The following is a 135,000-nucleotide window of genomic DNA, read 5'->3' on the forward strand; positions in this document are numbered from 1 at the left end:
ATGTAAATGTTAGCGCTGCGCAGGTGTATACACTTTCTCACAGTAATGTCTGTGAGCAACACAAGTTAGTGAATGACACACACATAGTAAATTCACAGACAGAGAAAATGGCATTTAAAAGGTTAAATCATCACGCAACCTCGGATGTTGCTGTCATCTTTCTGCTCCTGTAACAAAAAACACATAAATTCATCCACCCTTTTGTCCTGTCTAGGTGGAGATTAACTTTAAGTCGTGGTCAAGTCTTGTCAGCTTTTACCAGTCAGTCAGTTTGTTCTTTATTTCCATTCATTCATTCTTTCTTTGCTGATAGTGGAGCCTGTCGTCGCATTTAGTTTCCACTTCCAGCAAAATGACGTCATTTCAAAAAAGAAAAAGAAGAACTTTAGTTTGGATTACATCGCTGGATCCTTTTTAGGCTGGGACACTCATTTAATATTGTCCCAATAAGTGGCTTTCTCCAGAACCCATTTTAATGTGGAGAAAATGCACTTGTAACAGCGTTCTCGACAGGTCGTATAGCACTTTTAATTTCTGACGTGCAGATCTGCTTAAAGAAAAGAAATAGACAAACAAAATCAGTGCCTGTTCAAAAGATAAAAATAAAAAATAACAGAGATTATCAAACCAAACTCTCAGTGCACTGTGAAAGTATCAAAATAAAAAGGCCTTGTTAAGTCATGACACAAACTCCTCATCTCAGGAGGGTAAATCATACCATCATACTAATCGGCAGGCTCGACTTCACAACAAAAGAAGAATCATCAGCTAGATTCACTCCAAATCAACCATCAGCTGCACAAAACAACATAACCCTAATGTCTTATTAGCTATGAGTTTAATCACCAGGTCTGTGCTCTTCACTCATCTAAACCACAGATCTATTTTATTCAACTTTCCTTTTCCCTTCATCATAAAACATGTGACATGCTGTCATGCACTTCACAAAAAAGTTTGTTCTGACGTATTCAGAGTTGTGTATCTAGATACAGGATTCACTCGCACATCAAAGCAGGAAACTCAACACAACAACTCCAACACATCTCATTCACTCGTGCTAGAATTCAGTCACCTTTCATTAATCTAAAACGATCAACTAATTTGCATATCAGCTATTAACCCACTAAGTTGACAGGACAACAGGAAAGCATGTTCAAAATATTATCACAAAAGACAATTTCCCTCATACAGTAAATTACTTGCTGCATCAATCAAGCAGGAAGCTTCTCCCAATTTACCATTTTAGCACTAAATTTATTGTCTGATCACTGATTGGTCAAACCAGGATCTTTTTTTTTCCCCACAAAAGTTAAATTGTTGTCCTGCAACTTAGAGAGTCAATTTTTTTTTCTTTAGGATAAATTCAGTGTTTGATAACAAGTGTCTGCTAAATTGACACTATTTTACACTGATGAAAGATAACAAGCTAATTTTCATTGCATGTGTGTTTCTGTTATTAGGCAGGTCTAATGCATGTCTGTGGAGCTGCATATTCAGCAGAGCATGTTCTTAAAGCTGCCTTTCCTACACACTTCTCTGCTATTATTTAATCATTTCTTAACTAATGTGCTATGAGTCTTCATGAGTTATTTTGTGTTTGGAATTGTTAGTAGGGTTAATGCATGTTCTGCTTGTTTGTGATTTTGTATATGTTTCTATTTTCGCAGTGTTTCAGACTCCGTCTCAATTTTCCAACTTAAGCAGTCAGTTTTCTTTTCCCAGGTTTGCTAACCCAAATTTTGATTTCCCACATTTAATAACAAAATTTGGGTTCTCACCACTCTCACTGAGGCGACTTCTTAGCAACTGCTGCCGGTTTCTTGGCTTTGGCCGCGGCGGGCGTCTTGGCTTTGGTCTCAGTATCCTTGTTCATCTTGAAGGATCCGGAGGCCCCGGTGCCCTTGGTCTGCACCAGAGTGCCCTTCGCCACCAGGCTCTTGATGGCGGTCTTGACACGGGCCTTGTTCCTGTCCACATCGTAGCCTCCGGCAGCCAGAGCCTTCTTGAGAGCGGCCGCGGACACGCCGTTGCGCTCCTTGGAAGCGGACACGGCTTTCACGATCAACTCGCCCACGCTGGTGCCGACCTTCTTCGGCTTGGAAGCCGTCTTCTTCAGTCTTTTCTGAACATGTTGACATGCTGCCGCCGCAGAACCTGGCCTCAGATCCAGCAAGCTTAGCGCGTTGATCTCCAAAAAAGTCCCGAAAGCCAGAAAGACATCAAATAAGTGTCTCGTGCTAAGAGCTCGAACAAAAACTCCTCTTCACGCCGGCATTTTGCTCGCCCCTCCGTGGAATTCATCCAATCAGATAGGAAGATGGGTTTGCTTTCTTCTTCTCTGCTTGTTTAGATTGCTTCTGCAGCCTCTGCTCCGATACTGCCGCTGCTGATCAGGTTTTTTCAGGTTAGAGTGAGAGTTTTGAGACAGATCGTGCTGTAAGTCAGCCAGAAACTTGGCTTGAACGTTTCCAATTGTTAAACTATAACTTTTCGTCCGACCGCTGCATGTGGAAAATTGATTCAGGTCTGCTTTTCACCTGAAAGTGACAAACTAAGACATTTCATTATCATCATCACTGCTTAATCAACACACATCTCTCTCTCTCTCTCTGTTTTTGTGAACAATCCTTTCTTAAAAGCAGAAAATGACATTGTAGTTGTTTTTCGGCTGATCAACACAAAACCTTTTTCCTATGATTATTTTTCTTCGTCTACAATGTAATTTGTCTCTTTTTCACTCTTTTTTTTTTTTCGTTACAATAGCTTGTGATCCGCAAAATCACCGCTCTCACTCACAATCAGAGGCAATTACTTTTGCACAGTGCACAAAAACACTGTGATGTCAGACACATTCACACTCACTTTTTCATCTGCATAAATAAATCATATGGCTGGAGATATGTGCCATGGTGATCCATAGGCATGATCACACGTTTATTTAATTATGTTCAACCCAACAAAACAAATAAACAAAAACATGATGCTGATGCTATGAACACTCCACACACATGAGTCAAGATGCAGGAAAACTGCTCACGGGAACGCTGCACACTCCAGTTATCACAGTTATCATAGCTCTGTTTCCCTCTCTTTAAGTAGTTCTCAGACAGCTCTTGATCTGATAATGTGCAGCTTGCTCATCAGCTCAGAAAAAAACTGCAACGCAACATCACACAGTAGTCGCATGCTCTGCCCACAGCGGCAAAGTCTTACACTTTCATATTCAATACAGCTTCTCCATCATGTACTTTTAGATGTTTCATACAGGGTTCAGCATATTAGTTGTTTTCACAGGTGTGCTCTATATCTCAACAATGGCTCATAATAAGACGACAGTCTTTCACACAGGTCAAGTGCCTCTATGCACATCATTAGTTTAAATATTTACCTATATCACTTCACCTCACATGTCATTGTACTGAATCTAAGCAACCACAAGCTTAATGTAGATGACTTTTAACAACTATCCACCTCAATGGTTTGGCACACAGGCTGTTTTTGATCAGGGCAAGCTAAAGAGTTAACATTGTGTCAGCAAGGGGTGGAGGGAAAGCCACCCACCAGAGCATAGCTGCTGATGTGGGCTGGCCTTCTCCACACGCTCTTCAAGGCTGGTGTGTTTTCTTTTTTTTTTGTCCCGTTTGGATCTATAGCCATCAGAATTGTTGTCTTGAGGCCAAGAAAGATGCCAAGCGGATTTATTTTACCAAGTGGATCATCATGGCCTTGCCATATTGATCCATTTGATTGACCTTTATTATAATTATGAATTTATTTTATTTTCAGTTGCAAACGGGACAGACATGACTGTGGGATAGGACAGGGAGAAAGAATGAAAGAAAGAGGGGGAGAGAAAGAAAGAAAACCAAAGGGGAGAAGAGACGGTGAGAAGGGGGGGAAGAGAGAAAAAAAACAAAAAATAAAAAAATAAAAAAACTCCTGGGTCACCTGTATGGAGAAAAAAACACAACAGAGGAGACAGCAAACAACAAAGAGCAACATAATAATAGAAAAAAAAAGCACCATCACAATAAACTAGCTAGCAGTAGATATCAGTAGATACTAAATAATAAACGATATTGTGCAACACGCAAGATAGACAGCGCACAGTGTGCTTTGAGGCAGCAGCCAAGAAAGCTTTAGTCCGCGTCTGTGAATACCCGTGTGTACACCTGTGTGCATACCTGTGTGGATCAGCATGCTTGCATTCCAAAGGTTTCTCCATGTAACGATCTGCTAGGGAGTGTGGGGGGGCCACAGCCCCATCCTCCAGGGTATGAAGCAGGTATGGAGGAGATCAAAACTCCAGACATCCAGAGGCCCCCAGAACACAAGAGACCAAGGAAGACCAACAGAGGGGCAGCCGCGCCACTGTCCCAGTAAGAGCTAAGGAGAGTCCCAGATGAGGGCTCATTCAGCAGCCGCGGAGCAGAAGCCAGGGGGGGTTGCAGTGACGCGCCCGTGAGCTCCGCTGGCAGCCAGCTGTGCCTGAGTGACCGAGCCCCAGGCCGAGAGGCCGGGGGCACCCCACCTCCGAAATGACCCCTCCCTGGGGCCAGCTCCCCCGCTGACCCCAGTAGGCACTCCCATACTCCGCGACCCGCCAGGGAAAAGGGGGCCCAGGCCCATCCAGACCGGGGCCCAGCGCAGCAGCGCCCCCCGGCCCCACAGAGCCCGGGACAGTCCACCCAACCCCACCACAGAGAAAACGGCACCCACCCCACCATCCACTCGTCTTCCAGACTACATGAGACAATAGACGCCCAGGCTGAGATCTTCCTCCACCTCTCCTGTATCTCCCCCTCCTGCAGAGAGTTCCTGAGGGGAGGAAAGCTCCTGCAAGGTGTGACAATCTCCCCCACCGGTTGAAGAGCCCCACAGGTGGCTCGACTCACCGGCGGCACCCTGCGCCAGGGATGGGCCCCCATGCACCCATGAAACCCGCGCGACCGCATTCGCGTGCACCCGCGCAGCTGTGGAACCTTCGCTCCCTCTCTTTTTTACATAAATACTTTGTGCTGCCAGGAGCACAAACGTCTTTCTCCCTCCGACTCACTCTTGGTTGCTTAGAAACCCATGATAACAACAACAGGTGCTGACGTCACACACCACGCGGTCTGCTCCGCACACACTCACACACAACAACAACAACAACGAGGACGAAAATAACAATAACACAAAATAGGCCTACTGTCCAGCACAATCTGGACCCCGCGGAACTTCTCAACATCCCACAAAGTGGCGGAGAACTCACCTCTCGCTGCACAAAGTAGCGAGGAACCTCTTACCCCACAAAGCGGTAAGGAACCTCTTGCTGCACACAGTAGCAAGGAACCCGGGTTTCTCTCCACAAAGCAGCGAACTTCTCAACGCCTCACAAAATGGCGGAGACTGCACAACGACACGGTTATAGAGTCGGCCTCTTTAAACTTACTTGGCGTTGCTTAGCGTGTAATATCAGCCTCGAATCCCGCCGATCGCCATTCATCGAGGAGAAAAGACAGACAGCGACTCCACAGGAACTTCCTGGCTGACGTCAGTCTTTCAGCGTGTCCCTCCTCCCCTCGGTGAATGCGATTCCAGGACTCCGGCATCGAAGGACCAATTAATGATAGGTTTGTAGCTTGAACCCATCCGCTGGAACGTTGAAGACAATATAATTACACTGCAAAGCAAGACACAAGTAGGCAAAGTTCTTCATGTTACTCGTGCACGGGAGAGAACCGGACAAAGCGCCGTCCCTTCGCTTGACCCCAGTTGCTCTCGTCCGTTCTCCCGTACCACTGCCCTTTTATTGAGGTTACATGAATATGCATAGGTTCATTAACATATGACGTCTACATACACACAAAGAGTACCTTGCCTGTGTGTGTGTGTGTGTGTGTGGGGGGGGGGGGGTACTGCTGATGGCCCTGCCCAGGGGTGGATACCAAGGGGACTGAGGAAGTTTCCAGCCACTCATTCAGATCATGACAAGGGATTGCTATTTGGGTAACAATGAACAGTCTGAGCTGGAACAATGGAGTCAGTGCAGAAGGTTATGTAGTCGGTGATACACTTAGTGAGCCCATTGATGTCCTCACCGTGAGGCTCAGAGTGTCTCCCAGTGTGTCATCTCAAAACAGCCCTTAAGTTCTGCTAAGGCCTCCTCCAACCACTGCCTAATACTGCTAGTGGTCATAGGCTGCCTCCTCACAACATGCAGATAGCAGGAGATGAGATGAATCAGTTTATGATATGACCTACCCAGTGGGGGGAGGGAGGAGAGTGGATAATGTCACATGCAGCTGCGAGGTTAGCAGAGGGAGGAACATAAAAGCCACCAACGTCCCATGGGTAAATTCTCTGGGCAAATAATACTGCCAGAGTCCAACAGAGTACAGTTTACTGTTCGAGCAACAAATCCTTTCTTAGAGGAATGGACAATTAGGAATTAACAAGGGAAACCTGGGCGTCTATTGTCTCATGTAGTCTGGAAGATGAGTGGATGGGGGGGTGGGTGCCGTTTTCTCTGTGGTGGGGTTGGGTGGGCTGTCCCGGGCTCTGTGGGGCCGGGCGGCATTGCTGTTCTGGGCCCCGGTCTGGATGGGCCTGGGCCCCCTTTCCCTGGCGGGTTGCAGAGTATGGGGGTGCCTACTGGGGTCAGCGGGGGAGCTGGCCCCAGGGAGGGGTCAGTTGCCCCTCCCTTCCTTCTCTCCCCATCTCCAGCTGCCTCCCTCTTCCCGCTCCACCACAACCACCCACACATGCAGAGTGTAAAGGTGTTAATGCTGATACTGTGGTGAATTTCTCTGCTTCTTTTGTGTATTCTGCATTTATTACGTCAGATTGTCTTACCCCTCATACGGTTGAGAATTTTGCCAATACCCTGTTAACTACATGTTCCTCCATCCTCGACATTGTTGCACCTATTAAAATGAAGCGCCCCAGAACTTATTCACAATGTTGGTTAAGCGACTCTGTTCGCGCTCTACGACGTGTGTCGGCGTGATGAGAGGAGGTGGAGGAAAGATAAACTCCAGGCATCTTACGACACCCTACGTATTAGCCGCTTGAAGTTTCAAACTGCTGCCAAAATGGCTAAAGCAGCTTTCCTTTCAAAAATTATCTCTACTAATGGTAACAATCCTCGAATTTTATTTAAAATGTTTAACTCTGTGGTCAACCCCTGCCCCACTATGCCGCTGCTGTGCTCCACGGTTCTTTGCGAACAATTTTTAAATTATTTTTTAGATAAAGTCTCATCTCTTAAATCTGCTCTTCCTTTAATGACAGGCCCTGCGTTTACCCCTGACTGTTCCTCTTCTATCAGTTTGAACCCATTTCACTCCCTACTCTTAAGCGTCTAGTTGAACAACTGAACAATACTAATCTCGTATATGATGTTCTTCCATCTCGTATAGTTAAGGACTGTTTTAGTGCAATTGGACCTAGTATATTGTCCCTTTTGAACTCTTCTTTGCTCTCTGGTTGCGTACCATCAGCCTTTAAACATGCTATAATTCAGCCTGTTCTTAAAAAAAGGAACCTCCATTATAATGATTATGCGAACTATAGGCCGATTTCCAAGCTTCTGTTCTTGGCCAAAATTCTTGAGAAGATAGTTTTGCTTCAACTCCAGGCCTACCTGGATGAGAATAGCATTAATGATAAATTCCAATCGGCCTTCAAACCACATCATAGCACTGAGTCAGCGCTGCTCCGAGTTCTTAATGACCTTCTACTAATGGCTGATAATGGGCGCTCCTCGGTCCTAGTGCTATTGGATTTATCGTCGGCATTCGATATGGTTGATCATAACATACTATTGGCGAGACTTGAGCACACTGTAGGCATCAAGGGTGCTGCCTTGGATTGGTTTAAATCATACCTCTCCAATCGGCTCTCCTCGGTTCACTTGGCCACTTCCTCTTCCTCCGCTGTACCTGTCTGTTGTGGTGTCCCTCAGGGATCTGTGTTAGGCCCTACTCTGTTCTCATTGTACATGCTTCCATTAAGCGCTATCTTTGAGAAATATCACATCGCTTTTCATTATTATGCTGATGACATTCAGATCTACTTTGAGTTAAATGATGACCTAGCTTTGTCCTTGAATTGTTTTCGAGAGTGCATGCGTGAGGTCAGGCAATGGCTCCTGGCAAATACTCTTATCCTTAATGATAAGAAAACTGAAATTGTGGTCTTTGGCAGTGACGTCCTTCGTGCCAAACTTCGTGATGCTTTTGGTTTTCTCACTAACTCCTTTTCCGACACTGTTAGGAATCTGGGCGTGTTACTTGACAGCTCATTTAAACTTGATAGACAAGTGTCTGCTGTTGTTAGATCCAGTTTTTACCAACTCCGCCTTATTTCTAAGGCCAGGCAGTATATCTCGCATAAAGACCTGGAAAAGCTCATCCATGCCTTTGTAACTTCGAGGCTGGATTACTGCCATTCACTCTATTTTGGTCTCCGCTCTGCCCTCCTTCACAGATTACAGACAGTCCAAAATGCTGCTGCACGCATTCTAACCAAAACTAGGAAGTTTGCTCACATTACTCCCGTCCTGGCTGATTTGCACTGGTTGCCTGTGAAATACCGTATCCAATTTAAAATTCTGCTGTTTACTTTTAAAATCACTAATAACACAGCACCGAGCTATCTTAAGGAACTCTTAAGCTCATATGTTCCTGCTAGGGCTTTAAGATCATCCTCACAGTTACTGTTGGTGTAGCCTAGATCTCGGCTGAAGTCTAGAGGTGATCGAGCGTTTGCCCTGGCCGCACCAGAGTTGTGGAACAACCTTCTGATTGGCATCCGGGCGTCTGACTCTATTCAATCTTTTAAATCACGGCTTAAAGCGTATTTGTTTAATCTTGCTTTTTCTACCGGTTAAATGCTGGCCTTGTTTGCAGTGATTTATTCTATTAATTTTCCTATCATGCTTTTATTTGCGCCGTGTATGTCATATCGCCATTGTGTTTTGATGGCATAGTTATATTGTGCTATAGTTATATTTTTCTATTGGTGGCTTTTTCCTGTGAACATAATTTTACACTTTTATTTTTTTTATGACTCTGATTATACTTGTGTTAATTTGTTTTATGTTAAGCACTTTGGCATGCCGTTGGTTTTTAAATGTGCTCTATAAATAAAGATTGTTGTTGTTGTTGTTGTTGTTGTTGTTGTTGTATCTTCCCCGGTAGGGCACAAGCATCGAAGGCGTTGGAAAGGGAGGGGGGGATGAGTGCGTGCTTATCAGTGTAAGTGTATGTGTGTGCGTGTCCATAGTTTAGCTGAGACAGTGTCCTTCGGCCTATCAGGCTAAGTAAACAGTCTTCCAGCCAATCCAGGTGGCCTTGCATGGGACGGGAAGAACAGTCATAACACAGTCGTTATCAGGGAGTGATAGTTCAGCTCCAGCCTTGGGCCTGCAGCTGGGGTGATGGGGTCCACAATCTCAATGTTGATTTTGTAAATTTCCATGCAAGCAGCCCAGGAGAATTTTCAGGCTGCCCTAACACTCCCACACTGGCCTCTCGATCTCCCGTTGGAGCGCCGCGAGCCTCCCCATGATGCTATCAAACTTCTGTTCCATGGTGTTGTCATTCTTTTGATTCTGAGACTTCACAACTGCAGTGATCCGTTCCGTGATGTCGTCCAACTGTCGCTCAAGGGTCAATGTATAATTAATAACCATGATTAGTTTATTTTAAAACACACAGAACTATGTTGAATAGTTTGTCTACATCTTTAATAGATGTTAAATGTTTCTATAATTGATGAAAAATTTGATATTTTCTAGATATCTTATTCTGCCTGTGAAACAAAATTTACCTCCATCCTAAAGGCTCTGTAGGAGAAGTGAGTGTTTGAACTAAACATAGGGCAGTACTTAAGGGCTTTAAGTACATTTAAGCTCTACTAAATTGCATTGCAAATGTTAATAAAGCTGTCTCTCTCCCGCTCCTCCTTCTCCAGTGAATGCGGCAGTGTAAAGTGTGCTCAGTATCAGTTAAAGGTAGATTGGAGCTACTTACTCATTACAAACTCAAACATCTACACTTTGGACACCTATGCACATTTAAGACATGGAACGCCTTAATTGTGACCTGTGGTAGGTACCTATTTAAAATAGGCGTTCGCCGCTTCCAAGTAGAAGAGGGAGCAGCGCTGGCAGAATGACTCGGCTGTGGCTGCTCCTGCTGTGATGTGGAAACGCTGGGTGAGTCGGGTGGCACAATAATGATCCCTAACATCTTGTAGAAAGCTTGAGCTGGTGTAAGCTGGCTGCTCGCGGTCTCATAGTAATCCTCCCGGGACCGGCGGGAGCGTTTTCTGTGAGACCGGGGCATCCAGGGGGAAGAAGCAGGTGAGTGGACCGAAGGGTAAGCAGCTAGTGAGGAACGGCAGCACAGAGGCCCTCCAAGCGCTAGCCGGGTCCCGTCAAAGGCTGAGCTGCGCTTCCTCAGTGAGTCTGCTGGATCCATACTGGTCGCGTCGTTCTGTCACGGTTGGCTGTGTGGCAGGCAAGCAGGAGTGATGGATCCAAAATGCAGGACTCAGACACAGAAGTACAACTTAAAGCGCAGCTTTATTGCCGGAAAACCTCTTACTAAACTAAACTCACCAAAAGACAAACAAAAATGCTGGTGAACTAAAACACTGTAGCAGAAATACTGAGCTGGAGACAAAACACTGGCAACACAGAGGCAAACCACACACAGCTTGTTGAGGGTCCGACGGACACTGACACTGAGAAACACAGGGCTTAAATACACAGATGGCAGTAATCAAGGGATGAGAGACAGGAGGGGAACACACCTGGGAGAAATCACAGCTGACGAGACAGGGGAAACGTAAACTGAACACACTCACATACGACACAGACCTTCACAATAAAACAGGAAACTCAGACACATGGAACCAGACAAGACATTGAACTAAACAGACAGACTCACAAACAGATGGGGTGACACCACAGACAGACAGATACAGACGCAGACTCAGAGGCAGACCGAATATAACACGTAGAACTCAAACAATAATAATCAATAAATTGGAAAATGCTAATAATAAACTTAAAGCGCTGGGTCACCGACCCAGGACCATGACTATTACTGTGCATAATTTGTGTCTACAGTTTAGGGAAAATAATAATTTTATAAAATGCTGCTTGTCACCCTTTGCCAGGATGATGTTGATCTTGTGTGTCAATGTATTATCAAGGGGCTCTGCGTGTACCTCAACGAAGACCCCAGCAATTTATTGACAGAACATGTGGTAAGTGTTATTATAGAAGGTCAGTTTTATTGAAAATAAATGTGGTTGCTTCATGAACTAAACCCATCCATCCATCCATCCATCCATCCATCCATCTTCATCCGCTTTATCCGAGGCCGGCAGCAGCCTAAGCAAAGAGGCCCAGACCTCCCTCTCCCCAGCCACCTCCTCCAGCTTGTCCGGGGGAATACCAAGGTGTTCCCAGGCCAGCCGAGAGATATAATCTCTCCAGCGTGTCCTGGGTCTGCCCCGGGGCCTCCTCCCGGTGGGACATGCCTGGAACACCTCACCCAGGAGGCGCCCAGGGGCCATCCTTGTCAGATGCCCCAACCACCTCAGCTGGCTCCTTTCGATGTGGAGCAGCAGCTGCTCTACTCTGAGCCCCTCCCGGATGGCCGAACTTCTCACCCTATCTGTAAGGGAGAGGCCAGCCACCCTTCGGAGGAAGCTCATTTCTGCCGCTTGTATCCGCGATCTCGTTCTTTGTCTTTGTCTTCTACGTAAAATATTTAATGATTCATTTATGTGATGAAGAAAGATGGACACATTAAAGACGAAATAACAAACAGGAAATCTGTAGTGGAGAAGAGGAAATGTTGCCACCTGGTGGCTGTGAAAATGATTGCCTGATTATTTGTTCCAGTATGATATCATTCTGAGTATTATTCCTCCTACAGATGCTGTCTCTTTTCTCTCTCTTCTTTTTTGAGCTCTTTGATTTGTATTGAAGGAATCTGAAGGATTTTTCAGCCTGAATTTCTTTTTGTTTGGTTTGAGTTGAGTCTTGATGGTTTTTAATAAATGCATTAACAATGAACTCCATGTTGCATTAAACTGAAGGATCATCTTCAGTTTCCAGTAAGTCAGATCAGGTAAAATCTGAAAACTTGCTATCAAGTTCTGTGTACCAGGTTTTGAGGTAGGTGGTTTTGTTGTGGTGCTCGCTATGGCTCAGGGTCTGAATGTTTGGGTCTGCCTTTTTCCAAACACAGACTCAAAATATTTATGATAATTGTCAAATCCTTAATGAATACATTTTCTGTTAAGCCCTTAGTGACAATCTTACACATTTACAGTAGAATTGTGCAGCTTAGTCCTAAAGTACAGTCTACCAAATGTGCTGTTGACAGCATCAAAATCCAAAAACTAATTTAACTGTCTTCCACATTATGCATATCAGCAGAGAAATCAACATGGCAGACTCCAGGAGGTGTTTTTGTTGAGCACATTGTCAGCAACCTTTTGTCTTATTTCATTTGTGTGTCTGATCTTCCTCACATTGATGGAGGACTGAGGATGTTTGGTCTGTTTGTGTCAAGCAGACGTCGATGACCACTGAAATCCTAAAGACTCAGGTGTCCTTAAAAACAAGTAAAATGTGAACATACATAGAAACAATGTGTGTGTTTGGTCTCCAACAGTGTTTATGTGGGTGGTACATGCCAAAGATGGAGATGGATGAAGGAGCCAAGGTTTCCCAGCACAACATTGGACTGGATCCAAATGATCAGTGTCATTCACCTCACATGTCAGTGGTTTAAAGTTGTGGCTGATCAGTGGATCTATATGGTCTTACATCCTTGGGTATGTTGCTATTGCAGCTACCATACCCTGCACCCTGCACAGGTCGCCTGTCTGTCGCAGGGCTAACACGCAGAGACAGACAACTCACATTCCCACCTATGGGTTCTTTAAATAAATAAATAAATAAATAAAGGCAGATGAACAACCACTGATACCAGGCAACTATAAAATGTATATCTTGGCCCCAATGAGACTATTAACTCTTGCAGCACCGGGTGTTCGTAATTTTGGTGAATTCACACAGTTATGTAGATGTCCCCGTCCTGTTGTCTCGGGTTGCATCACGCTGCCTTGCCTGGGGTTAGCTTCTGTTTCTGGGGATGAGGGTTGAGTGTGCTCCCTTCTCAAGGTAAGCTAGGTTAGCCTTCTTGTGTGAGCTTTTCAAGTGCACTTTAAGGTTTGTGGGATTTCTTCCCCTTTAGAAATGTCCCTCATAATTTGTCTCTTTCCACTACAAGACACTTGCTTTATCCAAAACACAGTCATATTCAAAGTAATCCCAAATTGGACTCTGGCGCTTTCTCCCGACTTTTCCTGACATGATTCTGCGCGTGGGCGGAGCAACAACACAGACGACTCGACTAACGTGCTGCCACCTGCTGGCGTAATGAGACACAGCAAGAAAAAATCTGGAAACGAAACTTTATTTTCACCCAGGACACGCTCACATCAATGAAAACTAAACACATTTTGCTATAAATTCAGTTAATTTTAGTTTTATGAACACTCATTACAGTTTTAGTTAGTTTTGCTTTTTTTGTTTTTATTTTTATTTCCGTTAACGAAAATGTTTTTACACTTCTAGTTGTCGTTATTTCGTTAGTTTTCGTTAACGATAATAACCTTGTACTATAGCATTTAATGTTCATTTTTCAAGCCATACTCTTTTGGGGAATAGTTTGTAGCCTGAAGTAATTGTAACAGCTGTTTAGAAGTCAGACAATTTTTAAGTTCATTGGACATGATTACAGTAATTTTGGTTGTGTTGTGATGTCCAACCACTGTTTTGTTTTGTTTGTTAGTATAAGTTATTGCCATGTTTTAGTTATAGAAGCAAGCCAAAACGAATCACATTTTAGGGCTCTTGGTTTTGTGCTTGTGGGTGAAAATGTTATTTTCAAGCTTTTCTCCGTCACATTTTAGTATTTGCATTCCTGTTGCCATAGTGCCTTAAGGCTCTTACGTTTGAAAAAAAAAAAGAAAGAAAAAAAATGATTTTACCCGAGGAAGTCTCACCTTTTACCTTTGGGCCAGTATTCGTAGAAAATTCAGTGTTAACTTTGTCATAGGCACTAGAATGTTGAATTCAGGATCCTGCAGATGTTTGTGCGGTACACTTTGGAAGAGATGCACTCACATGACTCATGTATAATCTGGACTGCTGTTACAACTTACAATTGTATACTGTTTTGAAAAATACACGTCATTGTTCAAAAATGTTTTAGTTGTTAGTTTGATTGGAAAAAAAAGTACAGTACATACACTGTGTGTGTCTCTATATATATATATAGACACACACACATATTTATAGCATAAAATTATCTTGTCAATCTAACACATGGTAGTCAAATACAATTAACATAGAAGAGCTCTTTACATTTTACATAACCAGTTAATGTCTGATAAACAAGTAGTTTCTATAAATATTTGACATGAAAGAAAAGCATAACCCCTAATCCCATTTATTCAGTGCAGCAAGATCAAATATCTCAGTGAGGGAAACAGTTGTGTTGTGAGACTTAATATTTATAGAAAATGTTCTCACTATTAAATGGCAGTAAGTGAGTTCACTTTGAATCATGTGATGGAAATTTATCAACCAATAGAACTTTATATTCATGTGATTTCAGTTTAAATGTGTAATTTTATGCAAGAATTAGCAAAAATATATTTTTATTTTGTTATCTGTTCAAAGTGTTTATGTACAGTTGTTGATGGATCATCTTTTGCTTTTACTTTGCTGTTTGTGTGTTGATCCATTCCCTCTGGAAGTTAGACACACTGATCCCAAACCACCCGACTGTTTATCTCTGCTCAAGTGAAAAACACACATCACACAAAATAAATGTTACGTGCTGCAAGCGTAACAACAGAAAACTAAGTCACTCATATTAGTTTATTTGTTCAAGCATACTGACAAAAACAGATTTTGAATGATTTCAGCTCCAAAATAAGTTTCCTTTTAATCGACATGCATTAACAATAACTCTGACTTTGGTGGCTTTTGGAGAAGATATCACTGCTACAACTGAACAAACGTGTCAGTGAACCACAAAACAGCTGTTTACATGCAATGCGTATTTTGGTCATTTTCAGCCCGTACAGTAGCGGTGTGAAGAGCGGCTGGCATGTCAGAAAGTACAATGATGATAAAATGCCAAAAACATTTGGCACACCACTGGTGTCAAATCTGCTTTGTAACATCTGAAAACAGCAACCAAAGAAAAAGTTCAAGATGGAGGCGAGGTGAGGCGTGCAGGTGCTGACGGCTTTCTGTCGAGTCTGCTTGGAGCCAGAAAAACAGACTTTGAGGATCCTCACGTAGGTGTACAGGATTAAAACAAGAGGAATAATGACAGAGATGAAAGTGTAAATGAGTCCAAAGATGTTGTGGACTCTGGTGTCAGAGCAGGCCAGTTTAATGATGGCGTAGTTTCCACAAAAAACTTTATTGATGACGTTTCCACAGAGCTGTAGAGGAGCACTCAAAGATATAAGCACGACAATCATAATAAAAGGTAATAACCATGTCAGAGAAATCAGCGAGGTGACTGTTTTAAGTGTCATACATGATTTATATTGAAGAGGCCAGCAGATGGCATAATATCTGTCATAAGACATGACGACAAAGTTTATAAACTCCACACAAGCATAAGTGTACACACAGAAAACCTGCAGGAAACAAAATGAAACAGAAACAGTGTGAACATCAGAGAGGATCTGAAGCAGGAGGAACGGAAACAGCCCTGTACTACCATACAGCTCATTCACAAACAGGCTGCACAGAAACATGTACATAGGTTCATGTAAGCTTCTGTTCACACAGATAACCACAATCAGCAGGAGGTTCGCACAAATGATTGCAGCATAAGACGTAAGAATAATGAGGAAATACAAGTATCTGTATGCACCAGTGTCAAAGTAGGGACTTAGAGTGAAATGTGTAATCTCTGTAGTGTTTATCATCATCCTTGAGGCTCAGAATACCTCACAGGAACTTGTTTCTTGTTCTTTTCTTGCAGGTTACCTGAAGTTCAGTTAACGTCACATAACAGGAACAGCTTGGAAACATTCTCCAAACATACCATTCTGCTATACAATACAAAAACTGAGACACTGCACAGCACAGCCTGACTACCAGTCGCTCCCCACTGAGCTGCAACTGTGTAACCCATTCACATCAGTTTAAATGTGCACAAACAGCATGACCTCATTACCCATCACCCACGGGTCCATCCTTGTTTCTGAAAGTACGAAGATGAGAGACACAGCAGTAGTTAGGTACCGATAATCAAATGACTTCAGCAGGTGTGAGTTTAAAAGGTCAAAGTGTATGAGGGCACAATTAGAAACAGACAGAGGTGGGTAGTAACCAGTTACATTTACTTGAGTAAGTTTTTGAAAAAAATTACTTTTAAAGTACCTTTTTTGCACGATACTTTTTCCTTTTACTCGAGTACAACACAGCCCGCCCTCCAGCACCATCAGCAGCAGGAGCAGCAGAAACACCTCAACAGCAACGTTGTAGCCATCAGGTAAAACATCGGCTACGTTTGCTTTGCCTTGCCCCACCTCACAGCAGTGATATAGTATGATGCAATCCCATATTAGATTCTTGATGAATGTGTGTTGTTGTTATTCAGCCTGGTTCAATGTGCCCCTTTTTAACTTTGAGCACCCGCCCCTTTAAACGTCTCTGCACGGCCCTGCCTGAGAGCAAACTGCTGCTGAAGCTGAACCATCACCTCACTGAGTGAAGAATATGCAGAAATAGATGCACACCAGAGGTGGGACCAAGTCATTGTTTTGCAAGTCTCAAGTAAGTCTCAAGTCTTTATCCTCAAGTCTCAAGTCAAGTCTCAAGTAATGTCAGGCAAGTCAGAGTCGAGTCTCAAGTCACTGGTGTAAAAGTCCGAGTCAAGTCACAAGTCTGAAACTTTGAATTTCAAGTCCTTTCGAGTCTTTAAAAAAAAAACGAAAAAAAATAATGTTGCAGTTATGCTAAATGTAAATATTAGACCATGTAATTTTAAAATCTGTGTTTTTCTCAACACATGACAAAATAGTGAACTTAGAAAATATACACAAATTGTGAAATTGCACCTCTTTAAAATGCAGCTCAATTAAACCTAGCTCCAAGAATAATTTTCACCGACAGTTCTGAGATAAGCTGCATGTTATTCTTGGATGCGGTTGTAGGACCGGCCTTAAAATCGCATGACAAAAATATCATACACATTAAAAAAACTGTATCACCAACGTAGCCTGGACAACATTTGCTAGTTAGATGAAGTCAGCTATCTCATCGTAGCATATTTATATGCATATTTATAATCATACGGTTCTTGGAGTGAGTGCATACACTCATGAAGTTTAGTAACTTCAGGTCACTGCAACAAGTCCAGGTACAGTTTACCGACGGATGGGTGCAGGACCTTGAAATGCACCGTGTAGAACGAAAGACCATCGTACGTATCATAAGTTTACCAGTCTCACAAATCGTCATCATAAATACACATTCCTTAACCGTTTATTAATAGGACCTTTGAGCTCAACGGTAATTAATTAGCAGTGGAAATCATTTCTGGTAGCATCACAGAAATGTAGCAGTGACAATAATACTGTATGCTGTAATCGTACTGGGCAATTAGTGATACAAAAAACCTGTTTTATCCTGTGAATAAAAGTATATGTTTTTGTCAATGTACCATAATAACAGAAGCGAAACACAATATTGTGTCAGGACAATTCACTATTTATGCACAATAAATAAAGGAGCATAGCGCGACAATTTCTGTTCAGCGCCAGACTTGCTTGTAACCTATATCACTAATTATGTTAAGAAAAATGACGCATTAACTACAACAGCAGACTGACCTTCGTGTAAATGCTTGGAGCAGACTAACCTGTGAGCTGGAGTGTTCTGGGACGTTATATTTGGTCTTTGAATGGCTGCAATCCAGACCACCCGTCGCGTCTTTGTTACTTCGGAAACATGGCTCGAACAATTTCTCTTCAACGACGTAATCCGATAACAACCGATCTCTTTACCCGTCGGCTTCCCGTGGCTGTCATGCGACCGGCTATTGCAGTTAATAATACAACAGCTTCTTGACATTTTTGTGTTTCTTTTTATCGCTGTATAACTGATTTTAATTGAAAGCCTGCGTGCGCTAGTACCTCTTGCCACGAGTTCCCAGAATCCTTTGCGGTTCTACCCGTGAATGACGTCACATTTTCAATCTCTATATAATATGCATGTTAAATTTTATATTTGGGGTAAAATATCAAGTCTTTTCAAGTAAACCGGTTCAAGTCCAATTCAAGTCCCAAGTCATTGGTGTAAAAGTCCAAGTCAAGTCACAAGTCTTACAACATTTTTTCAAGTCAAGTCTAAAGTCATAAAATTAATGACTCGAGTCTGACTCGAGTCCAAGTCATGTGACTCGAGTCCACACCTCTGATGCACACCCATACAACTTATGGTAACCTGAGCTGCCTTGTATGAACATATGTTGAAGATGCCTCGTTCTGTTTTCTCTGAGGCCGCTGTGCCATTTGGAGCAAAGATGAATATAAAGTTTGCAGCACATCTTGTCACTGGAAATTGTTTGCACTGTTTATATATTTATATTATTTACTGCAGGTTTTGGTGAAAACAGCTTGATGTTGTGAAAATCTGAAATCTGGAAATTAGAATTGTTGTGCCTTATTTTGTTGATGTTTTTACACATATTCCTTTTGAAAATACTAAAGTTTGTATATTTATTTATTTTTTGTCTGATAGCATTTATTTATAAAATAAATCGGACATTTCAAACAGTTACTCACTACTTGAGTAGTCTTTTCACCAAGTACTTTTTTACTCTTACTTGAGTAACTTTTTTGACGACTACTTTTCACTTTTACTTGAGTAATAATATTTTAAAGTAATGCTACTCTTACTTGAGTACAATTTTTGGATACTCGACCCACCTCTGGAAACAGATTGATCAGATATTGCTGTTTGAAAGGCGGCACAGCAGAACGCCTTTCGTTCATGTACAGGTCACATACAAACACCTCAATGTGTTTGTTCTTTACAAACAAATGTGGACATTTCTCTGACCATGTGAAGGAAAAAGTGAAAGTCTTTAGAACCAATAGCCTGTTGCTACTAATGAAGCCTATGCTGATGTAGCTGGATGGGCTACTCGCCTTTCCTTTTCTCTCTCCCTCCCTCGCTCTCGGCTGTGCAACTCGGTTAACTGGGAACCCACCTGCATATTGATTGCATGGTGGCGTCAGCCCGTATAAAGCTAAGCCGGTGTTTTTCTGGATCATTCCTCCCGTGCATTTGGCGCAAAGCAGCAGTAAATGCTGGCACACTGCGACGGACTGATCAGCAAGCGAGTAGATAATATGACAGCCACAGCGCGGCAGTTTTCTGATTTATTCCGGCGTTGTGGAGAGGGGTGCTCGAGTTATCTCCACCAGTGAGAGTAAAGCGCCTCCGGTCCTGGGGGTTTGATCGCTGCCTTCACCTCTCCGTGGCAATTCGCCCAGCCTTAATTGGAGAATCAAGACGCCTGCCTTGCCGCTGTTGTGAGGGCTCCTCCTCGGTGGAGCCTGCTGTCTTGTCCTGTTTTAGCTTGTCGTGAGACTGTTTTTATTAGGTGTGCTTACCTTTTCCTGGTTCACCTGGTTTTATTCTATTTTTATCCTGGACTGTTGCTCGTACCCACGCTTCTGTGATCGGGCTGGAGCGATCCTCTGCCCGAGTGTCCTGCTAGGAACTTTAAATCGCCTCAGTTGCAGGTCTCAGCCTGTGGGGAGCCAGACCGGCTTGCAATTGAGGCTTGGACAATTGCCACCAGCACGAGTTGTAGTTTGATCCGTGGGGTATAAGTCTTCCAGTACTGACCTTACTTTGAGTTTGATTCCATAAAAAGTGACAAAAACATTAGTGTCCGCTGTGCGTGGGAAGAAAACTTCTTTTTACAGCGAAAAAACCCCTAAACTTCCAAACAAGCACCGAGTAGCTACGACGTAATGGGAAACTCACAGAGCTGCCATATCCTTCCACTGACTGCTGCGGCACACCTGCACCAGGGCAAACCTCCGCCTACCCCACTCCTGCTTTACAGGTGAAAATAGAGCAACAGGACCGCTGAGTCTTTGACTTTATTTATTTTCTGCTGTGTTTTACTTGCATCTATTTGAAAGACTGAGTGTAAACACAAAAAATATTTTATTTTATGTGCTGGAATGTGCAGAAAATAGGTTTAAATGTTAAACTAATTTCTTCCAGTCAGAATGTTGCATATAATTAAATGTTTGCTTGATGCATAAAGTTAAAAGATTAAAACTAATAAAACAAGTTTTAAAAGGAGACTTTTCCATTTGATTACATTTTGTATGATGATTATGCAGAAAAAGTAGAATTGGGCTGAAAGATCTATCACTTTATCACCTCTTCAGGTTGTAAATCGTGCTTTTAAAAAGTAACTAAGTAACTACCGTATTTTCACGACCATAAGGCGCACTGTGCTAAAAGGCGCAGTCTCAGTTATGTGTGCCATTACTGTATTTAACACACACATAAGGCGCACTGGACCATAGGGCGCATACAAGTACCGTATGCGTATTTAAAAATAAAGCGGGAGCAAACCTGAGTTCGGTACCTTACTCACATTTTTATTACCAGTAATCGTCATCATCAACAACACACAAGCATACAAGTGTGCATATTTAAAAATAAAGCAGGAGCAAAACTGAGTTTGGTACTCACATTTTTATCATCAATCAAACCCATCGAAGTCCTCATCCTCTGTGTCTGAATTGAACAGCTGCGCTAAATCTCCATCAAACATGCCAGGTTCACTGTCTTCACTGTCAGAGTCACTTTCCGTGCCGTGCGGCTCCTCGGAAACGATGCCGGCTTTTGCGAAAGCTCGAACAACAGTGCCAGCAGACATGTTAGCCCAAGCATCTACAATCCATTGGCAAATTGTGGCGTAACTCACCCGGCGCTGCCTTCCACTCTTACTGAAACTGTGGTCTCCACCGGTCATCCATCGCTCCCACGCCGCTCGCAGCCTTACTTTGAACGGGCGGTTCACACCGATGTCCAGCGGTTGGAGTTCCTTTGTCAGGCCTCCCGGAATGACAGCAAGCTCACAGTTCATTTGATTCACTAGTTTTTTCACATCGGCTGTGAGATGGGCACGCATAGAGTCACAGATTAAGAGCAATGGTGATGCGTGGAAAAAACCACCTGGTCTCCTTACATACACCTCCCTCAGCCAGTCTTTCATCGTTTCCTCATCCATCCAGCCCTTTTCATTTGCCTTAATGATGATTCCTGCTGGAAACTTCTCTTTAGGCAAAGTCTTTCGCTTAAAAATCACCATAGGCGGCAGTTTCTGTCCATTAGCACAACAGTAAAAGAAGACTTTTCGTGCCCCGTTGTGCGTATCGCTACCGTGCTGGTCCCCTTCTTCTCCACAGTGTGACTCACCGGGATGTCAAAAGTGAGCGGGACCTCGTCCATGTTTGTGATGTGGCTGGGCTGGATGTGTTTGTCGCCGATGTGTTTGCTGCAGTAGGAGCGGAAGATGGCCAGCTTTTCATTATAATCCGCTGGAAGTTGCTGCGCTACCGTAGTCCTGGTCCGGATGGAAAAATGGCACCGTTTCATAAAACGAAAGCACCAAGACGGACCTCCTTGGAAATGTTCAATGTTCATCTCTTCAGCTAGTGAAACTGCTTTTAGCCGAATGGTGACCGTCGAAACGCTTCTCCCGCTCGCGCTTTGCTCGATGATCCACCGCTCGAGTCTTTCCTCCAACTCGGGCCACCTCGCCTTATGTCCGCGGAAACTCAGCTGCGTCTTCTTGACCTGCCGGAGCTCGTTTTCCAGCTTCCTCCATTTGCGAACCATCGATTCGTTAATCTTAAATTCTCTCGCCGCTGCTCGATTTCCATGTTCCTCCGCGTAGCTGATGGCCTTCAGTTTAAACTGTGCTTCGTAAGCGTGTCTCTTTGCCATTTTCAGGGTTGTTAAAACAACGATGTTCCGCATAATGCACATACCTGTGCGATTGTCCCGGTATATACGATCAACGCCCACACTTCACCCTTTAACGTTCTCATGGTGTTCTCTACTACGTCCTCCTTACAACACACAGGGCGCACCGCGCTATAGGGCGCGCCGCACTTTTTGAAGAAAATCTAAGACTTTTAAGTGCGCCTTATAGTTGTGAAAATACGGTAAGTAATTAATTACTTTTGAAAATAAGTAATCAGTAAAGTAACGGGATTACTTTTTTGGGGAAGTAATCAGTAATTAGTTACTGATTACTTTTTTCAAGTAACTTGACCAACACTGGTAGCGAGCCTGACGCTCAGTGTCCTTTTATTCTTTTAACATATTTTTCTGTGTTGTATTTCAGTGAAAGGAGGACGAGCCAGTGGCCCTGGGACCTCAGGTGGTGGGTCGTTTTCACACTTTCTTTTGTACAGCACCGGGTGGGCTGTAGTGATTTTCTTTTTGTGTGATTTTCTTTTGGGTCCACGGCTGCTGGTGAGTCCAAGTTCCATGATTGTTTTACTTTGTCTTGTGTGTAGTCTTCAGTCATTAATGATTCAATGATATGTGCACATGAATGAACTTCATCAGCAGGTTCTGAATGGGTTAAACACAGAGCGATGAGAGTTAACAGACTCGGTAAACCAGCTCCAAAGGACTTGGCTCCATCTAGTGGACATTCTTAGAATAACTATCAGTTTCTAAAAATGGTCTTTGTATTCCAGGTTGTATTTAGCTGTCAGTTTACAGGCTGATCTGTTCTTTCATGTTGATGTATTTTGTATTTAGCTCCATCTAAAGCACAGAGAGCTCTGGTTTATATTTCTGTAATTCTAATGTCTCAGTTTTAAATGGTCTTTGTCTTCCATCCATCCATCTTCATCCGCTTTATCCGAGGCCGGGTCGCGGGGGCAGCAGCCTGAGCAAAGAGGCCCAGACCTCCCTCTCCCCAGCCACCTCCTCCAGCTTATCCGGGGGAATACCAAGGCGTTCCCAGGCCAGCCGAGAGATATAATCTCTCCAGCGTGTCCTGGGTCTGCCCCGGGGCCTCCTCCCGGTGGGACATGCCTGGAACACCTCACCCAGGAGGCGCCCAGGGGGCATCCTTGTCAGATGCCCGAACCACCTCAGCTGGCTCCTTTCGATGTGGAGCAGCAGCTGCTCTACTCTGAGCCCCTCCCGGATGGCCGAACTTCTCACCCTATCTCTAAGGGAGAGGCCAGCCACCCTTCGGAGGAAGCTCATTTCCGCCGCTTGTATCCGCGATCTCGTTCTTTGTCTTTGTCTTCTACGTAAAATATTTAATGATTCATTTATGTGATGAAGAAAGATGGACACATTAAAGACGAAATAACAAACAGGAAATCTGTAGTGGAGAAGAGGAAATGTTGCCACCTGGTGGCTGTGAAAATGATTGCCTGATTATTTGTTCCAGTATGATATCATTCTGAGTATTATTCCTCCTACAGATGCTGTCTCTTTTCTCTCTCTTCTTTTTTGAGCTCTTTGATTTGTATTGAAGGAATCTGAAGGATTTTTCAGCCTGAATTTCTTTTTGTTTGGTTTGAGTTGAGTCTTGATGTTTTTTAATAAATGCATTAACAATGAACTCCATGTTGCATTAAACTGAAGGATCATCTTCAGTTTCCAGTAAGTCAGATCAGGTAAAATCTGAAAACTTGCTATCAAGTTCTGTGTACCAGGTTTTGAGGTAGGTGGTTTTGTTGTGGTGCTCGCTATGGCTCAGGGTCTGAATGTTTGGGTCTGCCTTTTTCCAAACACAGACTCAAAATATTTATGATAATTGTCAAATCCTTAATGAATACATTTTCTGTTAAGCCCTTAGTGACAATCTTACACATTTACAGTAGAATTGTGCAGCTTAGTCCTAAAGTACAGTCTACCAAATGTGCTGTTGACAGCATCAAAATCCAAAAACTAATTTAACTGTCTTCCACATTATGCATATCAGCAGAGAAATCAACATGGCAGACTCCAGGAGGTGTTTTTGTTGAGCACATTGTCAGCAACCTTTTGTCTTATTTCATTTGTGTGTCTGATCTTCCTCACATTGATGGAGGACTGAGGATGTTTGGTCTGTTTGTGTCAAGCAGACGTCGATGACCACTGAAATCCTAAAGACTCAGGTGTCCTTAAAAACAAGTAAAATGTGAACATACATAGAAACAATGTGTGTGTGTTTGGTCTCCAACAGTGTTTATGTGGGTGGTACATGCCAAAGATGGAGATGGATGAAGGAGCCAAGGTTTCCCAGCACAACATTGGACTGGATCCAAATGATCAGTGTCATTCACCTCACATGTCAGTGGTTTAAAGTTGAGGCTGATCAGTGGATCTATATGGTCTTACCAGAAACACTTAGCAGTAATTTACTGTCAAGCAAACAGAAACATTGACCACTGTGTTTGAAGAAGGCCCTCTGTTCTGTATTAACAGAGTACAAGGTCTTCCTTTTTTTTTTCTTTTTTTTTTTTAAATTTTCTTTTATTTTTTTTATTTATTTTATTTTATTTTATTTTATTTTATTTTATTTATTTATTTTTTGCCTGTCCCGTTTGGCTCTTTTGCATCAGAATTGTTGTCTAAAGGCAAAGAAAGATGCCCAACGGATTTACTTTACCAAACTGACCATCCCAGCCTTGCCGTAATGGTCCATTTGATTCACCTTTTATTGTTTATTTTATTTTCACTTAATGAATACGGGACAGACTTGACTGGAGGAAAGAGAAACAGCTGAGAAGAGGGACGGGGGAGAAGGGCAAAAACCAAAAACCAACAGAATGGGCAGAAAAAAAATGCATCTATTGATCACCTGGATCACCTGCTGAGAAAGAAAAAAGAAAACAAGCAGAAGAGAACAAGAGTAATAGAATAAACAACATCACGATGATATATGGGAATATGACAGTAAATACTAAATGTTAAACATTATTGTGCAGCACATAAGATCAACAGAACACAGTGTGCTTTGAGGTAGGAGCAAAAAGGGTGTAGTTTGTGGGTGTGATCACCCGTGTGTACACCTGTGAGCATGGACGCGCTTGTTTTTTAAAAGGTTCCTTCATGTAATGATCTGCTAGAGGGTGTGGGGGGGCCACAGCCCCGTCAGTGGTTTAAAGTTGTGGCTGATCAGTGGATCTATATGGTCTTACCAGAAACACTTAGCAGTAATTTACTGTCAAGCAAACAGAAACATTGACCACTGTGTTTGAAGAAGGCCCTCTGTTCTGTATTAACAGAGTACAAGGTCTTCCAAAATGATTCAGTCCAAGATTTGAGGCAAACACCATGTGTATAAAGAACGTCAGCCTCAAACAGCAGACTGCAGACGATGCAGCAGATGCAGCAGATGCAGCAACTGTAAGTTGGTGTTTTTCCCTCTAAGCTGAGATCATTGGATTTCAGAGATTAACTAACACTAATAGCTAATAGATGCATGGATACAAATTTAACCCAAATTATTTACTCAAAGCAACAGAATTCATCATCTTGCATAGATTTAACAGTAAAGGATACTGTAGTTATTTTACTGTTGTATAAAGCTAATACTCAACATTAAACATGTCCATTCCTAGAGTGATGCATTTGATTTACTTAAGTTCATAAATATGTAACATGGTGTAATTAAAAAAACTAATGATAACACAGATGTTTCCAGATTTTAGAGATCATTGAACAGTGTCAGAAGGAGATTGTTTGATTCTAGTAGTCACTGTTTCTTTGACCCTCTGGGTTGGTTCAAAATCACCACCCTTTCAGCTTGTTCGTGGCCACCAACAGATTAGGTCTGTAATTTTTATTATCTTTATGTTTTTTTGCCATTTTTTCTGCATAAAGCTTTTAAGTAACTTCAGCTCTTTTCATAAATATAAAATAATTATTACTTTTTAAATTTTTAACCCTTTAAACACCAGTTTGTTTGTCCACTGCACCAGCTGGAAGACAACCTCAAATCTCGCAATTTTATATAATTACATTGCTACTGAAATTTCTTGTATTGTTAATAGTAGAGTCTGGGGCATGTAATTGATTCACATCAACATTGATTATAATGCATTGTTATTTTTGTGCAGGGAGAGCAAAAACATAAAAACTCCCTCTCAGTCTGTTCGTGGCCAAAAATGGCCACCCCCTGTTTACATTTACAAAATACTATAAAATTAATATATATTAAGAAAAATTTCCACTTTTTTTTTGACTTGATTTTTTTAGATTAGCACCAGTGCTGTTCATGAAAATCAAAATTTCATTCAAATTCAGAATTTTAACCCTTTAAATACCAGTTAAATCACATAATTTTAATGATTTACATGGGGATAAAAGCATAAAATCCCCATTTCTTTCTAAATAATACATGCAAACTGATTTATTTTCTAACCATGATGGAGGTTAGATGAATAGCAATAAAGTATCAATGAGTTTTATGTATCTTTGTTTTTTTGTGCAGTGACAGAAAAACAAAAAAAAATCCCTCTCAGCTTGTTCGTGGCCAAAAATGGCCACCCCCTGTTTACATTTACAAAATACTATAAAATTAATATATATTAAAACATTTTTCTACTTTCATTGACTTGATTTTTTAAATTAGCACCAGTCCTAGTCATGAAAACCAAAATATAATTCAAATTCAGATATTATACCCTTTGAATACCAGTCAGATTATGTGTTATTGCTACGCTTTTGGGGGGAAATAGTAATAAAGTTCACATTTTTTAGCATATGAATGGTGAAACCTAATATTTTTTACTGTCATTGCAGGTCAGTAACAGTAACTGTAACAATGATTTATTTTTACTTCATTTATTTATTTATTAATTTTTTCTTTGGGGGGGAATGAATGGCCAAAGAGAATATCACACATGGTGTGTTAGTGGCCAGAAAGGCAATTTAATGACCAAATAACCCCTGAAATGACCAAGAAAATTTATATTCCAGTATGTGTGTGCTTCTGCGTGCATCCTCATTAGCAGCACGATGTACTAACCACAGTAGAGTGGTTGTTGTAGGCACACTTTCTGCACCTGGTGCAAGGGGCTGCTGTTCCAGTCCTGCAGGTGCGCCTTTTGCACCTTCTTCTCATTTCGTTGGTGGGGTGTGGGTCACACTCTGGGTCAGACTACTGTATCTTGAGATCAATGGCAGAAGTGGCTGAGGGACATGGGTGTCTTGCAGTTGTTGAGGTCACCAGCATGTGTCCCAGCTCTCCCAGGATCACTCTTCATCTGTAGGTTGTAGAGCACTCCCCCACTTCAGTGAAGTTGTTTCCGGTGGGACAAAGGCATCGTATCCCAAGACATCCAGGAGATTGGAGAGAAGAGCCAGCAGCCATCAGTTAGTTTTCCTTCTGCAACTCGAGGTGCCAACATCCTCTCTAAGTTATCCAAGCAGTATTTGTGCCTATTGTAGTCCAGGATTGCTTCTTGCTTTCACGCATCCTTTATTCCCCATCATCGACTGCTGGTTCCTTGTGTGTTGCTGTCAAAAGAAGCACATTCCTCTGTTGCTTTGGCATGTGGGATATTGCTGTGGAAGTTTTATTGAAGCCAAAGACAGACAACAAAATCTTCCTCTGTTGCAACTGAAGGAGCTGGGGAGGAAGCTCTGGGTTGTTTCCCCTGTGCCAGTTTTCATCTGAGGAGTTCCTCTACCAAGGTGCCCGAAGGAAAGACGTTGTCCTCGGAGCTCCTCCGTCAGTTGGAGTCTGAACCCTGTTCCCTTTTTTACTTCCTGAGAACTTCCAGTGTTGTCATCCAACATGCTATGTATTGCTTTATTCTGGTTTAGGCTCACATCTCCACTTCATCTATGATCCTCCAGTCCTCACACCTTGGCCTCCCGTGCAGCTTTGTAAGGGTGCACAGCAGCTAAAAGATCTCCTTTGTTATAAAAACGTCAAAAGTAGATCTCAGGCTGCTAATGCAGGGAACTGCATACAGGCTGAGCCCTGGTTTGATACCAGTGGGTACTGGATGTAGAGCAGTCTCTCTTCAGTGGTGGGACCCACATGGTTTTCCTTTCATGAGGGATCCACTCGGTCACTCTCCTCGGTCTCAGAAAATGCTCCTATGTTCTTTTCCATCAGCTGCTCGGCCTCCACCTCCATGTCCCCCAATCCTCCCCCAAAGAAGAGGATTCAGGCACTGGCTAGTACTCATCATCTTTGGAGAGGAAGTTTCTTCATCTTGGGCAGATGTCTTTTCTTCAAGGACAGAGGACTGCTGCTGTCCTTGCTCTCTGACCAGATCACACAGACAGTGCTTGAAGCAGTGATGACCTTCTTGCCATATTGCCAGAATAAATGATCTGGAAGCTGTTAGGCTGACTTACAGCAGTAGCTCTGTCTGCACCTGCAGAAACTCCAGGACACGTTTACAGTGTTTGTTGTTGTTTGTGCTCCAGCTGCAGCTGCAGGTTTGAACTCTGCAAAATGTCCTGTGATTGGGTTTGTTTTTGTTTTTGTTTCTAGAGTTGATATTTTGGGTGTGGTCTCTTTTTATGAAAAATACAAGAGTAAAAGTGTTTTTAACATGTGCTTCAAAGCTGAGTTTGACTGGGAAGCTCAAAGCTCAACAGCCTGCATCCACAGAAATTCACTGCAGCCTATGTAATGTTTGAATTTATTCCAGTCTATCTTGCAAATACGTGTTTGTGCTGCAATGTCATGCACAAACACAAACTATTAGATCCTTAAGATCAAACCTATGTCAAAATTGTGTCATTATTTTGGTCCATTGGAGTGTGGTAGGCCATCAAAGGCTGCTACTAGAAACTCTGAATATTACATGAAATCGCTTGTTTGGCCAAAAATGGGTAAATGATGTCATTTGGTAAAAAACATTAAAAACTACAATTTTCATGTGTTGAGTTTAGAATGAAAGCAATTTTACCTAAATCGCATGATATAGTACTGTCAGTAACAAGGAATCAAAAAAGGTGGTTATAATGGGTTTCAATTGGCCACAAATGGCCACGATAGAGTCAAGAGGAACAATTTGGTGTATAGTGAATATTATTGACATTATTAAGGAGCTGATGTTGAAAATTAAAAAATCTGAAAAAAATACACACCTTTGGGAAGTTTCATTCCACTTGCATTAACAGAACGAAAATGGTTGAAAAAAGAAAAGTGAAGTGGCCACAGAGGGCCAGGATAGAGCCCAGAGGGTCCATGATCGCAACCCAAACTACCATCAGCGTCTCACTGTAACAAAGCCCAACAATATGAGCAGACATACGTCAGTTTGGTGTTGTGTTTCCTGCTCTTACTGATGTATGATTGTAAAGAGTTGTTCTCCTCTCTCTCGTCCTCTACAGAGCTAAAATGAAGGATCAAAGGAGACTCCCCTCACTCTTCCTCACTCTTGTCCTTTGCGTCTCTCCATGGTCCACCTCTGGAAAAACATTCTACAGCCACCATGGGATAAAATGCACCGGCGACTGTCATCCTCAGGGCTTATTGCAGACATACCAGTGCACAGTACACAAGACAGATGGCACAGAAGAACTACAGTACTGTTCACCAATGAGTGGGGTGGACTACAAGGGAAACGTGTGCTTTTATTGCTGTGAGCAGCACAACAATGGCTACTACCAGTGTGAAACAGCCTCGGGTTGGGGATACTGTGGAGATGTGATAGAGGACTTAAACCATTACACCTTAACATATGGTATGCCGTGTTATGATAGCTGTGAAACGCGCGGTAAGAACTACTACTGGTGCCATTCCACAAAGGGGTGGGATTACTGCTCACCAAGAAAAAACGTTGATTACAAAGGCAACGCCTGTCGCCAAGACCATCCCTGTGACACACATGGACGAGATTACCACTGGTGCTATTTGGACAAAGGAGGCTGGGACAAGTGTGGACGAGTGGAGCCAAAGGCAGTGATTCATGACACCATATCCCGAAAACGCTGCACTGATGACTGCCAGTATTCTCGCTACTTCTGGTGCCACATTCATGGTAGCTGGGACTACTGCTCACCTGCGCCAGACGTCACCTACAGAGGTGTGCCTTGTCGCTCAGATCACAATTGTGGAGACCATGGCAAGGGATATAGCTGGTGCTACACAACAGACAACAATAACTGGGATTACTGTGGAGTCATCTCTCCTGGAGAGTGCAGGTATTCTGTGCCACACCGCACCAAACGGCAACCCAAGAAACCCAATCAAACTAACCCACCACAGCTGATCTGTACTCGGGAGGACAACAGCAGGAGGAGAGTGACCATGTTCGAAGCAGTAGAAAATCACCAAACCATCGCAGACTCTCATAATTACCGTGCCGAAGCATTCAATTTAATTAATGAATGGGACGGCCGGGGCCTGGGCCAACAGGCCAGGTCCAACTTGGTTACATCAAGAAACCTTCGCATTGACCTACAGGGTCTGTTTAACAGGAGTAATCAGCAGTATTACAACCTGCAGGTCCAGGTGAAGAGCCAACGTGTTAGTGGAAAAAGCACAACTCTGGCACACATTGAAGCCCCTGTTGACACTCCACTTGAGTACATGCGTTTGGCCCTCAGGGAGAGTTTACGGAACCGAGCCACGGTTTCACTGGAAGTGACTGACCAACCAATAAACAACGACAACAGCTGTCACAAACGTCATTAATATTATCACTGAAACATATGTAGCTAATGAATGAGACAGAAAACTCTATTAACTTTATTTCTTCATCAGTTGCTCAATCACTGAATTCCACATAATAACCAGACAACTGTCGGACGATAAGCCTGAGTTATTCTGAGGCTTTGTACCATCACATGAAGATAACAGTAGTCTTCCATTTTGATTTCATTTTTGTTGTAAATATAGTTTAATATCTATCAATTCATTGTGTTTCAGGCTTAAAAAGCAATTCTGTAGTGAAACAGTGTAAAATGACCAAATTAAAATTCTATATTTGTACTTTGTACGATGCATTTATTCAAACAATAATAAAGATAATGCCAAATAAACACATTTTTTAAAGACATTTCATTTCATTTTTACAGTTTGGCGAAAACAAATATTTTGTGAGGATAATATCACAAAGCCTGCGAGGACAAACTAATGATCATACTTTCTGTGGGTCATTGGTTTTAAAAAACAAAATATTTACAACAGCTGTTCACATTAAATCCATCTCGGTTTGAGGAATTTTTAATTAGTCTGTCGCTTCAGCTTAAACCTCTCTGAGACTTTCTCACGGATTTTCACCTCAGTAACTTTTCCTATTGTACATTTTATTATTTTTATTACATTTATATTTAAAGGCATTTTAAATGTGACAAACCCACAATCGACATGTGCAGCTGCTGGAGCCAGATATAACAAACCTTCTGAATTAGCTGCTGAATTACACAAACCCACAGAGTTTACTCTTTTCAACAGACTGCATTTTGTTCTGAATAACGTTGCAAATATTGATCATTTATGGAGGTATTTGTCGACCATCTTTACTTTTAGTTATGAACTGTTCACATCGGCCTTAAACGTGATTCACACAAGTGAACAATTTCACAGCTTTTGTACACATTACGTTTGAGCAATTCAGTATCAGACCTCCTAAAAACACTTTTGTTCTGTTGGTTTTTCAGTTAGAGCAATTATATCACATTGAATAACACTGAACACTATTCCTAACTGAACCACAGATTTTGATGTAAATTTTGTCTGAATTTTCTCAAAGCTCAGGAATAGTTACACACTGAAATTTATACAGAGGAGGAATAATTAAAGGTCAAAAGAGTTAAAGTTACCTTTATTGTCAAACCTGTTATGTGTTCAGAACATATAGAATATCAAAATGACATTTATCTTTGACCCCCAGAGTTCAGACATAAATAAGGAAACGAATGAATAAAAAGCAAGAGGATTAAAGGAGAAAAGAAAGGCACAAAGTATAAAACTATAGAAAAACTGCATATACATAAATAATTTATAATGCTCAATGTTTAATTCTGTGGTTTGTTATCAAAAAGGTTTTTGAGCCCCTGAACTAAATGATGCACCACCTGCTTGCAGAACAACAGAGGGCGCTGTTGTTCTGCAAGGAGGACAAGCTGGGACTGGCAGGTCAGGGAGGGGCGGGGCCACAGGCACACAGAGAGAGAGAGAGACACCTGTTTGTGTGATTTGGACTCACCCCTTCAGGAATAGAAGAGAAGAAAACACAAAGAGCAGGATGGTTGGATCTGACTTCTACTGCAGGTAAAACACTGTTACAGAGCCCCTCTCTGGAAAAGTTGGAAAATCACAAAATAAAGTAACAAATGAGGATAAAACAGCTTCAGAAAGATCCTGTAAAAGTTATAAACTTTTAAATAAACATTGTGTCTTTCCTAAAATGTAACTTCCTCCAGTTGTTTGATTTATGTCAGATGACACTGAGGTTTAGTAGAGACATTAGAGTTTTCTGTTTTCTTCTACTGGTAGAAATGACATTATAGAATAGAACAGAACTTTTTGTCATTGTTTCCAAAACAGTGAAACACCATTTAACAGCTTCTTGAGTGATGGTGCAGATAAAAAGATACAATTGCCTAAAAATTTAGATAGAATAGATAATTGAGATCAAATAAACACAAACACAACACAATGAGATCACACGATAACAATATGAAGTGAAAAATGAGTGTCAGAGGGATCTTTAGCTCCATTTTATTTCTATTTTAGTTATCACAAAAACTGAAGAAAGAAAATTAAATGTTGAAGAAAAAGAAATAATAAAATGTAGTGTAAAATTAAAATAAGATTTGACCTGACATATGGTCATAAATGTACCATAAAGTTCATAATACATACATATACTTATATTATATACATACATTTCAAAGTAAAGCAAAATGTATAATATATTGAGGCAAACTGGATTACATTGGTTTTATATTTTACATAAAATACTGACAACCAATGAAAACACATTTTATTTTTATTCATTCATTTATTATTAGACATTTTATGAGAATTGATCTGTTTTATTTTTTTTTTCTCTGTCAGTTTTCAAAGCATGATCATGTTTCTTATTTTTCTCAGAAGACGTGGTTAAATATTTTCAGATCTTGGTGATGTGTTTTCATTGACCAGATCACATTTTTGTTTTCCTTTACCTCTTTATGAGAAAAGTAATATCATCATTTAAACTTTTAAAAATTACAAAACAAAATGAAACTGTCAGATGATGTTTTACATCACAGAGCTGTGATTTATATCATACAGAAAATGTTCATATATAATGTATTATTCAATGTAAATGTTTAAATGTGAGGAGAAATCAGTGACATATTCATAGATCGAATTGTACAAAGCTAAACTACATTGTCTGTTGTCTCTCTGCATAGTTTTTTCTTTGGAGAGTTTCCAGAGGTGAGTCCTTCAGGACTCATCAGAGGTCATTGAGGAGGTTCCAGGCAGTCCTGTAGTGCTGTAGTTTATATATAAGGTTTAACTGGTTTACCTGGACTCTGTCTTTAATAGACAGCTGACAGCCAATCAGAGAACAGGATTCTCTGTTGTAATGGTTAGTTTAGTTTGGGAGTCCTGGAGAAAATAGGAAAGGTCCTTGAGGAGGAGGTAGAGACTCTTTTGGGGGTAGCAGAGGTCTTAAAGGTGGTCATGGAGGTCCTTGATTAGGTTGTTGATCTCTATGGGGAGGCTGTGAGAGGTTCAGGAGAACATGCATGGCCTTGATCTGGTTTAAGAAGTCCTTGAAGAGGTTCTAGTGGTCCTTGAGCAGGCAGCAGAGATCTGCTGGAGTTGACGATAACCCAGTGTGACTTTTTCCCTGCAATAATGGTGTAAAGCAAAAACAACACCCCACAGTTTGTACAGTGTAGCGATGACACCATCTGCTGGTTGGAAAGATTATCACAGAAAATGCTGGCGGCTCTTCTGACATGTTATTTAATGTCATTTGATTTCAGCAGAGAGCACGGGACCACTAGAAATGTAAGTAGCTGAAAATGCTGAACCTATAAGAAGGTGTTGTTTGTGTTTTATTCACCATCTCTTAACAAACCAAGTCCTATGAGAAATACTGTAAAATAAACATGCTTTCCTTATTCATATATACATTTGATTTTATTCTACAAATTTCACCAAGCATTGTCGTTTAACTCTCTTTTTATACTTTTAACAGGCAGAGTTTAGTTCACATATGAAAGGTAAGATAAACATCACAGCCTCTTGTGATAAAGTGTTACCAATAATTGTTTACAACTGTATTAACACATAAAGGGTTTTTATTTTTAGGTCCACTCAGTTCTGAAAGTCTTACACCTGGCAGTTACAGGCATTCACTGGATTTGGAGTCTCACTTAGAAAGAAGGTCTGACTTTATATTTTCAGGCTTCTCAAGATGCTTTTTTAAATGTCTTATTTACATGCATCTTTTCTGTCTTTTATTTAGGACCCATCAAAGTCTAGGTAAGTATCTTTGGGCTCGTCATCATCAGTCATTATACAGTTACTGACTTAATAAGTCCCCCCTGACATCTACTTAAAGAAAGGGTCCCATCAAAACGCCATCACCATGAATGGCCTCAGACGACTTTGTCCCAATGGAAAAGCCTCAACAGGTACATGTGCTGCCACAGTCATGTGAAAAAGGGACGCTCCACCAACTGCTCTTAGAACTGCAGAAGCTTCTTGGATGAGAGGAGAAACATCTTCAAGGAAACTTAAAGAAGTCCAGACGCTTTTCTTTGCAAGCTTAAAATTTTCATAGAACTCTAAAAAAGACATTTGAAAGGTTATTGTCATGGTCCTGAGTCTGTGGACTCAGTGTTTTGTGTTTCCTTATGCTTTTGTTCATTCCGAGTGTGTATTCTGTTGTGATTTTGCCATTTGTTAGGTTTCTGTTCTTTGCCTGCCTGCTCCCACTTCTCTGTTCCCTCTGTCTGTCCATGGTGTTATTGTGTCTACTTATGAGTCCGCCTGTCAAGTTCAGTGTCCTGTCTGGTTCTCTGTCAGTTTCCTGTTTTATTGTGAAGGTCTCTGTCTGACGTGAGTGTGTTCAGTTCACGTTTCCCCTGTCCCGTCAGCTCTGATTCCTCCCAGCCGTGTTGCCCTCCTGTCTCTCATCCCCTGATTACTGGTGTGTGTATTTAAGCCCTGTGAGTTCTCCTGCCTGTTGCTGGTTCGTCTGTGTCCCACGGTGTCCTGTTCTGAATCTGAGATATACAGCTATACAGAAATGTGAACTATGCAAGTTATAAACAGTTGTAGGATTAAAAATTATAGGATGTACAGAATGATTATTTACTATTATTATTATTTATACTTCTCTGACATGCCTTCCACATGTGATGTTTGTGTAAGGGTAAGACGGCGCTGGCATAAGGCCCACAGCCTTAACCCAATTTCCTTCAGGGTTTTTTAAAAAGAGACTTTTTCATTTGATTCAGTTTGATATGATGGATTATGGAGAAAAATAGAATTGGGCTGAAAGGTCTGTTCTTTATTACGTATTCAAGTCGTGTATCATGTTTTTAAAAAGTAACTAAGTAACTAATTACTTTTGAAAATTAAGTAAAGTAATGGGATTACTTTCTTAGAGAAGTGATCAGTAATTAGTAACTAATTACTATTTTCAAGTAACTTGACCAACACTGCTCATCACATGACCCAAGGTGTGAAAAGGGTGTGTCGTCATCAGCAGGTGACACCACTCAAAGACCCTGCCCCCTATCATGTGACCTACTGAGATCAACTGACCCAAGGTGTGAGTGGGCGTTAAGACGACCAGATTACAGATGGCCGACAGTTGGTGTGGTAAGCCCCGCCCTCTGTTCAAAGATGGTCGTTCACAGTGGACATAGATGCTTCTTTCACTCCTCTTTCAAACCATCTGTCCTCTCTGTCCAACATGTGAACACTGGCATCCTCAAAGAGTGACCTTTGACCTTTAGATGCAGGTGAACAGCCAGCTGCGTCTGAATTGATTTCATGAGTCTTTTACTTACTCCCAAAGTATTAAATACTTTGACACCCAGTTAAAGTAAATCCACTTGGCATCTTTCTTGGCCTTCAGACAACAATTCTGACGACTAAAGATCCAAATGGGACAGGAAAAAAATAAAAAAATAAAAAAAATAAAAAATTATTTAAAAAAGCATCTTAAGCACTTTGGCAAAATTCACTTTCATGTATCATCTGTTTCATAATGTCTAATAAGCATCATACAGTTAAGCATAATCACTACATGACAGAAGCACAAGCTTCATCTCTTTTAATAAACACAGTACACATAAAATCAGTGAGATGTTAGAACACTTTTATTATTATTTTAGTAAACAATCAAAGCCTACAACAGACAGCTGCTGGGGTTTGGAGGAGAACTGAACAAATATTTCAAATAAAAAATGATCATTTTTGGAGCAGCTTTCAGGATCTCCACGTATTAACATGCTGTTTTTAATGGATAGCATTAACAACCTGCTAGCTGCAAATAATCATGTGCAGTTCCACATGATTATTAACAGACAGAAAGAAAACATATTACTGATACAGAAATAGTTTTCTATACGAGATCGCTGCAAAAAGTGCAGCCTTACCTAATGTCCACCTACTGTTACTCATTTATATTAAGATTTAAACATCTAGTTGGTGTTGGTGTGGAGAGTAACCTTCAGTAACAGTAATGAATCACACAGCAATAGGACATTCATGTAGTTATAAAAAGCATGATAATAGATTAAGTAATCCAAAGTATTCAGTTACAAATACATTACAAAATACATTTTGGGGCATGTGTTCTGTAATCTGTAATGGAATACATTTAAATGTACCCTTCCCAACACTGGGAATCACTTGTCACTTGATATTCGTACTTCAGAGTCCATACAGTGTTTCAAATCTCGTCTTGAAACTCACGTTTTTTACACTGGCTTGATGAAACTCAATGTTCAGTTTGAGCACCATCAGGCTTGTTTTGTGTTTGTTTTGTTTTTATGTTAAATATGTTGCGTTTGCCTTATATCATGTGTTATTTTTCTATTTTCTCTTGTTCATGAACTACTTGTGAAGCACTTTGTGCTGTAGAAATAAAATTGATAGCTGATATTATGAAGTGGCTGTTTGGTTTCTCCAGGTCTGAGCTCTCGTCGCTGTACTGCACAGCTACACTAGGTTGTTGACTTTGTGGCCGGTGTGCTTGGAGAAGCCTCTCCTGAGTTTCTGTGATACCCAGGACCTCCCTGCTGTGAGGTCACAGCCGTCACGTTACGCCATATTGAGTCATACTGATGCTGCGTGTGTTTTATTGTGGTACAGCGCCACTGCCTTCAGGCGTTGGTGGTATAGTGGTTAGCATAGCTGCCTTCCAAGCAGTTGACCCGGGTTCGATTCCCGGCCAACGCAGTCTCCCTTTTACGACCGCTGAGATAGATTCTGTTCTGTTTCTTTTTGTCGGGGTTCAGCGGCTTCCGGCACTCATGTAACAAAATAATCTTTTTTTAAACTGCTTAAAACTATTCTCTGACACTCAGTGCGAAGCTGCCGCTCCCGTCCGCAGGAGGGCGCTGCTAGCAGAGACTGTTACTTTGAAAGAATCCCTGCCAGACAGGAAAATGAACTGTCGACCTGATTCTCTAATTTTATGTAATTTTTTTTTATATTGTCATCTCTTTGGCACAAACTGCACCCTCCTTCTGTTTTTCATAATGTTCTTTAATGTCGTCACAAAGAGCGGAAGTGACTGTGGGCGCCCCGGAAGTAGTTCTCGCTGTTTTCTTGAGGTCCGGAGCGGCGGCGCTGCTTTCTACCCCCCGACCGTTCTCTCCGGGATTTCACCCCCGACCTGCCAGGCTTGACCGGGCAGCTGTGTCTCACCCTCCGGGCGGCTTCACGCTCCTGAATGCTCCTCGACATGGCGGCTGGAGGCGGCGCGGCTCCTCCGCATGTTGGTGATATTGAAGAGGACGCTTCTCAGCTGCTCTTTCCAAAAGGTGAGTACCTGCAGCGCGCGCACGCACTCTCGAACAACTACAGACACGCGCGGGCGGTCCGTGGGTGCACGCGGGTACACAGACCGAGCTGCTGTCTGTGGGTTCGGCTGAAGGTTCAAAGCCTCTCTGAGCTGAGTGATTGACAGATGTTAACCCCTCCTCCTCCCCCTCAGAGTTCGAGAACGCGGAGACGCTGCTGAACTCGGAGGTCCACATGTTGCTGGAGCACAGAAAGCAGCAGAACGAGAGCGCCGAGGACGAGCAGGAGCTGTCCGAGGTCTTCATGAAGACCCTCAACTACACGGCCCGTTTCAGCCGCTTCAAGAACCGCGAGACCATCACGGCCGTGCGCAGGTACGCCCCCGCCCCGGCTCCTACCCAGGTCTGAGGCGATCCGGTTCTGACCCCTGTCATCTTTCTGTCTTCAGCCTCCTGCTGCAGAAGAAGCTCCACAAGTTCGAGCTCGCCAGTTTGGCCAACCTGTGTCCAGAAGCCGCAGAGGAGGCCAAAGCCCTGATCCCCAGGTAAGTCAGATCCACGTCACAGCAGGAACTTCACAATAAAAGCCTCTGACAGCTGCAGTGTTGAGGTACAGGAGCTGCTCCACAGTTCATAACTAGCTGAGTTAAACACATAGGCAGGTTCAATTCAGTTCAGTTGTATTTATACAGCACCAAATCACAGCAACAGTTCCCTGAAGACACTTTATATTGTAAGGTCGACCCTACAATAATACATACAGCGAAAAACTCAACAATCATTTGACCCCCTATGAGCAGCACTTTGGCGACAGTGGGAAGGAAAAACTCCCTTTTAACAGGAAGAAACCTCTGGCAGAACCAGGCTCAGGGAGGGGCGGGGCCATCTGCTGTGACCGGTTGGATGCGGCAGGTGGAAACATTTGGTGTCACGGCCTTTTATGTTCCAAACACCGAAAAGGCCGTGGGTGGCAACGGGAGGTTTGCTTTTGGAACGCACTTCTGACTCCATTGTTTAAAAATCATATGGCGTTTATTTCGTGCAAAATTATAAACAAAAATCAACCAAATAACTTCTTACAACTTAAACGAAAGTTAACTTAATTTGCTTTAACAACTTCAAAAGTGGTCAAAAAATCATTTTCTAACCGTCCTGTCTTCCCATCAGACATTTGGCAAACAAAAAACCAAAAACATTTACCACACCCCTCCAGGTGCTCTTAATCCCCTGATTAATGGGAGGCTCCATAAGCTAATAAACCAATCACTTTCCAAAGAACTTTTCCAAAAATTAATTACAAATTTACTTAACAAAACTAGGTCAGCATATTCTTACAACTTTAAAGAACTAAAATGAATACAAACTGCATTTTATAAACATTCAACAAAAATGGCCACAACATTTGGAATCCAGAAACCACACCTGTGGGTAGGGATGGGTATCGAAAACCGGTTCTTGTTGAGAACCGGTTCCCACTGTTTCAATTCCTTGGAAGTGTTTGCCATTTTTGCAAACGATTCCCTTATCGATTCCAGTCGCCCTGAATGACGTCACCACGTTGCGGAGCGTCATTTACCTGGCAGGAAACACGGCGGCTCAAACGCTAAAAAGTTTGGTTATACTTTACAAGAACGGATGACAACAGGGCAACTTGCAATACTTGCAAAGTAGATACTTCATTTAAGGGAGGAAACACTACGAATATGCAAAAGCATTTGCTCACAAAACACGCGATGACCTTAAATGAACGTCGTGTTTTTAATTCCGCTCCGGACTCGTGAATCTCAACCCAGCAGCAGCGGTAACGTTTGCACGTCCTCTCCCGTTAATGCGGCAGGTAAATAATCAGCTAACAGTGCATATTATGTTAGCGCGATCTGCCTTATCTGCCATTACTGTGCGTTTAGGTGACCATGATGAGACAGAGTCTGGCTCAGATGCTGGCAGTTCTCGCTGCAGTCTGCTGGTAGCGTCTCCTTTCAGGCCAGGATAGACTAATGTCACCGAGCAGAGACTCAGTTTGTGGTCAAAGGCTTGCACCCGTTTGCCACAGCAGATGATTTTCGGTAAGTGAATGTGTTTAATTGTAGGCAGGGACATTACTGGATATTCTTGTGTAATTGCTACAGAATAATTTATGTTATACTTTGTTATTGCTACAGAAGAATATTTATTTTATTATTTTACATTTACAATTTTTTTTCCCCGGGGACCCTGTGACGCCCCATTGAAGAGCCGCAGGCTGCGGATCTCTTAAGATCTCACTGTTGGGTTTGTAAGGCCATGTTACTCCTAAATTTCTATCTTGTTCAAAGAGAAGATATAAAACAAAGTTCTAAGCTAATCGACCTTAGTGTTCTCCTTTTTTAAAAAGAATCGATAAAGAATCGAATCGAAAATGGAATCGGAATCGTGAAAATCTTATCAATACCCATCCCTACCTGTGGGTGGGTGATCACAGCATGAGTGGGGTTGGTAAGAATTCCTTGCGTGTGTCTGTAGGAAGTCGTTGCACACAGACCATTTACTCTGTAGCTGAGGGGCGTGGTCACATGACCATCACATGGATGGTGTCGCTACCTGATCCGTACCGGAAACCCGATCGGTACCACGCATGCACAAATCTTACGTCACTTTCTCTCTTTGCCAACACTGTGACAGTTAATATGATACGGTTAGCGCCCAGTTAGCTCCTAGCATTTCTCGACAGCTCTGCCTCTTTTTCGGACATTTAAACAATGGACACCTCCGGTTACAAACAACTTCATGCTTTTCTCCTCAACAGAGAGCGTCCTCCGATTGAACAACAGCGCCGTAAAATAAGAAGAATGGCGCCTAATTACAGAGTTAATAATACAGACTTTGTAATGTGTCACGTGAAGATTCATCAGCCAGATGAAGTGTTTACTGACAATTGACAGTGATAGCGGACATTATCATTACTATTCCAACAATCCTCTCCACACAGACGAGCATAAACACACTCGATTATCACTAAATCAAATTTAACACACATTTGTAACGACGCTAATTCAGTTTACAATAGGGTTCATTCGCTCCGTCAGCAGGTGGCGGTATCCTCGTACACTGGCAGTAAACTGCCATTAAACGAACAGAAGAAGAAGAAAACATCTGCACATGCGCGGTAAGCATCGGGGAGTCCTGATCCGTAACTATCTTTTTATTTTTCGTTTTTGTCTACATTGTATTGAATGTTTCATTATTGCAAAAGTTTTAAGAGATACTTATTGTTAACATCTCAACAGATACTCTGACCTGTAACTATCGTGAAATGAAGTAGACGCCTTTCACACATGCGTGGTACCGATCGGGTTTCCAGTACGGATCGGGTAGTGACAAATGGGACCGTTCTGATTAAGCCCATGGAACAACAACCAGTTAGGCGAGGGCACGGAGAGTGATGCGTTTCCTGCCGTTCCACCATTAAATACACGGGTCGTGTTTCCTCCACAGGCGGGAAGTGTTGCCTGTTCACACTTCTGATTTAATGACCGTGTCTGTCTAACCCTGAATCTGAACGATTCAGATGAAAAATAAAAGATCACTGAAAAGCAGGTGGAGGTGGAGGCACAGGCTCATCCTGATTGGCTGTGCGAGTCAGCTGGGTGAGACAGTTGGCTTTAGTCTGAGCCCACAGGATGAACCTGTGACCACCTCCTCAGTTTTTTTTATATCAGTTTATGACTGAAATAATGATTTTTGGCACAGTGGAACAGCTTCATGAGACAAATCTGAACTTTATTGTACAGAATCTGGACAACAGAGCACTGCGTGTGCCGCTGCACTCACACGGGCCACGTAAAACACTTCATAAAAACAGACCTGACCAGCCCTGCAGCTTTATTTTGAAAGTTCATTTCAATTTTATTTATATAGCGCCAAATCACAACAACAGTCACCTCAAGGAGCTTTATAGGGGCGGGGCCATCTGCTGTGATTGGTTGGGGTGAGAGAAGGAAGACAGGATAAAGACATGCTGTGGAAGAGAGACAGAGGTTAATAACAGATATGATTCAATGCAGAGAGGTCTGTTAATACATAGTGAGTGAGAAAGGTGACTGGAAAGGAAAAACCCAGTGCATCATGGGAATCCTAGGTCTATTGCAGAATAACAAAGCTACGTTCACACTGCAGGCGAAAGCACATCAAATCTGACTTTTTTTCACCCTTTGCGACCCGTATCCAATCATGGTAATGACAGTGTGAACAGCAAATCCAATATTTTCAAATCCAATCTGGGTCACTTTTGAATGTGGTACTGAATCCGATACTTACCTACAGTGGTTGCAAAAGTATTCGGCCCCCTTGAACTTTCCCACATTTTGTCACATTACAGCCACAAACATGAATCAGTTTTATTGGACTTCCAGGTGAAAGACCAACACAAAGTGGTGCACACGTGAGAAGTGGAACGAAAATCATACATGACTCCAAACATTTTTTTACTAATAAACAACTGCAAAGTGGGGTGTGTGTAATTATTCAGCCCCTGAGTCGATACTTTGTAGAACCAGCTTTTGCTGCAGCTCCAGCTGCCAGTCTTTTAGGGTCTGTCTCTACCAGCTTTGCACATCTACAGACTGAAATCTTTGCCCATTCTTCTTTGTAAAACAGCTCCAGATCAGTCAGATCAGATGGACAGCAGTTTCCAGATCTTGCCACAGATTCTGGATTGGATTCAGATCTGGACTTTGACTGGGCCAGTCTAACACATGGATATGTTTGGTTTTGAACCATCCCATTGTTGCCCTGGCTTCATGTTTAGGGTCGTTGTCCTGCTGGAAGGTGAAGCTCCGCCCCAGTCTCAAGTCTTTTGCAGACTCCAAGAGGTTTTCTTCCAAGATTGCCCTGTATTTGGCTCCATCCATCTTCCCATCAACTCTGACCAGCTTCCCTGTCCCTGCTGAAGAGAAGCCCCCCCAGAGCATGATGCTGCCACCACCATATCTGACAGTGGGGATGGTGTGTTCAGAGTCATGTGCAGTGTTAGTTTTCACACATAGCGTTTTGCATTTTGGTCTCATCTGAGCAGAGCAGCTTCTTCCACGTTTGCTGTGTCCCCCACATGGCTTGTGGCAAACTGCAAACGGGACTTCTTATGGTTTTCTGTTAACAATGGCTTTCTTCTTGCCACTCTTCCATAAAGGCCAACTTTGTGCAGTGCACGACTAATAGTTGTCCTGTGGACAGATTCCCCACCTGAGCTGTAGACCTCTGCAGCTCGTCCAGAGTCACCATGGGCCTCTTGGCTGCATTTCTGATCAGCGCTCTCCTTGTTCGGCCTGTGAGTTTAGGTGGACGGCCTTGTCTTGGTAGGTTTACAGTTGTGCCATACTCCTTCCATTTCTGAATGATGGCTTGAACAGTGCTCCGTGGGATGTTCAAGGCTTGGGAAACCTTTGTGTAGCCTAAGCCTGCTTTAAATGTCTCAGTAACTTTATGCCTGACCTGTCTGCTGTGTTCTTTGGACTTCATGGTGTTGTTGCTCCCAATGTTCTCTTAGACAACCTCTGAGGCCGTCACAGAGCAGCTGTATCTGTACTGACATTACACACAGGTGCATCTATTTAGTCATTAGCACTCATCAGGCAACGTCTATGTGCAACTGACTGCACTCAGACCAAAGGGGGCTGAATAATTACACACACCCCACTTTGCAGTTGTTTATTAGTAAAAAAATGTTTGGAGTCATGAATGATTTTCGTTCCACTTCTCACGTGTGCACCACTTTGTGTTGGTCTTTCACCTGGAAGTCCAATAAAACTGATTCATGTTTGTGGCTGTAATGTGACAAAATGTGGGAAAGTTCAAGGGGGCCGAATACTTTAGCATCCACTGTATCCGGTGTTTTAGAAAGCGACTGCTGTTTGAATGGTCCTGTCGCATTAAATCCGTCTTTTACTTCACTGACACAAGACCGACTACAGCCAGCTTGAAGGCCTGTGGTACATAGCCGATCATTAGAGATAGGTTGATCATATTTAAGATTGAAGCATTAATTAATGGCAGGACTTCTTTGAGCAGTTTTGTAGGAATGGGGTCTAAAAGACACGTTGATGGTTTGGAGGAAGTAATTATTGAAGTTAACTCAGAAAGATCAATTGGAGAAAAAGAGTCTAACTTAACATCAATGGTACTAAGAGTAGCTGTAGATAATATTACATCTGTGGGATGATTACTGGTAATTTTTTCTCTAATGATAAAAATTTTATTAGTGAAGAAGTTCATGAAGTCATTACTAGTTAACGTTAAAGGGATGGTTGGCTCGACAGAGCTCTGACTGTTTGTCAGCCTGGCTACAGTGCTGAAGAGAAACCTGGGGTTGTTCTTATTTACTTCAATCAGTGATGAATAGTAAGATGTTCTGGCTTTGTGGAGGGCTTTCTTATAAAGCAGCAAACTATTTCTCCAGGCTAAATGATGATCCTCTAAATCTGTGACTCTCCAGCTTACGAGTCGTCTGCTTTAGGCTACGTGTTTGAGAATTATACCGCGGAGTCAGGTACACAGCTGCAGAGAGATTCAGTTTCCTGTCCAGAGCTGGTCCTGGTTCAGTTCTGCAGATACTTCAGAGCAGAACCGGCAGCAGGAGGCGGCAGAGCAGCAGGTGGCGTCAGTGATCTGTGACGATGCTGTGTTTCCATGACGACACCTGTGTGTGTGTCTGTGTGGTTGTTCGGTTGCTGTGTCAATAAAGTTTTCTGTGTTTTCAGCTTGGAGGGTCGCTTCGAGGACGAGGAGCTGCAGCAGATCCTCGATGACATCCAGACCAAGAGAAGCTTCCAGTACTGAGACCTCAGCCCCCCACACACACAGCCCCGCCCCCTACAGCCCCGCCCCCGGACTAATGTGGTCAATCTGCTGTCTTGATAAAACTTTTTCTTACTTGTTGTTTTCACGCGTTTCTTGCACATGCTCAGTTCAGCTTGATTGCAGGGTTGTGTGCAGCGTCTGACCTGAACTGTTGCTGATGCCTTTTTTTTTTTTGTTTTGGGGGTTTTTTTAAATAAAGGTTTGATTGAACCAGTTGCTCAGTCATGTGACTTTTTCATTTGTACCATAAAATTACAAGTAAATAACCGTCTGGCACCATAACACACACACACACACACACACACTGCAGAAACAGATGATTTCAGCGGCATTTAAACCACAACCAATCACAGAGCAGCACTCTGAGGCCCAGAGAACAGGAGAAATATGCACAGGTTTATAAGCTCCTCCCAACAACAGGAAGAGCACGTGGAAGCAGTTCCTCAGAGCGCTTCAGACCGAAAACGCTGCAGAGCCAGCCAGCATCAGACATTCAGGCAGTGCACCGCTGCAGCGTCCGAGTCCTCCAGAGCTTCAGGAAGGACGCCGCCTGGTGTCCTCGCCATCCTCACCGTGTTCCTACCAAACAGGGTCCTCTCCAAGTCTATCAGCTGCCTCCAGAAACCAGCGTTGGGTCGAATAAATGGTCGCTGCTCCAGAACAAGTTGGTGAGCTCGACGGAGGCTGAGACCCTGAGACCTGAAGCACAGAGACCAGAACCACATCAGAGACGAGAACCTGACTGTCAAAGTGAGACTAAAGCACTGTGGCTACCTCATGAGGTAGGCCATGATCAGCGCAGAGGACCGGCTTCTGCCGGCGGTGCAGTGGACCAGAGTCGCCCCCGTTTGGTTCTGGTTGATCCGTTCAGTTACCAGGTCGAAGTACTCTCTGAGGGGGGCATGAGGCTGGTCCTGGACGGGGATGTGGAGCACCTGCAGACCATCCAGTTGCGGGTAGGAAATGTCCTCGAGCCCACTGGCGTTGATGATGAGAGTGACATTTCTGCTGGTCAACACGCTGGTGTTCAGAGCCGAGTCCAGATCAGTGAGGAAGAGGCCGGCAGAGACCCGAGAGACCCGCATGATCCGCTGCAGGAGGACACATCACAGCGGTTCAACACAAACTGAGGTCTAACAGAACAAGGACTCAAAGAACAGGAGCTCGCCACTTCCTGTCAAATTCTCTTCAGTGAGGCGAGCAGCGGTTCAGCCAACCACACAGAACCAAAGACAGTTAGCGGGCTCTGACCAGACTGGAGACAGTACCAGTATTATTACTTCCAGGCTGGACGACTGTAATTCATTATTATCAGGATGTTCAAAAAACTCCCTGAAAAGCCTTCAGCTGATCCAAAATGCTGCAGCAAGAGTCCTGACAGGGACTAGAAAGAGAGCAGATTTCTCCTGTTTTGGCTTCCTGTTAAATCCAGAATTCAAAATCCTGCTCCTCACATACAAGGTCTTAAATAATCAGGCCCCATCTTATCTTAATGACCTTGTAGTACCATATCACCCTATTAGAGCACTTTCTTCCTGTTAAAAGGGAGTTTTTCCTTCCCACTGTCACCAAAGTGCTGCTCATGGGGGTCAAATGATTGTTGAGTTTTTCTCTGTATCTATTGTTGTAGGGTCTACCTTACAATGTAAAGCAAGTCCAACAGCAGTTAGACTATAACTCCTCAATCACGATGTCATAAGTCACTGGACACTGTGAACATCCACGGTAACCACTTCATGCATAATGGACCTTCCATGACCTTCCAAGCTATATAGTTTATGTCTTCCGTATTTCCAACTATATCCATAATCACATACTGTGTATGCTACCATTGTATATAGTGTATTATCTTACTTTTTTCATTGATTGTACTTAAATTGTATTTTTGTATTTCCTTCATATATCTGTACCTGAGCTGAGGTGACGCAAAAATTTCCCCGTTGTGGGATCAATAAAGTCTTATCTTATCTCTCTTGAGGCGACTGTTGTTGTGATTTGGCGCTGTATAAATAAAGTTGAATTGAATCAGCATATTAAAATGCATAGTTGGTATTTTTATGCATCACTGTTTTTCACTATTGTAAACAAACAAGAGCAAAGCGTTTTGTCAGAAGTGGATTCGAAGCCACGCCTCCAGGTGAGACTGCGACCTGCACACAGGTGGGCTGACGGCAGCTCGTCCTTCATACACAGTGATAGTGATGATGAAGAGTGTTCAGCGTCTACTGTGGCTGTATTAACAAACTCCAAACCCGAGTCTTCCGGTTGTTATTGATACGATTCATCGATGATCCCCCAGATTATTGGGAGCAGGCTGAGCTGAAACATGCCGGGACGTGTCTGGTGTCACGGGATAATGAGTCAGCGAAGCTTTAAATAGACTCGGTTTCGTTTCTGCTCTCAGACCGACAGCAGAGACAGGTAAGGTACATTCTGACACTTTCACTCACCTGCCAGTTAGATAAGGAGCCAGCCCGCTGGTTTACAGCTTAATGAGCGTAGAACAGACAGGCCGAGGTCTGGAAACACGAACTAACCTCGCCGTGTGCTCTCAGAGGAGCCGGAGCGGCTTCAACCAGACTCTATTCAAAATTCATTCACTTTAGGGCCTCCTTCCGTTTCTGTGTTTCCCTGTTTTTCTGTTTCAAGAGATCAAGCTATTTCCCATAAGACGAGGACCCTAAGAACACATTATAAAAGTAAGTAAAATTGTATTAAGACAAGGATCACGGAGTGCTTCACAACAAAATAACAGCGCATAAAAACTAAAAAATATGAGCTTTTAGTTGTTTCTTGAAAGACAGACGAGGAAACGTTAAAGTTGGCCTGATTATTTGGAAGGATCTCCCTGAAAAACGATGAACGCTGCCTTCGTGAGGTCCGGGCCGAAAACCAGAGCGGCTCCTCCCCGTGAGTCTCAAACGCCTCCCGGTGAGCCTGCGTCCACCGGAGCGCCGAGCTCCGTGTTTCTACACAAATCTGAACGGAGTCTGGTGGCAGGAGTGTATGTGCTTGGGGACGGGTCGGGCGATCACGTGGTTTGTTTCGGCTGTTTGAACCGGATGTGTGGCGAAACATCTGACTCTTCAAAATAAAAGCCTCGGTCGACTCTGTCAAGTTAAAAATCTGTTATTACCCGTTTGATTTGATATTCATTTCGTTTCGTGATTTTATTTCATCTGATCACGTTTATTGCTTCCTGGATTCAGACTCTTCTGCTTTTCATTCCTTGCCTGCAGTTTCTCTTCTGGTCCCCTTTCGGATCAAGACCCAACAACAATGCGGAACCACCACACCAAGCAGACTTCCACAGGTACTGGCATGGCTCAGAAACCAGTCCTCCCTCAGGTCAGATACCACCCCTCCATCCAGACTCCAGAAGGCATCACTGGAACCAGAACCTCCAGTAAAACCAGACCCGGTGCTGCACGCCCCCTTCAGACTGGGACTGACTCCCGGGCAGATCCAGGAAACAGCGGCGCCCAAAAAGCTGCCTCGGCTGCGAGACCTCCTCCTGAAGGAGGACAGAAACGGGCACAGAAACCTGTGAAGGAGGCGGTTGCTGCTGATCCAGATCCTCCCCAGAAACCTTCCCCAGCAGCCCCTCCCAAACCCGAGCAGGTGCCCCTGGATGTGGGTGTCCGTCTGGACCGGTGTGTGGTGGAGGAGGTGGAAGTCTTGACCCGCGGACAGAGAAACAACCCAGACTGGTTCGCTTGGAGGAAGAACCGAATCACGGCCTCGGTGGCACACAGCATCGCTCGCTCCGGCTTTGTTAACGGCAAGAGCAAAACTCCGCCCACCTCCTACCTGGCTGCTGTCACAGGTAGGCCACACCTTCTACCACCTGGTACCCTGACTCCATATAAATGTATCTTTTAGCAGCTTCACCAGGACGTCTGCTGGTGTGAGTTTTTATTGTAACACGTGCAGGATCCCGAGAGGTCAGCCAGTAACTGGTTACCTGACTGTCTCGACAGGTGAGGGGCCCAGAGTCCAGACCAGAGCCATGAGCTGGGGGGTCCACATGGAGGCTGAGGTCATCCGCAGGTACCAGGTGTGTTTCAGCGTCTTTGTAACACTCCGCCATCTCACAAACACGGCCAGCAGGATATATGGGCATTATGAGCGCTCTGAGTTAAAGTTTAATTTAACAAGTCAAAGAAGCTCAGTATCACGAGGAAAAGACTAAAAAGTGCGACGCCTGACAGGTAAAATACAAATAAATGACTAATTACTAATTATTATGGTAATGGTCAACAGTGAACAGAGAAAATAATAGTTTTAAACCAGTGACGTGAAAGAAAGATGTGTATAAAATAATAAGAAAACCAGAATCAGTGAAAAATATCAGAAAACGCACAAAATATGTGAGAAAACCGCAATGATCACAAGAACGTTACAAACTGGGGACGAGGAGGAGGTCCTTCACTGCTGTTTTCTACACACTAAACTTTATTGAACATTTGCTGATGATGTCACTGATTACATCACCCCACAGAGGCTGAAGTCCTCGGCGTTGGGCCAGCAGGTCTGCGTTCGGGACTGTGGCTTGTTCGTCGACCCCCGGAGGCCCTGGTTGGCTGCCAGTCCTGATGGCATCGTGACGGACAGACGAAGCGGCCAATGGCTGCTCTGTCTGGAGGTGAAGTGTCCCTACAAGCACAGACACAGGCGGGTGGAGGACGCCTGCAGGGAGGACCCCGCCTTCTGTCTGCAGCTGCATGAGGAGGCCACACGGGAGCGCGGCGGGGTAGCAAACACACATCAGTCTGCTCCTCTTCCTCTTCCTCCTCTTCCTCCTCCTCTCTGATTCTTCCTCCTCCTCCAATTCCTCCACCTCTTCCTCTCTGATTTCGTGTCCTCCTCCTCCAGATTCCAGTGTACCGCCTGAAGACCTCCCACAGCTACTACACTCAGATCCAGTGTCAGCTGGCGGTGACGGGGCTGCGGGAGGCCGACCTCGTGGTCTTCACCCTGAAGGAAACGGCTGTGGTCCTGGTGAGCTTTGACCCCGAGCTGTGGGAGAAGACAGTGTCCAAACTGGAGGTGTTTTACAGGGACGCTGTGCTGCCTCACGTCAGGCAGAAGATGCAGCAGCGTGCAGCAGCCGCTGGGACGCCGGAGCTGTAGAGGTCCAGGGCTCGCAAAATCTTTTTTTTGCCAGTCTTTTTTTCCAGTCGGGCTACCAAAGTCTATCTCTGCCCTGTCCGTCGGGCTGTCGTAGGAAGGAAAAATATATGTCAATGCTTCTGCATTCTTTCAGAAATGTAGCTGGGTAATTATGTCATTGGCATCGGTGAGCCACTGTCAATATGTGACATATTGAAATCGTGTTTGAATTTGCGCTTGTTTTTTTGCTTTCACTTTGCAATCGCGCGAACTGTGTATAGAGAGCGACAGCACTGATCTGTGAGTGATGATAATTTGTGCACCAATTCCTCTGACATCGTCTTATTAATCGTTAGCTTACTATGCAAACATGACAAGTGAAATCTCCCGCAGCTTAAACATGTGAGAGGTTGATCGCAGAGAATCGCTGAGCTTATGTGAGTCCGTGTGTAAAAGCAGCAGGATATATATTTCAGTTCTGCTGAGCCAAATAAGACAGGTCAGGGTGAAGAAGTGACAGCCAAAGAAAAGCTTACCACAAAACGGAGAAGTTATGACAAATCAGACTATAAGGCAAAAAGAAAGTGCAGCTTTATGGTTTCATGGACAAAAGAATTTCTGTGGCTGCAACATGACGAGCTAAATAACCAGGGCTGCACATAAGTGGTCCGCAGGTGCGCATTCGCTGTCAAAATAAAAAAACACGCACAAGATAAGAAGTTGCAACGCGTGTTTGGGTACATACGATTTTCTGGAGGAGGACAGACTCTTAAAGTTTAGAACTCTTAAAGATGTCGAAGAAGCTCCTTTAAGCAATTACTGTGATGTTCCTCCACCTCCAAAGAAATGTCAGAAGGAGTTCGAACCACAAAAGAAGCGCGTATTCTCGGACAAGTGGTTGCAGGAGGTGAGCTGGCTTCAAACAAATGATGAACGCACAGAGATGTGGTGCGGAATGTGCCGTGAAAATCCCACTCTAGGACAAAAGCACTGCCTTTATATGGACGCAAACGCGCGCTGCAACTTCTTATCTGCTGCGCGTCTTTTATTTTGACAGCGAATGCGCACATGCGGACCACTTATGTGCACCCGTGTAAATAACATAATGTTCTGCCGGGTGTGTTGTTGGTTTTCCCTCGATTTCTGAGTCGACAAGCGCCTTTGTTACTGGGACCAGTCATTTTAAGAAAGGCCCCCATTAGAAACGCATTATTGCTCAGTCTGCAATATCTTTCCCAGAACAAACACCAATTGCAAACTAAAAATAAACCTGAAAATCAGTTTAGAGCAGCTACTATGTTGCAAAGAGTGAACTACCACTGGCACAATGTAGCCGTCTGTGCAAACTTCACAAAGCAAACGGCCTCGATCTTGGTTCCACTTGCCTCTTACCGTGACTTCAGTGGAAATTTCAAAGTCAGGATCTGACACAGATTCATGTCCTACACAGTTCTTACAAGTTCATAGAAATTTCTGTTCAATTAGAACCAAGTATTTGAGTTGATGATTGTAATTTCTATACAATGTTGTAATTTGTGTTTTAACTATTTTTTGATTAATGTTTTGTTTCCTTTACAATATTATACTTTAAAGTATAATATTGTAAAGAAAACAAAGCATCAATCAAAAAATTGCTCTTTTTTTATTCGGGCTACTTAAATTTATTTTGGGCTACCAAAAACTGAAGAGTCCCTGCCCGAAGGGCTACCGGGGATTTTAAAATTTTGCGAGCCCTGAGGTCGCTACCTGCGGGAAGAGCTTTGTGGCCCGAAGCGTGTGGGGTTTACCCGCAGTCACGGCAGGTGGCGTTCTGCTGACAGACGCTGTCTTTAATCATGTGATCGCCACATATTTGGTTCATGCCGTCATCATCAAAGCATGCTGGGAGAAAGATGTCTCGCCCGGCAACCTTCCTGTTTGACCGCGATGAGTCATCATGTGGAACCTGAGTGAGCTCCACCCGCTCTTCATTTTGATAAACTGGAGTCACATGACCTCCGCCCTGCAGGTTGTTAAAGTTGTGACCTCGTAGCAAAAAGAAAATGACTGATGGTATGAAACCACAAAAGATCTGCTGATAGAGCAGCTGTGCAACAGCGCCCTCTGCAGGCCTGTTTTTCATTGAGTTGAAGTGTAATGACCCCACAGGTGCCGGCTCCTGGCCCACTGTGGAACTGTGTGTTTTACTGGTGAGCGGACGGCGGTTTTAGTTTCCTGTTAATAAAAAATCTTTTTTTGAAAGCCAGCTTTGTCTCCACGCTCGTTGTTGCTACGCCGCACCTCCCGGACTCCTGTTGGAGCAGCACGACGAACCCCTCGGTCCACACGCACCAGTAGCGGTCTTAGATACGGGCGACACGGGCGGTTGCCCGGGGCGGCATCACAGGCATCGGCAAAAAAAAAAAAAAGTTGCTCGTACTCCTGCTGCCCCGACATCAGCCAGCGAATACTGGGAATGTCAGAGGCACCGATCGGTTTTCTGTCGCCCATTTGCTGGGAGTAAGGGCGCCCTCCGTTTGCAAGGTGCGCCTGCTGCTTGCAGCACAGGGAGGAGAGGGCGGGGCGGCGGGGGATTCTCTGGCTGGCTGGAGCAGCGTCTAATAATCAACTTAAAAATAAAAACAAAACAACAAACACGAAAACACCAGACATCATGATGCAGACTTATAATTTGCACCGATGTTTTTTTGAAATTCTGTACACGAGAAGTGAGCGAGAGCCCTCGGTGCGCCTGCGCGGTGCTGAAGTCAAAGTAAACTTTATCATCTCCGCTACAGACAGTCCAGCATAGAGACAGACGAGACGACGAGGCTGCAGTTACAGAGGTGCAAGGAAACAAACAAATATAAGAAGAGTAAGAAAATAAATCTACACTTTAGGACTCGGGGTAAAGGATCAATAACAATTTAAAATTTACAGTTTGATGATTTAAAGTCTCACACACAACCCGTCGAAAGGGGTGGGGCCAGCTGCTTCCAAATAGAGCACATTTCATTTATAATGCTGTAAATCCAAGCCCATCATGGATTCATGATTTGAATCCTGGGTCGTGTGAAATGCACCTTAGACAAAGTGAATCTGTGAACTAAGGTGTAGGTCTGTTAGGTTATGTTGTGGTGATCCTCAGGTTGGGGGATGGGTGTTCATACTGGAGGGCAAAATTAAAACCAATGTAAGATGGACAAGAAACGTTCAAAGCCATCAGGTGCTCAGTTTAGAAAAAAGAGAAAAGAAGAGGAGGAGAAACGAGCAAAAGATGCAGGTAAGCAGACGTGTGATTGGATAATGGCAGCTCATCCTGAACCAATCAGTCAGAATACTTTATTAATCTCTAAGGAAATGATGTGGGTTACAGTTGCTGCAAGAAGAAATGGTAAAAACAGCAACAGTAACAGACTAAACTCCAAACAATACATTATGTTACAGATTTTAATATTAATGAGTCCTTGTCAGTTGTTGATTTGTCCTGTTCTCATTGTGTGACGTGTTTGGTAGCTGTTTGTATACACTCTCTCTTCATATGTGTGCGTGTTTCTCTGGTGAAATTCAGTGTGGTTCTGACAACAATGTTAACGTACAATCCTTAATATGTTGCGTGTGTGTGTGGGGGGGGGAGTGTTCGCCAGGGCGCCAAACGGGCTAGGACCGCCACTGACACGCACACATGCTGGGCGGGGTCCGGGTGGTGGTTTAGGGCAGTCAAGCTGTCACTGTTGGATTCTAGGATATGTTTAATCATAAAAATGTTTTATTAATTTACTTCTATAAATTCTTCTGTGCTTCAAAGAATTTGACCCATTGTTGTGGCAGGATGACGGAAGGTTCTGGAATGTAGTGAACCATCTGCAAAAGCCATGAGGCTAAACCTCAGCCATACTGCGCCAAATTAATACTATTATTTCTGTGATTATTAATTATCATATTTAATGACATCATTTGTCACAGAAAAGAAACAGTATAGGTGAAATAAAGCCATTAAAAACACTCCTGTATAAAATAAACCCATCAGAGAAAGTAAAGAAACCAAACATCAGATCTCACTGGGAGAAACGAAGCTGGGTGACGTGATCGGGAGGAAACGGTGCCACATCGTTTGACTCACACAGAGTTCAACGATACCCCAAAGATCAACATCAAAGTGAGTCCACTGAGCTGAAATTTCCCTGCAGCAACTCAGCAGCTGTCCTGAGGGATCTCCTCCCACATCTGGACCTGGGCATCAGGACGAGGTGCAGACATTGTGTCCCCGAAGACTAAGGTCACTGGTGTCAGTTCCTTGGAGAAAACAGGTCCAAATATGTCTGCAGCAGCTCTGCTGTGCACATGTGGTCACGTTACCGTGAGCTGGGGTGGAGGGGACACTTATAGGCAAGACATGAAACTGTGGAAGAGACTGCGATGTTTAAGGAGCAGGTGGGGAGAAACCTGATGTCTGGTGTTTGTCCGAGGCTTCACGATCACTGTTGGAAAGGCCAACGTGTGGCTGGAGACTGCTGCACCCCTTGGCTGAATGAGACAGCGCCCTCTGCTGAAAACCCTCGGCACAGCATCTGTTGTGATTGGTTGGTCATCTTGTAATAAAGGTTTGTCACAAAGCCAGCTCTTTGAGGCTGATATCCAAAACAAAAACAAGACAAGGTGAGTTGAGGGAAAAAAACTAAACTAAAGCCTAAACTGTGGCAAACTAAAAATAAACATGAAACTATGACATGGGACGTAATCTGAACAGGTGTATGCAAAAACTGTGACCAGAAACTTGAAGAGGAGCATGAAAACAATCCTGAGACTTACAGTGACAGGAGATAAGCAGACGACCCGACACTGAACAGCAAGAGACAGAGGACTTAAATGCACAGAAGGGTATTGAGGGAAGTGGAAACACTCGGAAAACACAGCTGACACAAATGAACATGACGCCAGGGAGGAAACAAAAGTAACGCAATGAACATGGAGCACAAGACCTTCAAAATAAAACAGGAAAGACGCAACCCAGTATGCACAATACAATCCTTCAGGGGAAGGATGCTGCGTAGGATCCTTTGACGGCCAGTTTGGACACAAGTGAGGGGCTGTGAAACTGGACAGCCTTCTAGCCTTCATTTATTTATTTATTTATATTTATAATAAATATAAAAGAAAAAGAAAAAATGTGAGTTTCTGAGTCGTGTCGGGTCCTTTGGTTACAATCACCATCCAGGTAGAATCACTGACGGTTCACCACAGCCGGGGTGCAGTGATGCAGCGTGGACACTCGCTGTTCTCCCAGTTTTACTCGGCTCTGATTCAGCATGTTTGATGATTTGTTTCTCTTTATGTAAACAAAAACATTTCCACCATCAGGATGTTTTTCACTCAAACACTCAAGACTAAAATGATGTGAGAAAACCACATCACTGTTTTTAAACCGATTTCTGTGTTGTGTTGTAATGCTGCTGTCCACCAGGGGGCGCTGCAGCTCCTGCACACCAGTGTTACCGCGCCAGATCCGCGGCCCCGAACCGTAGTAAGGAAACCTCTGGCAGTTACTTGAAGGTTCTGTAACTGACTCGCAGCCGGCAACAGCTTACTATACAGGTCAACTCCGCTAGCAAGAAGATCGAGGGAGGCGTAGGAAACTGCTTTACCGAACCTTTATTTCTCCTCCAAGGCACGAACACCGCGTACAGTGGGCTGAAACAGTTTACTCACAGCGGGCATCGCCGATACAACTCTGGCTGTCGAGGGAGTTATTATATTCCTTTTATTTATTTTCTCTTCGTCTCTTCTGTAGCTAACCGTTACTCTTCCTTTTCCTTTTCTTGCTCTACCCCCCGCACACATTTCCCATCAGGCTCATCCTTAAAGGGCCACGCCTGTAACACTACCCCCACTCTGGATGATAATTAAACCCTTAACATCATTCCAGCACATGAACCCCCCATTAACAAGGAAACATACAGCATTCTATGCGGGACAGCAGTCATGCCCCCAGTCCATAAATGGCGATCCTTAGAATGGAACAATCTTGAAGTAGACAACTGTCCATATCTTGTGCACCAAAAAAAACATAGGATGTACAGAGTTCACTTTGGGGAGGGTGCAAGTCAATGTCCATATCCCGTCCTTCACATATACAGTATTCATAAAGAAAGACAAAAAAACACACACACAACAGCATTTACATCGATCCATGAGTGTTCAGAGGTGATGCCCATATTATCCAAGATGCGGCACGACATTAAGGCACTACAGCTGAACGTTTGCCCCTATATCCAGCTTTACTTCATTAGTATAAACAGTTCAGAATCAGAGAATCAGATCAGAATCAGAAAGGGTTTATTGCCAAATGTTGAGCAGGTTTACAACATTAGGAAATTGCTGCGGTGCTTCAGTGCAAACATAGTGTCATAAATAGCACTTAAATAGACATGAAAAAATAAAAGTAGGGATAAGAATTAAAAGTGCTACGTAGAAAGATATGTGCATGAGCTATACATGAGATATATACATGAGAATAAGAATTAAGAGTGCTACGTTGAAAGATATATACATGAGTGCAGGTGGTGATCAGTGCCAAACATGGAATGATGCAGTGACACAGCGTAGGGTCATGTGTTAGTGGTGGGAACAGTCATACGGTTATTGTTCATGTGTCCAACAGCAGAGGGGAAGAAACTGTTCTTGTGGCGAGAGGTTCTGGTGCGAATGGACCGGAGCCTCCTGCCTGAGGGGAGCAGGTCAAACAGACTGTGTCCAGGGTGAGAAGGGTCAGCTGAGATCCGAGCTGCACGCCGCAATGTCCTGGAGGTGTACAGGTCCTGCAGAGATGGGAGTCTGCAGCCAATCACCTTCTCAGCAGAGCGCACAACACGCTGCAGTCTCTGTTTGTCCCTGATAGTGGCTCCAGCGTACCACACGGTGATGGAGGAGGTGAGGATGGACTCGATGATTGCAGTGTAGAACTGCATCATCGTCCGTGTTGGCAGGTTGAATTTCTTCAGCTGCCTCAGGAAGTACATCCTCTGCTGGGCTTTCTTGATGACGGAGGTGATGGTGGGCTCCCACTTCAGGTCCTGGGTGATGGTGGTACCCAGGAAGCGGAATGAGTCCACAGAGGTGATGGGGGTGTCAGTCAGGATGATGGGGGGGCAGTGGGGCTGTGTGCTTCCTGAAGTCCACAATAATCTCCACTGTCTTCTGGGCATTCAGCACCAGGTTGTTGTGGCTGCACCAGGACACCAGACGTTCAACCTCCCTCCTGTAGGCAGACTCATCCCCGTCAGAGATGAGCCCAATAACGGTGGTGTCATCTGCAAACTTGATTAGCTTGACAGACTGGTGGGTGGAGGTGCAGCAGTTGGTGTACAGGGAGAAGAGCAGAGGAGAAAGAACACAGCCCTGAGGGGAGCCGGTGCTGATGGTCCGGGAGTCCGAGACATTCTTTCCCAGCCTCACATGCTGCTTCCTGTCCGTCAGGAAGTCAGTGATCCACCGGCAGATGGGATCAGGCACATTCATCTGGGAAAGCTTGCCTCGGAGATGGTCTGGAAGGATGGTGTTGAAGGCAGAGCTGAAGTCCACAAACAGGATCCTGGCGTAGGTTCCTGGGGAGTCCAGATGCTGCAGGATGAAGTGTAGGGCCATGCTGATGGCGTCGTCTGCAGACCTGTTGGCTCTATATGCAAACTGCAGGGGGTCCAGGAGGGGGGCCGTGAGGGTCCTGAGATGGGAGAGAACTAGGCGCTCAAAAGACTTCATGACCACAGATGTCAGAGCCACGGGTCTGTAGTCATTTAGTCCAGTGATCCTAGGTTTCTTGGGGACAGGGATTATGGTGGAGGACTTGAAGCAGGCAGGCACATGACATGCCTGCAGTGAGGAGTTGAAAATGCCAGAAAACACTGGGGCCAGCTCGTTTGCACAGTGTCTGAGGGTGGCAGGAGACACACCGTCTGGGCCGGGAGCTTTTCGAGCATTCAGACTCTTAAACTGCTTCCTCACATCTGCTTCATGAATATGAAGAGTTGTGGTCGGAGGAGGTGGTGTGAAATCCTCTTTTGTGTGGGGTGAGGAGGGGGGTGTTGCAGGTGAAGTGATTGAAGGTGGTGATGGCTCTATGGAGGGGGGAGAGGTGGGGGAATGAGTGTCCAAAGTGTCTCTATTGTTGGGGCCGTTGGAGGTGTGAAGGCTGCCTGTTGGCTCGTCAAAACGGCAGTAGAAGTCGTTGAGGGTGTTGGCTAAGAGCAAGTCGTCAGTGGAGTGGGGGGTTTTAGGCTTGTAGTTTGTGATATTCCTAAAACCTTTCCACACAGAGGCCGAGTCATTCTCTGAGATCTGCTGCTGCATCTTCTCAGAGTGCTGATGTTTGGCAATGTCCACTTCTTTAGTGAACCTGTACTTGGCCTCTCTGTAGCAGTCCCTGTCTCCGCTTCTGAACGCCTTTCTCTTTTCCAGCCACAGCTTTTTGAGTTTAGGAGTAAACCAGGGTTTGTCATTGTTATAACTCACCCTGGTGCGTGATGGCACAATGCTGTCCTCACAGAAGTGGATATAGGAGGTGACAGTGTCCGTAAACTCGTCCAAGCTGTTAGAAGCAGCCTTCAATGTGTCCCAGTCTGTGGTCTCCAAAAACGTGCGAAGTAGGGGCCCTCATAGGAAGGCAGACACTTGCGAACCTTGTGCCGCACTCTCTTGGTCCCTTTGATCAGATGCCACACTGCAGCGCCGACTGGATACTGAACTTGGCAGATATTCTTATCGTACTGTTTCTTAGTGCGCTCAACAGATTTCCCGAGAGCCTCCCGTGCCAGTTGGTGGGAAAGCTCCAGCCTTTCCCTGAGTTGCACCACATACTGTGGTACAGTGCAGTTGGGGGTGTCGTCGGCCGGCAGACCCGCGACCAGGTCAATAGGCTCGGTTATCTCTCGGCCCAGAAGCATCATGTTTGGGGTCAATCCTGTGGAACTGTGCTTAGTTGCCCGATAAGCCATGACAGCATAGAGGATCATTATATCCCAATCCCAGTGGCAGCGCTCCGCGGTGGTGGCTAAGGCCTTCTGCAGGGTAGCATTAAAACGCTCTACCTGGCCATCGGAATGTGGATGAAAGGGCGTGGTGCGTGTCTTTTTGATTCCGAACAGTTCACACATCCCCTGGAACACATCTGACTCAAAGTTGGTGCCCTGGTCGCTATGCAGAGACTGTGGGGCTCCATATCTACATACCCACTCCGCAACAACCTTTGATGCCACTGTGGGTGCTTGTCCATCGGGGACTGGATAAGCCTCCACCCACTTGCTGAAGTAGTCTTGTACCACCAATATGAACCGCTTATGCCTTTCTGTTTCGTTCAACGGTCCCATCAGATCGACTGCAATCCTCTCCATGGGGGCGCCAACACGTACCTGATGCTATTCCGATGCTTCAGGACTGTTTCCACTGCACAGACTGGGATGTATTCAAGGTGCAGGACACTGACAATCGTGTCGCATTGGACAGTTACACCTCCACTGTCTTGGACTACATCTGTTTCTGTGTGGACAATGTAACAACTTGGAAACGATTCCGTGTGTTCCCTAATAATCCACCCTGGATGACACACGGAGTTCAACAACTTATTCGAACAAGGAACAACGCTTTCAAATCCGGGGACCAGGAGGCATACAGTGCTGCCAGGGCCAACCTGAGAAGAGGCATCAAGACTGCCAAGCAGCAGCACAGGAGGCGTATCGAGGCCAGGTTTGAGAACAACACAAACCCAAGGCAGGTCTGGAAGGGCATCAGGGCTATCACGGACTACAAAAGAAGAACACCATCACACTCAGCCGACAGTTCTACTCTGGCTGAGGATCTAAATCTCTTTTATGCCCGTTTTGATAGGGAGAACACCGACCCTGTCCTGTCCCCTCTCCCCTCAACCGATCCTGCTCCAGTCCTGAGCACTCATGAGCTGAGGCGTGTGTTCCGGAGCATTAACACCAGGAAGGCGGCCGAGCCAGATGGAGTGCTGGGCCGGGTGCTAAAAGACTGTGCTGTGGACCTGGCGGACGTCTTCACCTCTATATATAACACCTCGTTGTCCTGTTCACTGGTACCATCCTGTTTCAAAGCAGCAACCATCGTTCCCATCCCAAAACAGTCAAATGTCACATGTCTGAACGATTTCAGACCTGTGGCACTAACCCCCATTCCCGCCAAATGCCTGGAGAGACTGGTCATTAAACACATCAGAGCTGCTTTTCCACCATCCCTGGACTCGCACCAGTTTGCATACAGGGAGAACCGGTCAACCGAGGATGCGATCGCCACAGTGCTGCACACATTACTGAAGCACTTGGAACACAGGAACACCTATGCACGGCTCCTCTTTGTAGACTACAGCTCGGCTTTTAATACCATCCGGGAGGGCTAGTAGGAGGAGTTGGCCGTCCGACTGCGGTCTGGGGTGTGGGGCCTCCCTGCTGCTGCGGAGTCGGGGTGGTCTGCCTCTCCCCACCGCAGGGAAAAGGGTAACACCACCTGGGTCTGGGTGCAATTCCCCCCTCCAGGGACAAGGGTACCTAGACCCGGTTTGTAGAGTACGCTTGGGGAGTGTGATTGTGTGTACAGCGTCTCTTTATGTTTGTCTCCACGTTGGTTGAGTGTGGAGTGAGTGCATATGAGAGCATGAGGGTGGGAATGGATGTTTGTGTCTGTGTGTGCCTGTATGTCTGTGTCTATATGTCAGGTTGGGTATCAGACGCCACCTCTCTGGGGACACCTCAGGCCCTCCAAGGTTTGGAGGCCTATCTCCACCCACCACCACTTCCCCTGCCGGTGGCGGACTCCCTCAGGTGTCGGTGTGTTGGTGGTTCTTTGTGTCTGGGGGTGGGCGTCCGGGTACACACCGGCTCACTCCTTGGCGGCCGCTTGTCGGGGCCTGGGGCCTGGGGCTCGCTCGGGCCCCTTTGGAGGTGGGGTGCCCCCGGCCTCTCGGCCTGGGGCTCGGTCACTCAGGCGCAGCTGGGGGCCGGCGGAGCTCACGGGCGCGTCACTGCAACTCCCCCTGACTTCTGCTCCGCGGCTGCTGGGCGAGCCCTCATCTGGGACTCTCCTCAGCTCTTACTGGAACAGTGGCGCGGCTGCCCCTCTGTTGGTCTTCCATGGTCTCTTGTGTTCTGGGGGCCTCTGGATGTCTGGAGTTTTGATCTCCTCCATACCCGCTTCACACCCTGGAGGACGGGGCTGTGGCCCCCCCACACTCCCTAGCAGATCATTACATGGAGAAACCTTTGGAATGCAAGCATGCTGATCCACACAGGTATGCACACATGGGTATTCACAGACGCGGACTAAAGCTTTCTTGGCTGCTACCTCAAAGCACACTGTGCGCTGTCTATCTTGCGTGCTGCACAATATCGTTTATTATTTAGTAAATATTGATATCTATGACTAGCTAGTTTATTGTGATGGTGCTTTGTTTTCTCTATTATTATGTTGCTCTTTGTTGTTTGCTGTCTCCTCTGTTTGTTTTTTTTGTTTGTTTGTTTTTTTTTTCTCCATACAGGTGACCCAGGAGTTCTTTTTTTTTTTTTTCTCTCTCTCTCTTCCCCCCCCTTCTCACCGTCTCTTCTCCCCTTTGGTTTTCTTTCTTTCTCTCCCCCTCTTTCTCTCATTCATTCCCCCTGTCCTATTTATTTAAAAAAAAAAAAAAAAAAAAAAAAAAATGACAAAGGATGAACTGAAGCTCTGCCATCACGTAATGTCGCATACTGCTGTTTCTGATGTCATTAAAAAAAAAAAAAAAAAAAAAAAAAAATACCATCCGGCCATACAAACTCCACCAACTGGGACTTAACTCCTCTCTGTGCAACTGGATTGTGGACTTCCTCACTAACCGTAGACAGAGTGTCAGAGTGGGTAAGAACACCTCTTCCACCCTTGTGGTCAACACCGGTGCCCCTCAGGGGTGTGTTCTGAGCCCTCTGCTATACACTCTCTTCACCCATGACTGTATTTCCTCCTGCGCGTCCAATCTCATTGTTAAGTTTGCAGATGACACTACAGTGCTCGGACTTATATCCAACAATGATGAGACAAACTATAGGACAGAGGTGCAACAACTAGAGTCATGGTGCCACGACAATAACTTGGTCTTAAACACCAAAAAGACCAAGGAGATCAGAATCAGAATCAGAATACTTTATTCATCCCGAGGGAAATTAGGGGTTACAGCAGGCAGCACGCTAATGGCGCATGCGCACTCACAAAGGAACCTTCTGACCAACTTTACACAAACATCACATTGGGGAGACATGTCAGAAAGGTAGGCTGATAGGAAAAACAACGAAAATACACTACATGAGGTAAGAGGAGGAGAAAAAAAACTCCACTCAGACTGAGCTCCTGGTGGGAGAACAGTTTGATAACAGAAAAAACACCTCAGCACAAAAGCACATGACTATCAACACACCATAGAAACACGAGACAAGCAACAGGGGCGGGTAAAGGGTAAGAGAGAGCCGGCGTAGACAGCGCATCCGGTCCTGCAGCATCTGCGCTGGTCCAGTTGACTGCTATCATCCCCGGTAGGGCACAAGCATCGAAGGCGTTGGAAAGGGAGGGGGATGAGTGAGTGCTTGTCAGTGTAAGTGTGTGTGTGTGTGTGTCCAGAGTTCAGCGGAGACAGTGTCCTTCACACTATCAGGCTAAGTAAACAGTCTGCCAGCCAACCCAGGTGGCCTTCATGGGACGGGAAGAATAGTCATCACACAGTCGTTATCAGGGAGTTGTTTTGGTGGGCTCCAGATCATTGTAGATTTCCGGAAGAGGGGTCATAACAACCATCTGCCTCTCTTCATTGGCAGTGAGGCGGTGGAGAGGGTGAGCAGTTTTAAATTCTTGGGGGTAACTGTGACCGAGGACCTGTCCTGGGGCAACCATATCACCTCAGTTGCACGGAAGGCCCAACAGCGCCTCTACTACCTGAGGAGACTGCGGAGCGCACACATTCCCAGATCTCTGATGTTGAACTTCTACAACTGTGCCATCAGCAGCGTTCTGACGTATGGATTTCTAGTGTGGTTCCCCAGCTGCACCAAGGCCGATCAGCAAGCACTCCAGCGGGTGGTGAAAGAAGCTGGCAGAATTATTGGAACAAGTCTGCCAGAGATCAGTAATATCTTCCCCACTCGCTGTCTGAGGAGGGTGCACAGTATCCTGCGGGACCAACATCACCCTGCGCGCCACCTTTTCCATCTGCTGCCCTCAGGGAGAAGGTACAGGTCTATACAGGCCAGAACATCCAGACTGGCCAACAGCCTGTATCCACAGGCTGTGAGGCTCCTGAACTCTCTGCCCCCCTCTCACGGACAATAACCATATCCAACTTCTTAATAGCAATGAACTGGTCTGCATTGGTGCATCATATCTTTATTCTCTTCCCCCTCCTGCCCCCCCCCCCCCCCTCATTCTTAAATAGATAACTATCATATCTGATATCATATCTCACAGTACAATAATATTGAATGGGTTGCATTGTTGTATTTTGTCATGTTTCTCAGGTCTTTGTCTGAATTTCTACGAACATTATTGCTAAGGATTGTCTTATTGCATTGGAGTCACACTGGGTTAAATATGTACACTTGGGTTTTAAGGGGTATTTATTATTTTCTTCTTTTTTTGGGTTGTATGGAAGCCCCAAACGCAATTTCATTGTTCTTGACAATGACAATAAATAAATACTAAATACTAAATACCGTGCCCATCGCTGCCTGGGGGGGTTTTTAGGGGCCGCGCCCTTTCAGCACAACTGGTGCAAGTGCGGCACCACAGGGTCACATCATCTTTCATGTTGTACCAGTAGTACCTATTCTTCAAGCGTGCCAGGGTCCTTTCTGCCCCAAAGTGGCCGCCCACTGGGCCATCGTGCATCTGCTGCATTACGGAGTAACGATAGGCGTGAAGCAGAAGGATTTGGGGGAAAAACACATTACTTTCTGTACAGTGGAATTTCCTCACCAGCACTCCATCTTTTAGGTACAGTCTTTTCCACTGCGCCCAGTAGGCTTTGGTTGCGGGGCTGCATGCCGCTACATCGGCCCAGACGGGCCGACCTCCCCCTTTTTCCTTCCATTCCCAAACTGGGCCTATATCCACATCGTTCTTCTGGCTAGCCAAGAGCTGTTCTGGGGTCCAGCCACTGAACAAGCTAGTGTGATGGGACTCATCCACCCGGTGGATATTTGGGCGGGTGTCGTGGCTACTACCGGAACAACAGTCCACTGCTGCTACGGGTGCACACTCTGGTTCTGCTACCCGGCTTTTCCCATCGGTACCATCAGGCCCCACTACCCCCACTGGGGGCTGCCCTGGGGGGGTTATGCTGGTACAACAGTCCTCTAAGTTACACTGCACACCTTTATGCTCGAACCGGCCGCTGTTGATGGTGGGCTCTGGGAGTGTGCACGGGCATGAAGCGCGGCAGGGTCTCCTGGAAAGTGCATCCGCATTCTGGTGGTTTTTCCCAGGTCGGTGCAGCACCTGGAAGTTATACTCTGCCAGCTTCTCCAACCAGCGGGCCAGCTGGCCCTCGGGCTCCCTCAGCCTGGTCAGCCAGCGGAGGCTGCTATGGTCAGTCCGGACAGTGAACGGCCTACCCAGCAGGTACTGTCTGAAGTGGGAAGTGAACGCCACAACCGCCAGAAGCTCTCGCCTGGTCGTACAATAGTTTTGTTCGGTAGCTGACAGCCACCTGCTCCCATAGGCCAAGACCCGCTCTTCGCCCCCTTGCACTTGGGAGAGAATCGCTCCGATCCCACAATTGCTGGCATCAGTGTCGAGGAAGAAGTCACCCTGGTCCAGTGGGTAACCCAGGACAGGGGCTGCTGTAAGCCGTCTTTTTAATTCCTGGAATGCTCCCTGGCACTCAGCAGTCCAGTTAAAACGGGCATACTTAGTGAGTTCGTGGAGGGGTTTGGCTACTGTGGCAAAGTCCTCCACGAACCGGCGGTAGTATGAGGCTAAGCCAACAAACTGACGCACTTCTGTGACGGTCCGCGGTGCAGGCCAGTCCGTCACCTGCTGGACTTTCTGGGGATCTGTGGAAATACCTCCAGCAGAGATGATATGGCCCAGATAGGCCACCTGCTCCCAAAACAGGCAGCATTTAGATGGCTTCAGTTTTAGGTTGGCTCCACGCAATCTGATGAACACTTGCTCGAGCCGCTCCAGCATCTGGGTGCTATCCTGACCCAGGACAATGATGTCATCTAGGTATACTAAGCATGTCTCCCACTGCAGCCCAGCCAGGACTCTGTCCATAAGCCTTTGGAATGTGGCCGGTGCATTGCACAGTCCAAACGGCATCACATTCCACTCGAACAATCCCTTACGAGTACAAAATGCAGCTGCTTTTCGGGCTCTGGGGGTCATCTCTACCTGCCAGTACCCTGAAGTCAGGTCTAGTGTACTGAAGTACTTGGCAGTAGAAAGCGTGTCAAGGGTGTCCTGGATGCGTGGAAGGGGATAAGCGTCTTTAAGGGTTCGCTCATTTAGTGGTCTATAGTCCACGCATAGTCTGGGACTCTGGTCTTTCTTCTTCACCATCACAATTGGAGCAGCCCAGCCGCTATTGCTAGGTTGAGCTAGCCCAGCCTCCAGGCTCTGCTGTACTTGCTGGTCGGCCGCTATTTGTTTGTCCCCTGCCATCCTGCACGGCAGGTGCTTAACTGGTGGCCCTGGCGTGGTCAGGATGTCATGCTGGACAACACCAGTGCGACCAAGGTCATTTGGGCCAGTGGAGAAGACATCACCGTAGGACCTCAGCAGGCCTGCCAGATCGTAGCGGGCAACGTGAGTCAAACCGGGGCTGCTCTCGGCGTAAAGGGCCTGCAAATGGCTTGGTACAGAAGCAGGGGGAGTACCATTAAGCTCGAGGGCAGCCAAGACCCTTGGTGGGTGACCCCCGACCCCTCCAGGACCTGCACGGGCTGAAGAACCCCTGCCACGGCACCCCGCTTTAAGGTGACAGCTGCGGCCCCAGAGTTAAAGACTCTGATTGGGATGCTAGAGGGTTTACTAGGTTGCACAACTGCGTGAGCTACCAGTACTTGGTGCTTCTCCACAAAGCCCTTTGTGGGGCTTAGCATCATGTCTCTATGAGCGGCACAGTGGGAGCTGGAAAACCCGGGGACCACATACTCGCAGCCTGGTTCCAAAACCGTAGTGCGTGCCACCCTAACAACAAGCACCTGAGGTTGAGGGCCCACACCAAAACATGGTATCTTTTCATTAAACAGGGTTATCTCTTGGCGGCCGTAGTCTAAGCAAGCGCACGATTGTTGCAGGAAAGGGTGCTCCAGGATAACTTCAGTGCCTTCAGCCATGTCGGCCAAAAGAAAGTCTACATTTTTAACACCGCTCCCCACATGTACAGGCAGGATGACCTCGCCCAGAACGGCCAATCCCTCTGGACCAATGCCTTGTAGAGTCTGAGCAATGGATGCCTGCACCTGGGGTCTTGACTCTGCGGGGACAAAGCGTTATAAAAATAGCTTTGTCCCCGTTGCTGTCACTGAATTAAATAAGAACTGTTTTTGATTCGAAATATTAAAGTATGTGTCACAGTGAGTTTTATATATTTACTAGGTATGTGTTTTTAAAGGGATGTCAAATGCTGTCATTTTTCTGTAAAGCAAATTTACCTTGCCTTTAGGTATAAATAAAGTTACCTTACCTTACCTTACCTATGGTGTTAAAATAGTGGAGGGGCAGCACATTCCGCCGTGCACCAGAATCCAGCAAGGCCCGTATTTCCCGTCCCTGTATTACTATCTGGACACACATCACATCTTGGCCTCCGTTGTGGAACACTGTGCCTGGGTCAGGGGCTGGGCCTCTAGCAGCTTTTACAGGCTTTTGGGCAGGTGAGCGAGGAGAGGGGCAGTTCCTCTGTAGATGTCCTATGCCGGAGCAGTTATGGCAAACAGCCTCCTTCCTGCTTGACTTGTTGGATGTGCTCCAGCTTTGGCGCCCATGCTGGATAGGTCTTTGAGCCCTCTCCGGTGGTTCATAACTTAGCATATGAACATTCTCCCGTAATGCAGCTGTTCGGGCCCCTGTGCTGTAGAGACTCGTGGCCCTGGCTGCATAAGCTGCGTGACTGCCCTGGCGGCCCTTTTCGTTGTCTCGAACCTGTGGGCGATTTCATAGGCTCTTGCCAGGGTGCGTGGTTGTTCTTCCAACAATTTCTGGACCATTTCAGCATCTGCCAAAGCATTAGTGAAGATCTCTACAGCAATACAGTCCTGCTCCAGCTCGGAGCGGTTGGCATACACAATGGAAACCTTCTCATAAATATCATCTCTGAGGGTGTGCAGGGCCTCACCTGGTTTCCTGATTCTCTGCCGTAGCTCAATGCCAATGGCTGCTGCATGCTCTGAACACGGCCCATAGGCAGCCTCCACCTCCTCCACAATCCTCTGGTAACTCCAGCGAGCAGATTTGGGGTTTTTGTGGATTATGGCTCCAGCTGCGCCCCTCAGGCTGAATCTCAGTTGGACAGCCATGGTGTTCTCCGTCCAGCAGTTGGCCTTTGCACAGGTCTCGAACTGATAGAGAAAGTCTTTCCATGACCCTGACCCATCGAAATGGTCTGGTTGTAATGTGGGAATTTTCTCCTTGCCCCTTGTCTGTCCATCAGCACTACAATCTGCAAAACCACCGTCTTGCACTACACCAGGAAAACAGCCGCGTGGCCCTGGCATGGCTTGTTTTGAACTGTGACCCTGGTCATGCTTACAAAGCCCACACCCCCCATCTGGTGCTGGTATTACCATGCGAGGTGTTGGGGAAAAATAGCCCTGAGCTGGCATTTCATAGCTGTATTGCGCAGGTTGGGGTATACCCGGCATAATGTGTAGCTTCGCTGGCTCAGTAAACCGTGTTTTTCTAGGGACACTGCAGGTACAGTTCATGGCGGTGAATGGCTGGCTGCATGGCCGAGATGTAACAATCCGAGATGGGTGATCATGCAGGCCATGCTGTCCCACTGTGAGTGGTGTAGATGCAGTGTTACCAGGGCCTTCGCAGTCTGAGCACTGCAACTGCTTAAACTCACTGCACACTGCATTCTGCTTCGCTATTGGTGTTAAGAAAGGGTTGGTGTGAGCTGAAGGTGGCGGGGTGAGATGCCATGCAGCCTCAAACTCTGTCGTATCGACTGCTGCTATGCTCGCCGCTGGCGTTAACTCTATGTCCGTGATGAAGGGGTTGCTGCTGTGGATTCTATTGTTTACATAAGTGGCATGGTCCACATTAGCTGTGCCACTCTCTGGTGTTTCTGACAAAAATGGGTTGCTGCTCTTACTGAAGTACATTACCATGCCATCCCCTTCAGCATCTCTCGGAGCCGCCATTTTCTCTGTCGTCCGAGGGAAAAGAGAGAAAAAAGTTCGCTCCCTCTCTCTCGGCGCTTTGCGGAGTTTAATCCCGGAAAAGAGCCCCCAGTGTTACCGCGCCAGATCCGCGGCCCCGAACCGTAGTAAGGAAACCTCTGGCAGTTACTTGAAGGTTCCGTAACTGACTCGCAGCCGGCAACAGCTTACTATACAGGTCAACTCTGCTAGCAAGAAGATCGAGGGAGGCGTAGGAAACTGCTTTACCGAACCTTTATTTCTCCTCCAAGGCACGAACACCGCGTACAGTGGGCTGAAACAGTTTACTCACAGCGGGCATCGCCGATACAACTCTGGCTGTCGAGGGAGTTATTATATTCCTTTTATTTATTTTCCCTTCGTCTCTTCTGTAGCTAACCGTTACTCTTCCTTTTCCTTTTTTTTGCTCTACCCCCCGTACACATTTCCCATCAGGCTCATCCTTAAAGGGCCACGCCTGTAACACCAGCCTGGACCCACGCACGTATCCGAGGCCTGTAAAGACTTCACTGAAATCACGTGTCCGACATTTAACTTCAGCTTTTACCTGTTAATTAAACGTTGTCCTGCTGCTGAGTGAGCTCTCATCTGGGACTCTCCTCAGCTCTTACTGGGACAGTGGCGCAGCTGCCCCTCTGTGGGTCTTCCTTGGTCTCTTGTGTTCTGGGGGCCTCTGGATGTCTGGAGTTTTGATCTCCTCCATACCTGCTTGATACCATAAAGGACAGGGCTGTGGCTCCCCCACACTCCCTAGCAGATCATTACATGGAGAAACCTCTGGAATGCAAGCATGCTGATCCACACAGGTATGCACACAGGTGTACACATGGGTATTCACAGACGCGGACTACAGCTTTCTTGGCTGCTGCCTCAAAGCACACTGTGCGCTGTCTATCTTGCGTGTTGCACAATATCGTTTATTATTTAGTAACTATTGATATCTATGGCTAGCTAGTTTATTGTGATGGTGCTTTTTTTTTTTCTATTATTATGTTGCTCTTTGTTGTTTGCTGTCTCCTCTGTTTTTTTTTCTCCATACAGGTGACCCAGGAGTTTTTTTTTATTTTTTGTTTTTTTTTTGTTTGTTTTTTTTTTCTCTCTTCCCCCCCTTCTCACCGTCTCTTCTCCCCTTTGGTTTTCTTTCTTTCTCTCCCCCTCTTTCTTTCATTCTTTCCCCCTGTCCTATCCCACAGTTATGTCTGTCCCGTTTGCAACTGAAAATAAAATAAATTCATAATTATAATAAAGGTCAATCAAATGGACCAATATGGCAAGGCCATGATGATCCACTTGGTAAAATAAATCCGCTTGGCATCTTTCTTGGCCTCAAGACAACAATTCTGATGCTAAAGATCCAAACGGGACAAAAAAAAAAAAAAAAAAAAAAAATTAAACGTTGTCCTATCTTAACGAAGGTGACACAACTGAGCCGGTCAGAGGTGAATCTTTATGTGCCTGTTATGATTTTTGGTCATTTAACTTTGCATTTCAATTACAGTAATACAAACGCTTTCAAACCTCACTTATATCCTGTATAGCGGGTATCCTCGGTATACCCTGACACCACCACATCTGTCCACAACACACACTTAAAAGGATACGGGGTGCCCCCTTACAACAGTCCCCGGCCCCACACCAGGGATTCTTGAAGATCACAAGTGCTGGACCAGGAAAATTCACTTAACTGTTCACTGCACTTAAGTGAGGAGGAGTGAGGAGAGAAGCAGCCTGACAGAGGCTCAGCAGGCAGCACTTCATGTGGATTTTCCATAAAAACGCCATCGTCGCAGCCGGGCACAAAGCCAGGTCTGCTCTCCTTCTGAGGGTGACTGAGACCATCCAAAGCCTTTTCCACATGGCCACTCTGATCGCCAACAGCATGTATTTGAAAGATGGTGAGCAGCTAGGAATATAATTGCTTGTCAGTGCTCTCTCTCCAATCTGTCATGCTTCCTTTAGGATTTGCTAGATTAGCGGAGAGCATCTTCCACTATTAAAGTGTATTTAGCTGCTACTTCAGCCTGTCATATTGGCTTTGGAATTGCACCAGTTGGCCGACATCTCTGAGAAGCTTTAAGAACAGGACCCACAGGTTGAGGCCTACTGGTGAGCCTGTTGCTCCTCACAGACAGGACTGAAGCCTGTCACAGTGGTGCTTATCACACTGGGTGGAAGAGGCTACTGTGATGGTGTGCAAGTCCCAGGACTGCAGCCTCGTGGGGCCTTTGGGGTGTTTCTGTGGGACACATCTGCACACGCCGACCATGATTGTGTCACAGAAATAGCTTTTATATATGTGGTATCGTAAGGAATTATTTGTTTGTATAAATATATTTGTACACGTAGGCATAACAGTTATTATTTACAGATACAGACATGTTGACTTCATGTTTATTTTGCTGAAGAAACACAGACAGGATTGTGTGAAACACGTTACTTTGAACTGACTGAAGGGCCTACAGCGTTTGTGTTTGTAGTTTTCACGGCGTTCAATAAATGCAGCAAAGCGGCGTCTTGAAGAAGCCGTGCCTGTCGCGGAGCTACAATGATGATGATCCATGTGACCCTCACTCACACACTCAGTCCTTAGTGTGGGCTCCTAGAGACACGCAGACCTTTGGAAGCGCTGACCTGCCTGGGTGGCGGAGTTACAGGCTTTGATGCACGTGAGCCAGGAGTGGTGCCGTTTCCCACAGCGAGACACTGAGTGCTGCTTGAAAGAGAAGGTTGGTCACTTGCATAACACCGGTTCTCTGAACACCGAGTGAGATATCTCACCCAACTGCCCTACCTGCATGGGCAGAGGGCTGGGGATCCCCGTGTCCTTTGCAGTGATTGGACGGCCTCGCACAGACCAATCACAGGAAACGGAGGTGGTGGAGCTTCCGTGATTGTTCACACCAGAGGGCACTTCCCATACATAATGGACTCACTTTGCAGAGAACGGGGGTTACACAAATGACCAGATTTTTTGTTGAATTTATTAGAAATAACGGCTTTATTTTCTTTTTATTACCCATAAAAAATGGAACTGTGAGGCAGAGAGAAAAAGTGTATTATATTAGGGCAGCGACGAAGCTCGGCAGGTGTAGCCGAGTTTGTGTAAATGAATCCAATTAAAAGGACCCGACTCTGGGGCACCGGTTTGGCTCAGTGGGAGAGCAGGTGACCGTAGTCGCAGAACAGCAGGCCTGGGTTCGAGTCCGACTTACTTTGTTGTCTATCAGCACTCCCACGGCCAAAAACAAAAAAACTCTGGTGACAAATAAAAACAAAGGTTTCACTGCGACAAGAAGAAGAACTGGTCTCATGCTCTGTTACACAGTTTATTACTGGACAACCTCCAGCTGAGACAGAGGAGCGCTCGCCGCTCGCAGCCACGGGCAGGGCGTGAACATAAGGAACAAACATCCACTCAGTCTAACCCTCTGGAGGCATGCCACACCTGTCAGATAAGCCCCGCCCCTCAACTAAAAACTCAATCACAGACGCCACCGTCCCTCTGTGCTCTGCAGGATGGGAGGCGTGGTCTGTAGCTCCCAGGGACCTCTTACTGTCCGATCTGCAGCTCCTGCAGCTCCTTCAGCAGCTGCTCCTCCTTCTGGATCTTCTCCACCTGCAGAGGAAAGGTTAAGCTCAGAGTTAGCGCCGCTGTGCTCGCAGCACCAAGATGTCAGCAACCGTTACCAGTCATCGTCTACAGCGTGATCACAGTTCCTCCAGACACCACCCAGGGCCCGCCGATGACTGCGGCGTTTGCCCCTCATGAGTGTCGGGTTGTCAACAAACATCACCTGGTTCTTCTGCAGGACCTTCCCCGATGCCTGCTGCTCCTTCAGCTCCTCGATGGCCTTCAGTTTCTGAAACGTACAAAAGTCACTGAGAGACTGACCAATCAGAGCACCACACACCACTGACCCCACCCCCAGGCTGAGATCCACCTGACTGACGTTCACAGAAATAAACCAGCCTTCACCTTCTTTAAGTTCTTGATCTTCTTTTCCACCTCTGGGTCACCGATGCTTGCCTCTGATTGGCTGTTACTGACAGCGGCGGGGTCAGTGGGAGGTTCTGGTTCTGGTTTCGCCTCCTGTTGAAATAATCAGATCAGTGACCGTGTTCACGTGACTGCCTCGAGCACCTTACAACATGGCAGAACCCGGAGTAAGAGGAATGCTGGCAGGCGGTGTGAGATCCAGGTGAGAGCAGACAAAGATCCTCCACACCTGAAACGAGGCTGAAATCATCAGTCAGGCTTTTCCTGTTTTTAGCAGATGAATATCAGCAGATCACATGATCACACGTCAGCTGATGATGAAGAAGCCTCTCAGCTTCTTCATCATCAGTCTGTCTGTCTCCTCATCATCCTCTGTGATGATGACACATGAATTTAATCAGACGCTGAATATCAGATGTTTCATGTAAACAAGTGTTTCACAGTAAAAGCCAAACTTTAGAGTGCTTTTAATTTGAAAAAGGCACAGCATGTGTAGTGTTTGTATAAACAGCTGATGCAGGAAGAGAGCAGGAGCAGGTGACCATTGCTTCTCCAGCAGCAGACGTCGACGCCGTGCGAGCGACGGTGTGACGGCGTTCAGCTCGCCTGGATTTCAGCACCTGTGCTCACAGGTACGTCACACTTTCGAGTCTCACCTGCTTCGCTGCCTTCTTTGCTTCTCGTTTCCTCTGGTTCTTCAGAGCAGATTTAGAGAGACTCTTCTCTCCCGAAGCTCCGGGACGAAGGTCCTGAGGAGGCTCGTCCTCGTGCTGACAGGAAAAGACAGGTGAGGTCAGGTTACCATAACGACGACTTCTGCCTAAATAAACCAGAAAGCCATCGTCATCTCACCAGTTTGGAGCTGGGCGTGGCGGGCAGGTGTCTCAGTGCGGGTGGCCGGTACGCCTGTGTGGGCGGGGCCTGTGTGGACCCCAGCTGGCTGGGCGCTGCCTGGTACTTGATTGGTCGCTTGGGGAAGCTGCCGTCGGGGAGCGACTGCCAGCGCACCTCCCACAGCTCCGAGCCGGCCGCCACGTCCCATTTCTGAAGCACGGAGCCGGTGTAGTGCCAGATCTTATAACCGTTACTGACCCGCAGCCGAGGAGAGCAGGTCGCCGTGACGATATGCTCACCATCGGGACACCAGGAGAAATGAGTGGCGTCTGGCGCCTGAGATTTGGACACCTTGGACGAGACAGGTGAGACTGGTGAAGCCAAACACGACAATGATGGAGTTTAAAGAGAAACCGATGGACAAGACGCCAACTCGTTCGATTAAATCACTGATTCTTCCTGTAAAGCTGCCTGTAACAGGACAGCTCAATGAGGGCTGGGTTTACAGTTCAATTCATTAAATCCTGAATGACTTTTACATATAAATGTATTTTATCAGAAACGTCAGAATCTCAGGTTAAAGCTCACAAAACTATTTCAGCAAACAGCTCAAACTAGGGCTGGGCCATATTATACCGTTCACGGTAATACCGGTATAATGTTAGGCAAAGATAGGAAAATGAAATATCGCGATAGAATATGAGTAAAACGCGCATGCGCAGTGCCTTTGTTTTCATACGCACATGGCCGATTGTTGAGTGAAACAGATGAACCAGAATTGGTTTGTAAAAATGGTGCAACTTCCGTGATGTGGAACTGGTTTGGTGTTTGTCCGTCAGATACACAACAAAGCACATTTTTTTGCAGAACATGCAAGCGGCCGTCGTTATTGTCGTATTTGTCGGACTAAGATGCTCTTAAATCTGGGAGTAATCTGGGTCCTAAACTCCGTATGCTTCAGGTCAAACAACACTGCAGCATCACTGAGAGTTAAAAACTGTCTAAATTCTTTCATCTTTAATAAAACGATCAGCATCGCTGCTTTACCAGGTGTAACTATAAAGTTTAACTTCCAGGCATCCATGAAAACAAAAGTTATTACATTTAACGGAGTTAGAAGTTAGCAGGAAGCTAGCGGAAGTTAGCTCGCTAGTTTCGCTAGTTACCTAAGCATGATATAGCATGTTCTGACTGAGAGATTTCTGAAAAAAATCAAACGTACAGCTCTGCTATCACTTCCAACATAAATGAAGACAGGAAACTAAACAGCAGTGACGTTTGTAGGGTTACTGAAGTTGGGCTAGCTGGTATATAATGATGTGCTACGTGATCGCTAGCGACACAGCTATGTTAGCATAACATAAACAGTGAAGCTGGAGGACGAACACTAACACTTTTCCACTTATAAAAGTTAACGTGAAGGTTCTTCATGGTTAGAGACAAATGCAATCGCATGGCAGGATGCTGTAAACGGACCAAACTTCAGTCAGGAGAACAACTGAGATAATCCATCCACAATACGAGGTTAGTCATTAATATACTGCAACAACATGGGAACAGAGCAGCTGCCAGAGAATTCAACATTAATGAATCAATGGTACAGAAGTGGAGGAAGCAAGAAGAATGAGTTTAATAAAGTTTGATTTATCTGACTGCTTTGTTTCGCTTAATGTGCCTTATAATCCCGTGCACCTTATGGTGCGAAAAATACGTACTGCACACTGCAGTTTAATGTTGCAAAGCACCTCTTTTTAACTTCAGTGGATATTATACATGGTTATGCTCAGGATATGTCAGCCCATTTCTACTGGAAATGCCTTTTGGTTAAACTTTCAGCAAGGAATTTGCATTTGCACTGTTACATTTTTATAAAGCTTTAATGTACATAAAAACCAGCTTCTTGTTTAAGTGAAAATAAATGGAAGGTTGTCTTTTTGCGCTAGTAATGTTGTGGAGTTGTATTTTGTCTCGCATCAATTATATCGTCAGTTATATCGTTATCGCAAATTTTCAAATATATATCGTGATAAATATTTTTGGCCATATCGCCCTGCTCTAGCTCAAACAATTAAAGAGCAGGTAAAAACGTGGAAACAGAGCGTGGATCGTCCACAGACGCCGTCGGCGCTGAGAGTCGACGGCTCACAGATCCTGAAGCTGCAGGTTTCGTCACTCTGACCAACACTGACTGAACCAGCGGCAAAAGAAGATCAAACTGCGCTTCACGTTTGATAACCATGCTCATGAGCTCCCTCTGACTTTGGCTGCTGTACTTCCTGCACAGCTCTCTCTCTCTCAGCACTCAGAGACCAGTTTACCATCAAATCTCTGCTTCCTGCATTATTCTCTGTTTATTAGCCACCAGTCTGCTGCTGTGTTCAGTGCTGTCGGCCTCTGACAGCAAAGCCTCGTCTCTGCTGTTCAAACTGAACGAATGGAAACAAATGACTGCTCAGCTGTGTCTGTAATCAAACCTCATCAGGTCATGTTCACATGTTGATTCATGGTTTGCTTCAGTTTTTGATCGACTGCAGAATATTTTTAAGGTTTTCTGCTATAAAAAGCCAGAACAGGAAAACCTGCTTCATGTTTCTCTGTTTGATCCTCAGTTACTTTTAAATTTCCAAGGTTTAGAGGGTTCTTTGGACAGCACACATCTAAATGATCAGAATTATATTATTTCTGACAGTCTGAGTCAAAAATGAGCTGAATTGAATCAGTGATGATACGAGCTGTAAATAAGAGCATCGCTTTGACATGTGATAACAGAAACACACAAACGTGACGGAAAATGCGTACGAAACAATAAAACTGTGTAATGATACAGTTACAATAAAAAAAGCTTCAGTAACAGTCAAATCAGACTGAACACCATCCACAACCACAGATGGAGCGGTTTGATCAAAGAGCCGGGACCAAACAGCCGGGACCAAAGAGCCGGGACCAAAGAGCCCGGATCAAACAGCCGGGATCAAACAGCCGGGACCAAAGAGCCGGGACCAAAGAGCCGGGACCAAACAGCCGGGACCAAACAGCCGGGATCAAAGAGCCGGGATCAAAGAGCCGGGACCAAACAGCCGGGATCAAACAGGTCTCTTTTACATGTTTGGTGTTCTTGGTTTGAGGCTCCACCATCGGGGCAGGGGTCAGAGCTTTGTGACCTGGCCTGGTGTCCCTCAGGGCTCCAGTCAGCGCCCCCTATGACTATCGTGTGAGCCGACAGCGTGTTGCTGAAGAATGAAACTCACGCTGGGCGTGTGCTTCAGCACTAACCGCATGGCGCTGTGACGCTCACAGGAAGTGAAACACCGCTGAAGGTCCATTTACCTGTTGCTTTTCGACCCACCCCCACCCTCCCTCCGCAGGTGTTTTTCCCTCACCTGTTTGTAGTTCTTCACATCCCAGACCTCCATCTGACCTCGCAGGTTACCGAAGCCGGCCAGGATCAGGATGTGGCCCTGAGGGCTACAGACAGGGAGACAGACAACATCCAGCAGTTTAAGGTTTGACATCCAGCCTGATTTCCCCTCACAGTTAAAAGCTACCAATCAGGTGCAGCCTCTCACAGGAAGCATCCCATCCTACTGACTACACTAGGTCAGCAGGTTTGGTAGCCGTTACCCACCGAGGAGCCAACCACGTTTTCTGCTGCGGTGATACGACGCTTTTCCATCACGTACCGACCTCCTCCTGAAGACGCCGTATGGCTGAGCCCCCGTCACGGTGGCATCATTAACAGACGTGACCAAAGAGGCGACAACACGCCGTCGAGCACAGGCAGATTCTCACCTGTAGTACGCTGCATTTCGCGGTCCGGTCCCAAAGTCGTAGACGGGGTCACATTTGAGGTTGAAGACGGTGGCTTTGGCCGGCATGAAGCCATACACCACGCAGAACTCGGTGGAGCTTGGACTCCACGCCACGTCGTAGATTGGGCCGTTCTTCGCTGTTTCAAAGCGATAAAGAAAAGTCGTTACACAAACATTTCCTGTCGCTATCGCCATATTTTACCCCTCAGGTGACCAGCGCTGGCGCTGCAGCGAGAAGCTAAACTGGGAAGTAAAAGGAGGATTTACACAGCTGGACCAGCGCCGTCTCTCCGTTAACGCCGAGGTAATGCAGCGTCTGCTCTCCATAGTACGACGCGCCAGTTTTATCCACTTCAGTACTCGCCGTCACCAGCACGGCCGAGGCTGCGGGAAAGACAGGCGGGTTAAAGTCAGCGCTCACAGGGGTCACGGTTCTAGCTGTCAGGACTCGGGACACCTACCTTTCTTGTTCCACTGCATCATCACTCGGTCAGCCTTGAAGAAGCTCTTGTTGGCGAGTGCAGCAGTCGGCCCTCCAAACGCCGGGTACTGATACAGGCGGACGAACGAAGGAGCTCCTTTGCTGCCCGGAACGTAGACGGCGACCTGACGGGGACAGACGGTGGGTGGGACCATGTTCAGGTAGAATGAACTATGCTGCTGGACGCTCCGCTCACCTTGCTGGGCTGACCTCCAGGCGACAGCGCAAAGTCGGACACCTTCTGCATGTGGAGCTTGTTGGCGATGGAGTCTGGGAAAAACGATGGCGCAGACATCAGCTGCTGGTTTCACAGCGACAGAGCCGCTGGCTACCGCTGCACGCGTCCTTACCAAAGTCGTTGTCCTCATAGAAGTGCAGCTCGTTGTTGACGATCCTCACGCAGATCTTCTCGTCTTCAGACCAGCTGGGACACCTGCAGACCACCACAGACATCAACACTGACAGGCAACAACCAATCAGTCGATCAATCAATCAGTCAGGGTGCGTCAGGACTCACCACGACTCGACCTTCTTCTGATAGAGGGCTTTGATGAGTCGTCCGCTGCGCAGCTCCCACAGCTGGAGGTTGGCTTCCCCCTGAGGACTGTCCTGAGTCTCTGCAGCGTCACAGAGTCAACTTTGTTTAAACAGCACCGTTCACACCAGCACGACACACCGAACACACTGAAACACGCCAATCAGCAGAAAAACTGACAATTTAGATTCAGACACAGCAGCTTTCCTCCTTAAAAACCGTTATCTGCAGCAGGCCACACCCCCACACAAACTAAAGCCACGTGCCGCTGACACCTGAAAGGGTCAGTGTGGGTTTAGCCCACACAGGAAATGTCCCTTTCCACCAGACTCCATTCACAAAAACAGTCATTTAACCTCAGAAAGTCTTTACCTGTGAATTTTTCTTACATAAAAAAGTAAAAACAGCTCCACCAGGTGTGCAGACAGCCCTCACCTGTAAACGCCTACAGAACTCACTTTCTTTGTTTGGATAAAATGAAACATGCCATGCTGCAGGAGAGAGGCTCCGTGCAGACACAGGCACACCTGCCTGCACAGGGGAACAAAAAGGAGTATCTGCGCAACCGGTCTAGTGTCACTGTCTCTGCGACTGAGCGTGAACTCCGAGTGCAGAGGAGAGTCTGCAAACAGCTGAGAAATGTTTATGTCACATGACATCAGTCTACCTGTCTGGGTGTAGAACGTAGGTGTCAAACTCTGGCCCGCGGGCCAAATTTGGCCCACAGCCTAATTACATTTGGCCCGCAAAGCCATACCAAATTATTATCAGAGCTGGCCTACTGGTATTATACAGCTAATATATATATTGTTTAGTATCAAGCTTTGCTTGTTCCATATTCAGTTTTTCAGCAAAACCTGTTTGAGTCCATAAGAAAAGATTCATTCTTATATCTGGAGGAATAAATATATTTCAATAAATATTAACGTTAGCCCGTGACTTTGTTCCAGTTTTGAATTTTGGCCCACTGTGTATTTGAGTTTGACACCCCTGATGTAGAAGGACTCGTGACCTCATGTGAACTTGTTTTATCTCTAATCTCTCTACGGACGTGAAACTCCCTCTTCTTCTCTTACTCGTGTACAGTTGCCAGGTAACCAGGATGTTGTTGAGTGGAGAAAATTCCAGCAGGGCTGTCTTCGGGAGGTCAAAGGTCGACACCACAGCGCCATCTGAGGGGTTCACGATGGAGACACTGATGTACAGGCAGACAGAGGGTTAGAGGTCAGAGGTCAGACAGGGTGCAAGACAGATGTTACTCACAGGGATGGAGAAGCTCCTACTTTTGTCCGTTACACCAACCAAAGAGTGTCCCGTCTGTGCTGAAGGTCACACATCTGCTGGGCCGGCAGTCCCTGCCACACACACGCACACACACACACACACTGTAAACAAACAAACTGTGTCCGTGTGTGTTGGTGACAGGGTGCGTAGGGGGCAGGGTTACCTCTGGAAAGCTGCATGTGGCTCACAGTGGGGGGGGCCTCGGAGCAGAGACGTGCCATCGGATCCTCGCACTGAAACACAAACACACCAGAAGTATGTGGACGGCTCACTGACGCGTCTGTGACTCCTGAGCACTGACGTTAGCTCAGCGCTGTGAGGGACGGTCTCACCGTCGTCAATGCTCTCTAATATTTTTGAACTTTTTTTAGTTGTTCATTCCTACAATGTTTATCCTTAAGACCTCAAATGTAAAACTGATTTTCATCGGAGCTTTTATTTTATTTAACTGTCATTTGAATGTAAACATTTTAAGTTCTTTCTTTACGTTCGCTGGATTGTAGTCATACTGTTAGGAGTCAACATGTCTTCGTGTTTACGGAGCTTCTGAGAATCTGTGAGACTGAAATTAAATTACAAATTATTCTTGCACCTGTTACTGTGAACAGGTCAGATTAAAGCGGCTCGCTCCTTCAGCGGTGAGATGCTGTTGAAAACAGATGCTTTACATCAGGGGTGTCCAACTCCAGGCCTTGGGGGCGTGTCCTGCAGGTTTTAGATGTGTCAGCTGATTAAAGTGGCTAAATGACGTCCTCGCCATGTGTTGAGGTTCTCCAGAGGCCTGGTAACGAACTAATCATGTGATTCAGGTGTGCTGACCCAGGGTGAGAACCTGCCAACACCGGCCCCGAGGCCTGGAGTTGCACACCCCTTTGGTTGCAGCACGGTGGTTAGCACTGTTGCCGCACAGCAAGAAGGTCCTGAGTTCAATTCCACCATCAGGCCGGGGTCTTTCTGTGTGGAGTTTGCATGTTCTCCCCGTGTTTGTGTGGGTTCCCTCCAGGTACTCTGGCTTCCTCCCACCGTCCAAAGACATGCAGCTTGTGGGGATAGGTTAATTGGAAAAATCCAAATTGCCACTAGGTGTGAATGTGCGAGTGAATGAGAGAGCGAATGGTTGTCTGTCCCTGCGTGTTGGCCCTGCGACAGACTGGCGACCTGTCCAGGGTGGACCCCGCCTCTCGCCCTATGACAGCTGGGATAGGCTCCAGCGCCCCCCGCGACCCTGAAAAGGATAAGCGGAAGCGAATGGATAGATGGGTTGCGACCATTGGTCTCAGATATCAACACAGTTTGGAATAAACCGAAGAGTAAAAGAGGCCCTGAAAGAGCTCCATTTAAAAATCCCTTAATGTAACGTAATCCCGATTGAACCAAAACAGTGTCACGTGAGTTTACAGCAAACGCGGCGTTTGAAGCGCACAGCATCGCCTCGCACATCGGCTCTAACGTAGCTGCTGCTCTGCTGACGTGAAACAGAAAACAGCGTGGTAAAATTCAACCAGCTCAGTTTTATTAACGGAAACACACACGGGCGTTATTTTACAGCCGAATCAACCCAAAGACTCCACCGATTTAAAAACATACAACACTTTCATTGCGAGCGCACGTGACTTTGTTATATTCGCACAAATTAATATTTTATCCGATTCCTCACTGGGTTTGGCGGGCTGCTGGCTCTACCTAACAGCGCGGAGGCTTACGCTGGTCGTGGCGGATGTGTGACTTTGTGTCGTTGTCCGTGGGCTTTAAAAAGACAGACATTTTTATATAAATCAAAATAAACAAAAATGTACCCACCTGCCAGCAACGGGACGGGGGGCGCCATGTTTATTGTGCCGGAAGAAGAAAACAGCACCCCGGAAATGCTTCAGACCACCGAGAGGTGGGTCTATCAGCGCCACGTCAGCAGACAGTCAGTGACACGTCGTTAAAAACGGAAAAGAAGACGCTTACTTTATCATTTATTAACATGTAATTAACGATTCTCTGATAATCGCGAGCTTATAAGATCAGCCACGTTCAACAATTATCATTAAATATCATTTCTTTTTGATGTAAATTTGAGGTCAAAGTTGCATCAAAAATGTCGGAAACTGACTAAAAGGGATTCCGCTTTTGCTTTCAAAATAAAAGGCATCTGAAAGCGAAGGAAGGGTAGGAAAAATGAAGGACCTCAGTCGAAAGGTTTTATTTAAATCAGCTTTATAAAAACAACAGTTTAAACAGTAACACTGAAATGGCAGGTGGTGAGGGTGGGTAGATGCGTTTCCAACAGCATCACCATCAACACAGGAGCACCTCAGGGATGTGTCCTCTCGCCACTGCTCTACTCCCTCTACACTTCAGACTGTGTGGCCACCCATGGCTCCAACACCATTGTGAACTTTGCTGATGACACAGTGGTGCTGGGTGCCATCTCCAACAACGATGAGGCGGCCTACATGGATGAAGTGAAGAATCTGGCATCGTGGTGCCAGGACAACCACCTCCAGCTGAACGTCAGCAAGACCAAGGAGCTGGTGGTGGACTTCAGAAGGGGTCAGCACAGAGACTACAAGCCCATTATCATCAATGGAGCTCCAGTGGAGAGGGTGTAGTCCTTCAAGTATCTTGGTGTCCACATCTCCTCAGACCTGACATGGGCTGCCCACATTCAGGTCCAGACCAAAAAGGCTAGGCAGCGCCTGTACCACCTACGACAACTGAGGAAGTTCAGGGTCTCTCCAAAGATCCTCAGGATTTTCTATGCAGGCGCTGTGGAGAGCATCCTCACACAGAACATGACATCGTGGTTTGGGAACAGCTGTGTGAAGGACCAAAAAGCTCTCCAGAGAGTGATCCATACAGCAGAACGCTGCTGCAGGATTGCTCTCCCCCCGCTTCAGGACACCTACACCAGGAGATGCCGGACTAGAGCAGCGCAGATACTGAAGGACCCGTCCCATCCTGGCAACAAACTGTTCCAACTTCTGCAATCTGGTAGAAGGTTCTGCATCTTCCGGGCAAGGACAGAGAGACTCAAGAGGAGCTTCTATCCCCAAGCCATCTGTGCCCTAAACACACACACCCGCCCTCTCACATCATCTATAATTGACTGAGTCAGGACTCTTCCAGACACTAAACCAAGGCACAATGTACATTTCAATTCCTTTAAATATGTTTATATTGTCTATCCTGTACAGAATTCACCTGCTTGCTGCTACTACTGCACATTCACCCAGTGTATATACTATTACCCCCCCCCCCCCCCCTCCCCCTTTGCACATGTCGAGGAGCGTGTCAGGCTACATTTCACTGTGTGTTATACTTGTATAACTATGCATGTGACAAATAAAGAACCTTGAACCTTGAACCTTGATAAATCCACAGTGGAGAGGGGAACTTTTTCAAACACACATTTTATCAGAATTTTCACTGAGTCTGTAATTGTTTTATATGATTGTAAATAAATAAATTGTATGGCTATTAAAAAGATAAAGATGAAAAAATGTGAACCTTTCCTTTTGACTGGTTGCAAGTCATTAAAGAAAACTGATAATAAACAATTCAACCTGTTTTATACTTTATAAATTACAGCCTTCAAATTAAGTAACAATAAAGGATTCAAAATAAAAGCTAACAGATATTACATCACAAGTTATTACGACACAGAAAGGATATAAACTTGATTTAAACATGATAAAAATGGAACCACGTCCTCTTGAACGGCAGACCACAACTGGCTTTAATTTTGAAAGGTCCTGCAGGAAATCATGTTTGCGCAGTAAGGCGCTTTCCATGGAGTGTGGGCGTGACCAGCACGAAAGGGGGCGGGACATCAGGTTTTTGAGTACGTCGACAAACAAGAGTCGGTCCCAGTGCGTGAAACAGCGGAGCGACGAGCGCGAGGACGAAACGACGACAAACAAACAAACAAACAAACAAACAACAGCGACGACAAGATGGTGGCCAAACAGAGGATCCGCATGGCGAACGAGAAACACAGCAAGAACATCACGCAGAGAGGAAACGTGGCCAAGACCACGGTGAGTAAAACCGTCATCATCATCGTCAGGGCGAAGAGCGCGAGCCGAAACTGATCGATAAACGATCAGAAACCGATCGATCGCGTGAGGATCCGTCGTCAGGTCCAGTCAGGCCAACTTCAGGAGCACTTCAGCTCCCCTATAGACAGGCTGTAACAGATGTGTTTAAAAACAGGAAAGGTCAAAGGTCAAAGATGATTGTTTTAAAGGTGAGACGCTTTAAAAGTGTCTCTACAGGAGAGTAAAGCGCAGGTATTGATCACAGGTGATCGAGTTTAGAGCCAATGTGACTCAGAAGTCTGAGAATTCCAGAGAAACGGGCTGTCCGTGAAGGCAGCGCACTTGGAGCTGGTCCCAGCAGGCCTGGGAGAAAGGTGGGGTACACCTGGACAGGTGTCAGGTCTAGTTTTAGTCACAATCAGAGTCAAACCCACAACCTTCCTGCAGCGAGGCGACCGTGATAACCGCTGCTCCACCCAATCCTCAATAAACACAGATCGGGATGAGCGTGATGGGCTGATCAATAAATTGTGTGTGTGTTTCAGAGGAGCCTGACTGATGACAAAGGTGTGGGGCCGTGGCTGCTCGCCCTCTTCATCTTCGTCGTCTGTGGATCAGGTGAGTCCTCCTCTTCTTCTTCGGTCATAAAGGTCTGCTTCACGCTGACGGCTCGTTCATTGTGTGTTATAAACGTGTCCTTTGATTTTCTGGTTTATGAAAGATTTAAATAACTGTTGACTAAAGAGCTGGAAATGGGTGGGGCCTGTCCCTGTGATGTCATGGCACGCCGTGCTGCTGTGACCTTTAATTGATGACGAGCACCTGGTGCTTCAGGTGTGTTTGATCAGGGTGATCTGAGCACGCTCAGACGTGATCACAGAGGTCGTGTCAGGTTATCTTTAATGGAAACTACTTTTAAAAAATATATTTAAAATAATATAAAATCAAAGGGAGAAAAATGCTTTAAAAAGTTCTGAAAATGTCATAAATATTTAAATAAACTGAATATTTTAACTTTAGGGCAAAAAAATCGCATTAATACTAAAAATAAGTTTGTTTTTTGAATAAAAATGTAAACAAACCCTTTAAATAACATCAAAATGATGAAGAATCACATTTTCCACGTGAAATCGTTTTTCACATAACTCGAGTGGTGTGAATAAAATCACCAGTGATTATTTTATTCTGAACGGATTAAAGACAAACGTGAAACGCAGTAACGCTGATGCCTCGTCTGTCCCGCAGCCATCTTCCAGATCATCCAGAGCATCAGGATGGGCATGTAGAGTGATGTCATCGACGGCGGCGGGGCCACGGAGGCGCGGCGAACGCCAGCACCATCAGAACACCGTGTTGCCGCCCCAACCCGACGAAAACATTCCTGAACTCTGACCACCGTCACCTGAGCAGACCAACCCCCTGCCCCCCTCTCAAACAAACCCCGCCCCCTGACACCAGCCTGTTATCTGTTGATTTAACCTGTCGCCACCCGCTGTCCTTCTCACAGTGTTCATGTTTCACTCTGTGCCTTTCTGTGTTTACCTGAGCTTTGGCCCCGCCCCCCTGCGGGGCCAGCTGCAGACCAAAGTGATGGTGGCGTCTGGACATGAAGGTCTTTTGAATCAGAAGGTAGTGAGGAGCTCACAGGTGAGCCTGCACCGTGTGCAGCTGCACCTGAACATTCCCGATCACTCAATAAAGTTCACTTTGAATACGGAGCGCCGTGTGTGTGTCGTGTCTAAGCCCCGCCTTTCCTCGCTCACCAAGTCAAAGCTGTCGGCACGATCGTCTCTAATCAGTCATCAGACCTGAGACGGCGACTCCGTCAGAGTCAGACGTCTGTATCTGTGAGTGTAATCAGATTACACTCACTGTGCCTTACTGTAGAGTCCCTGATTACATCACAGCGATCAGTCGGCGGTCACTGGTGGGTGTGACGGTGTCACAGTCGCAAAGACGATGAAACTATTTGCAAACTGAAACGAGGGTGTTTACAGTGTAATCAGATTACATTTAACCTCACAGGTGGAGAGTCCGTCGCTGAGTGATGTCACAGATTTCAAATCAAAGGTACCGTTAGGATTCACGCTCTGTGACGAGGACCGGCAGCTGTTCCTCTGAAGTCTGTGATGATGTCATGAACTGACTGATCAGCTGATCAGTGTTGAAGCTGCTTCCTGGATCAAGGCCTGTGCTGACCTCTGACCTCTTACTGTGCTGTTACTGTGACCAATCAGATCTGAGCAGCTTTGGCTAAGTTGGTTCATCCTCCAGGGGGCGCTGCAGGGTTAGAGCTAGGGTAACCCTAACCCTCACTTTAGGACCAGGAGTAAAGGTCGTTGAAAGGGGAGGAGACATGCTGCTTCCAAACAGAGCGCCAGAGGGAGTGTACGCCCAGGGCGCCAAACAGGCTAGGACCGCCACTGCACCCGATGGATTAATAAAGTTTTATGTAATCTAATCTAATAACTTTGATCTCAGCCAAACCGATTTACTCACGAACAGACCTCCCTCTGGGCTTCTCTGCTTGGGCTGCTGCCCCCACGACCCGGCCCCGGATAAGCGGAGGAAAATGGATGGACGATGACATTTTTAAGTGACTTATGTATCATGTTTAACCTTTTCCAAATATGTGACGTCTTGATAAACCGAGCAGATATTTGAAGTTTACACAGAAACATTCTCGCCTGAAAATATCTTAAACGTTTATTTTGTGACCCAGAAAGATTAGTAAGAGTAATATTAAAACTGAGCAGCTGCCACCATTGTTGGAAACACTATGAATGCTGGGAACGCGGGCCACGAAGGATACACCGGACCCATCCTTCAAATCTGGAGAACAGGAGGACCCGTTTGGAGGAGTCTACAAATTTGGACAGCCTTTGCTGCGTCGCTGTAATCGGCCTCAGGACGATGCAGCCTATGAATTTGGACATCGCAGGTGGCAGCAGGGAGCTGCTGCAGTGTCCCTGTTGGCCCACCAGGTGGTGCTGTGTGAGTGTGAACCATGTTTTCAGGCCTCATTGATGAGCGTAAACAAACAGCTGATCAGTCAATAATCTGCAGTCTGGACTTTTGAACATTTCAAACGTATTTTTACATAATTACATGAAAATAATAAAATGTTTCCATTTATTAAATACGATATAGAAACAACAACAACATGAATACACACATAAGACTGTGTGTGTGTGTGTGTGTGTGTGTGTGTGTGTGTGTGTGTGTGTGTGTGTGTCAAACTGGTTATGTACACTTTTGTCCTGAGCTGGTCTTCACTGTGAATACTTGTTTTTCATAGATTTTATTATAAATATTATTTTGTATCTTTTTACACTAAATGTAAATGTACACAAGTTGAGTCTGTTCATCTGGATGGTTTCAGTGGGAGAAACGTTTCATCATCATCAGGCGACTTCTTCAGTCTCAGCTGACTGCAGGTTCCAACCTTATAAACAGGACATTTGTACAATGACTGAAACCAGCAGCACTGAAGGAACAAAGGGCTGGGAGGTCACCTTCATCATAATTATGCAAATTCTCATGACCATTGATCAACAACCACTGATCAATAACCACGAGTCCCATTCACAGAGAGTTGGGGAATGGCTGCAATCACAGCAAGTAAGATGGCGACAGATGAACCCTTAGGCCCCTCCTCCATTCAGAGATGGTCTTTGCCTTTCACGTAAATGGAAGCCACTCGCATCACTTAGTAAATGTGTTTTAATTCTGTCATTTCTTGTTTTTAGTTTACTTCCTGTTTGGCTCTCGCAGCTCTTGCTGATTTGTTTGTTTATTATTGATAATTGTGTAAAAATCAAAAATATCACAAAACAAATCTTTCATTTACTTTTAAAATATTAATATTTCAGATGTTTATTTTGTTTTATTTATTAGTTGTAGTTATTTATTTTATAATATTTAACTTGAGATTGTTAAACTTTATTTGTTTTTGATTTTTAAAATGATTTTGTCGGTTTGTTTGTGTCTGCAGGGTGAGCGACCCACGCTAACCCTGCAGACACTCTTTGTTCTCAGGCCTTTGTTTCCACAGACATCAGTGTCTCTCTCACACACACGCACACACACACACATTCATCATCCAACCCATTTCTTTAAAGTCTGACCTGTTTTCATCTGAATATTTGGAGCACCCTCCCCCTCCCTCCCCCCAAAGAGAGCATGGACGACCTGAGAGCGTCTCAAACCTGCGTTCTCTCTAACGGCCACCAGGGGGCTCCACCTCTGAGAACTCGTACCTCGTACGAGCTGCGTCCAGCAGGAGAACATTTACTAAAATGTTTCTGTTTATTTCTGTAATTTGTCAACAAAACAACAAACAAATTTCACACATTAAGGACAGAAAGAGGACACCACCAGTTTACTGGGTGAAGGACTCACACCTGTCATAGTGCCCATCACTCGCATTCAGAGCGCTGCCGTGCTGTTTGTGAGGCGGGATTAGTCTGAACTGTGAATCATGCAAAGCTGCTCTACGTCAGTCCAGCACTCAAATCGTGGCGGTGAGGACGGGCCGGCGGGGGAAACAGGAAGTGCACAAAGATGTGAAACAGCTTCCCCATGATGGAGGACAGAGGAACAGCGTCTGACAGGACACAAGTCTAAGCAAAGGTCAAAGGGCAAAGAGGGATTACATGACTGTCGTTGCTAAGTAATTAACTCAACCGCTGCAACTAAAGTGGGCGGGGTCAAACGCCACAGTTCCTACAGGCTACAGAAATATTCTCACGTAGATGAGCAGCAGGCTGCTTATCACCAAAACGCCATCCAGTCAGCTCAGTCACCACTTTACACATTGTGATGTCATTCGCAGTCATGAGGATGTGGCGCCGTGACATCACAGAGCTGCCAATGGTTCGTTGTTCTTTAATGTTTAAAGTCCCTTGAAGTCAGGAAAAAAGTCCACAGACGCCATGCTTCCTGTCAGGTCACTTCCTGTCTGTCGTCTTCAGCTGTTGGATGCCTGCTCCGGCTTCAGTCTGATAGCCCAGGAGTTTGCAGAGACGATGTCGCCGCGGCGATGGACGCGGCAGGTGTAAACGCCTTCGTTGAACTCGTTGGCGACGATGCGCAAGTCTCGGTCCTTCATGACGATGTACCCTGGAATGGATGAGAGGATCTGCTCGCCATCTTTGTACCAGCTGCAGGAAAACCACAGACACCACAGACCTTTAAGCTTTCAGCTCCGCCCACAATCATTCAAACAGCTGTACAGAAAATGACCACAAGCCCGGCTCGTTAACTGTGACTCGTCCTGGCTCCTGAAACTCTCCGAGAAAGATTTTAACCTTGACGAGCTGTGTCCATGACCAGTGACGCCGCAGCATTAGCTTCAAAACATGAACAAGGAAAGTTTGAAGCCTAATCTTGAAAGTAGAGATAGTGTCTGTCTCCCGAATCCAAACTGGAAGCTGGTTCCACAGAAGAGGGGCCTGAAAACTGAAGGCTCAGTTATTGTAAATTTTATCAGGAAATGATCAGACAGGAAACTCTGTTACATGTTCAGTTTCTATGCCACATGTTAAAACAAGATCTAGAGTGTGATTAAAGTGGTGGGTGGGTTCTTTTACATGTCGACAGAAGCCAGTTGAGTCTAATAACAGATTAAATGCCATGTTGAGGCTGTCATTCTTAGCATCTACATGTTAAAATCACCCACAATAATGATTACGCCAGCATTGATGAGCTGACCTGATTTTGGGGGGTGAGCGGGTGCTTTTGGTCCCACAGCGGAAACCCACCACCTTTCCCCGAGGAACCATCTTGATCTTCGTGTTGGCTGCCGGCGGTGTTGCTGTAGTGACCACCTCCAGAGGCTCTGCAGTGGGAACAGGATGGAGACGGGCAATGAGCGTCGTGCGGGCTTCTGTGAGGGTGTCAGAGGTCAGAGGGGCCTCACCGTAGCAGAAATCACAGCGCTGAGGACAGTTCTTCTTCATGAACGTCTTCCTTCGCTCGCAGAAGCCGAGCCGAGCCCACGGGTCGCAGACTCGCTTCTTATCCAGACAACCTGCAGAGCGACAGACGTGTCCAGTCACTTAAACACAACAAACACACGTCACATGATGCAGCGGCGTGTTTCCGCCTGTCTGCATCAGGGGATGTTTATTTCTGATCGGTCAGAGCAGTTTCCCCTCAGTCCACCTTAAATATCTCAAATGCATAAATGTGCTGTTTCCCAGCTTTGCAGCGAACAGCTGTAAACCTGACTGAAGCAGGACGAGCTCGTTTCCGGCCGCGCTGGGGTTTACCGTAGAGTCTCTGGATGCCCCACACGTCGTCCTGGGCGATGTTCCTCTGTCCGGTGTAGGTGGCGTTGGGATGCATCAGAGCCTGAGGGTCTCTGGAGTGCCACAAACCCAGAGCGTGGCCGATCTCGTGTGCCGCCACCTGGACCAGGTCGTTCAGCCAGACTCCTGCAGGAGGAGATTTTTACATCCAATCATTATCATCCTCAGAGCGCCGGCTGCAGGATGGTAATGACGTGTTCTCAGAGGAGCGTCACTCCTGCTGCAGCCTCCTACAAACAGACCACGCCCACCACACTCGCACAATGATCTCTGAGGTTTCTGCTGTGCTCTTCCTGTCTGTCATGTTTCAGGAGTTTGTTTAGATTTTTATCATTTAAGAAGCATTGAGGAATAAATCCTGTCACGATACCAGCGCTGCTGTTTATAACACACACACATGTTATAAACTCAAAAAGTGAGGAACACCTAAAACAACATTTGTGCTGTTTCTTTCATCTCTCAGACTACGGTGGCCTTCTAGGAACACACTAAACACACACAGAACCATCCTACGTGCTCCAACCTTGTTTCCAGCTGAAGCGCGACTTCCCGAGGATCCAGAACTCGTGGTTGTCAAAGTGAATTTCTCCCCGTGGTGGCAGGAAGGCGTGCGCCAGCTCGCCGTTCAGCCCATCGAAACACGGGTGGAGAGGAGACCACCAGCAGTCCGTGTGGTTGAAGGTGTAGAAACCTGGAAATAGGAAACTGAAGTGGAACATCTCAGAGGACGAAAGCAGAGCTCCTCATCCTGCAGACGTGTTCGTGTCCTTTCATGAGGACGACCTACTGAACGCACTTCTTTAATTACCACCAGCAACATGTAGCTGCAGCCTTCACCAGCAGGGGGCAGAGTTTTACTCTTACCGCCGCTTCGTCCAGAACCTTCAGCTTGTCCAGCCCACTAGTAAAGGTTCGGCTGACTCACTACGCCATCTTGTGGTACAAACTGGTATAACACGAAACAACAGCCTGTCTCCATTTTAATATCAGCTGATATCTGTTCAACACAACATCGATGCCGTCTCTCCACCTTCTGTTGATACTTTGGTTGGTTTTTCTAAGGTTTGAATCACTTTGAACACAGGCAGTTACAATTACGAGGCAATTTTTTAATGATATGGACTAATCTTGTATTAAAATAAAGTACCTGTGACCTGTTTAGTGCCAGGGTTAGGGCTCTAATCCATCACTTTAAGCAGAAGTTGGCCCTTTTCAAATGAAGTCTCCCACACAGAGAGAGGTGCGTGTTAACCTGACCCTGTGGGTCCACAGCCAGTTAAACGTTCAGTCCTACCGATGGTGATGTCAGCGGTAGCGTTGCCGTCAGTAACCTCGGTGAAGGTCAGCGGAGACACGTCACTCCACTTTGTGAAGGCGATGCCGATGGCCTTCCTGGTGTCCTCCACATTCAGGGTGTTGGGGAACTTGATGATCCTGAGATGGAAGAGACAGACAGATAACTGGACTCTGATTGGTCCTCAGAGAATGATGCTCCGCCTCCTCTGATTTCAGTTGTGTGATTGGTATAGAAATACAATGGGAGGGCAATCAGTGAGGTAGGTACTCATCAGCATGGAATCAGGAAACAAACGAGCCAATCACGATGCTGCGCCATTCGCTTTCTTCATCGTCATCTATGAACGTTTTTCAGTCGTTAACAAAAAAAACCCCAAAAAAAACTGGTTGTCAAAGAAAGGACAAAATGTTGTTCCAGTCACCCGGGCTCCGCCTGCTACTACAGGCCCTTTACCTGCATGGAAGGAGCCAGAATGAAAATAACCACCCAGATAACTGCCTGCAGGCGTTACAGCGAAGGGTCCTGAGTGTCAAGATTGTTTCTAGACTTTGACCTGAGGCTGCTGCTCCTGCTGCCGACGATGAGGAGGAGGAGGAAGGGTTGGTTCCTGCGCTGTTTATTGGTTAGACTCTCGGACACCAGAGATTATTCTCTGCCTTGTGGTTTATATTCTGCTCTTTATTTTTGATTTGTATAAATTGGAGGCCGAACACGAGGCTCTGTGTGAGGGTCACTTTCTCTGTTCAGGCTCCTGCTGGGTGACATCCTGAATCACTGTAGATATGACAGCCAGCAGGCCCTCAGTATTAGCTTGAATTTCAGGCTCCAAATGTTTACCTTCATAATTAAATATTCTACACGTAGAATGTGCTTTAATACAAGCTGTGGCAGAGGTGCAGAGGTCCAACCAATAAACGCTGAAATGCAGCAAAATAATAGAAAGATGCAGAATTAGACGATGACGACATTAAATCTTTAACTTACACATGATCTTAGAGGACGATTAGAGAAACAGAGCATTTTGAAGTTCCTGACCTTGTAAAAGCACACGTGATGACCTCAGAGCTTCACTGAATGAATTACAGGATGTTACTAAGTCTGCACAGGTGTTTCTCTACCTGTACGTGATGTTATGGTGAGTCCACTTGTGTCCTAGAGGGTTGATGGCATAGCGTTTGCTTCTTGCTGCTCGGTCCCCGAACACCTCCATTGATCTGCTGCTGTCAGACATCTGAAACACAGCAAACATGCAGAGTTAATAACCAATCAGCTTCCTTAAAATCAGTTGCAGTGCCTCTAGCGTCCAGCAGAGGCAGCACTGAGTCAGTCCTCATAGACTCCCGTTTTTAAACTTTACAGCAGAATTAAACACGTTTACAGCCAGATACACAAACTGTTTGGTCTCTGTGGATACGCGACGTCTGGACCGTGTTTGTGCTGTTGGGGCCTTTGTAATGACATCATCTGACCAATAATATGTCTGCTGTGAGGTCACTGTACTAACAGAGCGTCCACAAGGCTGAGCTCTGGGTTTAATGCGGCAAACTGGAGGATTTTGATTGTATAGTACTGAGCCCTAACTGGCCCGTGTCTGTGGATGCAGACCAGCTCATGACTCAGCCATGCTGGCTTTGCTGGCTGAGGCTGTTTTATCGAGCACGGCGAGCTCCGTCTGGAGGTTTTCTGTTATTGATGATTTGACACCACCTGTAGTTTCAGGAGGTCATAGGTCACATGAATGACTGGTTTTACCAAAGTCAGGAGCTGATGCAGCTGCAGCGTTTTGGCCTAGCAATAACAGGCTTCCTGACCTCTGTGATTTCCTGTGACTATTTCAAAATAAAAGCTCAAGTCTCAGCAGCCGTGCATGATACGCTGTTCAAACAGAAACAGAAATACTGCAGCGCTCTAATGAAACAGGAGACTCTGGAAGGCTCTGTGCACAGATGTGCACAGATGTGGCAGTAGGGTGATTCCATACAGATGTGAAACACTTCCTTCTTTGTCTCTTTCATGTGTGGCTTTGATGTGCTTTGATTTCCCCCCCCCCCCCCCCTCCCCACGTTTCTGTCAGCCACATGTGAACTCGGCTGAACCTCCTTTGCCTCCACGTTTCACTCGCTAGAAAGTCTGCTCACACATCTGAGCGCTCAGACAGAAAGGACCCCACAGGCTCCACCCAGCGCCCCTTGCTATGTGGACACCACCTACAGGTTCTGCTTTGGCGCTGTTCATTCACACGTTTATGCTCTGCTCCCAGCAGCTGTTTGCTGTTACTGCAGGAAACTTGCAGAGCGCCATCTGGTGGACAGACTGTGCAACACCAACACTCCAAGCCTGGCTGAATGGTGTTTCTCCTGTTATCAGTGCTGACACTGACAGATCAGCTCACAGATAACATCAGCAGCCTCACGTTTGTGACACCGAACAGCAAAAGTTGAATATTTGATCTGTTTCTGATCTGGATCGACTGAAGGAACCAAAACTGTGATAACGACGGGTGAGTTCAGACTGACAGCAGACTGCAGGTGATGCTAACACCCCGGGGACCTGAGTGTGACTGAGGAAACAAACCTAAGACCTGCCTGGAGTCCGTTTCACAGGAATCGTCAGACTTACAGAGTTTGATCAGATTTCAGACAGTGTGAACGTTTCTACACTGAGTCTGAGACACGAAGCAGTAAACATTTTAATTAGCAGTGCAGGACTGTGTGAGGTCACCTCTATGCTCTGCAGGCTTTTAAAGGCTCATTCTAAATATTCAAACCAAACCAGTCAGCTATTTCATGGAAAATCATCTCAGCAAAGTCAACTTAAGATGTTTAAAGAATCATTCCAAAAGTTTTAATGAGCACAAAGAAATGGCAGAACCACAGAGACCACAAAACGTCTGCAAACGTCTTCAGAGAGCTTTGTGGAAAACAGACTCAGACCACATCACAAAGAGACACAGCGAATAAAAAGATTACAGCGCAGACACACTCTCATCACGTTTCAATTTTGTTTCCTGACTTTAAATAGAAGAAAATCTTGTAAAACCGTTTCACAGATTTACGTTTCAGTGACTTTTCAGACCCAGAAATCAGCTCCCCACCCACTCTCACAAAAGCTGCAAACTGATGTTGGAGTCAGTTGCTGTCTGACCTTCAGGGTCCCTCAGCTGAGAGCCAATCACGTGACTCCAATCACGTGTTTTTTTTAGTTTGATGTGTGAAAGAGTAAAAAACGCTCAGATTCATCTTCAGTTTATCGTCAGAGAGAAAGAAAAGCGCAAAATCATCTGAACTCAGAAACTTCATCATTTCTAAGTCTGAGCGAATAAGAGCCGGCTCCAGCGCCAGGGTGAAGAGGAGGAGGGTTATGACCTGTGTCTGACCTCGGGCTGACTGCGCGCTCTTTGTTCTCTACCAGTTTGTCTGAAGTCGGTCCCGACACTGACCTTCATCATCACCATCATCATCATCATCATCATCAGCTGAACGGGGTCCATGGCGAGTCTCGGACCGCGTGCCCGTCAATATATCAGTCAAACAATCGATCGGTGAGCGCGTGCGTCATCCCACGGAGTTTCCAGGCGCGCAGATTTACGCACGCACACTCCGCGGAGCTAAAAGTCGCGCAAGCTCCACTTCAGGCAGAAAATCAAAAAGCGGGAAAGATCCGAACCCCGGAGACCCGACCCGACCCGCTCCGTGCGCGTGCTCAGCGTGGTCCGGGACCCGTGGGAGGAACGCGCTCCGCTGGGGAACAAACTGAGTGAAGTTCCCGGAGTGTCCGCTCGCTGCTGCAGCGGGGCTGGTCCGGAGGGGCGGGGTCAGGTGAGGAGAACAGTTTAACCCTTTCCCACCGGAACCACAGTTCTGTTTAAGCACTGAGCTCACTCAGCGGATAAACAAACCAGACCCGCTCCCGGTGTTTCCCTCTGGGGCCTCAAGGGCTCCAGACTGCAGGTTGGGCCACCCTGAGGTGTTTTCCCAGCAGCAGCGGTCCAGATGTGCAGCAGTTGTTTCGTCTCTGCTAAGAACATCTGTCCAAACACTCAACAGCTTCCTGTGAGGGAGACACGAAAACAGCAAAAACCAAAAATCGTTTACAAACTGAGAAATACTAACAAAACAGACCTGTAGACCTAAAAATACACACATCAAAAACTCCTTACAAATACTGCACTACTAGTACTACACACACACACACAAAGGTCCTGCGATTGAACAGGTTGAACTCGCTGCAGGTTTCTATCCGTTTATGACTTTACAGAAATAATTAAGAGAAAAAACATGATGTGGGAGGATTCAGAAGAGAAACCTGCGATAAAACTCAACAACGTGTGGAGTTCCCCAAGGCTCCGTCATCGGTCCTCTGATGCTGATGGTCTGGCTTTATTGATCTGCTTCATGCCATCTTTTGATGGGCCTTACATGTTTAGACTTTCAGTTTGGGGTTGAGGAGCATCCACAGTTAGCTGCTTATTCACACAGCAGCGATGGAAACATCCAGTCACGTTTTCTGTTGAGACTTGTGCTCTGAATGTGGTTGTGACCTTTTTTACACACCCACAGTCATTAATATTAAAGTATTGATTAATGTGGCTGAAGCAACAGAAAGACAAAGCCCTGCTGATGGATTAATTCTGGATGTCTTATTGCCTAAATTAATCTGGGAGGGGTGAATTAATCACCCCCCCCCCGGCCCGGCTTGCATTGTTGTCTTGTTTATCTCTCCGCCCACACTTGGCGTCTCTGTCCAGCTCGCGGTCACCTTCACTCTGACAAAGTGCCTGCAGAGGCATCTTTAGAGGAGCTCATCATATGGTGCATGTTAAGCAGCTCATTAACACTGCATTGTGAGCTGAATGAGGTTTGAATGTTGGCAGCTGAGCGGCCTGGCAGATTCCCATCATGCACTACAACACTGCTGTGACCTCACACCGACTCACTCTGTGCTGGCAGGGTGAGAATCGATCGATACGTTGACAGAAACCTGAAACCAAAATTCATCCGAGAGGAAGTTTGTTAGAAAGTCAGTGATCTCCTGAGGAAAGTGAAGGTCAAACTGAGAGAAGAGCCGTGATTACGCTTTGGTCCCTGAATGTCTCATCATCACTCTTTCTTCACCCTGACGTTAGTCTGCAGGACTTGTATTTTCCACATTTCTGGAAGAGCTGCAAACACACCGTGCTCTCCGGCCAGGAGACGGTTCTGCAGCAGGTACTGCTGATACTGAGACTGCTGACATCACACGCAGTGCCATCCAACCTGTCTTTGTCTTTATTGTCACTATAAATACATGAAATATAATGAGATCAATGAGATCCTTTTGACAACAGTCATTCACATCATTGCACCTGTAACTCTAATGTGACACCATCACATGTGACGGTGGCAGAACGAGGTGGACGCACCTGAGCGGCATAAACGCTGCATTCCTGCATTGAAAGGGTGAACGAGGTTTTTGGGAAGTGTTCAGCTGTGTGTGTGTGTGTGTGTGTGTGCGTGTGTGTGTGTGTGTGTGTGTGTGCGTGTGTGTGTGTGTGTGTGTGTGTGTGTGTGCGCGTGTGTGTGTGTGTGTGTGTGTGTGTGTGTGTGTGTGTGTGTGTGCGCGCGCGCGCGCATCGTGACAGCCACAGAGTAATAACAGAATCCTGAAAAGTATTGAAATGTGTTCGCCTCCGCCGTGTGTTTATCAAAGTGGACAGAACAAAAGAGACCTGACTTCAGAGCATGGAGAGATTACTGCCCACTGAACATCGTGGATCCTCTGTGGAGGTCGTCAAGAGCTCCAGATTCCTCGGTGTCCACCTGGTCCCTCAACACCAGCTCCATAACTAAGCTCTGCTTCCTGAGGAAGCTGGGAAAGCCCATCTCCCTCCATCCATTCTCACCACCATCTACAGAGAGACTATCGAGAGCATCCTGAGCAGCTGCATCACTGTCTGGATGGTAACGGCACCGTATCGGATCACAATGCTCTACAACTGTTAGTGAGAGCAGCTGAGAGGATCATTGGAGCCATCACAGAGGCCTGTCACACCTGCTGAATCGGCAAAGCCACCAGCATCGTGGAGGACCCCACACACACTCTGCTATCACTTCCAGCATAAATGAAGACAGGAAACTAAACAGCAGTGACGTTTGTAGGGTTACTGAAGTTGGGCTAGCTGCTATATAATGATGTGCTACGTGATCGCTAGCGACACAGCTATGTTAGCATAATATAAACAGTGAAGCTGGAGGACGAACACTAACACTTTTCCACTTATAAAAGTTAACGTGAAGGTTCCTGATGGTTAGAGACAAATGCAATCGCATGGCAGGATGCTGTAAACGGACCAAACTTCAGTCAGGAGAACAACTGAGATAATCCATCCACAATACGAGGTTAGTCATTAATATACTGCAACAACGTGGTCAAAGGAGCTTGCAAAGAAAAGCGTCTGGACTTCTTTAAGTTACTTGAAGACGTTTCACCTCTCATCCGAGAAGCTTCTTCAGTTCTAAGGTCAAATGGTGGAGAGTCCCAGATATAAACCTAGTGGGAGTGACCTCCCACAGAGGGACAAAAGGACCCCCTGACCCTAGAACTGAAGAAGCTTCTTCAGACAAGACAGTAACGCGTTATGCGTTACTGTAATCCGATTACTTTTTTCAAGTAACGAGTAAAGTAAGGGATTACTATTTCAAAAAAGGTAATTAGATTACCGTTACTTTCCCGTAGGAACACTGCGTTACTGCGTTACTAAAACCGTGATTTTTTGCGAGAATGTCTCACGACAGTGACGTAAGCGAGTGCGCCGTTCGTGACAACAGCTGTGTGCAGATCAACAGTGGATCATATATCAAGGGGAGAGAGTATGAGCGTGCAGCGTTTAGAGCGTGGAAGTACTGACCTTACTTTGAGTTTGATTCCATAAAAAGTGACAAAAACATTAGCCGTTCAAAGAAAACTTCTTTTTACATCAAAAAAAACCCCTAAACTTCTGCACAAGCACCGAGTAGCTACGATGGGAATATAAAATTCACAGAGAAACTCGCGGATCCTTCCACTGACGGCTGCAGCACACCTGCACCAGGGCAAACCTCCGCCTGCCCCACTCCTGCTAAACAGGTGAAAATAGAGCAACAGGACCGCTGAGTCTTTGATTTTATTTATTTTCTGCTGTGTTTTACTTGCATCTATTTGAAAGACTGAGTGTAAACACAAAAAACATTTTATTTTATGAGCTGGAATGTGCAGAAAATAGGTTTAAATATTAAACTAATTTCTTCCAGTCAGAGAATGTTGCATATAATTTAATTTTTGCTTGATGCATAAAGTTAAAAGATTAAAACTAATAAAACAAGTTTAAAAAGAGACTTTTCCATTTGATTACATTTTGTATGATGGATTATGCAGAAAAAGTAGAATTGGGATTGAAGCGATTGAAGATCTATCGTAAGGGTCCATAATCCCAGTCCACGAGGGCCGGTGTCCCTGCAGGTTTTAGATGTGTCCTCGAACCAATACAGCTGGTTTAAATTGATAAATTACCTCCTCAACATGTCCTGTAGTTCTCCAGAGGCCTGGTAATGAACTAATCATGTGATTCAGGTGTGTTGACCCAGGGTGAGATCTAACACCTGCAGGGACACCGGCCCTTGTGGACTGGGATTGGGGACCCCTGATCTATCGCGTCATTACCTATTGAGGGTGTAAAGTAACTAAGTAACTAATTACTTTCAAAAATAAGTAATCAGTAAAGTATTACTTTTGGGGGGGAAGTAATCAGTAATTAGTTACTGATTACTTTTTTCAAGTAATTTGACCAACACTGGTCGTCAGCATACAGGTGATAGGAAATATGATTGTTAAAAAAAGAGAACTGAACCAAAGACAGATCCCTGAGGGCCCCACAAAGCAGAACAGCAAAACACCTCTCAGAAAAATGTGACATGAACCATTTTAAATCATCAGCAGAGGAACTCTTCTCCATTGTTTATGGGAATGTCCTAAAATCCAGGAATTTTGGAAAGATGTCATCAAATGTCTGACTGAAGTGTTTAAGGTAAAAATTCCTTTAAATGGTAAACTCTGTGTACTTGGAATATACCCAAGGGGATTTAAGCAACTGGAAAAACAAACTAAATTACTGGACTATGGACTACTTCAAGCCAGAAGAGCCATTGCACTAAGAGGATGCTCCCTCCATGGGACTCTGGAAGAAGGAAATTGCAGGCTCTAGGCCTGGAAAGACTAACATATATTGCAAAAACTGGGACTTTGTGAATATGTGGAAGCCATATATGGACATTTCAGGGAGTGGAGGTGAAGGATGTTTATGAGAAAGAAGGAAAAGAAGAAGGGAAGGAGGGGAAAATCTTGTTTATCCTTATCTGTAATTCCTTGTATTTTTGTATTACTGTGAGAACTATGCTCATTCTACATTTGAATATGATGTAGGCAGGTTTGATGTATGGATGGGTGTGTGAATGTGAGGTTGTTCAAATATTTGTTTGTATTGTACAACAGAAAATTTCAATAAAAATATGTAGAAAAAAATGAACAGCAGTAATCCCAAACAGGTCCTTGAGCCTGTTTATCATGATGCTGTGATCTACAGTATTTAAGCTGAGGTCCAACTGAACCAGAGCTGTGTTTACTCTCTAGAGTCTGCTGCCATCAAGATCTTTGACAAAATGTGGAGCCCTGACATCCTGTAACAGGAGCGTACTGGGTCAGACGTGGGAGCTGCTTAGCTCTGTAGCCCAGTCTGATGCTAGAGTACAGCTTGTCCAACGTGTTGAATCTTCTGGTAGTGCAATTTACACCTTGATGGAATTTCTGCAGCGCTATCTTCGATCCACATGATTGAAGTCCCCGCAATAATAAAACTGCATTTGGGGGGGGGGGGGTGCTACTACAATAAATACAGTTATAAGCACAATTTAGGAGGTGGGACTGTTGGTTCCATTATAGTATGAATAAAAATACGGTTTATAAATAAGGTGTAATGTCCATGGGTGTTGGCAGTGCAGTTATGCTCCGATCAGGGTGGAGGTAGGGGATGTTTGACAGCCTGTGGGTAAAAACTTCTGTTGAGTCTGTTTGTCTTCGTCCTGATGGACCTGTAACGTTTACCAGAGGGAAGGGGGGGAGTGAGTGTCCAGGGTGTGAGGGGTCCTTGATGATGATGCTGGCTTTCTGCTGAAGTCTGCCAGTATAAATGTCTCTGAGGGGGTTAGTGAGGTGCCGATTGCCCGCTCTGCTGCCCTCACCACCCGCTGCAGTTTCCTCTTGCCCTCCATGGTGCAGCAGTTGAACCAGAGTGTGCAGCAGGAGGTCAGAAATCTCTCGATGGTGGAGCGGTTGTGGTTAATTAGCAGTCTCTGGGGTAACTGGGCCTGACGTAGTTTCCTGAGGAAGTACAGCCATTGTTGTGCTTTCCCTACCTGGTGGGAGATGTTTGTGGACCAGGTGAGGCTGGCCGAGATGTGGGCTCTGAGGAACTTAAAGCTCTCCACCCTTTCTACCTCCTCCATCAATGTAGAGGGTGGAGTGCTCAGTCGATTACCATCTCCTTGGTCTCGGCTGTGTTCAGATGCAGGTTGTTGTCGTCATCGCTTCAGATGCTGAACCTCCTCTCTGTAGCTGAATCATCGCTGTTGTCGATCAGTCCTATGATGGTGGTGTCAGCAAATTTTATAATGGTGTTACTGGTGTGGATTGGTGAACAGTTATGGGAGAAAAGTGAGTATAAGAGGGGACTGAGGACACACCCCTGTGGGACACCTACATTCAGGATGAGGGTGGAGGAGGTGTGCTCTCCCATCCTGATGTTCTGGGGTCACGCAGGAAGTCCAGTATCCAGCTGCACAGTGAGCTGCTGAGTCATGAGTTGCTTATTAACCAGTTTGTGGGGTTGGACTGTGTTGAAGGCAGAGCTGGTCCACAAACAGCATTCTCACACAGGTGTTGCTACTGTCCAGGTGAGGGCTGTGTGAAGAGCTGTTATTATGGCGTCCTCTGTCGACCTGTTTGCCCAGTATGTAAACTGGTGTGGATCGAGGTCTGCAGGGATGGCAACTTTAATGTGTGACATGATGAGCTGTTCAAAACATTTGGTAATTATGGGTGTTCAAGCAACTGGATGATAATCATTCAAGCAGCTCACTTTGCTCTTCTTGGGCACTGGAACGATGGTGGCTGACTTAAGGCAGGATGGTACTACCGACTGTAGCAGTGAGTGTCTTGATCCCCTGCCACAGGTTTCTGGAGTTGTTTGTGTTCCTTGCTGTTTGTATTTGCGCTCGGCTTCTTTTATGCCTTTAAGCAGAGAGTGGCGTGCCTCTTTGTAGACTTGCTGGTCTCCTGATCTGAAGGCGCTGTCACGTGCTCTTAGTAGGGCTCTCACCACACTGTTGAGCCATGGCTTCTGTTTCGGGAACACTGTAACAGTCTTTGTTGTTGTTATACTCTCACTACAGAAGTTGATGTATGAGAGTACGGCAGATGTGTGGCCCTCCAAGTCTTCTGCAAATACACTCCAATTCGTGTTATCAACACAGTCCCGTAGGGCTGTGGTGGCTTCCACGGTCCACACTCGTACTGTTTTTTCAGATGGTTTTTGCCTTTGAATTAGAGGTCTATAAGCAGGGACCAGGGACAGAGAGAGATGGTCAGAGAGTCCGAGATGAGGCGGGGAGGGCTTTGTAAGCATCTGGGATGTTGGTGCAGACTTGGTCCAGTGTGTTGTTTTCCCTCGTTGGAAAGCTCACGTTTTTAAAAAAAATCCAGGCGGGACAGATTTCAGGTTTGCATGGTTAAAATCTCCAGCCACGATCACAGCGCAGTCCGGGTGTGTTGTTAGCTGTTTATTAATGGAGCACTGGAGTAGCTCCATGGCTGACTTAGCATTAGCTTGCAGCGGCACATAAACTGCTATTATTGTGATCGCTGTGAGCTCGCTCGGCAAGTAGAAGGGTCTACACTGAACCATCATGTACTCTGTGTCCGGACAGCAGTGGACGACTTTAACTGTGTTGTTGGTGCACCAGTTATTGTTCACAAACACTAGCAGACCTCCTCCGGACTCTTTGTTCCTGTCCGCTCTGAATGTAGCGTGGCCCGCTAGCTCAATGATCATAACAGAATAATCCAAACAGTGTAAGGTGATCCGCAGTCGTAGCTCATCCATCTTGTTATTTAGTGACCGTGAGTTGGTGAGGAAGAGACTCGGAATAGCCGGTCTGTGTGGGTTAGCACATAGCCTAGCACTCAGCCCTGCTCTCTTCTGTTTCCTGTGCCTCCGTCGCCTACGCCACTTCAGTGGTGGTATGGTGGAATTAGAGTCCGTGTCCCTCCGGATCTCAGGGGGAATTGAGTCCCAGTCATTGTCAGCAAAGGTTAGCATAGTTAGCATTAGCAGTTGGTGGAAGGTAAACAACAGTGTACTCCCTTGGTACGTAAAAGGGTCTGCAATTCATTTACTCCAGGTCAGGGAAGCAATGGCTGTCCACAGTAACTGTGTCTGTACAGCAGTTATTGTTGATCTACACACACCCCACCTACTCTTCTCTAACCACGGTCCTGATTTAGCACCATGTTGTTAAGTCCGTTAGCTTGATGGCTGAATTCGGGATGAATGGATGAAGTCAGGATTCTGTGATCATAAGTACACAGCTATCCCTAATGGTGCAATCTGTCACAACCTGGAGCCTTAGTTCGTCCATTTTGTTGAAGAGGGATCTGGCATTGCTGATGAAAAGACCGGGAAGCGCTGGTTTATGAGGTTGTCTCTGTAATTCCAGCTCTGCAACCTCACTTCTGCTTCCTTTCCTTGCACCACCTTCACTGCCTTGTGCTCTGAGCTGAAGGAGCACCTGCAATGCTGGAGGACGTGTAAGTGTTATCCATCTTAGTTCTCCTTTAAAAGCACTTTGAATTATTTTTACTGGGTTTTATTTAGCGTGACTTCAGATGCATCGATGCTAAATGAAGAATTCTGCTCCTGCAGCTCTGCTGGAGTGACTGCAGGCTTCCTGAAGGAAGTTCAACCAAATGCCCAATGAGTACAGAAAATGAGCCAGGTGCCAACAGGTGGGCTTCCTGTTCAGGTGCACCCGAGGGCTCATCGTCTCCCATCTTTGAGTATAATAACTATGAATGGAGATCTCCACCCCACATAGCAGAAACTGAACTGTTGTTTTCATACTTTTTAAACAAACCTGAGGAAACACCCTCACAGCTTACAGCCTCTCAGGTAACACCTGCTGGGTATCCCATCATGTCTCAGTGTTTCTGGCCCACTGCCCGGGGCCCACGGCTTCCTGGCTCGAGTCCAGCTGGCTCGGAGGCCCGGCGCATTGGGAACCTGACGGCACGTCACTCAGAGAGACGGAGGAGAAGACAGACTTTCAGCCGGAGCTGAAGGATGACGATTTAATTACACTTCTGTCCATTCATCTGTCCATCCACACACACACACACTCGTCAGCAGGTTCCCACACCTCACAAACAGCCCCTCCATCTTGTTCTTTTCTTGTATTTTTTCGGGTCGATGAAAAGAAACGATTCTGTTTTTACAGGCTGCTGGTTGCCGTGGTGACCGGGAGCGACCAAAAAATGTCCTGCAGGTCAAACTAGACGCCTCGACCATCAGCAGAGATGAGAAACCAGGTTGCTCAGTTTAACTGAAGCTCCAGTTTTATGACTGAAGATTATCACCTCTGCAAAAACTCTGTGTGTGTGTGTGTGTGTGTCGCGAAGTAGAGCAGCTTCAGGTTTGTGTTGTCTTTAGTGTCACAGCCTCAGTGTGAGCTGCTGTTAGACTGAACCTGAGATGTCCAGCAGGGGCAGCAGTGAGTCCGTCTCCATAGACTTCCATGTAAAAGGTTCGCAGCACAAACAAACATGTTTACAGCCTGAAACACAGACAGTCATAACACGCCCCACAGGTGTTATGAAGGCGGGGGAAATGTTTATATAACTCACCTCTTTGCATTTTTAGGGGTGTGGCCTCTTTGACTGACAGGTAGATGGGCCTGCTCAGCATTTATCTACATGCCACGGAGCATGAGTGGATGTTAATTGCTTAATTGTACCATGCAGTGCACCTGTGTGGAAACATCTGCACTGGCTGTGTCTCTCCACTCATTTATTCAGGGTTTTTCTTTTAGATAGCCTCATTTATTATTGCAGATGTTTTGCTTTGCACGGGATGACTAAATTAGTCAGATATTGTGATTGGAGTGCCTTTGTTTATCCGTGATGCAGTCCATGTTCAGTACAAGAAAAAAGAAACACTGTGGCAGACATGAGGCAAAAAAATAAATCACTCAAAACTCTGGAACAGTGAAAGATTTTTAAAATCTTCCTTTCAAAATCAGTCATTACAAATAAGGCACAGTTGTATAAATAGGATAGACCATAAAATAATTAACAATAACCCATGACTAGACTCTTATCTACGCACATAAAAAGCGTTTTCGTATCAGCGAGACCATTAAATGTTGCTGTGGCTAATGGTCACTTATCCAAACAGAACAGAGGTCTTACGCTTTTTATTTACATGAATTGTTCCAAGTGTTGATGCCAAATTGTTGTCAAGGTGTAATGTGCTAATGTAATTTAGCTTTAAAAGAAAAAAAAAAGATCTTTCTAAAAAAAAGATCTTTCGCACAAGTCTACAAGCCGTGAACATTACCAGTCAGTTGATTTTGTGCTGCGCTCTTCTCAAACTCCGCATTTCAACACACAGCATCTGCAGTATCTGCAGTGTGGACCTCTGGACCAACCCAGTATTACAGCAAAGCGTGTACACGCTAACCTGTGTTTACATGTAAAAGTTTTAATGTCTGTTTGAATGTTTCACGTCATAATTTCCATGTTGGCTTGAAATGTCTCCCTCTGCTGGCTCTGCAGCTTACTGCACATTTGGAGGGTCACAGCATGAAATGGACACTGTGGACTGCGTGTCTGTTACACGCTTTGCTGTGATATCAGGACTGGACGTGTTTGTGCTGTTTTTAATGACATCATGTGACCAACAATATGGCTGCTGTGAGGTTACTGTACAGAGCGTCCACAAAGGCGGAGCTCCAGTTTTAGTGAAATTCAAGGATTTTGATTGGATGTTACTAATGCGCAGGTATCTGTGGTACCAAGCGTCAGCTGATGACTCCATCCTGTCATTTCTGATTGGATCAAAGCAGCCTGGAGTCCATCTTTTATTTACAGTCTACTGTGAGTAAGCACGCGTCACGCCGCTTTCACTGGTCCAGCACCAGTCAGCACTGGTGGCTGAAACAGGCTGCAATGTCAAATCAAAGGAGTCTAATCAGCATGATGACATCGTCAGCGTGATGGGCGGGTTCACGTAAACAGACTGAGACACTCGGAAAGTTTATTTTCACTCTGCTTTACTGAGGAAGATGGAAACGCTCTGACAGCGATCACAAACAGGAAGTGCACACATCAGCCTCAAACATCCAGCTGTGGCGTGATCGCCGAAGGTCAGCGACGCCTCCAAGACTGTCACACCTGAACGAGCCACAAAACCTGAGGAGGAGGAAGAGGAGGAGTTAATCAGCAGCAGATGATGAAGAGTGAAATTCAGCGTGTATGTGACGATTTCCTGTTCTCACCTGAAACTTGATGAAGGTCACAGGAAGTGTGCAGACCTCCTCACGTCCAGCAGCCTGGTGCTTGGCGCCCCCTGCAGGAAGTTCTGTCAGCGCTGTATTTTCTTTAGGTTTTGATTTTCTTGTCCAACGCTACAAAAATCAAAACCTAAAAAAACCACAGAGCCGCAGCAGCAGCACAGCGGCACCATGGGACACGCCCCTTCCTGTTTAGGAAAAAACAAACAAACCACACACTGGAGCTGTGTCCCAAAACGTTGGCTGCATCCTTCGGAGGCCGCATTTGAAGGCTGATTACGTCACAGCCAGGCGATAAAGGCTGTCCCAATTCGTCGACTCCTTCAAATGCGGCCGACAGATACGCCCTTTATTTCCCCGAATTTGAAGGATGGGTCGGGTGCGTCCTTCGTGGCCCACCATATCCCAGAATTCATAGCGCAGCTCAGCCAATTCCAGTTTCCAACAATGACAATTTACATATTTTCGCGTGAATGCAGCTGTGTAACCTTCAAATATCTGCTCGGTTTATCAAGATATCACATATTTGCAAAAGTGCTCCGACGTTTTCAGAGACGTCTGCTACCCACCAGCTCGATAGCTGACTGGTAGGGGTGCAACAATACACAAAATTCACGGTTCGATATTTTTTCGATACAAAAAATGTTCATACCTTTTTAATTTGACATTTATTAAAATTATAAATATATATTTTAACTCAAAAGTACAGTTTGATGGAGGAATCACTCATCTTTGGAAAAGAGAGTTTATTACAGAGAAATGGCTCTTTCAAAATAAAAGCTATACTATACGCTTCTTCTGGGCTATATTCTCAGCAGCATAAGGAGAATCATGTGCTAACAGCTGTCTAAATGACTCGGCTAAAGTTAGTAGCATGCTTGCTTTTTTTTGTCTGCTTCCACTTGTCTTTGCACTAGGATGATGTCGGAGTAAATGTGCAGTCATATTCGTTGTGTTCCCACTAGTGCTGTCAGCGTTAATCTGAAATGACCTTAACGCCACAACACGGCAAATCTCCGTTAATGAGCTACCGCGGATCGCCCCGTGCGTGGGGCTGGACGACCAACACGTTAACGAGCTAACTGCGCTAACACACTAGTTCCCACCCATGTAATTGAGCATTGTGTGGCACATCCAACATACTGTTTTACTTTAGTCCATGACGCGCTTACCTTCAGGGTCATACGTCACATGAAAACCAAAATCTGAATAAATTTGCCATGTTGCAATGAGCTTCGCTTCTGTGCTTGTGCTGCGCTCAGTGGATCTGCGCTCGACAGTGCAGCCTAGGCGGAGTAGTCGAACGCAGATCCACTGAGCGCTCAAGACAGACAGCATAGTCAGAAGAAAAGTTGATAAAATAAAAAAAAACATTTTTTTAAATTTGTATTGTTCGATACATATGCGTACCGAACCGAAAGCACTGTATCGAACTGTTCAATATCCACACGAGTATCGTTGCACCCCTACTAGCCGGGGTTCAATGGTCACTCGAGCTGGCGAGGGCAGCGGATCCCCGCTGTCTTTCGCTACTCAGGTTAAACGTGATATTTAAGTCACTCGGATAACTTAAATCGTAAAAGTAAATCGGTTTGGCTGAGATCAAAGTTATTAGATTAGATTAAATAAAACTTTATTAATCCATCGGGTGGGTTCCTCCAGGATTTTCACACAGCTGAATAAACGTCAAACAGAAAACTGATTAAACAGAAGTGTGAGACGGTCGAGAGTTTACTCCAGTGTCCTGTTATATTTAGATAGCACGGAGCAGACGGCCAAGTTCATTAAACCCCACCCAGACAGCGATGACGCAAATCTGAAGGCTGGACCGTCCAATTTCACAACCTCGCTCTTCCGGCCTTCTCGGTCTTCAAAGGACCCGGCCCACGTAGACCGCAAAGGCCGGGTCCTCAGGAGGACGCAGCCTACGCTTTGGGACACAGCTTGGGTCACAGAAACACTGCTGAGGTAATACCTGAAATCACACTTTACCCTCCCCCGCAGCCACACCTCCAAACACGTCGGTCAGCGCCGCAGTTTTCGGTCACGCCCTCCCTTAAAGAGGAAATGTCCTCCAGCCCCGATCTGCCATGATTCCTGACGGCATCCGTGCAGCGATGCAGGAATGTGGTCAGAGCTCGCGACCACTCGCTCGATGTCAGAAACACTCAGTAATAAAAGGTCAGAGCAGCGTGCCAAAAACTCAGTGTCTCCACAGGTCACGTCTCCACAGACGTGACCTGTGGAGCTGAGCAGCGGGTTTTACCGCACGGTCGCCGGGTTGGCGTCGCTACGTCAGTCCTCAGGTGGTTGAACAGGACAGGTGAGCACTCTGGGGTTCCTGTTCCTGTCACCTGCACCTGACTGTATCCAGATATCAAACATGGCCGACACCGCGGTGATCGTTACAGACCCCGATGCACACGCACAGTTGAGCCAACATCGTAAAAAAAGCTCTCCGTCATCTGAGACTGCCTCCTCAGCCTGAACACGAGGTGATCGGGGTCGTCCGGGTCAGAGTGCGCTACGTGTTTGATCCACTAACGTCCACGCCGCTGCCGCTCCAGCTGTTCGAACGCTGCGCTCAGACGTCTCCATTATACCCGAGGTCCTGACGGGCCTGTCGGAGCAGACGCTGTGCATCGGCTGGAGGTTGGACCAGCGAGCTCACCTGTGAGCCCGGCGTCACTCACTGAGCTTTCCATCAGCGCCGCAGCCCTGCTGCTGTTGCCTAGCAACAGGCTCCCTCTGCATGTCTGCAGGACCGAAGGAAGCTGCAGAGCGTCACGTTCAGCACGCAGCTCTGCAACGGCGGTGGGAGAGCACCTGCCTCAGGGCTCCATCGCATTTTTTAATCACTAGGGTTTGAGAGTAACGAAATTTCTATTCTCTGTATGTCCTGTACATGTGGCAGAATTGACAAATAAAGTTGACTTGACTTGATCACCATCGAACAGCACAGCACACCGTGTGACTCCACACTGCCTCTGATTGGTCCAGGAGAGTCGTGGTGCAACCGTGAGATCAGAGTTTAAATCTAAACGATCAGCTTCACATCGAAGCAGCCCCGCCTCCTGACGCAGACTCAGCATCCAAAAAGAGAGTGAAGCGAGGCTGCGGTAACCACGGGAAACGGCCGACGGTACAACGAGCTTCCTCCACTCACCGTCATCAGACAGATGGCTGGATTCGAGATTAAATGGAAAGCTGAACCTCGGAATGCTTCAGTGACAGCGCTGCAGAGGGCAATCACAGGAAGCAGCGTTTGGTGCAGCGTCTCACCTTTGACCCCAGCTGACCGTCACAGATTAGGTTCATTCTGCATTTACAGCTACTGACGAGCTGTCACATGACCAGGTGTTCCTGGTTTCAGTTCTGGGCCGGATCGATCAGTAATCAATCAACATTAATGAATCTGTATGGATGACCTCAGCGGGCTCGCTGCGTTACATCCTGTATGGGTGTGGAAACACTCCAACATCTTTACCATGGAAACACGTTTCCATGGTTACTGCTGGAGGATGAACAGTGAGGGCCGTTTAAGACTTTTCTACTCTGGGATCTATATGACATCATAAGCACCATACAGATGCCTGTGAGGGTCAGCCAATCAGAAGCCAGCTGTCTAAAAGGGGAGGGGCTACAGTAACTTCGGAGTATGACTTCGAGCCCTGAATCATGCTAGGTTGCCCTGAGTAAAAGATTCTGAGCATGCTGTCATGGTGACAAGCTCTGGAGATCAACACCTCCCCCGCAATCGTGGATGAGGAGCTGACACCGTCAGTCAGAGCCAATCATAACGGAGAGTTGCAGCTGCACAGACAAGAACAGGGCGCAAGTTATTACAGGCAGCGCCTGGGAAACACTTCACATAGCAGAGGGCACTGTTCCCGACTCGGAAAACTCCATTCCTCCTGGTCGTTGAGCTATCGATCCCGCTTATCGGTTCTTGCACTCGTGCTATGATCAGCTGATTTTAGTTGGCGTGTCGGAGGAGGAAAACGGCGGTGCAGTCTCCAGCGTGGATATGCACGTCACTTTTATTTTATTGCACAAAAGGGCGAGATACAAACTGCAGTCTGCTGCTAACACAACTTCACTCTTTACAAGCAACTGCACAGACAGCATGTTAATGCTGAGCTAGCCAAGAACCCAGAGTGCACCAGGTAACAAACAGATGAGCCGTCAGGCTGCAGCCTCCTCTACCTGTTCAGAATCACCGTGGCGACCGCTTTTTGTGCTGGTTTTCATTTTTGCGTTGTACCAAGACAGGGGTGAGCAACTCCAGGCCTCGAGGGCCGGTGTCCACGATCCAACACAGCTGATTCAAATGGCTAAATGACCTCCTCAACCTGTCTTGTAGTTCTCCAGGGGCCGGGTAATTAACTAATCATTTGATTCAGGTGTGATATCTAAAACCTGCAGGACACCGGCACTCGAGGCCTGGAGTTGCCCACCCCTGTACTAAGAAAAAGACCTGAGAGAGGTGCGTGCTGCTATGTGGGGCTGTAGCCTCATGGTTATATCGTTAGATGGTGATTATAAGCGCTTCAGATCATTTTACAGAGGAACATGAAAGTAACGAATAGTAGAACGAAGTGTTCTGTGTAATATGTTACCGAGTACAAAGAAGAAGGAAACCTCAGCACGCTCAAACATGCGACCCACAGCGTGTGATTCATTTACATGACTGTAATGTCTTAGTGATGCTGGTGAAAAACAATCCATAAGAGAATCAATACTGGAATCGCTAAATTCCTATCAGTTCCCATCCCTGGCCAGCTGATGACATAATGTTAAACTGCAACATGAAATGTGGACCTCGGCATCCATGCACAGAAACATCGCTCAGCTGGAAATGAATCCGCAGTAATCCTTATGACAGGCAGGCAGCTGAACACTCTGAAATCTGACTGTCAGAGCAGCACCTGAACAGAGCGTCGTAAATAAAGCAGAGTCCATCATTATTTTAATTTCACACGCAGAGACCAGCTGTCAGTTTACCTTCTTATAAATATACATCATCTTTTCTAAAGAAAGCTCGTTTGTATAAATATGAAGATGCATTTGTGGTTTCCCTGTAAACGTCAAGCTACACCACTCCGTGCGGATGCTTCAGATTATAAAGATGAAGCGTTTAAATGCTGGCGGACATGTTCTCCCCTTTTATTGTTTCATATGACATATTTATTTTAATCGTAGACACGAAAAGGCGTTTTGATATTCACATATGTGCACACAACAAGAACATCTCCACACTGAAGGTTAAAATGTACGCTGACAGCCTGCAGTTACCCGCTGATAAACCTTAAAAGGGGCGCACTCCGAACTCCATTGAAGAAATCTCCGTTTTAACGTTGGTGTTAAATTTCCCGGGATGGCGAAGGAAACCCTTCAGATCGTTTAGCGGCCGGTAACGGCAGGCTGTGCCGCTGTTTTCGGCAGCCTCGTGTGTCCCCCCAGTTATTTGTACCTGGACGGGAGGACTGATGTTTCTACCCAGTCACGTAGGTTTCGGCGCCGCTCACGAGAATGGTATTTATCGACGACAGCGACACATAAAAACGCTAAAAAGGTTCGTTTGTCTTACACGAAGCTTCCTTATGGGTGAGCCGAATTGAAGGGCGGCTCCTCGGCTCTCACTGTGGACAGTACACCGCAGCTCAGGCGGGAAAGACGGGAGCGGTCAGCGCCAGGAGCGAAAACCGGGATTTCTGACGGCTGCTTCGGAGCTAGCCGTTAGCAGCTGCTGCTAGCGCTGCCGCAGCGGTCAGCCACCGCTGCTGCAGTGCGGACGGACGGACTCACGGGCAGAGCGCGGACCGCTGCCGGTGTTCCCCGGCCCCGCGGACAGGCCGCTGGCTCCCGGCGAGGATTCCTCCTGGACCGCGAGCCTCGCCGTCGATCCATCGGGGCGTCAGGACCGGACCCTCCGTCTTCACCGTTCGGTGCCAAGATGTCTGCGCCGCGGCGGAGCTCCGCGTAAGCTGACGGAGCCCCGCCGGCCGCGTCCCACTCAGAGCACCGCCTTCCTCCCCCGGGACACTCCCTGCCCTGCGGGACCCCAGCGGCTCCCTGTGCCAGCGGCCCGGGGCCTGGTGTCGGTGTGGTTCGAACACCGGCGCGTCCCGGACCCCGCCGTGCCCGCTCCCGGAGCCCGAGGCGGCAGCTGAACGGTTTGGGACGCGTCCCAGCAGAAAAGAGCGAACCGTGAACGCGAGCCAGTGACGTCACCGTCCGGGCCCAGACATCAGGGGTCCCCAAAGACCAAGGTTAGGCTTCAGGGTGACCGTGGGAGAACGTGTTCACCAGAGGCGGAGCCAGACATTTGAAACACCCGGGGCTTAGCCCTAAAGGGTAGTATGTATGTGGGATTTTTTTTTATTTTTTTTTTGGGGGGGGGGGGGGGGGGTTTAGAAATGACTGAAAGATTAATTGGCTCTGTAATAGAGTGAATTGTTGCCCCCCAGTGGTAAAATACAGAAGTGCCTGTTACAGGGCTAGTTCTTGGTTGACCAATATATAACAACAAAAAAGGGTAGTTTTCTGCACCGCTAAGAAACAACAAGTTAGTGTGTGATGTCCTGCTGTTCAATAAAGGCACCTATCCACGTCCTTCTGTCCTGATCCTTTTAAGAGCCTAATCCAGAATATCACAACTGGCGACGAGGATTCTAAAGATTTCCACAGCGTGACAGAGGCTGTAGGAGGGTTGTGTTCACATGTAAAGAAAAAGACAAATCAAGACGTTTTCTTCACGGCTGCAGCGGAACAGCTTTTGGTGAGCTAACATGGCGATGCATGTGGGTCGTGTTGAAGAGTATAATGAATCGAAGGAAGATTTTGAGTCATATTTGGAGCGGTTGGAGCAATGGATGTTGGCAAATGATGTTTCCGATGAGAAGAAAGTGTGCACGTTTCTCTCTGTGATCGGAGCAGATACATACAGGCTGCTAAAGAATCTTGTGTCTCCGAGGGTACCGAGTACCATGGGATATGCAGCGCTGACTGGGGCGTTAAGTGCGCATTATAAGCCGACTCCAGTGGTGATAGCTGAGCGTTTTCGTTTTCAGAAACGTAACCAGAAAGAAGGGGAGGCAGTTTCTGACTATGTTGTCGCCCTGAGGCAGTTGTCAGCCACATGTGATTTTGGACAATATTTGGATGAGGCCCTGAGGGATCGTTTTGTTAGTGGGCTGCGTTCTGATGCTGTGCAGCGCAAGCTACTATCGGAAAAGGATCTTACATTTCCACGTGCATGTGAGATTGCCGTATCCATGGAACTCGCTTCGAAAAATACGATGGAGTTCTCAGGACGCCAGGACCCTCACCACGTAAATGCCTTGACAAATGCTCCAAATTTTTTCAACAAAGGATGGAAAGGACAGAACAGGCAAGAGGGCAATAACAAGCCAAAGAACTGGAAGGGACCTAAAAAAAGACACAGGAATGAAGCAACCATGTTATCGTTGTGGTGGAAAGCATTCAGCACGTGAGTGCAAATTTAAGAGTGAAAAGTGTCATGTTTGTGCAAAAATAGGACACATTGCACGTGCTTGCAGGAATAAAAAATTCAGTCAGCAAACTCAGTATTTGGAAACTGAGGATGAATGCTCAAGTAGGAATGATGAAGCTGAACTTTTTGGAGTTTATTCAATGTACTCCATCACCTCCAGTGAGAAGGGATACACAGTGGATGTTGCGCTTGGGAGCAAGAACACCACCATGCTGCTGGATACAGGATCAGCAGTGTCGGTAGTATCAGACAAGTATTATCAGATGCATCTCACTCATTTCCCTATAAAACCAGCCAGTGGGCTAAAGCTCAAGTCCTACTCAGGCCAACACATTGCTGTGCGTGGATATATTATGTTACCAGTACAGTATGGGACTCAAAACATCACCCTACCACTGATCGTTGTTCAGGGAGACAGACCAGCTCTGATTGGACGAAACTGGTTAAAGAAACTACAGCTGAACTGGAAACAGATTTTCACAGTACACAAGGTACTGGTGCAGAAAGAAGCAAAGCCAGGAGTACTAGAAGTGATTCAGCGCCATCAGGCAGTGTTTTCGGATGACCAAGGCTGCATAAAGGGATTTAAAGCTAGAATCCACACTAAACCAAACACCACACCAATTTTCTGTAAAGCTCGCCCAGTTCCTTATGCACTAAAAGAAGCTATGGAAAAGGAGCTGGACAGATTGGAAAAGGTGAAGGTTATTTCAAAGGTTGAGAAAAGTGAGTGGGCATCCCCTATTGTTACTGTGCCAAAGGCAGACAAAACAATTAGGATATGTGGTGACTACAAAGTCAGTGTCAACCAGTGTGTTGAAGAGGAAAGATATCCACTTCCAAATACGGAAGATTTGTTTGCCACTTTAGCTGGAGGAACATCCTTCAGTAAACTTGACCTTTCTCATGCCTATCAGCAGCTACAGTTAGATGAAGAATCAGAGAAGTATCTGGTCATCAACACACACAAAGGTCTCTATAAGTACAATCGCCTCAGCTATGGTGTTTCCAGTGCTCCGGCTCTTTTCCAGTCTGTGATGGATCAAATCCTTCAGGGGATGGAGCATGTCACCTGCTTTTTGGATGACATCCTCATCACTGCTTCATCTGAAAGGGATCTTTTGAAGAGGTTGGAGGAAGTACTCACACGTTTGGAGAAGCATGGTGTCAGAGTGAAGCTTTCCAAGTGCCATTTTCTTCAGAGCAGTGTGGAGTACCTGGGACATCGTATTGACAGGGATGGTCTGCATCCTTTAGAGGAAAAGGTAGCAGCCATAGCAAATGCACCAGAACCAACAAACGTCACTGAACTGAAGTCCTTTCTTGGTCTTCTAAATTACTACAGTCGATTTTTGGAAAATCCATCCACCATTCTTCAGCCTTTGCATAACCTGTTGAGAAAAGATGCTAAATGGATTTGGACCATGGAATGTGCAAAAGCATTCAGGGATGCAAAAAGTCTACTGCTGCAGAACAAAGTGTTGGTGCACTACAGCACAAATCTGCCATTGAAGTTAGCCTGCGATGCATCACCTTATGGATTGGGCGCAGTCATCTCTCATGTCATGGAAAATGGAGAGGAAAGGCCTGTGGCTTTCGCATCAAGAACATTAACTGAAGCTGAGCGAAAGTATGCCCAGATAGAAAAAGAGGCCCTTGCCATAATTTTTGGAGTAAAGAAATTCCATAAATATCTGTATGGAAGGAAATTCACCCTCATAACAGATCATAAGCCACTGCTGGCTATACTAGGGCCAAAGTCAGCTGTCCCAACACTCGCTGCACTAAGAATGCAACGCTGGGCTCTTATTCTAATGGCATACAATTATGACATTGAATATAGAAGATCAGCTGAACATGCTAATGCAGATGCATTGTCACGTCTACCTCGGAATACGCCAGACAACATTGCCGCTGAGGGAAGTATCTTCTATTTCTCACATGTGGAAGAGCTACCAATAGTAGCTAAAGACATTGAGAGAGCAACCATGAAGGATCCAATCCTCAGCAAGGTCTGGAGCTACACCATGAATGGGTGGCCAAGTTATATGCAAGACGAATCACTTAAGCCTTACTTTACACGCAGACACGAGCTGTCAGCAGAACAAGGATGTGTTCTTTGGGGACAACGGGTCATCATTCCACCGGTTTACCAACAGAAAGTGCTGGAAGACCTGCATCATGAACATCCAGGTATCTGTCGTATGAAAGCACTCGCTCGCAGTTACCTGTGGTGGCCAGGCTGTGATGGTGATATACAAGAACTGGTTCAAAGCTGCTCAGTCTGTCAGGCTGTACAGAAGTCACCACCCGTTGCACCACTCCATCCGTGGAAGTGGCCTGAGAGAGTTTGGCAACGGATTCACATTGATTTCGCTGAAAAAGTCAAGCAGTACTTTTTAGTTGTCATTGACAGTCATTCAAAATGGTTGGAAGTGTTCCCTATGCCATCCATTACCTCACACAACACCATTGAGGTTTTGAGAGGGTTATTTGCTTCATATGGACTTCCAGAAGAGCTTGTTTCAGACAATGGACCTCAACTTGTGTCAAAGGAATTCAGTCAGTTTCTGGAGTTAAATGGGATCAGACACACAGCTGTTCCTGCCTATCATCCTGCATCAAACGGGGCAGCAGAGAGGTCAGTACAAATCCTGAAACGATCCCTGATGAAAAATGTGCTGGAAGCAGATGGTAAGGCCACATTGCCACTCAGTCATCGTTTGGCAAACTTCCTTATCATGTATCGCAGTACACCGCACACTGTGACGGGTCGTACACCAGCAGAGTTGTTCCTGAAACGTCAGATCCGGACTCGCTTCAGCCTGCTGAAACCTGAACTAAGCAGACACATTGAACAGAAACAGTCTGAGCAGAAGCGACACCATGATTACAAAACCCAACCTGTTCGTGTTTTTTCGGAGGGAGACGCTGTGCGTATCCGAAACTTCGGGGGGGGGAAACAAAATGGACTCAGGGAACAGTTCTGAAGAAAATGGGAAGTGTTACTTACCTGATACAAGAGGGACAGAGAACACGCACAATACATGTGGATAACCTGTTACCATGGAGACAGACTGTGGAGAAACCCCCAGTTATATTTTCACCGGTTTCAGAGGGACGGCCAGAAGTGATTATGGACGGTGTTGTTCCAGAGATACCACCAAGTCCACCTGGGATTTTAACATCACACTCCTTACCTCCTGAACCACCTAAACAGACAACCGATGAACCACCAGTATCCAACCCAGAAACCACCCAAAGCCCATCTGTGGAACGCAGATACCCAGAAAGACGCAGAGTTCCCCCAAAGAGACTGAATCTTTGAAAATGTAGAGTTATGTTTTAGCTATTTACTGCCAGTTATTTTAGAAGTGAACAGTTTAATAATAAAAGTAATGGCTACATTTGTTCTTTGTTCGTAAGGGCCACAGAATATTTCTTTTGGTGGGGGCAGTGAAATACATTCTTTAAAGGGTTGCTTACTTCAATTACAAATCTAAAAGGGGAGGAATGTAATAGAGTGAATTGTTGCCCCCCAGTGGTAAAATACAGAAGTGCCTGTTACAGGGCTAGTTCTTGGTTGACCAATATATAACAACAAAAAAGGGTAGTTTTCTGCACCGCTAAGAAACAACAAGTTAGTGTGTGATGTCCTGCTGTTCAATAAAGGCACCTATCCACGTCCTTCTGTCCTGATCCTTTTAAGAGCCTAATCCAGAATATCACAGGCTCTGTTTTGAGTTTTGTTCAAAAAAATGACTTCATATAGGGAAAAATATATATCACATGTGCAGGACACCTTAAACTAGTTTTTTAATTAAGCAGCGAGGCAGAACAAAGTCAGGGCTGTATCAAGACACAAGGCCTAAACCCCAATTCAACCAGACCCAGAACTGATCCGGAATTAATAATGATAATGAATTGGATTTATATAGCGCTTTTCAAGGCACCCAAAGTGCTTTACAATGCCACTATTCAGTCACACACTGGTGGAGGCAGCTACAGTTGTAACCACAGCTGCCCTGGGGCAGACTGACAGAAGCGAGGCTGCCATATCGCACCATCAGCCCCTCTGGCCAACACCAGTAGGCAAGTAGGGTAAAGTGTCTTGCCCAAGGACACAACGACCAGGACAGAGAGCCCAGGGATCGAACCGGCGACCTTCCGGTTACAGATGCGATTCCCAACCCCCTGAGCCACAGCCAAGTGCAAAATCAGGACTACTGAGGACTTAACCAAGACAGAACCAGAATCTGAACTAGATGATAGCAGCACTAAAAATCATCATAGACCTGCACTACACTTGTTTTTTTAATTCTATCAAAGTCCAATATTTAGATTGAGAAAAGTTTATATAATTATTTAGCCTTGTTGTGCAAACAAGCTGCAGAACTTAATAAATATAGAATTTGAAAAATAGCAAACCTAAAAAGAAACACGAGGTACGAGATACATGAGGACCTGTGATACGCTGATACTTCTGGTAAACAACCATTTGACTAACATGTGAGTCTCACCTGCTCTTGTTCCCTCTCTTCCTCTTTGTGCTGACAATCATCAAATATACAGTTATACAGATATTTACAAACTCTTCAGATAAAAACACTTTTTTAATTGTAACATCAAATCAGACTAAATGTTTATTTTTTAGATAAATATAAAAACATATTTGTTAACTTTAAGAGTAAAGAGAGAAACTATCTGTATTTCTTAATTGTAAATGGCACCAAATTGTATTCAAACTGAGCCACACTTATGGAGCTCCACAGTTCTGTTCCTGGTGTTTTGTTGACATCTCCTGATGTTCCCATGTCACAGAAACAGGCTCTGTGTTTTGCCTTATATGCATCCACAGCTGTGCCACCAGTTTACTCACATGGACTCTACGAACCAATCAGAAGCTTCTTCAGCTCAGAATGGAATCGTCTGGAGTTTCTTATTAATTAACAATAAACTTAGTGTACATGTACTCCTACATTTGATGAAAGTGATAAAAATAGAAGCTCTCTCTCTCTTTATTCTGACATTTAACTAATTCAAAAGATGTTTCAATATTTATCTAAAACAAAAGTTGACTCTAAATTGATGTTGTACAGTAAAAATGTTTTGTTTTCTCCATAAAGTGTAAATATCTGGTTTCAGCTGTGAATATCCTGCTGTGTATTGAAGTTCCTCTTGTTTTGCATAGAAATATACTGAACAACATACAAAGCTTAATATATAAAATAACATCTGCCAGAGTTTTTTCTTTGAAAGAAGCTCCTTATGTCCATGCTTGTACATCAGTGCATTACTGAAACCAGTTTAGAGAGTTTATTTAGCCGTGGAGGGAAACAACTGAAAATATGAAATAAACACATGTGAGCTGAGACTCTCTAAAGAAACAGCATTGTTGTTGTTCGGCTTTTCATTTCGCCATTTGTTGATTCACTTGAAGAACAAGTAACGTAATATGGGTCAAGTGATCAGTTTGATATCAATCTTTAGTGATGCACCGTCATATTTACATTATCTGTACAGTACGAATGATTTGCTTTGGTACCTGCTCAAACTTCAGCTCTCCTCTGTCTGCGCTTCTCTAACAGAGCACTCGTAGGCAGCAGCTGCCCCGCCCCGGTTAGTGCCTGAGCTCGGATCATACCAATATCAGGGGGGATTTACACACAGTCGTAAATTCCCACAGTGTGCACTATGTGCTTCGAATATTGTGTGTACTTTTTGTTTTATACAGTTGTCAGCCAGACATCTAACTATGAAGAAATTACACTCCAAAAGACCCCGGGCCTCTGACAAAAAGACCCGGGCTTAAGCCCCCCCCCGCTCCACCACTGGTGTTCACTACAACGCAGTAATGAAAGAGGTTTTGTTTCTGAGTGGAAAAGTTCAGATTGAAGCTCTTCGGGGTCACCTGACACAATTCTCTGTTTTTACATGTTCTAGATTGTTTTTTCAAATAATAAGATAACCTTTATTGGTCACACACGTGGAAAATATTTCCTAGTCTTTGACTTTTACACTACCGGTATAAATGAATAAGTTACTTTATTATTTTTATTCATGTGGATATTGAACATGTATGTCTATAAATGCACATCACATGAAAAATAACACGTTTATTTTGTTTTAAAAATAAACTTGTGATATTTATGTCATATGCACTATATCCACATGAATAAAAAATAACAAAACAATTCTGACCAGCTCTGCCCTACATTATACATGCTTCCCTTAGGCAGTATCATCAGAAGACATAGCATACATTTTCACCCAGCTCTATCTGTCCATGAAGCCAGGTAACACACACTGGTATCTAACCAGATTCTTACTCTGGGTGGTGTTCACCTGTCTCACAGAGCCTTCACGGCCCATGAGGCCTCTGTGTTTTGTAGTTTTTGTCCAGCGCCACCCATCGTTCAAACAGCCTACTGTAATCAGCTCAGCGTGCAGATCGGAGAGAAGCATTTCACACATTTCAAAGACTTTTATTGTTTTAAACAACTCAAATGTCTGCAGAGGACACACAGCGTTTCTCTGAAAGCTGTGATGGAGCAAGAAGGACCATCCTCCGACCATGTTGCTGGTTTCACTGGGTTTTTATTTCTTTCAGGTTTGGTGTTTATGCTTTTCTATACTTTCAAACGTCTCATTCACTCTGCTGTCACTAATAAACAAGTGACCCGAAGACACGAGCAGCTGAAGTGTGCGCAGGAAACCGGGTCAGCACGGACTCGAGGAACCGTCAGTGAGCTGGACCTGCTGGACCTGCTGGACCTGCTGGACCTGCAGGCCTGCGGACGACAGCCGGGTTGGCAGGGCGTATCTGCAGTTAGTTCCCGTTTCCTCTCGCTGACCTGAACCTGCTTCTGCTTCCAGTTTGGATCTCCTGTCGAGCCCAACCCGGCACACGATTCAACATCCAGCAACTTCTGGAGACGAAGCTCAGCTTTCCCTCTGCGACATCCTCACGGACAGGAACCAGAGAACCCCGCGTCGATGGAGAACAGAAGAGCCTCAGAGCGAGGTCCTGACGTGATAACGGATCAAATCAAACGCTCCCGGCCTCTGAGCTGCTCCGATCTTCAAACACGTGAGGATGGCGGGTTGGACAGTGCTGGAGGCAGGTGAGGTCAAAGGTGTGCCGCTTCACAGTGGAGGTTCATAAATAAAATCTAAATATGACGAAGAGCAAACTTTCCTGAATCAGCTTCATTCAAACTACGAACTCAACAGTTTATAATCACGGAAACGTTTCCAGTTCCCAATGTGATCACATGACATCCACAAAGAAGTCGCCGGGGTTTCCCATGGCCATGCGGAAGGACTGGCGGGAGGCGGAGACTCCAGGCTGGGCTGTTGGAAGGTCATGGTGCTGACCTCTAGATGACGGCAGAAGGTCTTCAAAGCAGCTCAGAGGTCGCTGGACACGACTGTCACTGAGAGGCTCCGCCTCCAGACGCTTCTCAGGAGAGGCACTCGCTTCCTGTTTGGAGGCTCTCAATTCGCTCCCTCCTGCTCCTTCCTCCTGATTATCGCTGCAGTTCGAGCCGCTGCTACAGCTTCCTGTGAGGTCACAACAAACCATCATTACTTCAGACATCATGATGTCAGTCATTTCACAGCGACCATATTTGGACAAGAGCGGCCAGCTGATCAGTAACAGCCAATCAGAACCCACTGCGAGTGTTTGTACACGAGCATGTTTGTTACCTTCACTACATGGGCCTCCTCCTCCTCCAAGGGCCGGCAGCTGGTGGAGCGGGTGGGGGGAGCTGTAGGGGTGGGGGATGGGGTACTGGTAGGGGAAGGTGAGCTGGTCGCAGTCAGACCCTCGTGTGGAGGCTCCTTCCTGATCCATCAGTGACATCACAGCCATGTCTGAGGAGGAAGCACAGAGTCATGATCAGCGCAGCAGAAACCTCAAACTCACGCTCTTATTATGAAATGGTTTTAACTTCCTGCCCTCACCTCCACAGAGGTCTCCGAACACATAATAGCACTGCTCGGAGAAGGTCACCTTGTTGACGGTGTGTCGGATGAACCCGGCCTTCAGCAGGTTGCTGGCATACTTGCGAGCCTCGCGTCGGTCAATGAAGCCATCCACGTTGCGGTGCAGCCAGTCCACCACGTCTGAACCTGCAGGGGCGGAGGGAGGCCGTCAAAGGTGAGGCACACATAACTTCCCGCTTTCCTAAAACCAGCCCTCGCTGCAGTCCAGCCACCAAAGCTCTGCGGGGATCCGAGGAACGTCCCTGGAACCAGAACCAGCTCTAACTGGTACTTGCTCGCTCTCCGAGCCTCGTGGAGTGAACGTCCTCACAGGGCGCCATTCATTGTCTGACGGCTCCTCGCTAGCACACTGTGGTTGCCTAGGTAACCCTCCAGCGTATTTACTACCAGTGTAGTATCCTGTGCTCTCATTGGTTAGAACCTTAGTTGCTCATCTCAAAGCTGATAAGGGTTTATCTCGGGACCCGCACACTTCAGTGTGGTTAAAAAATGCCTGGCACACTGATGATGATGGTTTTGCTACCATGGCACCCCGCGGGCGACATACCTCTCCGTACTCTTACGCTAGTACTGCTAGCTGCTGTCGCATCTGGAACTTCAAAGCTAACGTTAGTCTGGGTTCTCCAAAAAGTTGATTCTGTTCATCTGGACGTAGCGTTTTGTGGGAGAAACGTTTCGTCACTCATCCAAGTGACTTCTTCAGAGAAGACTGAAGAAGTCACTTGGACCAACATTTTGGAGATTTACTTTCCTGGATGATTGAGAATGCATCAAGACGTTAGTCTGGGTTCAACATGGCCAGTGACCAATCACATTGTTGTGATGTCATAGCAATGTGGAAAAAAACCTGTTGCTGTCCCCTCGGGAAAAAAATCCCAAAAAGGGGGCGGTGCTGTTCCCATGGTCCAAAACAATGACATCACAACAACGTGACAGGTCACCTGCCATGTTGAACCCAGACCAACGTTAGCTTTGACGATTCAGGAACAACACCAACACGGGGATACCAGAGCGAGCGCCTGCTCCTACAGGGGAGTGTGGGTTCGGCCGGCGGCCACGTCCCGGTAAACCGCGCTGGCTCGCAGGCTAAACGAGCTGAGGGTACCACACAAAGGGCCACTGTGTGTGACGGACGTCATTCGTAGCTCTAACATTGGTGGTGTAAAAAGTCACAGAGTGGAGGGACGGTCTGGATCGGCTGAGGGCGGAGACCAGGTCAGAGCGAAGAGCGAGTACGTGAAGACGAGACGATGAGGTTTCCTAAGTGACTGAACCCACACATGATGGTCATCAGAGGTTAAAGGTCACGGTTCCAGGATTCAGACCAAAATATGAGCCGGACTTCTTACCGATGAAAGCGTTGGGGATGGTGATCTTCAGCCACATCCTGTCTCGGACCTCCAGGCCAGACTCGGGATTGGCCATCGCCTTGACAACCATGGTCATGTCACTGTGGATGTTGAGGTGGTTCTCCTCGTTCACGCCTGGAAAAAAGTAGCAGGTTAGCATCTGATGGACAGGTGACGGGAGGTGCAGAGGATGGTGGGTGTAATACCGTATAGTGGGAGGAGCCTCCCCGTCATGGCGGCGGTGTGAGACACCCAGGCAGCAGGGTCGATGGGACGGACTGGCTCGCCTGTGGAGATTTGGATGTGTCATGTAATCATTTTACTTTATGTAACACCTCTTGTGTGCCAAACAAATACCGACGATAACTCACTTCTCGGCAACGTGAAGCAGCCTCGCGGGTTCGGATCCCAACACTTTGCCACGGTTAGCGTCACCGGACTGAAAAGAAGATGACACAGATCGGTCATTATTCAAACTGTAACTTTATTCACACAGCAGCCTCTGACATGTACATAGACGGTGTCTTGGCAAGTTTTCAGGATTTGTCACACAAACTTGACCTCCCTCGTTCAGCTTATTTAGATACTTTCAAGTTCGCCACTTCCTTCAGCATCATAACCCTGACTTTCCAAATATAACTCTACTTATTGCTGTAGATGATCTGTTGAACCTGACATTTAAGCCTAAAGGTCTAATCTGAAGAACTAGTAATTGTATAGCCTCCTTTCAGAACAACAATGCCAAAGATCAAAGCGGACTGGGAGGATGAGCTGGGGGTGGACTTAGAGGAGGAGACCTGGGAGAGCGCTCTTTTAAGAGTAAACAACAGCACTTTCTGTGCCAAATTAAACATCATACAGTTCAGGATTCGACACCGCATTCATTACTCCAAGGCAAGACTGGCCAAAATATTTCCAAACATAGATGCAAGCTGTGAGAGATGTAGAAATCCCTCTGCAGATTCAACACATGTGTTTTGGTCATGTCCAACTTTAAAAGCAATTTTCAAAACACTGTCTGAAGCATTGAATGTTGAGCTTCAACCCAATGCAGCTATGGGTATATTTGGTGCTAGAGATAGAGGACATGGAACATTAAGGAAGTCATAAAAACACAATCGCTTTCACTACACTGCTTGCACGCAGAAGGATATTGTTGCATTGAAAGTCAAAGAAGCCACCCAAAGCGGCTCTGTGGTTCAGTGACCTGACACAGTTCATACAGCTGGAAAAGATAAGTACGCTCTCAAGGGGTCGAAGGAGAGATTCTTTGCTGTTTGGGATACATCGCTAAAACATTTAGAGAAAATTAAAACCATACCCACCTGATAGATGCTTGACAGCTGCCGTACATCCTTTTTCTGTGTGATTGTGATTAATTTTGTGCAAACTTCCCTTTAAGTGCACATCTTCAAATATGGTGAATTTCCTTGCACCTCATTTAAATTCACTTTATTCATTTATGTATTTAAATTTTTCCCCTCTGGATCGCTGTCCAACATGTTCTTGGGGTGGGGTAGATATATAGAAGGAGCATTGTGGCCTTGCTACATGTATATCTTCGTACTACATTGTTGATGCTCAATAAAAAGAAAACAAACAAACTTCTCCTTCGGTTACACTCACCTCCACCCACCCCCCCTGCCTGCACTCTCCTCTTCACCTCTCTGTGGATGGTCAATCCCAGGTATTCAAAGTCCTCCACCATCACTACCTCTGCTCCCTCCACCTGTGCCCCTCTCGTTCGGATGGGGCGACCGTGTCTCAAGAGTTGGCAGTTCGTCTTGTAACCTGGAGTACTGCGCTTTGAGTACTCCAGGAGAGTAAAAACGCACTATATAAGAATCAGTCCATTTACCATATGCCTCCCCAGACCATCAGTGACGGCAGAGCACAGCCAATGACTGCCCAAAATATTCATTGTATGTGCACAATGACAATAAAAGGCTATTCTATTTTATGTGATTCTATTCTCCCCATCACCAAACCCACCATACCCAGTATGAAATCATAACGTTCTCAGACCCCTTCACATCTGTCACATGTGCTCAGAGTGAACCTGCTCTCGTCTGTGGAAAGTTTGGGCACCATTGGTGGACCTGCCAATTATGGTATTCTATGGCTAATGCCTGTCGGGCTCCACGGTGCCGGGCAGTGAGCACAGGGTCCACTAGAGGACGTCGGGGCCTCAGACCCCCCTCGTTAGTCTGTTTCTGATTGTTTGGTCAGAGACATTCACACCAGTGTCCTGCTGGAGGTCTGTAGCTCTGAGGACGCTGTTCCTCCTTACAAAGAGGAGCATTTACCGGTCCTGCTGATGGGTTAAGGGCCTTCTACGGCCCTGTCCACCCATAACTGCCCATCTCTCTGCATGGTCCTGAGACCGTGCTGGGAGACACATCAAACCTTCTAGCAACGGTACGTAGATGCCATCCAGGAGGAGTGCTGGGAAGGTTACTTTTAAAATGTATTCCACTACAGATTACAGATCACATGCCCCAAAATGTATTTTGTAACGTATTCTGAATACTTTGGATTACTTAATATCATGCTTTTTACAACTACATAAATGTCCTATTGCTGTGTGATTCATTACTGAAGGTTACTCTCCACACCAACACCAACTAGATGTTTAAATCTTAATATAAATGAGTAACAGCAGGTGGACATTAGGTAAGGCTGTACAGGCATTAGAGCCTCTCAATGAGCGTTTTATTTGGGTTTCCACTGGCATGAAATTACCAAAGATGGAGAGGGGACAGCCTAAGTTATGAAACAGGAAAAGACCGTTGTGTAATCCATTCATTTCAAGTAACTGTATTCTGAATACCACCTTTTTAAACAGTAACTGTAATGGATTTTTCTGATGTGAAATATGTGCCGTGGCTCCAAAAGATTGGCGAACACTAGCTCAGAGCACCTGCTGTTAATTTCATTCAGACCAAAGCAGCAGAATCGGATGAACCCCAACTCGGAGCTGACCGCTTTGACAGACTCGACGGTCTGGTTAAAGCGTTCCTTTGATGCAGCGTCTCCACTGCGACGCAGGAAAAACACCTGAGCTCCCGCACGGATTCATTTGTCAGATAAATCAAAGCTGACTTTAAACCACGTGATCGGCCTTGGTTACCATGGCGAACTTACGGATGAAGCAAAAGGTCTCACCCCGGTTTGTGGACGATCTCTCGGAGGACTCGGACGGCGTCGTCGTTGCTCATGTTCTCGAAGTTGATGTCGTTCACCTGACGGACACACATACGACACAGCATCGTGAGCCTTCTCACCACCACCTTTAAAACAGGAAGCGGATTAAACGGCATGAGCGGCACCTGCAGCAGCATGTCTCCCGGCTCGATTCGTCCATCCGCCGCCACCGCTCCGCCCTTCATGATGGAGCCGATGTAAATGCCTCCGTCCCCTCTGTCGTTACTCTGACCGACAATACTGATGCCCAGGAAGTTGTACCTCTCTGACAGACAGGCAGGCACACAGCAGGGTTACCCTGAGCTCTGCTGCTACGTGCAAACATCCCTGTCACTGCGAGCTAACAGCCGCTCCATAATAACTCTAGCTTCTTAAATCTGCGTTCTCTCTAATGTCCTGCAGGAGGCGACTTCTGACTGTGCTCCTGCATGAGCGTGCTGCTCAGCTCGTGCTTCCAGCTGTGACTGAACAAGCAGCAAGTTACTTTTGGTCCAGTTGGAGTTTCAGAGAAACAGGAAGCAGGGGAGGGTTTAGGGCGGGGCTACGGTGTGATCGGCAGCAGCGCTCACCCGTACTGAAGCGTACTCACCCATGTTGAGAGTTACAGTGATGATGTTGAGCGACATGGTGGAGTCAGTGACACTGCTGAAAGACACAGACTGACAGACAGACGGACAGAGAGAGGAGACAGTTACAGACGGACGGACAGACAGACAGTAGAGGAAGGTGAAGGACGGCCCCCTCAGACAGGAAGTTCATCAGGTAACGTCACTGACAGAGTCCACAGGTGTCCGCAGTCCTGAGTCAGCTGACTGACTTATCAGCGGCACCTGCTGTCAGCCTGGACCAGTCACATGACTGACTCTGACCTCCGTGAGCTCAAAGGTCAGACGGCTTTGGTCACAAAGACCGCCCACATTAAAGCACCTGCGTGTGCGCACAGGTACGAGGAGGCAAAAACCAGCCTGCAGATGTGAGTAGAACCGCTGCATTAGAATTCAGTAGAAAAGACTTTCACTGAAGTTGGTTTGTCACCTGACCTGTGAGGATTAACAAATCACCTGAGAGCAGGAATGTTGTCACCATGGTAACCAACGCACGAGACCCCACAGGCCTCCACACAGTGACCCTGACCATTGTTGGTCTGTCTGTCTGACCTTTGAACCCTGCACACCCTCCCACAGGTCGCCTGAAAACTCACATCTGTTTCCTGTGCAGCGCCGCCACAGCTGAGGAGGCGCCGATGGCCTCCGACCAATCAAGTCGTTTGTTACAGGAAAAAATAGGAAGTGTCTGAACTCTGTCAATAACGCCATCTGATGTCAGTGTGCGTGCGTGTGTGTGTGTTTACCCTCTCCATCCGCTGTGTTTTGGGTTTCCGGTGGCGGCGGCGTTGACGCCTGATGAGACGCGGTGAGGAGCTGCTCTGCTCTGTTGATTGGCTGAACCTGAAATGATGTCACAGAGGGAAGCACACCTGGTTCAGTCCGACTGACTTCACAGCTTACAGATACCTGTGTGGTTGGGCGTGGTCACTCAGTCGGGAAAAATTAAAGACAAAATGTAAATATTTGTACAAACAAACAGGAAAAAAGCTCGATGTGTTGAAGGAAAGCGGACGCACGAACCCACGCGCCTTCACTGAGATCTGTTGTGTCTTGTTTGTTGTCTCGGCTCCTCTCTCAGTCCCCTGTTTCCCCCTTTATGTGTATATGTGTTTGTGTGTATCCCGAATGCTGGCTTAGGAACGTCATCGGGAAGCTGAAGCTGGCCACGCCTGCTGTACATCGAGCCTCGCTGGCTGAGCTTCAGTCGGCTCTCGGGGGGAAACGTTTCCTCGCCAAACTAATTTCTTTGTCTGGTCAGGATGTGGGAAACGAGCATCACCGCTGTGCCGAGGGTATCACTTTGTTACCTTCACTGGACATAAACTCACTGTCTGTTTTTGGAAACGTCCGAAAGGTCTGATTTTATGTTAATAAAATGAATAAAAGGAAGTGAGACTAAAAGTCGTCGCTGTCATTTATTATTATCATCAATATTAAAAATTATTGATGAAAGTTTAACAACAGTCATCAAAATAAACATCATTTGTTCACAGATTAAGTCCAAATAAATACATGATTATTTTTATCACTATGATCATTAAAAGAAAGGTGACATGCACATACCTGTGAGCGATGTTTCATAAAAATGTTGCGAGGCTCAAATTTAAAACTAAAAAAAATCTAAAATCCAGAGAAAACCTGCAAAAACGGACGGACAGAGGCGGGAACACATTATTTCTGCTCATGGATGAGCTGGGACGCTTTTATCTGCGGGACAATACAGACTGCAGCGCTAGTCACCTGACCTGCAGCAGCCAATCAGAGCAGGAGAAGGAGAGCGGCGTGTGAACAGGATTACTGGAGCAGAAGAAGCAGACCCAAGGGCGGCGAGTGCATGTCATAGCAAACCCACCAATCACAGCGAGGTCTGCTGATGATGTCATGAGCTTACCTTACATACTTAAAGCAGAGGGAAAGTGTTAACCTGCTGATTATGAGCATCATCGAGAGGTCAGAGTTCACTGAGGGTCCTCACAGGTACAGGTAGGCGTGTCTGTGAGTGAGACTGACCTTCCTCCTGAGTCTTCCTCAGAGGAGCAGAAACTGGTTGTTTCCAGTTCGCTGCTCTGCTGGGTCGATGAACTGTCGCCGCCACCTGTTGGCTCCACCCCCCTCTTATCAGCTGGGCAGTGGGCGTGGCCATTCAGGCGATCACCTGTAGAGACCACAGCCAATCAGCAGATGGCAGGAAATGCCTGTCACTGTTTAATAGGTGTGCAGGTGACACCTCTCTCTCTCTGCATCTTACCTTGCTCACCCACATCTTTCCTCTGCAGCCTCTCTGAAACAGCAGGTTTGACCTCTGACCCCTGCAGCTCATCATGGCTCACAGTGGCAGCACTGAGACAGACATGACATCACTTCCTGTCAGCATTGAGGCCTGCACTACAACACGTGTTGCATTCTGGGCCCCGGTGTACTCACTGGAAGGATGGCGGTCTGGAGTCTCCGATACCACCTGTCCTCTCTATAGGGGGCGGGGCTAAATTGGTGGGCGTGACCACAGACTGGACATCTGAACCTCTGAAATCCAGCTGGCAGGTGTCTGATGACACCAACTGCAAGGAGAGACATGATGAACACCTGAAGGCTCAGGACACACCTGTGTGTGTGTTTGTGTGCGAGTTGTGCCTGTTTACCACCACTGTGAGGACACAAATTACAACTGACATTGTGGGGACAAAGAATTTTCTGTAATAAAGGTTTAAGAGTGGGGAAGCTTCTAATTAGAATCCATTCAGTGTCTTCCAGTTATCCAATAAATAACACAACAAAATGTGTTTTCAGTCTTTTAATGTGACTGAAAAAAGCTGTTGTGTGCATGCAGGTGTGCCTGCAGGTGTGCATGCAGGTGTGCCTGCAGGTGTGTGCTTTGGCTGACTGTGTCGTTTTGAGACAAAGGAACGATTTTAGAGTTTGTCCTCAATCATCGTCAACAGTCCTCATAAACTCAGCTGTACCATGTTCGTGTGTTACTGACCCAACAGACGACCCGTCCGTTCACACAGGGCAGCCTGGCGTCATCATCGCTGATCTCCTCTTTGACCACCCTGTAACACATCAGGATTAGCCATGAAAGAAAATTAAACATAAGTACTCTAAAAATATCTAATAGCACATGTGGGCATATCAGGTAGACAAAAGCCACACCCACCTGCTATCAAAACCTCATATTTGTGAGGGGCAGCCAATTAGAAGGAGAGAGATGCAAACAAACTGGACTAACATCACGACAACAACGCTGAGGGTCTAAAGTGGGCGGTGTTATGGTTGCTACATACATCTCATATTCACAATCTGAGTATTACTGCAGCTGTGGCGGGGACACAAACCCCGCCGGGTGTTCTCCTCCTCTTTGTTACACTCAGAGTCACAGATCAATACTGAGCAGAACGATCGATCATCGCAGCATCAGCTGAGAGGGGTCACACACATGTGCTGGTCTGCCTATCTTTGTGAGGACACAGTCACAGACACCATCCCCCAAACCTGAACCTGGTTATAATCCGAGCCCTGAAACCAGCTCTGCATCTCCACGCAGCCGTACAGTCTGTCATAAAAGCCCTGTGTGTGTGTGTGTGTGTGTGTGTGTGTGTGTGTGTGTGTGTGTGTGTGGGATTATAGAAGCTCAGATTATTAAACAGTTGTTTCATCAGCTGTTCAGAGTAAATGAGTGAATAAAAATGAGGAGAGCTCAAACTGAAGCACAGGCTGGACTGCTGGACACACAGCAGTGTGTAACTGCACAGACTGTGACCTGTGTGTGCAGAAGAGTTTGAGGCGTGGAACCTGCTGCAGCGTGCCCACGTCACAGCGCCGCTCCATAAAAGCTCTTTCACGTGAAAACAGCAAAAACCAGAGTAAGTGAAACGTGCAGAAGGAGCCCCGGAGCGCCACCCTCAGACCGGAGGGCGGGAACATGTTGGGGAGCCCGATGTCACGGGGACGCCACAGATGTGAACAGATTTGAAAGTGGGTGGATGAAGCGGAGCAACATGTTCTCCAGAGAACTTCCTGTCAGGAAGAACCACCCAGTCTCCGCCTTGTCCACCACAGCTGCTGCACACGTGCGGTACAGCGGACTTGCCCACCTTTGACCCCGAGGCCACAGGTGCAGCATCGGGTGGAGCAGCTCAGCACCAGGCTCCGACCGGGCTCTGCTGCTGCCACCTTAAGGTTTCTCCAAGTGTAGGACTGGAAAGAGGGCGGAGCACCCCCGATGGCGCCAAAGGCGTGGCTCCAGGCTGACCTCTGACCTCAAGCTCTGAGGGGACAACACCTGTTCCACCTGGACAGGAGGTAGGTGGGGGGCGCTCCCTGTTAGGTGCCTGAGGTCCTGCTGCTGCTGCTGCTGCTGAGGGTCAGCTTCAGCTGCTCCACCCTGACATGCGCAGGAGGGTGATTGTACCTTAAGAATAACAAACATCGCGTGACGGGAACAATACACTCACCCGACCACGGATCAATGAGCGCACGGACCACGTGACTCACCCGAAGTCGTCGTCCACGGACTTGAAGAAAAATTTCACGTTGGGTTTGTTCAGCACGTGCTTAAAGTCCGCCAGGGTCACGCGCTCCGCGGGCGCGTTGATGCGGACGAGGTAGGGGGTGTCCTGGTCCTCCAGGTGGTAGATGACGCGGGTCTCTTCCGCCATGCCCGCGAGCCCGGCTTGGCGGTCACGGGATGACGCTGAGGAGACACAGCTGTGCACCTGTCCGCGCGCCCGCGCTCCGTTCGTGCGCGTCTCCGCTCCAGAGATTTCGCTCTCGGTCCAGATGTGTCGGTCCAGCTTCTGCGTGTCTGATGCTCCGTCTCCTCCCGACGCCGTCAAGACACACACACACGCACGAACACACTTCCGCTCGGACCCTTCAGAATAAGAGCTGAATGAACACAGGCAAAAATAAAAAGAATATCGACTCTGAGAAATGATGACACACACACACCTGCACGTTATTACGTCACAACGTCAGAGGTTCAGTCTCCACGTTAAAGGTCATGTTTCTTTTGGGGCTTTTTGTTCTTAATCAGTTTTATTTATTAATTATATGTTATGTAGTTATTTTATCTTATTTTTTAAATTACGTTTACCAATTTATTTTGTAGGTCCGCATATTCAAACTCCCTGAAGGTACAGAACAAATGTCCTCGACCCAGAAACGCTTTTCTTTTTCCCGCCGTCCTGGTTGTGACGTCACGTCCCTCACCTGTATCCGGGCTGAATTCATGAGCTCACAGCAGAATCCAACCCCTGAATAAACTCGAGCCCGTGACGAGTTTCCGGCTTCCGCTGCTCGGACGAGATCAAACGAACCGCTGAATCATCCTGTAACGGACCGCTCCTCCAGCTTTTATTGTGAACGGAAGGCCTCAGAGCTTCCGGCACTTATGCCCCTTCAAGCTAACGCCTAACACGTCCGACTTTTCCGGCCTGATCTGAGAGTGAAAGCACCCATAGAGACAATCATTTTATTGTAAATCAAACACGTGATCAAACAGGAAACAGTTTCAGTTATTGACACGCTAATTCATGAATATAAATAAAAGATGCATTCATTCGGTTCTGAATTTTCTCCATGGATTCTGATTGGATATCGGTGTTTATTAAAGGGTCAGCAGTTCATAAAAACAAACGTCCATAAAACAGTAAAAACAAACAGGCAACACGAGCTCGCCCATCGGACCGGTCCGTGGGCTCGTTTAGTCAGAGGTCAGGTAAACATGAGGTTATCTTCAACATTCAGAGAGCGAGGAGGCGTTCAGTGTCGGTGGGACGTTTCAGAGCCAGGACAGACAGAAGGCCGCGTGTTCCCAGCTGCACGAAGGCAGCGTTAAGGTGATCTGCTGGTGTTCTGAGGTCCTTCAGGTGAGTCCACACAAGCGGAGGTAGAGTTTAAACACTGTCACAGAGGCTCCGCCCACACAGTGATGGGGGCAGAGACTTCAACAAGGCAAAGGCACTCACGGCGAAACCAACCAGCAGTGAGCGCACGGGCAGAGAACGAGCGTAAGGCTGAAATGTTTTTCTCACTGAATCATCAGCAAGCATGGCGTCTCCGTCCCTGCCCGGTCGAACTCCGCCCACACAGCCTAGTCGCTGAGCGAGTTAGCACGAACGCAACCTAATTACACGACGCCGCTCTGGTGGCGCGTTTCTGCCAGAAGCTGAGAAGAACGACCTGACCTCTGCTCTGTCGTCAGTCGCATAAAAACACTCTAGGGTCCAACCAGGGCCCTCCTCGGGAGCGCCAGACACAGGTCAAGCTTTCAAGCAGTGACCTTTGACCCACATCAACCCTTTTAAAACATCTGGAGTGAGGCTTCCTGTTGATTGTTTCTACTTCCTGTAGTCCGGGCATCACGCCGAGACGTTGACATCACGCAGAGCAATGGTGGCAGTTGTCCCGGTGGCTCCGCCAGGGGAGGCAGTCGCCACGGCAGCGGTTGGCTCCTGCGGGGGGGTGGAGCCGGAGGAGGGAGGCAGAGCGGAGCCATTCTGATTGGTCGAGCTGGTCTGGAACAGGATTTGCTGCAGCGTGCGTCTGAGGTTCGGGTGCAGCCGCCGCTGTGTCTGGTAGAAGATCTCCACGGCAACACACTTCATCACCCCAGCAACCAGGTCCTCATACAGCGGCACTGTGTACATCCTGGACGTCTGCGGAGAGGGAGGGGCAAACATGTGACAGAGTAGCTGAGCGACCCCCTTAAAACTATGTCTGTTCTGATCGGCTCAACGTCGCAACAGGCAGGTGGGCGGAACTTACGTGTTTGTGCAGGAAGGCTCGCACTCGCGGCAGGTCGGGGTAGAAGCTGTTCCTCACCACCATCTGCAGCCAGCGGATCTGCACCTCGGCGTTCAGCCCGTCGAACAGCGACGAGTACGAGTCCGACAGGCTCGCCATCACACCTGCGCAGTGACATCATCATTCATCACTGAACCTTCAGTGGACACCTGTCACATCACTTCCTGTGTTCTGCGCGGTGAGGAACATCAAGGCAGTTTCTCAACATCTGTACTTGTGCTCCGGCATCAGTTGCAGTACTGTTCCCGTCAAAGTAACAAATCTAACATCAAAATATTTAAATTCAGGAGGAAGCAGTTTCACCGGGAGCAGAAACGGCGTGCTGATGCGTGGAGATCCTGAACGCTGCTCCAACAATGATCTGATTATTTGTTCCAAACCAGCTGTCTGCCCTGAGTGTTTACTAACGCTATGTTGATTGGGAGACACGTGTCATGTAGTGATCGTGCTTCACTGTATGAAACTGATGATCCGTCAAAGTGCTGAAGATACTTTTTGAAATATCTTTTTCCTGAAGTAAATCTGCTGCATCATGTGTAACAGTTAAATTAAGAGGGGGTGGAGCTGTGATGTCATCACGTACACTGCCGTTCCAATAGCAGAACGATCGCGCTGCGTTCTCGGGAAGTCCGAACTCCCGTGTGAACTTACGGAGTCCAGACTAGCGAGGACGTCAGTACAGACGTGAGTACTGAGAAACGGCCCACGTCCTCGTCACCAACCATTTGCAGCAAACAGGATGTCACATGACCCCTTTCATCAGTACTCGTATGTTTCATGCTGCGGAGTACAAATACTCGAGTACTTTGCACTCGAGCAGATTATTGCAGGCTCTGAATGATGTGTTGCAGTGTTTCTACGGCAACTTACTGTGCAGCAGCGGCGAGTGGTCCAGCATGCGGTCCAGGAAAAGGACGATCTGAAAGGTGCTCCAGGTCGAGAGGTCAAAGGTCGCGAGCGCCTCTAGGTCAGGGGGGTCAGCGTTCCTCCACAGGTCGCACAGATCCTGGACGGGCCCGATAAGAGCGCCGCCCGCTGACAGGTCTGGCTCGTAGAGAGGCGGGCCGCAGCCGCTCAGCCAACGCTCAAACTCTAGACCTGAGGACGAGCATACACACAGGAAGTGATGTCACAGAGAAGACTAGGAGGCTGCTGATGAGGTGAGCTGAAAGTGTCTCCTGACCTTCTCTCTTAGCGACGGCGGCATCCTTCAGCTCCGGGAAGTAAGACAGGAAGTAGTCTATGAGGTCCTGAGCCACCACGCTCTTAAACTTAAACTCTGAGATGTAATCCTGTGACACACACACGATGCAAACGCTGGTCACATGACTCTGAGCAGCATGTAAAACATCCTGATGAAATGTAAATCTATGGAAACGTGGAGCAGAAGTATGTGGACGCTGTGACTGTGTGTGTGTCTGTGTGACTGTGTGTGTGTGACTGTGTGTGTCTGTGTGACTGTGTGTGTCTGTGTGACTGTGTGTGTGTGTGACTGTGTGTGTCTGTGTGTGTCTGTGTGACTGTGTGTGTGTGTGACTGTGTGTCTGTGTGACTGTGTGTGTGTGTGACTGTGTGTGTGTGTGACTGTGTGTGTGTGTGACTGTGTCTGTGTGACTGTGTGTGTGTGACTGTGTGTGTGTGTCTGTGTGACTGTGTGTGTGTGTCTGTGTGACTGTGTGTGTGTGTCTGTGTGTGTCTGTGTGTGTGTGTCTGTGTGTGACTGTGTGACTGTGTGTGACTGTGTGACTGTGTGTGTGTGACTGTGTGTGTGTGACTGTGTGACTGTGTGTGTGTGTCTGTGTGTGTGTCTGTGTGTGTGTCTGTGTGTGTGTCTGTGTGTGTGTGTGTGTGTGTCTGTGTGACTGTGTGTGTGTGTGTGTGTGACTGTGTG

The 135,000-nt window shown here is 46.2% G+C and overlaps 10 protein-coding genes, 1 long non-coding RNA gene, 1 other non-coding gene and 1 pseudogene across 16 annotated transcripts in view; 5 read left to right on the forward strand and 8 right to left on the reverse strand.

The window, feature by feature from the left end:
• Nucleotides 1–1,783: 1,783 nt before the first annotated feature.
• LOC147315316 (histone H1.5 pseudogene) lies at nucleotides 1,784–4,928 on the reverse strand (annotated as a pseudogene).
• A 10,114-nt stretch (nucleotides 4,929–15,042) lies between these two features.
• On the reverse strand, nucleotides 15,043–16,035 carry LOC147315317 (olfactory receptor 4B13-like). Its single transcript, XM_086260367.1, has one exon. The coding sequence runs from the start codon at nucleotides 16,033–16,035 to the stop codon at nucleotides 15,043–15,045; it is 993 nt and encodes a 330-aa protein (XP_086116493.1).
• Nucleotides 16,036–24,258: 8,223 nt separating this feature from the next.
• Nucleotides 24,259–31,127, forward strand: LOC147315318 (uncharacterized). 3 transcript variants are annotated; one of them, XM_086262579.1, is made up of 3 exons: nucleotides 24,259–24,457; nucleotides 25,396–25,516; nucleotides 29,471–31,127. In XM_086262579.1, exons 2-3 carry the CDS (start codon nucleotides 25,488–25,490, stop codon nucleotides 30,774–30,776), a joined length of 1,335 nt encoding a protein of 444 aa, XP_086118705.1. In that variant the 5' UTR covers nucleotides 24,259–24,457; nucleotides 25,396–25,487; the 3' UTR covers nucleotides 30,777–31,127. The 3 variants fall into 3 exon arrangements, with proteins under 3 accessions (XP_086118705.1, XP_086118704.1, XP_086118706.1); XM_086262580.1 differs by lacking the exon at nucleotides 24,259–24,457 and having other exon boundaries at nucleotides 25,285–25,516; nucleotides 29,471–30,288; nucleotides 30,325–31,127; XM_086262578.1 differs by lacking the exon at nucleotides 24,259–24,457 and having other exon boundaries at nucleotides 25,281–25,516.
• A 6,306-nt stretch (nucleotides 31,128–37,433) lies between these two features.
• On the forward strand, nucleotides 37,434–37,505 carry trnag-ucc (transfer RNA glycine (anticodon UCC)). The gene has a single exon. It is a non-coding gene; the product is annotated as a tRNA-Gly (tRNA).
• A 337-nt stretch (nucleotides 37,506–37,842) lies between these two features.
• On the forward strand, nucleotides 37,843–45,121 carry polr2d (RNA polymerase II subunit D). Its single transcript, XM_086262586.1, has 4 exons — nucleotides 37,843–38,092; nucleotides 38,266–38,446; nucleotides 38,521–38,616; nucleotides 44,806–45,121. Exons 1-4 carry the CDS (start codon nucleotides 38,002–38,004, stop codon nucleotides 44,882–44,884), a joined length of 447 nt encoding a protein of 148 aa, XP_086118712.1. The 5' UTR covers nucleotides 37,843–38,001; the 3' UTR covers nucleotides 44,885–45,121.
• A 2-nt stretch (nucleotides 45,122–45,123) lies between these two features.
• On the reverse strand, nucleotides 45,124–47,952 carry LOC147315321 (dual specificity protein phosphatase 14). Its single transcript, XM_086262585.1, has 3 exons — nucleotides 47,356–47,952; nucleotides 45,680–45,996; nucleotides 45,124–45,604 (listed from the first exon to the last, which is right to left on the reverse strand). The coding sequence occupies exons 2-3, from the start codon at nucleotides 45,988–45,990 to the stop codon at nucleotides 45,391–45,393; spliced, it is 525 nt and encodes a 174-aa protein (XP_086118711.1). The 5' UTR covers nucleotides 45,991–45,996; nucleotides 47,356–47,952; the 3' UTR covers nucleotides 45,124–45,390.
• On the forward strand, nucleotides 47,025–52,263 carry LOC147315322 (uncharacterized). 3 transcript variants are annotated; one of them, XM_086262582.1, is made up of 5 exons: nucleotides 47,025–47,326; nucleotides 48,145–48,731; nucleotides 48,886–48,962; nucleotides 49,407–49,658; nucleotides 49,781–52,263. In XM_086262582.1, the coding sequence occupies exons 2-5, from the start codon at nucleotides 48,185–48,187 to the stop codon at nucleotides 50,036–50,038; spliced, it is 1,134 nt and encodes a 377-aa protein (XP_086118708.1). In that variant the 5' UTR covers nucleotides 47,025–47,326; nucleotides 48,145–48,184; the 3' UTR covers nucleotides 50,039–52,263. The 3 variants fall into 3 exon arrangements, with proteins under 3 accessions (XP_086118708.1, XP_086118709.1, XP_086118710.1); XM_086262583.1 differs by lacking the exon at nucleotides 47,025–47,326 and adding an exon at nucleotides 47,350–47,836; XM_086262584.1 differs by lacking the exon at nucleotides 47,025–47,326 and adding an exon at nucleotides 47,350–47,604.
• Nucleotides 52,264–70,786: 18,523 nt separating this feature from the next.
• Nucleotides 70,787–81,289, reverse strand: eif2a (eukaryotic translation initiation factor 2A). Its single transcript, XM_086262587.1, has 16 exons — nucleotides 81,150–81,289; nucleotides 79,513–79,582; nucleotides 79,349–79,420; nucleotides 79,142–79,260; nucleotides 78,048–78,147; nucleotides 77,881–77,963; nucleotides 77,727–77,800; nucleotides 77,511–77,655; nucleotides 77,317–77,433; nucleotides 77,030–77,186; nucleotides 76,621–76,705; nucleotides 73,259–73,591; nucleotides 73,063–73,176; nucleotides 72,386–72,499; nucleotides 72,204–72,269; nucleotides 70,787–72,025 (listed from the first exon to the last, which is right to left on the reverse strand). The coding sequence occupies exons 1-16, from the start codon at nucleotides 81,175–81,177 to the stop codon at nucleotides 71,960–71,962; spliced, it is 1,743 nt and encodes a 580-aa protein (XP_086118713.1). The 5' UTR covers nucleotides 81,178–81,289; the 3' UTR covers nucleotides 70,787–71,959.
• A 1,892-nt stretch (nucleotides 81,290–83,181) lies between these two features.
• serp1 (stress-associated endoplasmic reticulum protein 1) lies at nucleotides 83,182–85,095 on the forward strand. The gene is made up of 3 exons (XM_086262588.1): nucleotides 83,182–83,377; nucleotides 83,923–83,995; nucleotides 84,623–85,095. Exons 1-3 carry the CDS (start codon nucleotides 83,294–83,296, stop codon nucleotides 84,661–84,663), a joined length of 198 nt encoding a protein of 65 aa, XP_086118714.1. The 5' UTR covers nucleotides 83,182–83,293; the 3' UTR covers nucleotides 84,664–85,095.
• A 2,478-nt stretch (nucleotides 85,096–87,573) lies between these two features.
• On the reverse strand, nucleotides 87,574–94,787 carry mmp23bb (matrix metallopeptidase 23bb). The gene is made up of 8 exons (XM_086262589.1): nucleotides 94,425–94,787; nucleotides 92,104–92,216; nucleotides 90,983–91,122; nucleotides 90,212–90,379; nucleotides 89,650–89,814; nucleotides 89,298–89,408; nucleotides 89,090–89,216; nucleotides 87,574–88,539 (listed from the first exon to the last, which is right to left on the reverse strand). The coding sequence occupies exons 1-8, from the start codon at nucleotides 94,473–94,475 to the stop codon at nucleotides 88,347–88,349; spliced, it is 1,068 nt and encodes a 355-aa protein (XP_086118715.1). The 5' UTR covers nucleotides 94,476–94,787; the 3' UTR covers nucleotides 87,574–88,346.
• A 9,533-nt stretch (nucleotides 94,788–104,320) lies between these two features.
• LOC147315326 (uncharacterized) lies at nucleotides 104,321–111,814 on the reverse strand. The gene is made up of 3 exons (XR_015124786.1): nucleotides 111,427–111,814; nucleotides 105,604–105,806; nucleotides 104,321–105,517 (listed from the first exon to the last, which is right to left on the reverse strand). It is a non-coding gene; the product is annotated as an uncharacterized LOC147315326 (long non-coding RNA).
• Nucleotides 111,815–117,666: 5,852 nt separating this feature from the next.
• On the reverse strand, nucleotides 117,667–131,621 carry dvl3b (dishevelled segment polarity protein 3b). The gene is made up of 15 exons (XM_086262591.1): nucleotides 130,797–131,621; nucleotides 129,286–129,355; nucleotides 128,730–128,863; nucleotides 128,554–128,645; nucleotides 128,316–128,460; nucleotides 127,049–127,145; nucleotides 126,287–126,356; nucleotides 125,823–125,962; nucleotides 125,659–125,735; nucleotides 122,865–122,932; nucleotides 122,700–122,780; nucleotides 122,494–122,628; nucleotides 121,103–121,270; nucleotides 120,845–121,012; nucleotides 117,667–120,697 (listed from the first exon to the last, which is right to left on the reverse strand). Exons 1-15 carry the CDS (start codon nucleotides 130,958–130,960, stop codon nucleotides 120,405–120,407), a joined length of 1,902 nt encoding a protein of 633 aa, XP_086118717.1. The 5' UTR covers nucleotides 130,961–131,621; the 3' UTR covers nucleotides 117,667–120,404.
• A 140-nt stretch (nucleotides 131,622–131,761) lies between these two features.
• rnpepl1 (arginyl aminopeptidase like 1) overlaps nucleotides 131,762–135,000 on the reverse strand; it is a 10,690-nt gene continuing 7,451 nt past the window's right edge. Inside the window, exons 9-12 of the mRNA XM_086262590.1 lie at nucleotides 134,293–134,401; nucleotides 133,980–134,207; nucleotides 133,071–133,213; nucleotides 131,762–132,961 (exon numbers count right to left, since the gene is read on the reverse strand). Of these exons, the coding sequence (XP_086118716.1) occupies nucleotides 132,665–132,961; nucleotides 133,071–133,213; nucleotides 133,980–134,207; nucleotides 134,293–134,401 (777 nt within the window). The 3' untranslated portion in view covers nucleotides 131,762–132,664. The remainder of the gene's footprint in view (nucleotides 132,962–133,070; nucleotides 133,214–133,979; nucleotides 134,208–134,292; nucleotides 134,402–135,000) is intronic.

Source organism: Aulonocara sp. 'chitande type north' Nkhata Bay, linkage group LG14 (genome assembly GCF_057382095.1).
Source record: "Aulonocara sp. 'chitande type north' Nkhata Bay isolate Kocher_YH1m ecotype deep benthic linkage group LG14, A_spYH_male_GT1.1, whole genome shotgun sequence".
NCBI classification, from domain to species: domain Eukaryota; kingdom Metazoa; phylum Chordata; class Actinopteri; order Cichliformes; family Cichlidae; genus Aulonocara; species Aulonocara sp. 'chitande type north' Nkhata Bay.

Bases quoted from the DNA above. Each gene is read 5' to 3' on its own strand.
- LOC147315321 (XM_086262585.1), bottom strand. From the start codon at position 45,990: ATGCGGGTCTCTCGGGTCTCTGCCGGCCTCTTCCTCACTGATCTGGAC. The intron at 45,605-45,679 runs GTAGCCACAGTG...TCTGTGCTTCAG, and splicing joins ATCATGGCCTACCTCATGAG to GTCTCAGGGTCTCAGCCTCC.
- eif2a (XM_086262587.1), bottom strand. From the start codon at position 81,177: ATGGCGCCCCCCGTCCCGTTGCTGGCAG. The intron at 79,261-79,348 runs GTAGGAGCTTCT...CCTGTACATCAG, and splicing joins GGTTGGTGTAACGGACAAAA to TGTCTCCATCGTGAACCCCT. The intron at 77,656-77,726 runs GTGAGCGGAGCG...TGTCCCCGTCAG, and splicing joins CTGGAGGTCAGCCCAGCAAG to GTCGCCGTCTACGTTCCGGG.
- serp1 (XM_086262588.1), top strand. From the start codon at position 83,294: ATGGTGGCCAAACAGAGGATCCGCATGGCGAACGAGAAACACAGCAAG. The intron at 83,378-83,922 runs GTGAGTAAAACC...TGTGTGTTTCAG, and splicing joins GAAACGTGGCCAAGACCACG to AGGAGCCTGACTGATGACAA. The intron at 83,996-84,622 runs GTGAGTCCTCCT...TCTGTCCCGCAG, and splicing joins CTTCGTCGTCTGTGGATCAG to CCATCTTCCAGATCATCCAG.
- dvl3b (XM_086262591.1), bottom strand. From the start codon at position 130,960: ATGGCGGAAGAGACCCGCGTCATCTACCACCTGGAGGACCAGGACACC. The intron at 128,864-129,285 runs GTCAGTAACACA...CTCTCCTTGCAG, and splicing joins ACGGACGGGTCGTCTGTTGG to TTGGTGTCATCAGACACCTG. The intron at 122,629-122,699 runs GTATTACACCCA...ACTTTTTTCCAG, and splicing joins GAGGCTCCTCCCACTATACG to GCGTGAACGAGGAGAACCAC.
- mmp23bb (XM_086262589.1), bottom strand. From the start codon at position 94,475: ATGGACCCCGTTCAGCTGATGATGATGATGATGATGATGGTGATGATG. The intron at 92,217-94,424 runs GTCAGTGTCGGG...GCTGTGTTTCAG, and splicing joins TGATGATGGTGATGATGAAG to ATGTCTGACAGCAGCAGATC. The intron at 89,217-89,297 runs GTGAGGCCCCTC...TTCCCACTGCAG, and splicing joins GCGCTGTGATTTCTGCTACG to AGCCTCTGGAGGTGGTCACT.
- LOC147315322 (XM_086262582.1), top strand. From the start codon at position 48,185: ATGCGGAACCACCACACCAAGCAGACTTCCACAGGTACTGGCATGGCT. The intron at 48,963-49,406 runs GTGTGTTTCAGC...ATCACCCCACAG, and splicing joins AGGTCATCCGCAGGTACCAG to AGGCTGAAGTCCTCGGCGTT. The intron at 49,659-49,780 runs GTAGCAAACACA...CTCCTCCTCCAG, and splicing joins CCACACGGGAGCGCGGCGGG to ATTCCAGTGTACCGCCTGAA.
- polr2d (XM_086262586.1), top strand. From the start codon at position 38,002: ATGCTCCTCGACATGGCGGCTGGAGGCGGCGCGGCTCCTCCGCATGTT. The intron at 38,093-38,265 runs GTGAGTACCTGC...CCTCCCCCTCAG, and splicing joins TCAGCTGCTCTTTCCAAAAG to AGTTCGAGAACGCGGAGACG. The intron at 38,447-38,520 runs GTACGCCCCCGC...TTCTGTCTTCAG, and splicing joins ACCATCACGGCCGTGCGCAG to CCTCCTGCTGCAGAAGAAGC.
- LOC147315317 (XM_086260367.1), bottom strand. From the start codon at position 16,035: ATGATGATAAACACTACAGAGATTACACATTTCACTCTAAGTCCCTAC.
- LOC147315318 (XM_086262579.1), top strand. From the start codon at position 25,488: ATGCAGCAGATGCAGCAGATGCAGCAACT. The intron at 25,517-29,470 runs GTAAGTTGGTGT...CGTCCTCTACAG, and splicing joins ATGCAGCAGATGCAGCAACT to AGCTAAAATGAAGGATCAAA.